This window comes from Hemitrygon akajei, chromosome 20, assembly GCF_048418815.1.
Source record: "Hemitrygon akajei chromosome 20, sHemAka1.3, whole genome shotgun sequence".
NCBI lineage: Eukaryota > Metazoa > Chordata > Chondrichthyes > Myliobatiformes > Dasyatidae > Hemitrygon > Hemitrygon akajei.
The window spans coordinates 23,589,812-23,733,990 of record NC_133143.1 but is presented as its reverse complement, the minus strand read 5'-3'; the positions used below and the strand labels follow the sequence as shown (position 1 = coordinate 23,733,990).

At 41.0% G+C, this 144,179-nt stretch overlaps 1 protein-coding gene and 3 long non-coding RNA genes across 6 annotated transcripts; 2 read left to right on the top strand and 2 right to left on the bottom strand.

Moving 5' to 3' along the window:
• Positions 1-7,784: 7,784 nt before the first annotated feature.
• On the bottom strand, positions 7,785-13,995 carry id4 (inhibitor of DNA binding 4). The gene is made up of 3 exons (XM_073024014.1): positions 13,447-13,995; positions 12,472-12,535; positions 7,785-12,186 (listed from the first exon to the last, which is right to left on the bottom strand). The coding sequence occupies exons 1-2, from the start codon at positions 13,792-13,794 to the stop codon at positions 12,488-12,490; spliced, it is 396 nt and encodes a 131-aa protein (XP_072880115.1). The 5' UTR covers positions 13,795-13,995; the 3' UTR covers positions 7,785-12,186; positions 12,472-12,487.
• A 31,114-nt stretch (positions 13,996-45,109) lies between these two features.
• On the top strand, positions 45,110-109,570 carry LOC140713644 (uncharacterized). 3 transcript variants are annotated; one of them, XR_012095693.1, is made up of 3 exons: positions 45,110-45,322; positions 75,175-75,550; positions 108,441-109,570. It is a non-coding gene; the product is annotated as an uncharacterized lncRNA (long non-coding RNA). The 3 variants fall into 3 exon arrangements; XR_012095692.1 differs by having other exon boundaries at positions 105,297-109,570; XR_012095691.1 differs by lacking the exons at positions 75,175-75,550; positions 108,441-109,570 and adding an exon at positions 61,514-62,782.
• LOC140713646 (uncharacterized) lies at positions 98,131-102,778 on the bottom strand. Its single transcript, XR_012095695.1, has 3 exons — positions 102,621-102,778; positions 100,106-100,645; positions 98,131-98,385 (listed from the first exon to the last, which is right to left on the bottom strand). It is a non-coding gene; the product is annotated as an uncharacterized lncRNA (long non-coding RNA).
• Positions 109,571-131,649: 22,079 nt separating the features above from the next.
• Positions 131,650-141,531, top strand: LOC140713645 (uncharacterized). Its single transcript, XR_012095694.1, has 3 exons — positions 131,650-131,727; positions 135,539-135,641; positions 141,154-141,531. It is a non-coding gene; the product is annotated as an uncharacterized lncRNA (long non-coding RNA).
• Positions 141,532-144,179: the final 2,648 nt, after the last annotated feature.

Genomic DNA, 144,179 nt, shown 5'->3' with positions numbered 1-144,179 from the left:
CAATAAATCTTAGAGTCTGGAAATGTTACTCTTCACACCACCCCCCCATGGAAAAATTGTTAATATTTATCAAAAATGTGTAAAACCAATGCCCGGACTGCCGTGAGCCACAGCAGTAGCTTCAACACTGGTTTTGCAGAGTTTGGCTGGTGATACTGGGGTCCTGAAATAGGAAGTGGTTCCATTCCCAACAGAGAAACAAGTTCCCAAGATGCAGGTTGTTGTGACAATGAAGGTTTGATCGTTGTGGTATTATTGACTGGGAACAACACTCCTGCTATTCATTTCATATCATAGCAACTCCCCACACACCTGTTCAAACAATATCACTGTACACTCCTATTAATGCCAGCTTCACCATTTCTCTTTGTATATCAACATCAGCTGCTGGACTACAGTCCTGTTTTAACATAATGTTTTTCAGAAAACACATTATATGCTGCTTTGTCTTGTTGCTGTCAATAACATATCTGTTGTTTACCAAAGACTGATGCTAAACCGGATAGTTTTGTGCTAGCTATGGGTAGCACAGACTGATTGCTAATCCTTTGACTGTCGCAGGTGTTACTCAGTATTCTATCACACATTTCCACAATAAATGACAAGTGCTGTTTGTTTTGCAACAAAATGTGAACATGCATTGAAAACTCGACCTGTAAACATTGACTCGGCTGCTTATTTTTAAAAGTTTGCATCTGCCGTGTGCGCCGTGCAGGCAGAAAAATCGATCTAAAAAGTAAAATTGTGATTTGCTATTGTACCATAATGACTTCCAGATATCTCTCATTTGCAAGATTTCCAATATGTTGCTAAGATACAGTATGATTTACTTCAAGGTGTTCAAAATGGGGCTAAAGATAGCTTAAATTAAATGCAGAGTTGCAGGGTTTCATAATTGAAAAAAAAAGTGCTTAATTTTCAAATTTGCTTCAATATTTATTCAAAATTTTTTGAGCCAATTTACTATAGACAAAAGGGGGGGAAATTTTTCTTTAATTGCTTCTAAACCTATAACCCACGTACACTTCCTTCATTTTATTTAACTGCTTTCCAGTGTCCATTACTTCTTTTCACCCTGAAACGTGTCAAACTGCAATGATAAAAGAAAGAATACCGCAAAGCACTTCCCATAACCTTAGGTACCTCAAGGTGCTCAGCAGCCAATAAGTTGCTTTAAAAGTGACTATTGCAATGTGGGAAATATGAGAGTGAACATGTTCCACAAGCTTCCACAAACACGAACAGGATTATTTGCTGTGGAGATGCATTTTGAAGAACAAATAAGGGCCAGGAAACTGGAAAGAACTCTCCCATCCTTTGAATTACAGTGTGTTTAATTGCCCTTTCTGAGAAACCCTTAGATAAATGCTTCATTTACATTGGATTCTGAATAGTATAATTTGATCGTCAGTGTGGATATAATGAGCTGAAAGGCTTGTTTCTGTTCTGTGTGACTCTCTCTGTGATTCAGTAATGGCACCTGTGGCAGTGCTGCACTCCCTCACTGCTGCAGCAAATAGTCAAACAAGATTCCAAGTTTGCTTTCCTACCTGTCATTGTTCAAAGCCTTTTGATCTGATTCCAGTTTTACCCAACTCTGCAATTCACTTTTTTTCTCCTTTATCACTTCATTGCCTCTGATTTGACCACTTTTTATTTTCTCCTCTGTCTCTCCACTACCTCGCTACATGGAATCTCCTTATTCAACCCTTGGGATTGAGGATGACAGTGATTCCAAACTGAACATCCAGCTAACAAAGTCAGAACAGGACCTGCAGAAGCTGCCACGTTTGGGGCAGGAGGTGCTTCATAGTAGAGGTGAACAGATGGTTTGAGAGGTGATACCTTGAGAGGAATTGTGTCTTTTTGGATTTACTTTACCCTCATACTTTTTTTCACCTCGGCTAAATCTTCCTTGGTTCATTGCCCCTCATTTTTTTTTACCTCACCTAAATTCTCCTCTTTTTAGTAGCTTATTTAGTCATTCCTCAAGGTTGCAATTTTTCATTCCTGGCAATATTCTTCAAAGTTTCTTCTGCACGCCCTCCAGTGTAAGCATTTCTTTGCTGTACTGTGGTGACCAGAACTGGAAATAGCTGTGGCCTAGTTTTCTATATAGCTATGACATGATTCCCTTTTATATTTATTCTATGCTTCAATCAAAGAAGCAAAGCATCCTGGCAATTAATTGGTTATGATTTACAATAACCCAACAACTTTTCTGATAACAAAATCCTTTTCTAGATTTTCTGAAACTGTAATCAAATCTCCAAACTACCATGATGAGATTTATGCAATGTCTTCTGCTTTATTAGATGAGATACTAAACCATAGCAATACCAGGTTAAGCAGCATGAATCAAAGTATTAAGATTCCATTACATACTTTTTACTTCAGTCTGACTTACCTATGTTAACTCATCCTTTCATATCTAAAAAAAATCTATTAATTCCTACTCAAATTGTAGGGGCCTGGTTAATCTTTCAGAGTAATCTTCAAAATTTATAGACAGGTGCTAAGACACAAATTTGTGGTAGCAGATTTCTATTAGTTTAAAGTGATATCCAAACAATTTATTCTTGTTAATATTTTATTCCCTAAGAATTGAAGACTTCACATCTGGCATCAGGATGATGATAAAGGAAGTTAAAGGAAGTTTTCAGCAATAATCCAGTTAAAGGAAGTTTTCAGCAATAGTCCTTGGGCAGAGTACTAATAGATCTTCTTCACATTTTTCTCTTCAGATGACAAAGTTTGCACAAGTATTAAACCTGAGATCATATCTGCTCTCATGTAGATGCAATAGATCCCAGATCATTGATTTAAGGGCAGGAAGATTTGTACTGTTCTGTCTAGCATTTATAATAACTGATAAAAAGACATGAATGACTTAGTTCGTGGGAATAGAGATGAGAATAGAGACAGGGAAATTGAACAGAATGAAGCATTTATCAATTGCAAGCAAGGAAAAATTGCTGAGATGAAACAGCTCTTCCTGCTCTCCAGTGCCATCCATACAGAATTTCCAGATTCTTCCCATCGTCTTGCAAGTTTTTTTCCTGAATACACTTGTTTCAAAGGCATGCCAGTTGTCAAGTTTAATTGTCCACAGTAGATTGCCCCTAGTGTAAATGGGTGGTGGAATCTGGGGGAGAGGATCGGAATGTTGGTAAAATGAGTTACAAGGAATGTTAATAAGGGTTTGTTCTCTGAGCAGATATGGACCAATGGGCCAAAATGTCATTAGTAAATAGGGAAAATCAGCAAATAGGCATGTGATCTCAGCAATTCTGCTGCATTCTTGAGACTAAATTTTTCCTTTAGAAGATAGTACCATACTCCACAGGAACAGGCCACTCAGCCTACAGAATTAACCTGTGTTAAGTCTATCAACAGATCAGTGAAAATAATCCAGCAACTGCTGTCTTATATAGTTCATCAGTACATCTCAGGGTCCCTTACATTCATACTTTAATTACCCTAAGTAATTTTGATTAGCAGTAATTATTACTCTGCATTTAAGAAGCCTGAATTCAAGTGTTTTGTCGAGCATCAACAGTAAGTAGCTACAGAGAAGCTCTGTCTAATATGCTGGCCCAATCTGTTCCATTCCAAAGTTGTGTTGGGAATTCTGCAAGTGGGGAGGTTGGTGAGTGGTGTGCTCATTTTAAGGAATTATTCATTTTCCAAATAACTAAAATAAAAGAATGAAACTAATTTTTATAGCTCTGATCATGACCTTAGGAGTTTGGCATTTTATATCTGCTGAGGCATAATCACTGTGGTAATACAGAAAGTGCATTGGCAGTTTGGGTAAGCGTGACCCACAAGCAGCAGGGAAGTAGTTATTGAAACTCAGCAGGTCAGGTAGCACCAGTGGAGAAACAGGTTCAATGATTCATTTCAATGACACTTCATCAGAACCTGAAAAATTTCTCTCCACAGATGGTGCTTGATCAACTGAGTAATTCCAGCATTTTCGGTTTTCATTTCAGATTTATATCTGCACTAATTTACTTTCTAATGAACAACTTGCCCAATTTTGCTGTTTGTCAACAAACTAAACTCACCTGCTCACCTTCACAGAAACTTTTTGTTTTGCATAACTGACGATTGGAAGCTGAAGCTCTGTGAGATCCTCATCCAGTGCTGCTTCGGTGCAGGACTTACTCAGGCCTGCAGCAGTCTGAACACTGGCTCCAGCAGGAACCTCAATGCATGGCCTCCTGACTCAGGGTAAAAGCTGCTGCTGACAGATGTGCCATTCCATCTTTGGAATTACTCGTTTTCCATCATGCTGTCGCAACTGCAGAACTCTGCACTAATCAATCGTTCGTGATTTTTAATGAGAGCTATATGAACGTTATAGGCCACTCTCCTGGTCTTCAGTAGGCAGAATTGCTGCCATAATTTCCCATAATTATTGCTTATATTCTAGTATGAATGCTTTCACACATATCGATTTTATAAAATTTCTTTATAAAAGAAGGAAACCAGCTATAGGATCTTTACAAAACAAAAAATTCCATGCAATGCTGTGAGTTTGTTTACTTGGCCTGTCGCTATCTAATTGCTCACAATGGCAAAATAAACCAGCATATTTCACCTTCTATTAACTAACTAACTGACTGACAGCGATCATATTTCTCTTCAGTTTGAGCTTTAGATCATTTTTAAAATTTAAATTATCACAACCTGCCATCAAAGGGACAATGATCTTGGTTTCCTTGAATTAATTCACCTGCACCTTTGATGTTCAGGGAAGATCATGGCCAATCATTAAATCATTCTAGGTTGCCGTTAGCATCAAAATCACAGGGAGCTTTTCAAAGATCTACACCTGAACCTTTTTCATAACAACAATGCTTAAGACGAACAGAAAAATACTCAGAGTTCAACCAAATAAGATGGAAACGTAGTGGTCAGGGTTAACCTCACCTGGTGCAAGACAATCTACAGAATAGTCTGGGACTCCTGTTATACTTCCCACTCAGCATCACCCACCATTATACTCAATGGATGGGTGAGGGTATAAAACCATTGTTAATCCATAGACAAGGCCAATTTTCCATGTAAATAGTGCTGTGTGAAGAATCAGTTGCTGCACTGTTGAAGAACTTTAAACATCTTCTTGCTGCACTATGGAACTGAATTGTTGTGGGATTGTACTGTGATCCATAAGTTTTTAAACTGGTGACTCTGTTTTCTTGGGATTTGTGACACTATCAGATTTCTGAATTTACTAACATGTTAGTGTAAATTAATTTTACTATATTTTCTGTATGTTTTTTTTGGTATGTCTAAGAAAGAAGTTCCCAGACAAGTAACCAAGACAAAAATTTTCTGCAATGCTTCATCTCAGTCTGAAATCACAGGGAAAGCTTTAAACTTTCAGAAACCAAAGTCATGAGTTTAATTGTTTAATCATAAAATTGAACATTTTTATACTGAAGTGTCTTGTGGAATTCCACTGCAGGAGTTAATTAGGAATATGGAAGTTGATTTTATGCAAACAGAAATATAGTTGGCAAAGTTTAAGATTGCAAAGGATGAAAGCTGTGCAGTTAATAGTACTTTAGAATAATTTCTGCATTTATATCAGAATTGGAAACTTTATTACTTAAGCATGCATTTGTTGCAGAGCTCCAAGTTCCTCTAATTCTTGTGCAAATCAGCCTTCATACTTCAGTGCTTTATAATGTGGAGGCAGAAAGGCGGCAGTATTCATCATGTGCCGACTGTGCATCAGTTCCAGAGGCCCCATGTACTGAAGCTATTATGATTTTAGCCATATTGATTTTGTCATATTTCTCCCTGAATATTTGCTCCTTCTTTTTGTTCTTGTTTATCTGCTTGAATATATAATAACTACAGTTCTTTTCAACAGAAAGGACTAAATTGGATGATATTTCAAAAGATAAAGTCTGAGATTGGGAGTGTTAATAAAATATTTAATATAACCATTGGAAGAAGGAAAACTTCCTACTCACAGGTAAGATCAGAAGGAAAGTTCAAATGTAAGGTAATCATAATAAATCCAAAAGAAATTTCGAAGCAATGACATCACCCAAATATTTGTTAGAAAAGTGTAACTTGATTCCAGAAAGGAAGTAGCTCACTAAATTTAAGAGAAGCTAGATCATAACAAGAGGGAGATGGGAATAGGATGAGCAAATAGGATGGGTGGATGAAAAAATGTGAATAGAGGTGCCTGCGGAGCAGAAATATTAGTTTAGACCACTTACGTCAAATACAATAGCCTGAAACTTTTCATCTAATATTTTGAAGAAGCATTGTTTCAGGAGGAGGATTTTTTAACGTGAAGTTTCTACCACTAATCCATGTGTGTACATGTATGGATCAGCAATGTTCTGCAAAGTATTCCTATTTGAAAGTTGTCAGTTTTCAACAATAGGGAGTATGTACAAACTATTTTTATTAAGACATAAATTACTCTTCCATATGTTTTCAGTGTTGCTACCTATGAAATTCTAAACAATGAAGAGAATTCCAAAATAATAAAGACTCATTTGGTGGGTGTTTGGATGTAATGTCACATTCAATGGATCACATTGGTAGGCTTGATGCCTCAGGACAGTGGTAGGGAAATGTTGTAGTTTGTTGATGCCATCTTACAAATTAAACTTTACACAAATGTCTCATTCCAAGAATTCTTGTGACATGCTCGTGAATATTACTTTCACAACCAACCCCTAAACCAAAAAATAGATTAACTGATTATTTTTTCACTTCTTGCATAATTTCCTACATAGTAACATCAAAAAATAATCATTTTTATGATTTGGGTTTGTGATCATTTACAACATATAGGCAAATAATCTTGTTGCTTATTAACATTTTAAGGACCTTGTTAAGCAATACCCTTCATAAGACTTCAATTGTATTTATCATAAGTGTTACTTAAAACTTGCCTGGATTGGCGAGCATGCCTTATGAGAACAGGTTGAGTGAACTTGGTGTTTTCTCCTTGGAGCAGCAGAGGATGAGAGGTGACCTGATAGAGGGGTATAAGATGTTGAGAGGCATTGATCGTGTGGATAGTCAAGAGGTTTTATCCCAGGGCTGAAATGGCTAGAATGAGAGGGCACAGTTTTAAGGTGCTTGGAAGTAGGTACAGAGGAGATGTCAGGGGTAAGTTTTTATGCAAAGAGTGGTGAGCGCGTGGAATGGGCTGCCAGCGACGGTGGTAGAAGCGGATACGATAGGGTCTTTTAAGAGACTCTTGGATAGGTACATGGAGCATAGAAAAATAGAGGGTTATGGGTAACCCTAGATAATTTCTGAAGTAAGTACATGTTTAGCACAGCATTGTGGGCCAAAGGGCCTGTATTGTGCTGTAGGTTTTCTATGTTTCTATGCTTCTAAAACTGATGTATATTTAAAACCCTGGATATTTTCTTGCTTAATCTCTTTCTTGTAACCTTATGCTCCATTTCAATCTATTTTCACAGCTATAACATGAAATTTTGAGGGTTTTAGCAAATAATAAGTAGACAAGTACCTTTGTAGGTTTACTCGGAAATTTTGATTTTGTTTACACATAAAACTCTACATTGGCAATATATGTTATAGTATCAGCTGTGCATCCTGCTTTACGAATACATCTTTCAAAAAGTAGATACTCTGCAGACTACCAATCAATCATATTTGTATGTGGATAAATCACAGCCATGCAAGTCAGCGATTTGACTGGGATAAGCAGGGGCACACAGATCCCAGAAGAGTAAAAGGATACACAGTTGGATGACTTTGAAAGAGCAGTATCATTTTCAATATCAATTTTATTGCAAATTATTATGGAAACAGTATATAGCCCAAAAACATTATTTTTCAAAACAACATAACTTTCCTGGCTTTGCCAAACAATGTTAATAACCTAAAAGGCATCCAAACTGAAGGGAAAACAACTGAATAATTGAAACTTTTGTGAGGACATTTTGTACAACATAGCACAGAACACAAATGGTACAAATGATATTATCTTTTAACATTCTTAAAATATAATGTACTTGCACTGTATACCTGTATATTTTAAAAATCATTTCTTTATGAGCTTCTAAACCTGAAGGTGACTTAAGATGTTTCACACATTATGTGGTAATTAGTTACTGCAGTGACTGTAAAGATACAGAGAAATTGAGCAGTAATTTTTTTCTTCAGCACAGTGTAAGTGAAAGGTGAATTTTAAGTGACATGTACAGCTTTTAGGTATGTTGATTGAAGTATCACTACTAGGGTTTGCAAACTCTCTTACTTTTTTCAAATATAGTAGCAAAGGATGTTTTATAAATCAGCCTGAGAAGTTTAACAGAATCAAAATTTAACAATTGAAACCCAAAGATTGTATATTCCATTTAATTGTATTATGGATCCTTCTGTTATTTTGTCTATTGAGGAAATGACCTATTTGACCAGGAAAAAAATGGGACATTATTAGTAGTGAAAGGAGAATATCCTAAGTGAAATAAATTCTCAGAAATATAAAGTGATCCATAGAATGGTATAAATGTGTAATCATTTACAACATAAAGGCAAATAATTTTATTAAGATTCTCATACATGCTGAAGTTAAAAAAGGATTCAATGTCTTCCCTTAGGTTTCCCTATTTAGAATTTCACCAATACACAAAATTGCTTCTGTAAATCAAACAGCTTGAAAATTTGTCTGCCTAATTGTGTATAAAACATCAAACCTAATGTTGCAACTGCTTTTCAAAATAATTATTTTTTGTTAACACTAACACACTGGAGCAGGGCAACACCCTGTCTGCACCGAGCAAACAGTTTCCTAGCTCCACAGAGATTAACTCTGTACTTTAAATGTATACTGACTTTGAAACAAAAAAAATAATTTTATTAAATAAAAATTGGATCTACTTATAATTTCTAGATTAATTTATCTCAAATGTAACAACAGGAAAACAAATCTAATATGATTTGCACACAAATTATTTTAACAAAAACGCATTTTGGTTATTTATTGTTGATGGATCTGTGTTATCAATCCATTTTGTTTTCAGCCACCAGCAGGAGATGGTGAAATGGTCTTTTAACGGTCATATTTTTTCCTGGACGTCACTTGCCTGTAGGGGGCAAAATTGGACGTAAAATTCTTCACCTGCTCAGTTTAACTTCTGGTGTATTACTATCGCAGCCTTCCGGTAGTGTTGGGTTTGGGATATTACCCATTTGGAGGCTCCCAGTGGTGTATTTAAAATTCATAAATTACCAGCCAATCTATAATTGTTTCTCTGTGGGCGTGTGAAAACATTGACTGTCAAATCCATCCAGATGTCTGTACACAGAAAACAAAGCAGCTTCATACATTAGTCAAAAAGCCAATCTTTCGGAAAAAAAACACGGGAGAAAATGCACATAAGACTGCTTAAAGGTTTAAATTTTATAACAATGCTTTGTTGAAATCTAAATATAATTACTTATTTTGTTGCAGAGCCCTAATTTCAAATGTTCTTATTTTAATTTCTAGTCTTGTTTCCTGAGTTTGTTTGGGTGCATTAAATGTATAAAGGACATAATTGTCCATCAGTTAGACTGGTACCTGTGAACATCTGGATGAAAGCTGGAATGGCATGTGGTTTTGTTACACTGGCATTCATGAACACCGAAATCTATCAGCTATTATAAAACAGTGTTCAATAAATTAATGCAACTAACTGTTCTGTTATTCACAGTCTGCGTGAAAATATCATCAACTACATGATCCAGCCGTAACAAGATACATTAATCATATGCAGAAGTGTGTCAAGATCTGATTTTCTCTTAAATCGTCTCTAAATGATATTCTCACTGATTTTAAGAACCTAATCAAACCATTACATTAAATCTAAATGTTTCTTTGTGCCTAGCTTCACACGCTGAACCCAGACATCAGACCAAGTCAGACTACACACCAGATCAGATCGTTTGGAATTAATGAAAACATCCTGTTTAACTCCCATTTTGCAGCACTTCACAGACACAAGACAGAGATAAAAGCTCCATGGCAGTTACTGATAGGCTGGGTCTGTTCTCCCCTGGTCCGCTATTCAGTGAGACAATGCATGCATCCGAATACTGCAGCATCAAGACATAATCCACAGGACAATATATGTACAGTCTTTCATCCTTTCTTCTCCTGTAACCTCAATGCAATTCGAAGATACTTTCACCCCCACCACTCCAAAATTTACAATACCATCACAGGTAATTAACTCAATGGTACATTTCAATTTGTAAATAATCTTAAACAAATCTGCTGCACATCTTCTGAAACACCATATATAACTTTCCTACTGTCCGTTAATGTTGCCTGAATTCATCTGGTTTATAACATATTAAGCATAATACAATTAATACTGCATTTTCGTTTATTCAAAAGTCCCGGCTTCAAATCCCACCGATCCTTCATTAAGCTAAAAGAAAACCATTCAAAATATATTCCTATTGCCCTGTGAACAAAGCCCTCAACTTCTAATCAGGAGTTAATGATTCTAAATACCGCAACACTTCAGATACAATATTCCTCAGTATCAAAACCATTTATCAGTAACTCTTTACACCATTCTCGATGCTTCCGGATTAAGGGATCACCAGGCCATTAAAAACCCCATATTTTTATAAAATAATGAGAATTTCATTCTTGCTGAGATTCTTAACATGTAACATGCAATTCAGTCTTTTTTTTGTGAGAGATTGAAAGCATGTTAAGTATCGGAATTAACTTGAAGGTGAAATACAGTAACTTGCAGAGACAGACTTATATTATTAACTGAACGCCGCTGAAGCAGCGTTTGAAATGATCTCCGGGTCCAGCCTATCGTATCCATAAATTGAGGATTGCAAATGACAGATCAATTTCAGAGATTGGTCAGCATTATTTAGTTAAGTGATTCTTTTAACTCAAATGGCAACTTATTAGTCCATGAATTAACATGGGCAGTATAACTGAAAAAGTCCAAAATGTCAGTGTTCTGATATTGTTCACAGGCTGTGCGGAGTAATTTTTTGATGGGAAAACAAGGGCGACCGTTTCTGAACACAATCGGCTGCTAATTAATTCTTCAACAGATTTATCCTAGACTAGTTTTATTACGAAATAAAACTATGTAATGGTGCACCTTGTAATACTTTCTGAACTATTCTAAATTATAAATTTGTCTTAGATGAACCGTTTCTGAGGAGGCAATGCAAAAAATAGTAATTATTTTTTTAAATACCCTTATTCAGTCCACCAGACTCAGTAATCTGTAAGTTTGCCTACAAAGTAGGGTTGAAATAAGTAAAACCGTTTTAGTTGTAAGTTAAAAACAGCAATCGCATTTCAACGGTTACCAATCATTATCAGACACCTAATTTTTGCCTACTTCTCCTCGTCTTTTTAAATTTCTGAGTCCTTTTTCAACAAATAACTTGCAGGCTGGCTGTATTCTATTCTGGACAAAATTCTCGTCCGTGCATCAGATGTAATGAAGGAGGCGGGGAAGAGGAACGAAGGAAACTCTGTAAAACTGTACAAAAATTCTTTTTTTAATAAAAAATATTTTATAATTACAGTTATCTATTAAAGGATATACATTTCCACGTACACTGAATAAAGAACATCTTGTCTATGTACAGCAGGTAAGATTTGCCACAACCCCACTTTGTACTTCTATACATAGTTTTTAGGTTTTATTTTAAACAGGGAATCGACACTCCCCCTGGCCCGAGCCAGTCGTCTATTTGAAACAGATGACAGAACATCTGGAAGAGTCTGCCAGAGCGTCGGGAATCAGTTCTTTTTAGTCGGTGAAAATTTCTACTCTCCTAAAGGGATTTCAGGGACCTCTTAATGCTCACGATGAGGCGTCGACCAGCCTGGGAAGTCACTCCGTTTACAGCCCACCCTCAACTTCTCCCCTCCCTCCCGCCCTCCCCACAGGCTTTCAAAGATCATAGTTCTGGGTTTATTTTTTTAAAGTCAGTGGTTAAAACGCTATGAGCAGCATAGAGATGAGACGTGATTTGGCAAAAAAACCCCTTCTCAGAATGAAATCCGTTGGACAGGTTTCTGGCGTTGAACGCTGGGATTAGTTTGTCTTCTTTTCTCCCTCTCTCTCTCTCTCCCTCTCCTCCTCCTCCTCTCCGGTTGTGTATGTATGTGTGTGAGTGATTCGTCGGGCACACCTGTAAAAGAAAATGAATTAGGGGGGATGTGTGAAACACAGCTCAGACTGGCTGGCGCCATCAACGCAACACACGGAATGCATGATCAGTAGCCCAAAACAAGCCAGGGTCAACAGCAGCTCCAACTCCACCAACACTAACTTCAAACACGGGCAGCTGCACACTACTCGCTCAGTTTCTGGTTGAAAAATTACACCGCGGTAAAGTTTACTTTTAACACTGGACATTCACCCCCGCGTTTAAACTAAAAGCGAATGTTAAACGAAGAGCTGCAGAAAAACTCACCTCACACAGCATCCCATCAGCGGCACAAAATACTGTCCTCTTGTCTCCTGACTTTAGACCCACTCTGTAACACACAAAGGGGGGGGGGGGGGAGAAAGGACTTGGGTAAACCTCGCACTAACAAGAAGACGGGGTTTGAACAACACTTCGGTGTTGGTTAAAAGAAAGCTACGTTTACCGTTTTGTTCTCATCAGATGTTATTTTGTGACATTTACACCCACCGTGCACCGTCACCTCGGGATCACTGCCGCTTTATCTGCACGGTGCGGGGGAATGAAACCAGAGGTGGGATTTAAAATCACCCGAAAATAAAAGGTATCACCCCCACGCAAGCGGGATGTTTTCATCCTCCCTCGCCATACTTTTGACAAAGAACAAAACGCATCGGTTGTCGTTCTTACCGCATTGATCGAAATTACATTTAGCACAGGGAGAAAAAGGAAACTGCCTTGTGACATCCCCACAATAAACGGAAATGTGTTCCAATGTACAATGAGCTCAAAGTGTTCACTTCTACAAATGTTCAGAATGAAACTACGCTGTTTAAATCGCGATTTCATATTCTGTAGGGTTCTGTGCGGGAGTGACAATTATATTGAATGTACAGAATTCATCCAACAATCACTGCAATTACCGTTTCACCAGGAATATGCCATCAATATATATGTGTCACATGTTTATAACCCTGCATGAGTTGCCAGTGGTGATGTAGAGAATAGACAATGGGACACGATAAGCGTAAATTCCTCTCCTATACAATGAGGATAAAACAAAATACGGAGGGAAATATTAACACCAACGGTACTTGACATATTAGAAAAAAATCTTATTAATGCACTTAATAAAACTGCTTTAAAACTGTCTAAAAATGCAAGTGTGGTGATGTTGCGAGGTATAGGGGTAGAGGTTTCTTTTGAAGGAATGCAGTGCACGGGCGAAGTTTAGTGACAGCGCCGGCTTCCCTTTCATTTTACCTGCTCGGTGTTGAGGGCTGTCAGAGGAGTCCTGGGCGCCGAGGGGCAGCTCGCCGCCGGCTGCGTTCTCACCAGAGCCGGGTGCGTCTCCAGAGCCAGCTGCAGGTCCAGGATGTAATCGATTACATGCTGCAGGATTTCCACTTTGCTCACCTTCTTGTTTGGAGGGATGGTGGGGACCAACTGCTTGAGCTTGGAGTAGCAATCCTTCATGTCGTACTGCAGGTCCAGGGATTCCTCTTCCATTTTGCAGCGGGCGATACTGAGACTGTGCTCTGACAAGCAATGTAATGCCATCTCACCGCAGCCTGCCTTCTTCAGGGAAGGAACATCACTCACTGCTTTCATTGCACCTCTAAATGATATTCCCTATTTTACTGCAAATAAAAAATGCAGACAATTCTGCAAGTATGTTGCTTATAGCTGCAATAATTAAAATTGATTAATGCCTCGAAGAGTCAGGAATATAAAGCCTTGTGCTCTATTTTTTTTTTGAATATATATCTTCAGGATTCCACCACTTGTCTCTAGAAGTGCAAAATAGCCCGAACTGTGCGGATCGCCACGATTTATAACAGCAAAAGCAGGGGCCCGACCAAAGATGATTGGCAAGATTTTCAGCCAATAAGCGTTCGGCGATGGTAGCCAACCAAGCACAATGAGCCAATGGAAATTCAGTTTCACGAGCCAGCTCCCAATGCCTGCGGTTGGTCCAAGTGGGCGGGGCTGGGAAGTGCAAGTGGCAGGCAGCGAGGATGTGGGAATTGAAGCTGCAGAGGTGGTGCGGGTGCGGGAGAGAGCGCAGGAATTCTTTACAAGGTCTGCTAATTGATCGCATTGCATTTCAGATAACGGCAGTCTTTTGTATAGCGTTCACTGCGCGGTGTCACAAGGACATATTGTACTGAAAGCCAAAGCGATTGTACTTTCTGTACCTGAGGGGCGTTGACTGCTGCACACCTCCATGGGAACACTGCCTCGTGTCCACACTCCACGACCAGTAAATCTAAAACTAAATTAATAAAATTAAATTAATAAAATATTCCACCCAGAAACGAAATTCTATTGTTTGATGCATTTCTCAAAAATATGTGGGTGTAGAATATGCATTTTACGATTAGTCATAAGGATTTCTTTCCATTTATGTTTGATTAATTTCCTCTCATCTAATGCATATTTCCAAGCATCGCCTCGGAAGACGTTCTCAGATCGAAAGTCAAGGGCTTGTATTTTGTATTTGTGCCCCACTATTTCTTCTGTGCAAAACAACAGGTATTCATTTGGAGTTTTAGATTAACTTCATCATTCTTGTATTACTGCAGACACTGTACACATGGATTACACAAAGTTGCTTCACATTTGCCGTGATATTGTGGCTGTAAATATTTTTCTCTCGTGTTCCTTACACCGTACAGACATTTAAACGGGAGGTAGCGATTTTTCCTGCTCACGTGTTAATTAAACTAATTGCATTTAACCTGTGCTCATTATAAATACCTCACAAACCTCTCATTGCAGTGTTACTTAAACATATTTTCAGAGTGAATGCTGTGCTAAGATGTTGAAAACACTAATCTGGAAACGACCAATTTTAATCAAATCTATGCATTATTTATTATAATGATTATGGTGCAGGCTATCCACTTGGAGAACTTCTCTCCTTCACAGGCAATCCCTCAAAATTGAGGATGCCTTCTGACTACTCCAGCTCTGTGAAGCGGAAGATGCATGCACGTAATTTTTTTGTGTGATGTGGGATGGCTATTTCACACCAGTCACCACAAACTGCCGTCTTGGGTTGAAAGGAAAGAAATTCTGAGATGATTGGAGACATAGATCATACAGAAACCTAGAATATATGTCGCTCTCACACAATCCCAAATTCTCTTTCCATATCCTCTTCTTGACACCCCTCCCCTTGCTTTCCTTTTAACCCCCTCCTTCCTTCAGACTCACCTCTCCACTGCCTTCTTCATTTCCTTCACTCCCTCAACACTCTCCCCATCACTCACCCCTCCTTCTCAGCATCTTTCCCTTCAATTACCCACCCTGTGGACTCCATTTACAGCATCCCCATTGTCATTTGAATAACGAACAATTGAACCAGCCCCATTTGAGTAACAAATAATCTGATGGAGGAAGTCAGTGGGTCATGCAACATGCAGCGTTTCAACCTGAAACATCAACATTTCCTTTCCTCCCACATATGCTGCTCAACCTACTGAGTTCCTCTGGCAAATTGTTAATTGCCCTAGATTCCATCATCTATAGCCTCTTGATTTTCCCTTATTTGAATAACAATGACTCTGCCATGCAAATTGGTTGTTTCTGTCATCTGGAGAGTATATTTCAACTCAAATGGGTTAAAACATGGTCTTGCATTTGTCCTGTGAATGAGAATGACTGAGAGTTTATTTCTCCTCAGGCTTGGGTATATATTGACATGTTGCTGCAGTATGTATGTTGGTTTCCATGTGATGGATGTGGAAACCATAGTTAACCATAAACACTGGCACAAAATGGCCATAATCTAGGCAGCAGTGAGACTTTAGAATAATGAACAATACAATCTGATTTCAGTTTTAGGTTAAACAGTAAATCACAGAAACAAAACTGGAGCAGTTGTTTAGATTAATTTAGGCGTGATAGTGCAGTGGTTAGCACAGTGCTTTACGGTACCAGCGACCCAAGTTCTATTCCCGCCGCTGTCTGTAAGGAGTTTGTACGTTCTCTCCGTGACCACGTGAATTTCCTCCGGGTGCTCCGGTTTCCTCCCACAGTCCAAAGCTGTACTGGTTGGTAGGTTAACTGATTATTGTAAAGTGTCCCATGATTAGGCATGGATTAAATTGGGGGATTGTTGGGCAGTAAGGCTCAAAGGGCCAGAAAGGCCTTCTCCGCGCTGTATCTCAATAAAATTAGAAAATGGCGGCGCGACGGCAGCTCCGGGAATGAATATCTGTTATCTGTAAGTAGGGGCCATGCACAATCCTGATTTGATGGGGACGGACGTGAGAAGCACGGAGGAACATCTGGTGAAACTTCTGACATGCCTGTTTCGCTACCGCTGCTACTGTGCGATCGAGAAATCTCCAGAGAGGAAGGCCCCGAATCCTTGGCTTTGCCTGTTGCTTGGCGGCCAGGACCGGGGTCGAAGCGCTCGGCAGAGATGGTGCTCAGTGTCGGAGGGCTGGTCGGAGGCTCGAAGTTTTTTGGATGGACCCAGAGTTGGCTGTGGTCGGATGCTTCCAGAGGCTGCATCAGGAAGCTTTGCGGCGCTGGAGGTTCATGGCAGGAAGAGTTTTTCTTCCTTCTATCGTCTATGTGAGATGATGGGTTATCGAGGACTTTGAGACTTTCTTTTACAGTGTCCGTGGTCTGCCCTTATCAAATTACAGCATTGCTTTGCACTGTTGTAACTATATGTTATAATTATGTGGTTTTTGTAAGTTAGTCTTGGTCTGTCTTGTGTTTCTGTGATGTCATAGTGGAGGAAAATTGTATCATTTCCTAATGCATGCATTACTAAATGACAAACGAGGACTGAGTGTCCTCACAATCTTAAAAAAAAGGAATCACTCAAGATGTCAGCTGGTCAAGACTAAAGACAGAAAAAAGACAAATTGGGGGGGAGAGAGAGAGGGGGAGAGAGGGTGGGAGAGAAGGGGGGGGGGGAGAGAGAGAGAGAAGGGAGAGAGAGGGAGAGAGACTTCCAGTTCAAACAAAATATCATCAAGCTAGAACTTTAATTCTGCTTCTCTCTCCACAACTCTGCATCCCATAACTTTCATCCACAATAAATAAGTAGAAATAGTGAAGGATAGGTAGTCTGAATACTAACAATTATTCTATTTACATTATAAATTCAATTGTAAGTAATTACCTTCATTTTACTGAAATATCCTACAGTCATTATTTCTTAGAATTATTTCATTAGTGGTCTATAAATAACTCCTCTTACCAATTCTGATCTAAATTTAAGAAATTGGCACAATTCTGTCTCTCAGCTACCATGTAATCTTAACAAAGTCCTTGCACCGACCTTAGCCATTAGCTTTATACTGCTACATCATATGCTTAAATGAACAATTCATGTTTTATTAATACCATCAGTGTGGATTCTTTGGGATTAATTGGTCACCTGAATTGGATCCCTTTTCTAACACTTTTTCTTGCTGCAAAAGACAGCTCATTGTGCAGTTCTGTGCTGCCTATTAACTGCATCTTAATGAGAATAGTAAATGAGATGTAGAATGCCCTCAGAGCAAATAACCTACCCTCTGCTACTGTGCTATATCAAAAATAGTGCAGGTTTTCCGCTGTATAATCCTCATTGTTATAACTGGGAATACATCAAGCTCAGCTGTAAACCATTAAACAGAACGTACACATTTTAAGTTGTAAATCTCTACAAAAACAAAATCAGTCAGCAGGAGATTTGCATTAAATAGTTTTTAAAAGAAAAATAAGAGTTATTAAAAATTCTTATAGACTATTTTTCAGCCACCTTTTAATTGTGCCATTGAAATCTGTAACATGAATTATGTAAGCTTTTATTTGGTTATCTGTTTGACTGAAATGATATGGATGTAAAGAAACTAACAAAATACCACTTAGACTGAATCCATTGTCTTTGGTTTCCATCACAAACAGCATTATGTAGCTACTAACTCCATCCACTTTGCTGGCATTTCTCAGAAACTGAACCAATCTATTCATAAATGCACTATGATATTTGACCCCAGGATAGGTTTGACAACACACCCATACTTATTGGTAAGAATGTATTTTCTTACATCTACATAAAATTGCTGATTCTAGTCTTGGCTCAGCTCACTTACAGGTAAAGTACTCAATCATGTTACTCTTACGCCCAGACTTAATGTTTTCATATATATCTACTGGTGCCCCTTGTTCTGTCCTTGAATCTATCTAAATTTTTGCTGTCCATGTCCAAATTCCAGTCAGCCCTTGAAATGAATGTTCTTGCTATCCTACATTGACTCCTGGACAAGCAAAGCTTTGAACTTAATTTGATTCTTGTGATGAATAGACAATAGACAATAGGTGCAGAAGTAGACCATTCAGCCCTTTGAGCCTGCACCGCTATTTTGAGATCATGGCTGATCATCTACTATCAATACCCATTTCCTGCCTTGTCCCCATATCCCTTGATTCCCCTATCCATAAGATACCTATCTAGCTCCTTCTTGAAAGCATCCAGAGAACTGGCCTCCACTGCCTTCCGAGGCAGTGCATTCCAAACCCCCACAACTCTCTGGGAGAGGAAGTTTTTCCTTAACTCTGTCCTAAATGACCTACCCCTTATTCTCAAACCATGCCCTCTGGTACTGGACTCTCCCAGCATCTGGAACATATTTCCTGCCTCTATCTTGTCCAATCCCTTAATAATCTTATATGTTGCAATCAGATCCCCTCTCAATCTCCTTAATTCCAGCGTGTACAAGCCCAGTCTCTCTAACCTCTCTGCGTAAGACAGTCCAGACATCCCAGGAATTAACCTCGTGAATCTACGCTGCACTTCCTCTACAGCCAGGATGTCCTTCCTTAACCCTGGAGACCAAAACTGTACACAATACTCCAGGTGTGGTCTCACCAGGGCCCTGTACAAATGCAAGAGGATTTCCTTGCTCTTGTACTCAATTCCCTTTGTAATAAAGGCCAACATTCCATTAGCCTTCTTTACTGCCTGCTGCACTTGCTCATTCACCTTCAGTGACTGATGAACAAGGACTCCTAGATCTCTTTGTATTTCTCCCTTACCTAACCTAATAGGTCGTCTTAATGAGGAGAGATTGATTAAGATTTGACTGTACACCTTTTTGGGATCTGTGTGTATGCCTCACACCCATATCTTGTAACCTGTTATCCCCACCCAAATCCCAAAGTACATGGTAACATTATTTCAGCCTTAAAGCTATCATTACAAATTAGTTTCAAAACTATTTGGATTTATTTTGATAAAAAGGGACGTGATCTTTTTAAAATGTAAATAATATGAAGCATGAGATCATTCGCTTTGGATGTGCAAAATGAAGATTTAAGTATTTTCTTTTTATTGGAATATTTTCTTTCAGACTGGTGCTGATCAAGTAGCTGGAGTATTCACCAATATCTTTAACCTCTTGTTTCAGTGGTGTGAAGCGGGTACCTGCTTCAAGCAGGCTTCAACTGGTGCCCAAGAAGAATGTGATAATCTGCCTCAATGACTATTGTCCAGTGACACTTACAGTACATCCACTGTGATGAAGTGCTTTGAGAGGCTGGTGATGAAACATATCAACTCCTGCCTGAGAAATGACTTGGACCTGCTCCAATTTCCCTACTGTCACAACAGGTCCACAGCAGATGCCATTTCATTTGCTCTTCACTCAGCCCTGGAATATCCGGACAGCAAAGATCCATACACGAGGATACTCTCCATTGACCACAGCTCGGCATTCAATACTATCATCCCCTCAGAACTAATCAATAAGCCTCAAAACCTCCTTGTGCAATTGGATCCTCGATTTCCTCACTTGCAGATCCCTGTCAGATCAAGGCTGTGTGCTTAGCTCCCCCCTGTACTGGCTTTATATTTATGTCTGTGAGGCTAAGCACAGCTCCAATGCCATATTTAAGTTTTCTGACGACATCACTGCCGTTAGCTGAATCAAAGGTGGTGATGAATCAGCACATAGAAGTGAGACTGAAAATCTAGCTGAGAGGTGCCACAACAACAACCTCTCACTCAATGTCAGCAAGACCAGGGAGCAGAATATTGACTGCAGGAGGGGGAAACCTTAGGTTCATGAGCCAGTCCTCATCTGGGAATCAGAGGTGGAGAGGGTCAGCAAATTTAAATCCTTTGGTGTTATAATTTCAGAGGCGTGTAAGTGCCATTACAGGGCAACCCAGTAGCACAACGCTTCACAATACAGGTTCCCGCTGCTGCCTGTAAGGAGTTTGTATGTTCTCCCTGTGACCATGTAAGTTTCCTCCGGACGCACCAGTTTCCTCCCATAGTCCAAAGCCATACTGGTTGCTAGGTTAATTGATCATTGTAAATTATCCAGTGATTAGGCTCAGATTAAATCGGGGATTGTTGGGTGGTGTGGCTGGAAGGGCCTATTCCGCACTGAATCCCAATAAATACATAAAAATAAGAAGAAAGCGTGACAGCACCTCTACTTTCTTAGAAGTTTACGAATTTGTTGTGGAGAGTATTCTGACTGTTGGCATCACAGCCTGGTATGGAAACATCAATGCCTTGAAGTCTACAAAAAGTAGTGGATACAGCCCAGTACATCATGGGTAAAGCCCTCCCCACCATTGAGAATAACACTGTCATAGGGAAGCAGCATCCATCATCAAAGACCCCAAACATTCAGGCTCTCTTCTCATTGCTGCCATCAGGAAGAAGGTACAGGAGCTTCAGGACTCATGCCAGCATGCTCAAGAGCAGTTATTAAATCCTTCATCCATCAGGTTCTTGAGCCAGCGGAGATAACTTCACGCAACTTCACTCACCCCGTCAACAAACTATTCCCACAACCTATGGACTCACTTTGAAGGACTCTTCATGTTATGTTCTTGATACTTATTGCTTATTTATTTATTATTATTATTTCTTTTTGAGCATATTTGCACAGATTGTTGTCTTTTGCCCATAGGCTGTGTGGCCATCCTGCTCGGCACAGACTTTCATTGATTCTATTGTGTTTCTTGGATTTACTGTGAATACCCACAAGAAAATGAATTTCAGGGTAACATATATATATACTTCAGTAATAAATTTACTTTAAACTTTTAATGATTTTAGGGTAGCAAAGAGATTTATGTATCCAAATGAATGAATGTAATACAAGTTTGTGCAGCTGCACAAGGCAGTCGAACAACTAATGGAATGTTAGCACTTCTCAAGATGATTGAAACTCAGAATTGAAGAAATGATCGTGAAATTGTCAGACCCCCATCTAGAAGCTGGTATGATGCTTATACAGTACACAGATGCCAGAAACGTGTACTGTAAAATCTTAATGTTTGTTAGGTAAGAAGCAAAATTTTGATGCTGGTGATATCTGAATTCTTCTTTTGCCAGTTACGTGGCTGGTGTTTACGGCAGCAATGTAAGTTCTTCATCTCTGGCGGCGTTCACAGTATCCGTCAGCGTATCAGTGGCTTCCTCTGGGTTTACTGTCAGTCATGCAAGCCCCAGATGGAGACTCAAGAATGCCATCGCACGCAGATGTAGAATGATTCTTCATCGCTGTTTCCATAACAGATGACTGAATTAGTTTTCCCTTAAAAGTGTTTGATTTGTAATTCCAGCTTCTGTTCTTCTGATATAATGGATGTCATTTTAACTTGCCCAGGAATGTAGTGTACTGGGAATATCAAATTAACAGCTATTGTACGTCCCATTTGAGTTAAACATTCAGTTGATGTCCATGAAAGGAGAACTTGGACACCCACCAGCCAATCCAATATTGTGGAGTGTTTGTCCACAGAAAAACAATACCCTATATGCTCAGATTGGCCGCTGGCAAGTATTGCTGTCCGATTTTCTTGGTAGCTGATTCATCAGGAGAAAAAGTTAAGAGGAAGTTAGTCAATTTGTTGATTAATCAGTTGTATGGAGATTTTTCAGCATTACACACTACTGTAATTAGCCAGTTTTAGTTCAGCATTCAATTCCTTTAGTTCAGTTTCCATTGCAACCTTTTCAGAAAGAAATTTGGTGATTTGGGGTGTGCATTAATTGAAGGATGAAGAAACCAGTTCGAGATTACAACCTCTTTCTCTTGATGTACACAGGAAGACCAGTGCGCAGGATGTACAGGACACAATGGGTGAGACCGCAATGCAGCTGGTAGGGTTGTTGTTGCCTGCTCTTATAACCTGGGTTCAATCTGGACCTCCAAACTATCTGTGCGGAGCTTGCACGTTCCTCCTCTGACCTTGTGGGTTTCCTTTGGGTGATTCTGTTTTCTTCTAAGTGGTTGGGCAATTGGCCACTGTGCAGAATCTGAAGGGAGTTGATGGAATGTCAGATGATTAAATGGGAATAGTGGCGGATTCATGTTAATGGGTGCCTAGTTGGTGAAGACTGTGTCACAACCACGAACTCTGCTAGAGGACAACGTGTCCCCACAGGCAATTGCGCTCATGAATATGCATGTGTCAGCTAATTACTGTTACGTTATGACGATATTTAGCTCCTTTCTTTTCATTGTAGCGCTTATCAAGACGAGCAAAGCACAGCAATGTTACACTGCCTGCTTGCATTCGACCTTGCTTGAGGAAGTGGACTGTCAAGTCAACTGATGCTGGAGACTAGCGGTATTTGTTTTATATTTAGATATTCCTTTCAGCCAAGGTGTTGGCATCTAGTTTTGAGAGTTTTAATTAATGGCCCTGTTTGGCCTAGCATTTGTTGTTTTCTTTTCCCTTAAAATCTTGTTTGCATTAAAGTCTGTGAAAAATCGAGCCACTGTAGTGTGTCTCGCTCTCCACATTTGGGCCATATCTGAACGGTGAGACAGATTGAATGGACCAGTCAGCCTGTTTCCAATGCTATATGAGTGAGGAAGTACAGGAGCCTGAAGACCTACACTCAATGATTCAGAAACAGCTTCTTCCCCTACCATCAGATTTCTAAACAATGAACCCATGAACACTAAAGATTAACACACATAAAATGCTGGAGGAACTCAGCAGATCAGGCAGCATCTATGGAAAAGAGTAAAGAGTCAACATTTGGGGCTGAGACCCTTCTTCAGGACTGGAAAGGAAGGGGGAAGATGCCTGAATAAAAAGGTCAGGGGAGGGGAAAGAGGCTGGTTGGAAGGTGACAGGTGAAGCCAGGTGGATGGGAAAGGTCAAGGGCTGGAGAAGAAAGAATCTGATAGGAAAGGAGAGTGGACAATAGCAGAAAAGGAAGGAGGTGGGGACCTCGGGAGAAGTTATAGGCAGGGAGAAGAAGTAAAAGGTCAGAATGGGGGAGAGGGAAATTTGTTCTCCAGAAGGAGAAATTGATAATCACATCATCAGATTTGAGGAAACTCAGACAGAATACTCGGAATTGCTCCTCATGAACTCATCTTGGCACAAGAGGAAGCCATAGATCAACACACCAGATTAGCCCTTTTTATTGGTACTGTTCATTTATGAAGTAATTATGCATTTTCACTGTACTGTTCTCACAGAACAACGAATTTCACATCATATAAGACATAATAAACCTGATTATGATTTTGATTATAGGACCTCAAGCAATATTGGTCTGCAAATTGGACAACGCTTGTGTCATGTGTATCTTCTGCCCTGTTTTCCTGGTAAACAGCAACCTTAAGAGGATTGCTCAGAAAACGATCAGCATTTTTGTCCAGTAACTTCATCTTAAGTACTACTTTGGAGCAGCTTGCCCTGTTGCAGAACTGCCTATAAATGGTAGGGCATCATTGACACCCACGTAAGTGAAGCTGAGGTTCAAATTTCAATTGGCCTTCAATGTGCAATTTTTCTGACTGCGTTCCAATTGTATCACCCATTTCCTAGTACAATTCTGCTTGAATTAAATTTTTTTCACTCTGGGTTCCATGTATAGTTACTTGGCTGGCTCATTCATTAATTTAGTGAAGGAAAATAAAGATTGTATCCCCAAAGAAACCTTGCAGATTTTCTGAACTAGAAAATAAATCAAGCAAATTATATTTACAGCTCTGATCAAATAATTTAAATAATATTTTTAAGCATTTTTATGAACTTATTTTCTTCTGCTCGTCTACATTGGGTAATTTGATATGCACAAATATATCCTATTATTATTTTTGAAATTATTCTTTTTACAAACCAGGAACAAAATGGGAGGTGGACATTGGCATCTTATGTGGTCGCTGATGTGCATTCATGTAAGAGACCAGTGATTGATTCAAATGCATGAACATGTTAAGAGTGGTGGAAGAATATATGAACTGCAAGTCCAGCATTTTGAAGTATCACCCATTTCATGTCCTCACTCTCTAATTTTTTTCTTGAAACTGTCTCATTTCTATTACTGACTGGTTTAAGCAGACTTCATATTGGAAGTTTTAGTCATCTTTTTCAATGACAGTGGAAAATTAATGAATCACATTGGTTTTGAAGGGGAATCTGATAATTTTATGGTCAGAATTGTTGATAATAAGATTTTATTTAATTAACCCAATATAAATTTCACAGCTGTAGTTCTGGAATTACAATTCAAATTTTTTGGTTTATGTAACCAGTAAAATAATCAGTGCTTTCATATACCGTGTATTATCAAATTAGAATATTGCCTCAGTGACTTTGGAAAAGTAAGGGTATTAACAGATCTTCAGTGAAGAAGGGACAAGTACTGTATTCAGTTCAAACATTGGAAAAACGTATTTACTTTCTTGCTTTTTTTTAAAGGTGTCTTCTCAACTTCAAAGTGATGGTGATGGCGATGGCATCCTTCTGTCTGGAAGGTCAATGGATAGTGGCACTGGGTGGAAAGTACAGAGATCCTGAGATACTCATTCTCGAGATCCTCCCCCCCAACCACCATCAGCCTCACTGGTGTAGTCCAAAGGAAAGCGAAGCTATATATTTGGCCCCAGCTTGGCTGCAGGAGCTGCCGGAGGGATGTTCAGTGATGTCCAGCAACCTTAGGGGCTCCACTCCAGGTTTTCTGCCTGGGTTTACTCTTGTAGCCTTCGTCTCTCCCAAGGCTGCCCACAAGGCTATTTACCCATAGCTGGGAAATGACAACTAGTATAAGGCTATTTCACAATGGCCTTATACTACTGTAATAATTGTATAAGGCAATTGTGAAATTATTTGTAATTATTTTAGAGGCTTTAATATGGTAAATCTGCGTTTTTCCACTGCTAGAATACTCATTCATGGCTTTGTTTTCAAATTTGGAAAATTTGAAAACAATACTCAAAAATAATCCTTAGCAGTTCCTCTTTTTCTGAGCTCCATGAGCTTGAAATCATCCAAAACTGTCCTGTCCTGACTTCTGACTTGCATCAAATCCTTTTACTCGTCAGCTCCATGTTTAACATGCACACAAATTGCTGGAGACACTCAGCAGGTCAGGCAGCATCTACAGAGAGGACTAAACAGTTGACATTTCAGGCCAAGACTCATCAGGACTCATGATGAAGTGTCTCGGACCAAAATGTTGACTGTTTATTCTTCTTCAATAATGCTGCCTGACCTGCTGAGTTCCAACAGCATTTCGTGTGTGCTACTCTGGATCTCTAGAATCTGCAGGATCTCTTTTGTTTGTGATTTGCTGCTCTGTGTTTGCTGTCATGTATTAATGTCTGGTTGAGCAGTGAGTTAATTGTACATTCTCATTATTATTTTTAAATCCCTTCAGGGATTCACCCTTTCAACCCCTGAAATTTCATCCAACATTATAATCCTCGAGATAACTGTGCCTCTTCAATTCCAAAATTAAACACTCCACCATTGGGTGCTCTTCCTCCAGCTGTCAAGTCCCAAGCACTGGAATTCCCTCCCTTATTTTCATTAAAACCTGTTTCCAAGCTCATCCTTGACACGAAGCTTGTTATCAGACCTAGTTCAAAACCAGTCCTGAGAAGAATTCAGGGGCATTTGTTTGTGTTAAAGGTCACAAATAAGTACAAGTTTCTGTTGTATTTAGTCATCCAGGGGCTTTATATTGAATGCTCTTTCCTCTCCTACCTCTGGAAGAAAATATCCCGAATGTTTTACAGAAAAATTTGCAGACAAAAGGAAATTATTTATTTAGAGATACAGTACAGAATAGGACCTTCTGGCCCTCCGAGCCGTGGTGCCCAGCAACCCCTGTCGACTCTGATTTATCCCTAACCTAATCACAAGACAGTTTACAATGACCAATTAACTAGCCCATTATGTCTTTGGGACCACAGAAGGAAGCCAGAGTACACAGAGATAACCCATGCTTTTACAAGGAGAAACAGAGTCTCCTTACAAAGGATGCTGGGATTGAACTCTGATCTCATGACACCTCGAGCAGTAATAGGGTCACTTAACCGCTATGCTACCATGCTGCCCCTGTCAAACAACATAATATTAGGGCATAAAAGAGAAATACAACAGGCTGTTTTCCTAAGAGGGGTATCAGGGCAGACTTCATCCTGCTCACGTTGATTGGCCTCGTAACCACAACTTCCAGCAGAGGTCACTGCAAAGCCAGAAGCCTTGTCTGCTTCATAACCATGGTACTGAGGCCAAGTGACATTACATGTCTGCATGCAAAGTGAATCGTTGCAGCCTAGCATTAGATAATTCACCACATACTGAGATTATATCCGAGATCTTACAGGGTGTTAGCAGTTGGCTCTGCATTTCACGTAAGTGCCCTGAAAAAATCTCTTTTTATTAAAATCAAATTCTGTCCCTGAGAAGGCTTTAAAATACAGGAGGAGATGATTTGGAAGCTTTACTCAGGTGCTGTGCAAGGCTTTGTTTAACCAACTACACAGTGAACTCCTCACTGTGAGTAATTAACAGACATTAAGTTACATCTGCACACACCTGGTAAAGCACTACACAAACATAGTACCTTTTAACAATTGCGCGACTGATGTTGTGTGTGTACACATAATAATTGGTGGCACCTGCCTGTGACTGCTCCTGTGACATAAACTGGTTAAATGCTTTGACCATGGATTTCCGTTATCTAAGCTTTCTTCTTTCACTTGGCTTCCTTGCCTGTCTGTCATTCAGCGAAGTCAAGGCCCATAATCAAGACCGCTTTTTAACAAACCCCAAGGAGGCTGTTCTATCACTTTGTTCCTTCATTATCTCTCCTGTATCTAAATCATAATTTACCGTGGAGGAGTCAAATTATACTCCTCCATTGATCTGTTTCATTATATTCCACGGTGGTCTAGTGGTTAGGATTTGGCGTTTTCCCTGCTGTCTGCAGGTTCAATTCCCGGTCAAGGGAGTAAATCTGCTTTTATATATATTTAGGGGAATCAGAAGTGGGGTTAGTGCATATCTAACATGTAGGAGATCAACCATAATTTTATAAAACAGAAGATCAAGGCTGAAGAGCTATTTGCCCGACTCCTCCTCCTTTTTATGTGGATCTTTTAACTTTAATACCACAATCCTGCACTAACCACACATCCCTTGATTCCTTAATATCTAAAAATATATCAATCTGTGCCTTGAGTATATTCAGCAATTGAGACTCCACAGCCCACTTTGGCAGGGAATTTCAAAAATTCACTTAAGAATTTTCTCTGCAGCATTATGCAAACATATTAGTCAGCTTTAGTCCACGGGTGTACTTTTCTACATTACCACAGCAATTACTTTTGAAAAGCTCCTCGTCAACTGTAAAGCTTTTAGAGCTATCCTGAGATGGTAAAAGACATTATGTAAAGATAGATGTTCTTTTAAAGGTACTTGACTGCAGTCGATGTGCATCTGATTCGTAAGTCTATGAACAACACATTTTCCCTGAGAAATCAACTAATAAATAATTCAATCCATGTTCACACCTACGATCACAAGTCCGCCAGCCAGTGTCAGCACAGAATGTGTTGGAGCCCCTGCAGGGAAAGGACATAGTGGGTTTTGTGGAATGGTTCTCCAGGAAGACCGTCATTGTTAGAAAGCACGAACAAAGCAGCAAGGACCTCACCTGACAGAGTGGGGGTGGAGGAACTTCCAGTTAGATCTTGCCGGCACAACCAGAATCCCATTTCTGCCTCAAACTGCTCTCCAGATGGTTCTGGTTCGAATGATGCCTCCTGGACGGTACACTTGCTAAAAAAGGTCTAGGATAGGATACAATGGCCCTTGTCACCAGAGCAGCTGAGTAAGAGAACCGTTGTTACCAGGGACACATAACAAGACTAACATTAAATGATGCTGAAAGATAGCTAACTTGGTGTAAAATGCCAACTGGCACATTCCAGAAGTACATTCAGTGGTCACCTTATTATAGAGCGGTCAATGAGTGTATGTTCATGATTCTCTGCTGCTGTAGTCCATCCACTTCAGGTTTCGATGCATTGTGTGTTCTGCACGCTACTGTTAGAACGCATGGTTATTTTAGTTACTGTCACCTTCCCGTCAACTTGAACCGGTCTGGCCATTCTCCTCCGGTCGCACTCACTAACAAGACATTTGCACCCGCAGAACTGCCGCTCACTGGATGTCTTCTTGTTTTTTGCACCATTTTATGTAAACTCTAGAGACTGTTGTGCATGAAAATAGACAATAGACAATAGACAATAGGTGCAGAAGTAGACCATTCGGCCCTTCGAGCCTGCACCGCCATTTTGAGATCATGGCTGATCAATTCCTATCAATACCCGGTTCCTGCCTTATCCCCATATCCCTTGATTCCCCTATCCATAAGATACCTATCTAACTCCTTCTTGAAATCATCCAGAGAATTGGCCTCCACTGCCTTCCGAGGCAGTGCATTCCAGACCCCCACAACTCTCTGGGAGAAGAAGTTTTTCCTTAACTCTGTCCTAAATGACCTACCCCTTATTCTCAAACCATGCCCTCTGGTACTGGACTCTCCCAGCATCTGGAACATATTCCCTGCCTCTATCTTGTCCAATCCCTTAATAATCTTATATGTTGCAATCAGATCCCCTCTCAATCTCCTTAATTCCAGCGTGTACAAGCCCAGTCTCTCTAACCTCTCTGCGTAAGACAGTCCAGACATCCCAGGAATTAACCTCGTGAATCTACGCTGCACTTCCTCTACAGCCAGGATGTCCTTCCTTAACCCTGGAGACCAAAACTGTACACAATACTCCAGGTGTGGTCTCACCAGGGACCTGTACAAATGCAAGAGGATTTCCTTGCTCTTGTACTCAATTCCCTTTGTAATAAAGGCCAACATTCCATTAGCCTTCTTCACTGCCTGCTGCACTTGCTCATTCACCTTCAGTGACTGATGAACAAGGACTCCTAGATCTCTTTGTATTTCTCCCTTACCCAACTCTACACCGTTCAGATAATAATCTACCTTCCTGTTCTTACTCCCAAAGTGGATAACCTCACACTTATTCACATTAAACGCCATCTGCCAAGTATCTGCCCACTCACCCAGCCTATCCAAGTCACCCTGAATTCTCCTAACATCCTCATCACATCACACTGCCACCCAGCTTAGTATCATCAGCAAATTTGCTGATGTTATTTTCTATGCCTTCATCCAAATCGTTAACGTAAATGGTAAACAGCTGTGGTCCCAATACCGAGCCCTGTGGCACCCCACTAGTCACCACCTGCCATTCCGAGAAACACCCATTCACCGCTACCCTTTGCTTTCTATCTGCCAACCAGTTTTCTATCCATGTCAATGCCTTCCCCCCGATGCCCTGAGCTTTGATTTTACCCACCAATCTTCTATGTGGGACCTTATCAAATGCCTTCTGAAAATCGAGGTACACTACATCCACTGGATCTCCCCCGTCTAACTTCCTGGTTACATCCTCGAAAAACTCCAACAGATTAGTCAAGCATGATTTACCCTTGGTAAATCCATGCTGGCTCGGCCCAATCCTATCACTGCTATCTAGATATGCCACTATTTCATCCTTAATAATGGACTCTAGCATTTTTCCCACCACCGATGTCAGGCTGACAGGTCGATAGTTCTCTGTTTTCTCCCTCCCTCCTTTCTTAAAAAGTGGGATAACATTAGCCATTCTCCAATCCTCAGGAACTGATCCTGAATCTAAGGAACATTGGAAAATGATTACCAATGCATCCACAATTTCCAGGGCCACCTCCTTTAGTACCCTAGGGTGCAGACCATCTGGACCTGGGGATTTGTCAGCCTTCAGTCCCATCAGTCTTCTCATCACCGTTTCCTTCCGAATGTCAATCTGTTTCATTTCCTCTGTTACCCTATGTCCTTGGCCCATCCATATATCTGGGAGATTGCTTGTGTCTTCCTTAATGAAAACAGATCTAAAGTACTCATTAAATTCTTCTGCCATTTCTCTGTTTCCCATAACAATTTCACCCAATTCATTCTTCAAGGGCCCAACATTGTTCTTAACTATCTTCTTTCTCTTCACATACCTAAAAAAGCTTTTGCTATCTTCCTTTATATTCCTGGCTAGCTTGCGTTCGTACCTCATTTTTTCTCCCCGTATTGTCTTTTTAGTTAAGTTCTGTTGTTCCTTAAAAACTTCCCAATCATCTGTCCTCCCACTCACCTTAGCTCTGTCATATTTCCTTTTTTTTTAATGCTATGCAATCTCTGACTTCCTTTGTCAACCACTGAGGCCCCTTTCCCCCCTTTGAATCCTTCCTTCTCTGGGGGATGAACTGATCTTGCACCTTGTGCATTATTCCCAAGAATATTATTATTCCCATTGCTGTTCCACTGTCTTTTCTGCTAGGCTATCCGTTCAGTCAACTTTGGCCAGCTCCTCCCTCATGGCTCCATAGTTTCCCCTGTTCATCTGCAACACTGACACCTCCGAGCTGCCCTTATCCTTCTCAAATTGCAGATAAAAGCTTATCATATTGTGATCACTACCTCCTAATGGCTCCTTTACTGTGAGATCGCTTATCAAATCCTGTTCATTACATAATACTAAATCCAGAATAGTCTTGTCCCTGGTCGGCTCTCGTACAAGCTGTTCCAAGAATGCATCCCGTAGGCACTCTACAAACTCCCTATCCTGTGGTCCAGCACCAACCTGATTCTCCCAGTTCACCTGCATGTTGAAATCCCCCATAACTACCTTTGCCACATGCCAATGTTAACTCCCTATTCAACTTGCACCCAATATCCATGCTACTGTTTGGTGGCCTGTAGACAACACCCATTTGGGTTCTTTTGCCCTTACTGTTCCTCAGTTCTATCCACACCGACTCTACTTCTCCTGACCCTATGTGCCCCCTTGCAAAGGACTGAATCTCATTCCTCACCAACAGGGCCACCCCACCCCCTCTGCCCACATTTCTGTCCCTACGATAGCACGTATACCCTTGTACATTCATTTCCCAGGTCTGATCTCCCTGCAGCCATGTCTCCGTTATCCCAACAACATCATAGTTACCCATTCGCACCTGGGCTTCAAGCTCATCCGCCTTATTTCTGACACCGTGCATTCAGATATAGAATTTTTAACCCATTTCTCCTCTCTCTGTTTGAATCGCTGCCTATTGTGCTTAACCCAGCTCCCCGAACTCCCATCGGGCTATACGCCCCTAGAATTTTGTTGTCCTTCCTATATTTACTTATTCTTTCAACACATTTAACTCCATGTTCCGTCAGACCATCCCTCTGTATACGAGTCCTCCTTATCACTTGTTCCGCCCCACCTTCCTCTACTACACACTTAATATTCCGGAATCGTGTAGTCCCCATTTGTCCTTTATTCTTCCTCTCGCTATCCTCTCTCACATTCTGGATCCCTGCCCCCTGCAAATTTAGTTTAAACCCCCCCAAGAAGCTCTAGCAAACTTCCCTGCAAGAATGTTAGTACCACTCCAGTTCAGGTGTAAACCGTCCCTTCGGAACAGATCCCACCTTCCCTGGAACAAGGCCCAATTATCTACAAACCTGAAGCCCTCCCTCCTGCACCATCCTCTCAGCCACGTATTAATCTTTATAATCCTCCTGTTCCTTGCCTCACTCGCACGTGGCACAGGTAGCAATCCTGAGATTGTTACCCTGGAGGCCCTGCTCTTCAGCTTCGCACCTAACTCCCTGAACTCCCTATGCAGGACCCCCTCACTTATCCTACCCACGTCATTGATCCCTACATGGACCACAACATCTGGATTCTTGCCCTCCCTCTTGAGAATAACCTGCACCCAATCTGAGATGTCTCGGACCCTGGCACCAGGGAAGCAACATACCATCCGAGACTCCCGATCTTCCCCACAAAATCTCCTATCCGCCCCCCTGACTATAGAATCCCCTATCAATACCGCTCTCTTCTCTTCCCTCCTCCCCTTCCTAGTCAAGGGTCCAACCTCAGTGCCAGAGACAGGACCACTGCAGCTTGTTCCTGGTAGGTCATCCCCACCAACAGTATCCAAAACGGTATACTTATTTTTGATGGGAACGGCCACAGGGGTGCTCTTCTCTCTCTGTCTGCTCCCCCTGCCTCTCTTGACTGTCACCCATTTGCCTACCTCCTGTCTTTTCGGTGTGACTGCCTCCTGATAACTCTTATCTATTTCTGCCTCTGCCTCCCGAATGATCCGTAGTTCATCCAGCTCCTGCTCCAATTCCCTAACTCGGTCTGATAGGAGCTGCAGCTGGATGCACCTATTGCAGGTGTGGTCATCGGGGACAACTGTGTTGACCCTGACCTCCCACATACTGCATACAGAGCACACCACTGCTCTAACCGTCTCCCCCATTACCTGATCCCAGATTAGTCAGAATAAATGAAAAGCAGGCTTCTTGTTGAAGTCCTCTTGCGCCGAAGCCCGCTGAGCCAAAGCCCAGCACTCTGCTCCTGCGCACTCCGCTGCCCGCTCCTGAAAGTGGGCCGCTTTTTAAAGCCCGCGCTCGCCGCTGACGTCACCCGCACTTGCGCAGCTTTACCTTCCTCCTCAGGTACTCTCCAAGTAGGTCCGAGGGTCTCGGCCTATCTACAACGGCTGATCCTCCAATCTCCAGTCATCTGTCGATCACGAGCACTCCTTACTCCCGCTCCGCTGCCCGCACCGACGCACTGATCTCAGGAGATCAGTAGTTTCTGAGATACTCAAACCGCTCCTTCTTGCACAAACAGTCAAAGTCACTTAGATCACATTTCTTCCCTATTCTCATGTTTGCTCTGAACAACAACTGAACCTCTTGACAATGTTTTTATGCATTGAGCTACTGCTGCATGATGGGCTGGCTGATTGGATATTTGCAATAACGAGCAGGTGTACAGGTGTACCTAATAAAGTGGCCACTGAGTGTACATGCTGATGGTCACTGAAGTCCAGTGCAAGCATTGCAAAGAGCTCTTTGGGTAAGAACCATGGGCCAGGGTTGGTGGACAAAGAGGGCCTGGGACCCACATAACAGCCTCTCAAATGCTTCATGGGTACACCGTTTAAGGAGGAAACCTGAATGGTGTTGACGAATTTTCAGAAAATCTACTGAATTGATGGACAATGAATGTAGAGAAAGAGTATTGTATCAGCTGTATTATGAATGAAGCTCATTTTTGAAAATCCATGTTTAGCTTGAACTATTGGGCTAACCATTCAAGTAGCCTTTTCACCTAAGTATTGGTGCAATAAATCTTTCTGGTTATGGTTACATTATGATATGTTTGGATGGGCAGCTTCTAATATAAATAATAATACACAAGTTTATAACCTTAAAATAAAGAAGACTAATTCTAAGCAAATTATATCTTTAAATTAAAGTGAAACATACAAATAAATGAGAACAGTAACATTTGGGCTGAAGTATGCCTGTGTATTCTCGGCACAAATTCCCCTTCACCTAACATCTTCTAGCTTGTTCTCCTTTCTCTCTCCCCCACCCCCCCCCCACCCCCCCCCCCCACCACTTTCTTATTCTGGCGTCTTCCCTTTTCCTTTCCAGTCCTGATGAAGGATCTCAGCCTGAAACATCGATAGTTTATTTTCCTCCACAGATGCTGCCTGACCTACTAAATTCCTCCAGCATTTTGTGTGTGTTACTCTGGAATTCCAGCATCTACAAAATCTCTTGTTTACTTTTTAACCTCTCTTCAGTACAGTTAGTCTACACTTGCGGCACCATAGATCAATATATACTGCGTGATGACACTTTCATTATAAAGTCTTTTAACTAAATTTGTGATGAAATCTGCCTGAGTAATCTTGGAATGTTATAATAGCTCTGTGTGGCCAGGAGATTAGCCACAGTGCCACCATTGACAGGAGGGTGTAATTGCAGTGTGACAACTTCATATGGAGCTTCTATTGTTTATTGTGGGCAGAGACTTTGAAGTTGAGAATCATTGATTTTACTAAATCTATATCTAAATATACTTGTGTAATTCCTCTATGCTTCAAGTTATGATAAGCTCAGAAATATTCTGCTTTATAAATCTTTACTAATTTATTGCATTGAAATAATTGATTGGAAAACTTCCTGGGAAGGATTGGCAGTAATAAAGCAAAATGCTCACATTTATCCAATGCAAATATCAGGAAGTGTGGAAGAACAGCATGAAAATGGAACACTATAACTTGCTGTCTAAGCTCTGCTAGCTATTTCCCACCTGTGTTCTGATGCTGGACTCCACAGGGCATCCAGGAATAGACTACAAAGTCCCACATTAACAGAATCTACACTAGGTTACACCAGGACTATGGTCTGGCCCAGACTGTAAGTCTATTCACTTCAATAAGGAGGAATATCTTCAAGACAAAAACACAACATAAGATAAGTTATATTATTTCAATTACCTGAATTTGTCTTAATGTTTTTAATTAGTTGAAAGTGTTTTTAAGTGTTCAAGTTCAAGTTTATTGTCATTCAACCATACACGTGAATATTGCCAAATGGGACAATGCTCCTCTGGACCAAGCTGCACAACTACTACTACTATGGTGACTCAGGCCTAGGGGGCCGGCATCAGGCACGATGACGGACTCTCCACTCCTCCCTCTCCCTCATCAGTGTGTTCTGTTCATCTACATTAGCTGCGCCACTATCTTCTAGGAGCGTGTTGACTATAGTCTTGGGAGGGCACCCACGGTTCATCCTCCCATGCTTGGGCTCCCACGTGATGACTAGGCTGGCAGGTAGCTCAGGGTGGTGTAGAGAGTGCCCCACTAGTTGCAGTCTTCTCACCTCGATTTTAGTAGTGAGTGTTGGTAGGTCATCATAGAGCTCGACGTTCGTCATGTGCTGTTGCCAACTCACGTCAAGAGCCATCCGGAGCATTCGTGTATAGCTACCATCTAGTGACTTTCGCATGGTCTTGGTGAGCGTCCACGTCTCGCATCCGTATGTGAGAATGGACTCTATGACTGCAATGAAGATCCTCTTTTTGAGCCTCTGGTCAGGTTCGACCTCCAGATTTCCTTCATGTCGTTCATAGCCCTCCATGCCAGTGCCAGGAAGGTGCTAACGTGGAAGGCTATGAACAAAAGGTGCACAACACAGTACGCATAACTCACACAGATCAAACATAAAGTAATATTATCATGAATAAATTAACAAATAATAAGGTGCATATACGATACGTTAAAAAAGTAAACAGTATAACATTACTGGCACTTCATATGTGATGAGATATGGGTGGTGGCAGGGAGCTCAGTAGTCTTACAAAGATGACAAAGATGTTTCTATCCTAAAAGTTTCTTGTCTTAATGCTATGGTACCTCCCACCTGATGGTAGAGCATCAAAGAGGTTGTTGGACAGATGGGAGGATTCACTGACAATGCTAAGGGATCTGCGTATGCAGTGCTTTGATAAATATCTCTAATGGGCGGAAGAGAGACCCCGATGACCCTCTCAGCAGGCTTCGCAATCTTTTCTAGGGACTTGCGGTCAGATGCATTGTAGTTCCTGCACCAGATGGCAATGCAACTGGTCAGGATACTCTTGATGGTGCTCCTGTAAAAATCGGTTACAATCGGGGAGGCGGGGAGCTTCACTTGCCTCAATCTCCTCAGAAACTGGAGACACTGCTGTGCTTTCTTGACCAAAGAGATCGTCCGTGGTGCTTGGTGCTCCTAACTCTCTCCACAGAGGAACTGTGTATGTGCAGTGAGGAGTGGTCAGCCTGGACCTTCTAAAATCCACAGTCATCTCTTTTCCACATTGAGACTCAAGTTGTTGTGTTCACGCCATTTTACTAACCTCTCCACCCCCTCTCTGTATGCCGTCTTGTCCTTGGTATTGATGAGGCCAACCACTGTAGTGTATCAGCAAAAATGATGATTTGGTTTGAACTGGTTCTAGCAATGCAGCATGAACGGCAGTGGGCTGAGCACTCAACCCTGGGGAGCACCAGTGATGGAACTAGCGATGCTTCCACCAACCCGGACTGACTGTGGCCTGTCTGTCAGGAAGTCCAGGATCCAGTTAGAGAGAGGTGTTCAGACCCAAGAAGGGCTTTTAATTTATATTTTTCAAACACTTCAAAGTGTAACAAATATTTACATAGAGACACAACAAAGACTGCAGATGCTGTTACTATCCGGTGTCAAGTCTCTTCGTCAGGACTAGGAAGATTAGGACTGGAACTCTCCATCTTTCCATTCCTGATGAAGAGTCTCAACACAAACGTCAGATGTCCATTCCCCTCCATGAATGCTGCCTGATCTGCTTAGCTCTTTTGTGTGTTGCTCCTAATAAATACTTCACTGTTTTTAATGACTTTTTACTGTTTCTGTCTTTCAAAAGCATTCAAGGTCATTGAAAGCTTTAATAGTCTTACTCTTCAGCAAAGCTAGGGATGTGAGATCTCCAGGCATTAATGTTTGAGAGGCCTGAGTTAATTTGAAGCAACACACACAAAATGCTGGAGGAACTTAGCAGGTCAGGCAGCATCTATGGAAACAATTTGGAAACCTATGGAAACCGAGTCCTTTCTGTAGGTCTGGAAAGGAAGGGGAGAAGTCAGAGTAAGGTGAAGGGAAAGGAGGAAAAAGTACAAGGTGGCAGGTGATAGGCGAATTGATTTGTTCTAAGCCATGCAACCATTCAGATCCTCTCCAGTTAGCACTGGACCTTACTCTCAAGTCAATATAGAAGGGACTTTGAAATGCATAGCACAGTGGGCCAGCAGTGATACCCAACTAATCATCCAACTCAGTAAGGACTGACAAATATCCCCCCGGAATATAATTTGTAAGTTTTTAAAATGCCCGCCAAAAGAACAATCTTATTTCAATTTCTATGCAATATTTCTAATTCTGCTGAAACATTGGTGTGTGTTTTTATAAATGTAACAATGTTATCCATTGCTAAATAAATGGAGGGTGACTGAAAGAAGAGTGAATTAAGAGACTAGATACTTTTGATATTAGTTTGAATCCTCTTTAGTATTTTGCTGAGGTTTTTTTTCAATGTTTCTGTTTAACAAAGGACACATAAATTGACATTGAAGCCTGTTGAAGAAGTGTGACTAAGAGGAATTTCTTGGTACTGTACACTTTGTATTTTACGATAATGTTGTTGAAAGTCTTTTGTTACATTTCGTATACTAAATAATACCCTACTGTTTCGTAAGTACAGGAACACACCATGGAAGGCTCAATACATTTTTCTGGGGTGCAATGCGTAGGTGGTCTATTAAGTACAAATGTTGATAAATGTAGAACATCACTGGCACAACCTACTTGTTATCAAGGACATTGATATAAAAAGGTGCTAGAAGGAGGCCAGCAATATGAAGGATCCCACCCACCCTGCTCATGGACTGTTTGTCCCACTCCTATCAGGGACGAGGCTATACAGCAACATCACCAAGCCAACTAGACTCAAAACCAGTTACTTCCCCAAAACACGAGGAAATCTGCAGATGCTGGAAATTCAAACAACACACACAAAATGCTGGTGGAACACAGCAGGCCAGGCAGCATTTTGTGTGTGTTGTTTGAACTTCCCCAAAACTATCAGGCTGATCAATGTTTCCCCCCATTAATCCACTCACCATACCTCTATCCCCAGCCACAACTCCTTCGCCATTTCCTGTCAGAGTCACCTTATGTACAATACTCCTTACACAGTACTACTTTATCTACATATATTCAGTCTATGTACATAAGCAAATCTTATGTATTTACTAGGTATATTTATTGTGTTTTTATTGTATTCTTTATGCTGGCTGTGTTTTTTATGCTGTATCAGACCCAGAGTAACAATCATTTTGTTCTCCTTTACACTTGTATACTGAAGAATGACAATAAACAATGTTGAATCTTGAAGTAGATACCTTCTATTTTTTTTTTCAAATTTACCATTTAACTTCAGTATGTTATTAACATGATTCATTGCTTCATATGATACTAAACTCATCAGTGTTCTGGCTTTTAATCTGCCTCTTTTGGAGAAAAAAGGGCAAAATTAGAGGGCGACATTTAAAAAGTGAGCAGAGTCTTGTGGGACTTTTTGGTGGGCTCAAGATACTGTGTTTTATTAGTCACGGCAAGACCCATAGCATTGAGTGAGCTTTAGGTGGAGTGGTCTTTGTTGGAGTGGGCTAGTGCTAGAGTGGATAGTTTGTGGCTTTGTCTCAAGAACCTTCAGCAAGAAGAGGCAGGGGCTAAGGTAAGCTTCTGGTAGGTTTCTTTCTTTGTCTTTTATTGCCTAGCTAGAGTAATAAGAATGGATCCAGAGTCAGTGTTATGTTAATCATGTCAGATGTGGGTGAGCTGGGACACCTTCAATCCTGGGCACCACATCTACATGAAGTGCATCCAGGTGCAGCTCCTCACAAGCCATATTAGGGAACTCGAGCTCCTACAGGACAATGAGGAGGTAATAGATAGGAACTACGGGGAGGTAAGTAGTTACTGAGGGCAGCTGGCTGAATGACTGTCAGGACAGGGAAAGTGCAGAGAAGACCTGGGGCTTTTCCCCTCAATAACAGATATACTGCTTTAGATACTGTTGGGGGGTGGGGGGGGGTGGGATGACCTAAAGGGGATAGCCACAGCGACTAGGTCTCTTGCACTGAGCATGGCTCTGTGGCTCAGAAGGGAAGGGGGAAGAAGAGGAGAGCAATGGTGACAGAGGATTCAATAGTTAGGGGAGCAGACAGGAGATTCTGTGGACATGAACGAGACTCCCGCATGGTGTGTTGCCTCCCAGCTGCCAGGGTTAGGGATTTCTCAGATCAGGTCCACAGCTTTCTAAAAGGTTGAGTGAGCAACCAGAAGCCGTGGTACACTTTGATAACAATGACAAAGGTAGGAGAAAGGATGAGGAACTGAAGAGAGGATATTGGGATCTAGGTAAGAAGCTGAAAAGCAGGACCTCAAAGGTAGTCATCTCTGGATTTCAGCCTGTGTCACACAGCAGTGAGGCTAAGAATAGGATGCTTTAGCAGCTTAATGTGTGGTTGAAGAAATGGTTCAGAGGGCAAGGTTTCAGATCATTGGGATCTCTTCTGGGGAAAGAGGACAAGCTATGGCTGAACTTGAGGGGGACCAATATCCCTGCGGATTGATTTGCTAGAGCTGTTGAGGAGGTTTCAACTGGCTTGGCAGGGGGATGAAGAGGTGGGGGCATAGCACTGCTAATCAGGAATAGTATCGCAGCTTCAGAAAGGGAGGAAATTATGGAAGGGATGTTTTTGAGTCAGTGTGGGTGGAATTCAGAAATAGGAAGGGAGAAATCACTCTATTGAGAGTATTTTTTAGATGCCCCAATAGCAGGTCGGGAGGCAGATTTTGGAAAGATGTAAAAATAACAGTGTTGTTGTCATGGATGATTTCAACTTCTCTGATATTGATTATCCTTAGTGCTCCTTAGTACAAAAAATTGTATTCCTGACACACATGCCAACTTGAGGAGAGGCCATAGTAGATCTGGTAATGGGCAATGAACCAGGTCAGGTGTCAGATCTCTCAGTGGGTTAGCATTTCAGAGAGACTGTCATAACTCTCTGACCTTTATCATAGCCTTGAAAAGAGATGGGAGCAGAGAAAATGGGGAAGTATTTAATTGTAGAAGAGGGAATTTTGATGCTATTAGGCAGAAACTCGAGAGCAAAATCTGGGAATGGATGTATTCAGGGAAATGCACAACAGAAATGTGAAATTTGTTTAGGGAAGACTTGCATGGCGTTCTGTATCAATTTGTTCCATTGAGACAGGGTAAGACTAGTAGGGTGAAGGAACGATGATTGACAAGAGATGTGGAACATCTAGTCAAAAGGAAGGAAGAAGGTTATAAGGTTTAGGAATCAAGGGTCAGATGGGCTTTAGAGGGTTACATGGTAACCAGGGAAGACCTTGGGAGAGCTAGAATGGGGCATGAGAAGGTGTTGGTGAGTAGGATTAAGGAAAACCCCAAGGCACTCTACACATATGTGAAGAGCAGGAGGATGACTGGAGTGAGGATAGGACCAATCTAGAATAGAAGAGAAAGCGTGCCTGGAATTGGAATATGTTGGAGAGGTCCTTAATGAATACTTTGCTTAAGTATTGACCAGCGCGAGGAACCTTGAGAGGGGGTTTTGTGAGGATACATAAAACATGTTGAGTTAACAAGAGGATGTGCTGGAAATTTAGTTTGTAAAACATTAGAATGGATAAGTCCCGGGTGGGGGGGGGGGGGGTGGGCCAGTTGGGATATACCTCAGGTAACTTCAGGAGTGAGGGAAGAGATTGCTCTACTGTTGGCAATGGTCACAGGAGTAGTTTCAGATATTTGGGGACTGGCAAGTGTTGCTTTGTTCAAGGAAGGGATTATGGGTTAGCTGAGGAATCATAGACCAATGAGAATTAGTTCAATGATGGGCAAAATATTGGAGAAGATTCTTAGAGACAGGATGCATGAGCATTTGGAGAAGCGTAGTTTGATTAGGGATAATCAGCCTTGGCTTTGTGAGAGAGAGGTCACGCCTCACAAGCTTGATTCAATTCTTTGAGGGATGTGATAGGGCACATTGAAGAAGGTGGAGCAGTGGGTGTGGAGTATATGGTTTCTAGGTGTCAATTGATTAGATTCAGTTCGAGAGCTGTGAGTAGTTGCAGCTCTACACTTAGTGCCACTTTATTAGCTAACTTCATAGTCTTCTACTGCTGTAGTTTATGGCTTCAAGGTGTTGTGCTTTCAGAGATGCTCTTACTGTTGTAACATGTAGTTATTTGAGTTATTGTCACCTTCCTGTCAGCTGGAACCAATCTGGCCATGTTCCTCTGACCTCTCACATTACCAAGGTGTCTTCACCTACAGAATTTCCACTCACTGGATGTTTTTCCTGTAAACTCTAGAGACTGTTTTGCGTGAAATTCCCAGGAGATCAGCAGTTTCTAAGATATTCAAACCACCCTGTCTGGCAACAACAATCATTCCATGGTCAAAGTCACTTAGATCACATTTCTTCCCCATTCTGATGTTTGGTCTGAACAACAACTGAACCTCTCTTATGCATTGAGTTGCTGCCACATGATATTTGTATTAACGAGCAGCAGTACAGGTGTAGCTAATAAAATGGCCACTGAGTGTATAAAATCCTGGATAGATCACACTTGCTATCTTGTGTTCAGCTCTGGTCATCTCATTATAAGAAGGATGTAGAAGCTTTAGAGAGGATGCAGAGGAGATTTGCCAGGATGCTGCCTGGGCTAGAGAGCATGCCTTATGAGAGTAGGTTGAGCGAGCTGGGGCTTTTACGTTTGAGTGAAGGAGGTTGAGAGGTGCCTTAATAAAGATGTACAAAATGATAAGAGGCATAAATTGAGTGGATAGCCAGAGACTTTTTCCCAGGGCAGAAATGGCTAATATGAAGGGGCATAATTTTAAGGTGTCTGGAAGAAAGAATAGGGGTGAGATCAGAGTTAAGTAATTTACACAGAGAGTGGCGGGTGCATGGGACTGGTGGTAAAGGACTATTAGGGCCATGTAAGAGGGAAGGGTGAGATTAATCTTAGAGTAGATTAAATGTTCAACACAACATTGTGGGCCAAATGGCTTATACTGTAATGTTCTTTGTTCTAATTAAATAAATTAAAATCTATAGCAAGAATTACCTCAGCCACTTTACACGCCACTCTTTGCGGCATCCCTCAGTCACAGAGAGCTTTGAACAGTTTGACGGACACTTTGTGCTTGTTACCGTGCAACCTGGGTGCAGACGATGAAAAAGCACGAAGATTAGGTTCATTTGCCACATGTACGTCAAAGCATACCGTGAAAATGCACCGTTGGCGTCGAATCAAATCAGTGAGGACCGTGCTGGCCAAGTGCGGCTCTGTTTCCGTCGCCAGAAGAGCAAGTCACAACTCACTAACCCTGGCACTTATGTCTTTGGAAAGTGGGAGGAAACCCATTCTCTCACGGGAAGAACGTACAAACACCTTACAGGCAGCAGCAGGAATTGAACCTCGATTGGTGATCGTTCTTGCTGTATTAGTGTTACACTAACCGTTCGCTACCATGGTAATCAGAGTGGCAATCAACAGAGCAGAGCTCCAATCTAAACTTCGTGTTGGTTACGATTTGTAGTGAAAAGTTGAATTATTAAACATACCACAGAATTTTGGACATCAGAAATGAAGTCAGAAAATTATGAGAGTACACAATGAATCAAGAAGCATCTATGAAATGAAGAACAGGTTAACATTCAAGGTTAATGCCCACTCGTGAATAGTTTGTAATAAATAGATTTTAAGTTGCAAAGAAAACAGAGAGAAGGAGAGAACAAACATTGATTATCCTACTGTAAATTGGTTATTTGGGATATGCTAAATATTCATGACCTTTATTTAATATTTACATCTGTCTCGTGTTAAGTAATTTTATCCAAAATGCCTGTAAGATTTAACTTCCATTGCTTTCCACTGGTTAGAATTGAGGAAGTGGTGTAAGATTACCTGTGCTTTATAGCTCGTCACCTTGAAATACAAGGAACTATCCTTGAACCTCACATTTCAAAAACAATGACTTCATCTATTTTATCGTGTTTTTAAGATTTCAGGATGTAAGGCTATGACAACGTGATAGAGGCAAAATATCCTCAACATCAATTCTGGTAATCGAAATCAACAGCAAATGTAAAATTAAAACTGTTGTATTTTACAATCCACACTGGCACAGATTCAGAAATCTATTTATTCTGTTTAGAAAATGCTGCACTTTATTTGATTGACTATTCGTCACCTGACGTCAAGCTGAAATATTTTGTTCATTAATGAAAAATGCAAATATTTTTGACTTACATTACCTATTTAGTTGTGGATCAGTGTGACTATACACTAAATCTTGTACTCTGTGCACATATCCAGAGAGTTACAAATAAAGATTATTACTTAACAATGTGTTGAAATTCCTATATGCTCCTAATATCTCAGATTACGATTTCTACTCTGGTCGTTGTTATACCTACTCCCATTAATGCATGTGAATTCCAGAAGAATTTCAAATCTAGCAATGAAGTATTGAGAAGCAGTAGTTTTAGATAAACTAGATTCTGTAAGATATTATTCCCATACCAGTGTCCTGGCATGGTCACACTTCACCCTATATTAAAATTGGCATCAATATTGCAGTAAGCCAAAGACAATATGCTTGAAATTAACTGCTGAGTTTTACAACATCTGCGAAAAGTAACAGATTGTCACTTTCCTTGGAGGTAATTTTGCCCACATTTCAGCTTTTTTTATTGGTTTCTTTAAATGTGTTCTCACCTCCCTGCTTTTTCCTCCCCAGGACAATATAAATATCTTTAACTCTGTGCGAACATGCAAGATTTTATCTTTATTTTGATGGCAAAAATGAATGGATGAAAACTAAGCATGACAATAAAAGTATATTAAAAGTGACCCCGTGACCAATTCAGGAGCCTGAAGATATACATTCAGCACTTTAGGAACAGCTTCTTCCCCTCCGCCATCAGATTTCTGAACTGTCCATGAACTCTATTTCACTAAGTTGCTTTCTTACAGCAATACCTATTTTTCTATATTTCTTATTGCAACTTATAGTACTTTTTTGTGTTGCTTCTCCAGCAAAACAACAAATCTCAGGACACAAGAGAATCTGCAGATGCTGGAAATCCAGAGCAACACACCCAAAATGCTGGAGGAGCTCAGGTCAGGCAGCTTCTATGGAAATGAGACCCTCCAACACGACTGGAAAAGAAAGGGGAACATTTCAGGACAGTGATAATAAACATGATTCCAATTCTGATTTAGGAGGGATGCACAGGGCTCTACCTTGCATTAAAATGACATGAAATGTAAACGAGGAAAAACACATTCTGTGCAGGTTGTACCTTATGGAATTTCAAGCCTGGCTCAAGATCTAGTTGTACATGAAGAGAACCCTCAGAGCTTTGTTGATTTTATTATAACTACGTATCTTCCTACTTTGCTAGTACAGGTAAAACCCAGTGTGACGTGATACATGATGTGCAGATAGTGTCTAACGGTCTGGGTCTGATTTAGAGCTCAAGCTGATAGAGCCCATCACATTGCAATAAAACACTTAGGTTTGTTGATGCGAAATTGGAATAGCCGGTGGGAGGGGGATGGGAAACTTTCCCCCCACTGACTTGCCCCTGGCTGCCCAGCTGTGTTGTCTTTGCAGCGAGTTTGTGTGTACATTCCTGAGGTCAGCGCTGGTTTGCTCGCTGACAACTGATTCATTGGCAGCAGGATCGCACAGAGCGCGCGACCAGACTGGCCGGCGCCAGCCGCGTGACGTCACCCATTCACACAGCACTCCAGCTGGCGCCGGCCCGGCGGCTGCCATGACAACACGCACGCCAATCACAGCCCGGGCACAATCCAATCCAGCTGCTGAAGCCGGGACCTCTGCGCGCGTTCTGATGAATTGCCGTTTAATTCTGCACCCTAACCTTAAATAGAGAGGGGTGGAGGGGGGAAATGCACACCTGTGCATTTGCATTTTCTCTCATTGCTGCCAACATCATTTTATATATAGGAAACAAAGCTGTTGCAGCTGCACACTGCTTAAGTTTTAGTTAATCGGTTAATACCAGGTAATTACTTAAACACACTGTTTAGTTTAAATAAGTGGCGCAATCTTATTTTATTCCGCTCCATTCCTGTGTTTGAATGATTGACTCTGCGTTTGGCGGTTCTTTTAGCGCGGCTTCATTGCGGGGGAAAAAACTTAATTGGTAGCCTTTGACCTATAGCCGCGTTGTTGCAGCTGAATGCGACTGGCACGCTGAAGTCCGATGAACGGAAGTTAATGCGGTACGTATGTGATTTTCCCGTGGCGTGCATTCTTTAAGAGAGCTGTCGTGTTATGTGTGGTGATAACACGCTGAACTGCACTGTGACACGACTGGGCTGCACCAGTCGCACGGTGAGTGGGAGATGACTGTGCCGACAGCCTGCTGGTGGTCACTCGATCAACCTCGGTCATAAACATCTTCGAGGCCAGGGAGTGCCACGAAACAACTGGGCAAAGCCCCATACCGGTTCCTTGTAACCCCTGTCTGTAAAGTGTAATAAACTGCAGCGCTTCTTTGTTAGCGAACGTGTTTAACTTTACGTTGTAAGTAAGAACCTGTGCATTCAGCACTCTTATTCTGCCACAGAGTGCAGAGTATGGTCCTAAGCACTTTTCCATGATCCATTAATTATTCTGTTTTGGCTTGCGTTTTTTTAAAGTTTGGCAGTAAACCCATTAATTTTGCATGGCTTTTACTTTCCCGATCAATCGCCTTGTGTTTGAAATGCGATCTCCACGTATAGTGATTTTTCTTCGCGTTTTTTATGTAAATCTGCATATAATTCTTGTTTCCCAGTGGTATTGGTCATTTACATAAAAGCATCCGCTTGAGTGTTAGAAAATTGCATTCTCATTTATAACGCGAAAAAAGTACTGTGTGTATATATCACCTCTCTTCCAAAAGAAAAACTGGTTAATTATTATCACATGTACTGGGGTACAGTGAAAATCTTTTTCTACGTTCTGTCCATATAGGTCAGTCAAGAGAAAAGCAATAATAGAATATTTAAAATGTTATACTACTCTTTCCTCACACGTGGTCTAATCTCCCGGGTATCTAAAACGTTTTCTGTATTTTTTATTTTTAGCATATGGAGTTATTTGTTATTTCTCTTAACCTGTTCATTTTTTAAAATCCTTAATCTACATTAACAAACTATGTAGTCAAGAGGCCTGTTAAATGTGCAACTGACACTTCTGCATTTCAAAGGAATTGCATTTATTTTTTAAAATATAGAAGTTGTATTTAAATCAAGTGTGATTTTTCTTTTAGCTGAGTTTTTACTGTAAATCTCTAATTGGCACCTTGCTTTCAAAATTCTGCTTTATTCACACCAGTATTGCACTTTTTTACCTGTAACATATGTCCTTGATGACATTTCGTTCTGCATCACCAAGCCTCACACTCCATTTAAAAAAAATTCTTCCTTCTTTATGTCCTACCATCTCCTGACATTTGTTTATGTTTGGCTCTTAGTTGATTTTTAAATTCCCTGCACCCCCCCCCCCCTCCCACTTCCTGGGAATATGGCAGAAGAGCATGATGATAAAGCTTGAGAACATTAGGGATGTGTCTGGTTTTTTGGAAAGATTTGCTCTGATAATCCCCCAGCATTGTGGAAGCTCTACAAAACAGGCCATTGATTTGATCACAAGTGACACTTTACATCAAGTTGAATGCAGGAAGAAGTCCTTTCGCAGAGAGAAAATTAGCACGAGGTACTGTGTTTTGCATTTGAGATTCCACTCTTAATTGCTGTTTTAAATGCTCATGATGTAAGAGAATTAACCTAAACTGTTCTTTTGACATGCTGTTGAGAGAAGATCAGAAGTGTTTTAAGTTCCACAACATGTGCAACTGATCTAATGCCTCATATTCTGTGTGGGCATTCTACCTGTTCTGCTGTGGAGATGCTATGCTGCATCACGTTGCTTATTGGGAACTGCCCATGTAAGAAAACCTGGATCTGGATGACTCAATGCAAAAGAAAACTTGCCTTCAGTGCACCTTGGGCCAGGTTAATCTGGGAGTTTTATCCAGGTAGGGGTGTTTAGCACATAAATGACAATGCAGACGTCACTCTGGCATAACTGCACCATGTGGTGTACAAAAAAGGCAGTATTCATATCCTATTATGCAGGGCTTCCACCCAAAACATCGGCGATTTCCCTTCTCCCACAGGTGCTGCATGACCCATTAAGTTCATCCAGTGCATTTGTTTGTTGCTGCAGCTATTTCTGAACAGCTTGGGGAAAATATTAAAGATAAACTTTATTGAGGAGAGCATTTTTCAAATAAACATAGGAAATGGAGGTGGGAGACCCCTGTGTGTTTTCTGCCATTTGATACAACATGGCTGCACTTTTACTCATCATTCAGCAAAAAAAAATGAATGCACTTTCATTAATCTAGGTGAATGTGGAAGGAACTTGACTGAATTTATGTCGGAGTATAATTACTGCTATTTTACTTTCAGGGGAGGAGTGCATTTGCTGTGTTGTAAGATGTGAGCCAAGAGGAAATCAGACTTTATTGGCTTGTAGAAGAGCAACAAAGATGTTTCTGTCTAGAAATGTAACGTGACTCTGGAATTGTGTTCCTGGGAGAACATTAGAAAGGTTTTGACAAGAACAGGCCATTTGGCCCAACAGAAGTGGTCAAATTCCTGTTCACGTTGTGTGTTTGAAATATCTGTTGAGTTCAGGTTTGGAAGTCTCTAAGGTACTAGGCTGAACTACACAACTAGGTGTAGAGAGAGGGGTGCACAGTATCCACTTGTGTATGCTACTAATGAGAATGGGGCAGCCATGCCAATTAGGTGATTTACCAAAGAAAGGATTTCCATTTTCTATACTGAATGTATAACCTGATATAGTTCGGATTCTTTATTGCTAGCATTTTATGCAATGAAGAAATATTGATGATTGAAAATTAACTTTCAGTGTTCATGTTTTATGTTCCCTGCAGTATTAAATATTAAAAGAACTAAATTTAAATGACAGCTGAGTTAACTTTCCAAGAGACTTGGAAAAACTGAATAGGGTGTACAGGGTATCTAATTTCAGATCTGATAGTTATGTTTTGATAATGGATAGTGTAACATTCCACTACTTGCCACCACAAGCCACTTCCTAAGTAGATTAATGATGGTTTAACAAATAATGTTTAACAAATTTTTTTAATAACCTAGAGCGAGAGTTATTGTTTTAATAAAGATGTTTAGATTGACATTGAGTTTGAGGTTTGTGAATTTATTCCTTCTAGCCACTACTACTGAGTAAAAGCGTGGTCAGCTGCTTTTTACCAGGGGTTTTCTCCTAAGGGAATGCACTAGAAATTTAAAGGCTTCTTGGTTCTACATTGTGCTTTTGTGTGTGTGTTTTTTTTTGAAGTGTGAATCATAAAGCACATCATCTTGTCCATTGCTCAGTCTTAATTTATTTTCATAGTACAATCCAGCTGTGATTGTGATCTTAGTCTGGGTGTCAGCTCACCATCTTTACTGAGGAACTTTGAGGTGTTCAAGTGTTCTTGCTCAAATTAAGGCGTTTATTTGAGCTTTTTTTTGTTGTTGCCCGGGATTAAATTTGTCTCCTCTAGATATCTTGTAACACTGCTCTGGAGATGTTATGATTGTGTAGTATTTCTCTGGTGTTGGTTTTGCCTGCCTCACTCTTGGGTTTGGATTAGTTTCACTGGTTGTCCTTCCTCAAACTCTTTTTAAATTTGGCAAAAAACGCACATGGGGGGGGGGGGGGGAATGAAGGAAAAGGGTGCATACGTGTCCACAGATTGACAGTGTTATAAAAAAAAAAATTGTAAGAATCTCGCTGGTTGAATTACAGACATGTAACGCAATTACCAGTGATATTTAGGATGTTGTACAGCAGGGAAAAGACAAACCATAGTGTCATTTGTGTAAATCCTACATCAATTCTATTTATTCTCCCTACATTCCCATTAACCCTCTAGAATAGATTCTGGTCAGCAAGACTTTGAGTGTTGGAAATCCTTTCCCAAGATTGAGTTTTGAAGAGGTAACTAAGGATTGTGGACAGGGAAGTGAATGCTGTCTACTGTATTTGGAAAGGCATCTGACAAGGCCTAGATAGCAGTCTGGCCAGCTGGATGACCAGGTGGCAGTGAGCTAGTCAATTGGATGCAAAATTGGTCAAGAGGGTGGTGGTGGAGGGTTTTTCAGATTTGCAGCTTGTTCAATGCACATTTATTATCAAAGTATGAATGTGGTATGCAACCCTGAGATTCGTCTTCCCATGGACAGCCAAGAAATGAAGGAAAAGCTGTGGAATCTGTTAAAAGAAAAACGTCAGACCCCGTCCACGCGCAAGTATAACCAGATAGCGCAATGCCAAAAATACGACCGAAAAGCACAGAATATAAAACGCCAACCCACAAAAGTAATTGGAAAAAGTCTAGGCGTATTCAGTTTCAGCTCAGTTCTAGTTCAATTTAGCACCGTGTCGAGTGCTAGAGTGCTTGTGATTCGTTCTGTCAGCAAGATTGCTGATGGGGCTCCTTTTGTCACATACATTAATGATTTAGTGAATATGGTGGCATGACTGTAACTTGGCAGATGACATACTGGTGGTATGGTGAAGACTATTGCCTTAAGGTTACAAGAGGGTTTCCAACCTGGGGTCCCTGAACCCTTTGCTTAATGGGGTCCATGGTATAATAAAGGTTGGGAACCCCTGATCTAGATCAACAAGGAAGGGAGCCAAAAATGTCAGCCAGGACTTGCATAAGAACACAAGAAATGGGAGCAGGTCATCTGGACCGTTGAGCCTGCGCTGCCATTCAACATGGCCATTGCTGATCTGGCTGTGGACTCATCAACTTGATTTGGGCAAGTGTACTTTGGGAAGTCTTGAGGGGTACGTGCACCTAGATTCCTGAAATTGGTAACGCAAGGTGTATTGTGTGGTTACCACAGGCCGCAGTGTACCAGGGCTAGCATCTCATGCTACAGATACGAAGTTCAACCTCACATGGAGTGTTGTGTGCCGTTCTGGTTGCCTTGCTGTTAGGAAGGATGTGATTATAAGAGGGTGCAGTGAAGATTCTCCCAAGATGTTGCCTGGTTCGGAGGGCTTGTAAAGGAGAGTTGGGTTGGGTCTGTTTTCCCTGGCTAAAGGGATGACTGCAGGTTTTTATAAAATTTGAGAGCAATAGGAGGGGCGGGGGGGAGAGTCTTTCTCCTGTGGTAGGGGAGTCTAAAACTAGAGGATATGAATTTTAAGGTGGGGATTTGGAGGGGATCTGAGCAGCAGGATTTTCCACACAAGGGAAGGGTAGTTTGGAACAACCTAGAGGCAATTCGTGGTAGAGGCAAATAGTATTACAATTTTTTTTTAAGAGACTAATGTGGACAAGAATTATAAACACAAAAGTTCCAGGTTCTGGAAATCCAGAGCAAAACACCCAAAATGCTGGAGGAACTCAGCAGGTTAGGCAGTGTCTCTGGAAATGAATAAACAGTCGACCTTTCAGGCTGAGGCCCTTCTTCAGGACTGAGAAGGAAGGGGGAAGAGGCCAGAATAAAAAATGGGGAGGGGGGGAAGGAAGCTAGTAGACCATAGGAAAAGGGGAAGGAGGAGATGACCCCAGGGGTAATGTTGGGCAGGTGATAAGGTTTCAAAAAAAAGTCAGAATGGGGCATAGAGGGAATTTTTTTAATTGGAAGGAGAAATCAATATTTATGCCATCAGGTTGTCATCTGCCCGGATGGAATATAAGGTGTTGCTCCTCCACCCTGAAGGTGACTTCATCTTGGCACAAGAGGCCGTGGACTGACATATTGGAATGGGAATTGGAATCGAAGTCAAGATGTTTAGCCACTGAGGAGTTCTAATTTTGACAAATGGAGTAGAGGCACTTGAAGAAGCGGTTCCCTAATTTATGAAGGTCTCATCAATGTTGAGGCTGCATTGGAAGTACCAGGCAGATTAATAAGTGAAGTGTTGCCTCACCTGGAAGGACAGTCTGGGACCCTGATTGGAGATGGATGGGCAGGTGTAGCACTTGCACTGCTTGCAGGGTTAAGTGCTGGGATGGAGATTAGTGGGGAGGGACAAATGGACAAGGGGATCAGAGGGAGCAGTTTCTGTGGGGAGGGAGGAGGTAAAAATGTTAATGGAGGGATCCCTTTGGAGATGAAAGTTGCACAGAATGATGTGTTAAATGCAGACGCTGATGGGTGACAGGTAAAGACAAGACAAACCCTATCATTAAGGCAGCAGGAAGATGGGGTGAGTGTGGATGTTCGGGCACTAGAGGAGATGCAGGTGTGGGCAGCATCAATGGTGGAGGAAGGGAAGCACTGCTCTTTGAAGGAGGAGGACACCTTTGATGTCCAGGAATGGAAACAAATGTTTCCGTCCTACAAACGTGTATAGGAGGCAAAGGAACTGAGAAAAGATAACACTTTTACAGGGGATAGGGTGGGAAGAGATATAGTCAAGATCCATGGGAATCGGGTTTATAAAAGTTGGTTGACGGTTTTTCTCCATTTCTGGAGACCGAGAAAGGGGAGGGAAGTGTCAGATGGACCAAGTAAATTTAAGGCAGGGTGGAAGTTAGAGGCAAAGTTGATGGAAATTGATGAGCTCAGCATGGGTGCATGAAGCAGCATCAATGTAGTGGAGGAAGAGTTGGGGAGTATCACTGAGGAAGGCTTGGAACATGGACTGTTCTATGTAGACAATGAGCAGGCAGACATAGTTGGGGCCTATGCAGATGCCCATGGCTATCCGTTGAGTTTGGAGAAAGAGTGGAACTGAAGGAAAAATTGTTGAGGGTGAGGGCCAGTTCCCTCAGACTGAGGAGGGTGGTGGTGGTGGATGGGAATTGGTTGTTTCTTCCTGTCAAGAAAGAAGTGGAGAATTGGGGCTGCCTTGATTTAAGGGGGGTGGGGTTTGAGGAGGGGTTTAGAAGTAAATAGGGACTGGATGTCCATGGTGAAAATGAGACAGTCATGGGGCCAGGGAATTGAAAGTTATTGAGGGCATAGGAAGGGTGGATGTAGGTGGGAAAGGACTGAACCAAAGGAGATAGTATGGAATTAAGAAATGAGTACACAAGTTCTGTGGGACAGGAGCAGGTGGAGACAATAGGCCTACCCAGACAGTCTCGTTTGTGGATCTTGGGTATGAGGTAGCAGTGAGGGGGTAAATAAGCTATGTGTTTGGTGGCGGTGGATGGGATTCCTCCAGAGTTGTAGTTAAGAATTCATGGGCTTAATGCAGGCAAATGGGATTCACTTAGATTGGTACATGTCTGAAGGGACCTGTTTTTTTTTTGTTGTACAACTCTGAATCTATACAAGGGGCAATTTATAGTGGCCAGTTTAACCTACCAAACCACATCTTTGGGTCACCCAGAGAAAATCCAGCCTGTATGATATGTAATACCCTGTTGCATACTGATGATACTACTGGCATACTCTGTTTCTCCAGAGCAGGCCCTGGTGCTTCAGTGCAGTCTTCCACTGACAATATCTGATGGCATAGCTGCCACGTGACTGTCTCAGACAGGAGACTAATGCTATCTTTGGGCCACACTACACATGAAGTGTTAGGCTTGGTGTCAGCAGATGGGAGGGGGGAAATGAATTCTGTCGACGAATGCTTTGTATATTTAAAAAAAAAACCAAGAATATAATTTGCAACTTTGAAGACTTTTGTAAGTGCTCTAAAACAATGGGGTTGAAAGGGAAATAGGTCATCCATGATGGAATAGCGGAGCAGACTCGATTGGGCCAAGAGGCCCAATTCTGCTCTTGTATCTTGTGGTCTTTTCTGTATTGGAATGTTTTAAAATGAAATGCTTGGGCATTTAAATATTGTGGAGATCTTGGGGCTAGGAAATCTACTGGACTGATAAACCTTGGGTGGCTCCTCCCCAGGTTACAAAAAGGTTCGGTTTGTAACTGAACAATTTGCAAACTAGAATTGCAACTGCAAAAGGAGATGTCTTTTTGTCGTTTCTCCCACCTATGGCAGAATATACTTGCAGCTGTGCAACAGCTAGCAAATACACATACATGTTTATATAGACAGGCTGTACATAAATTTGATTCCCACCCGCCCATTTCCTTCTCTCTCCTTTTAGAGGGGTCTCTGCCTGAAATGTTGACTGTTTATTCATTTCCACAGATGTTGTCTGACCTGCGAGTTCTTCCAGCATTTTGTGTGTTGCTTTGGGTTTCCAGCATATGCAGACTTTATTATGTTTAACTTTAAGATTTGATGTTCATGACCTGGGAGGGCCTGAACATTTAAGCTATTTTTTTCTTTCTCAATCACCTGAACAATTTAAAACAGGATGAATCCATTATTATTAAACAACAAAGAATATTTAATTGTTCAGCAGCAGCTCTGAGTTGGGCAGTAGGCAGTTTGCAATGGGTGACATCTGCCTCAATCAGTACTTCGTGGTAATTGCTCCAGAGAAATCTAAAGTTTTGAAATTAATGGGAAGAAAGGATTGTCTGGTGTCCGCTTGGGCCACTCAGACTAATTTGTAAGTAAGCTTTTCAGCAAAACAATCTGAAGTGCTTTCATATGTCTCCTGTCTCAACATGTTATTTAAAGTTTTCTTGACCAATGAAAGTGGATAACCTTGTATGATCTTATGGAAAGATAATGTAACAGCTTAAACTATTCTTGCTTATTGGCCAAAGAGGTATGCAATATGACCTTGCAGCTTGGGACAAGAAATGGGACAAGCTGCAGATGTGTAAATCAGCCAGCAGATTCAGGACAGAAGTATGCTTTTTGATTATATGTGTCCCTTGTCACCAGCCACCCAGTTATTTTTTTTTAAGAATGTCCTTACAGTATATTGCCCATTAAACTCACCAGAAAAAAAAATAGGCAAAAAGTCCTCTTTCTGTTACAGATATTGTTGAAGTGGATTTGGAATTGCAGAGTCATGTTCTTAATCATTTTGTTCGTCATAGAGCAATGCAGCATAGAAACATCAGCCATCTATTCTGTGCTAGTCAGTTATTCTGTCTAGTCCCATCGACCTGCATTTGGACCATAGCCTTTCATACTCCCATTCATGTACTTATCCAATCTTCCTGCATGCACCATTTATGGTGGCAGTTCGTTAGACCTGTTAACTGATGCTTAACTGCAGGTTTCCTGGCTCATGGTTGTTATTCCATCTTTTACTTAAAATATATAACTAGGGGTATGTATTTAGTTGGTCCCTATATAAGCAAAATCTAGATTTTCTGTTCCCCCTCAACACTTTGTACATCCAATAAATTGTTAAGTGCCATTGAATTGTAACCCTGCAACACTTGGATAGCTGCCCTAATGAGTTTTGATCCTCGCAAAGAGGGCTCGCGGTAGATAATGTTGCATTCATAGCTGTCCTTATTGTGTTCATCCATCTGATTGGTGGCTTTTCTCTCTTCCGTTGTCCTTCCACCTTGCCGAGCATAATATCCTTTTCCAGGGAGCTGTTTCTTCACATGATGTGCCCAAAGTACGATAAACTGAGTCTTCTCATTTGAACCTTCAGAGAGGGGGTTGGTTAGATCTTGTTGGGGACAGATTCATTTGTTCTGTAAGAGATGTGATGAGATGTGTAGTACTTTCTCCATTACTGGGCAAAAGAAATGGGAGCCAAAAGGTCCAGCAAGGTTGGGCTCATAATGTATTTATACTTGGAAAGATGAGGCTGCCATTTGGCCTGATGAGTTTTGTCAGCTCAGTTCTATCAATGCTGTTCAATCCGGTCAGACTATAGAAAAGAAAGAAAAATGGCAGGTAAAAATTAGTTCTTGTGTAGACAGCAAAAACACATTGCTGAGACCAAGAAGCTCAATATGCTGGTAACTGCACTCATTAAGCCATTCCAGCTCATCTTATTACAGACATAGAAACAGAAAATGTAGAGGCTCTAATCCCAGCCTGATGCTGGGTCTCAACTCAAAATGTCAACAATTAATTTTCCACCTCACCTCTTCTCTTCCCCCCCCCGGACAGATGCCAGCATTTATCTTCCTATCACTGACATTCTTTGTTCAATATGACCCTCTCCATTTTCTCTCTACTCAACACAAACTTGTATTGCTTTTTCCCAGTTCTAATGAAGGGTTACAGATCTGAAACATTGACAACTTCTCTTTCCGTAGAAGCTGACTAATTGGCTGAGTATTTCTAGCACTTGCTGCTGCTTTGATTTCCAGCATCTTTGGCCATTTCAGTTTTCAATCACTTTGGGACGGTGCCCTTGTGGTATTCAGACTTCAATACCACACCGGCCACTGAATTTATCTATTGAATAATTGAGTGGAAATAAATTGAAGTAGCAATTCGTGGTGATTTTTGATATTCATATTTTCCTCATTTCAAAACCATGAAATGAAAATTTATAATTGGAGCAAGTTGTTGGAACTTGTTTTACAAGATTTACTGACTGTAAATGAGTTTAGTGTGTCATGAATCAGTCGCCACTTTTGTTGTACTTAGTCTCTGGTTTGTTCAGTCTAGTGCAAGTTTATTTAGTGCTGTTGAGGTGTTTGAAAAGTTTGTTGTTTTTATCAAACAAAAGTATATTGTCAAACCCAGCAGCTGTGTCCACTTTGCAAATGTCAATTAAAGCTGTTTATAAAAAAAATCAGTGATGCTTGCATATTGTCAAAAAGTTTGCAAGGAAAGTACACTCACCAATCAAGTGCATTTGTGTCTTGAAGCCATCTTTTTGCAACACAGATTGGGTATCCTGCACAACCTGATTCAGGTGATTGGCTTCTGATGGGTGTGTCTATTTTATTCGACAATAGAGTGGATTTTGAAAACCGATTAGTGGATGCTTCTGATTTGGGGACAAACATCTTGTGAGGTGTGTTGTATGACAATTTTTATAACAAATGATTTAAAATATTGGGGTATTGATTTTTTTCAATACATTCTTAAAAAGAAATTGTCATGTGCTGTTTCACAACTTTTCTGTGTAGTTAGCTATTGATGTATTCTAATATCAAAATAAACTTTGTAATAAAAAAGTTTTCATTTTTACATTTGTAGTCAATGTGTTAAGTACTTGTGTTTTATTGCATTCCTTAAAACCAATAGGACTGTTCCAACATGTGATTTCCCCCCCCCCCCCCCCCAAATCCTGGAGTGGTACAATGGAGGGGACAGATTGAAAGTCCCTTGCTGTCCAGGAGCAGAAGTCGTCTTCCCCCTCTAAGCCTTTGAGGTGGCTACACCAAGCTTCAGTGCATCCCTCAGTATGTACTGCAACCTGGCATGTGCCATTTGGCACTAACACATCATATTGGGTATCTTCAGAAGTGCTCATCATGTTGCTGTCCAGGCCAGTCTTTATGTACCTTCTCTCTTTGCTGTGGAGTGCTGTCTCAAAGGCTGCAGACTCAAGGTTAAAGCTACAGGTTTGTAAAAAGCTTAAAAGACCAAGTGCAGGTTTTATTTCTCTGCTGTCGTGGCTGTTACCTACTGCTGTCCTTCCTCATCGTTTTTTTTATATAAAGGTCCTCTTTACCGATGTTTGCACATTAGGTCTTTAATAATTGGGTATTGAATGAATGATTTCTTTGAAATATTCAGGATTCTGAAGGGATTTGCCAAGATGAGAGCTTAGTTTGCATATCTAGGTCCTGTGACAGTGTAAGAATAATGGGTTATCCATTTCATATTGTGGTGAGGTATTTCTTCTGATTAACAGGCTGTAATTAGCAGGGTATTAAAATGTTCAGTGCTTTTGGCTCCATCTGGTCATGATCTATTTTGACTAGAATACCTAGGGGAACTCCCACGGTCACAGCGGGAACATGCAGAGACCCACACAGACTGCAACTGAAGTCCTGATCAAACCCAAGGAACTGGAGCTATGAGGCAGCAGCTCTATTAGCTGTGTCACTCTGTTGCCCCTTCCATTTTCTGTTCTAAAAGCACTTCATTAAAACGTACCTCCTTCCAGAGTTGTTAAGAATGAGGAAAAATGTTCGTCAATAAAAGTGAATATTTGGTTCAGGTGCAATACTTTTTGCTTAATGGACCAAAAAAAAGGAGCAAGAACTGAAGTCTGGATCATTAGGATTACAGATTTCAGATCAAATTCACTCCTGATTTATTGCCACATATAATCAAAGACAGATAAGTAAAATCAATGTGCAATTGAGGAAAAGCTGCAAATAAAATTACTGAGGAACTGAGCTGTAAAGTGACTGTCATTGAATCAGTTCAGAGTAATGGTGGACGAAGTTATCCACACTGCTTCAGGAGCCTGATGGCTGTGTGGTAATAACTGTTCTTGAACCTGGTGGAGTGGGACCTAAGGTTTCTGTTCCTCCTTCCTGTGGGTAGTAACAAGAGGGCATGGTGGGGTCTGTAATGGTTGATGTGTTTTCTTGGGACAGCATTCCATATGGATGTACTTGGTGAGGGGGCAGGCTTTGCCTATGATGGACTGGGCTGTATTCACCACTTTCTGCAGCCTTTTCTATTCCTGAGCGTTGGTGTTTGCACACCAGTGGGTGATGCAACCAGTTAAAATACTTGCCACTACATCTGTAGAAGCTTCATGCTTTCTTTGTGATGACGCTTATGTGCTGGTCTCAGGACAGATCATCTGATATGTTAATACCAGGGAATTTAAAACTACTGGCCCTCTCCACTTCCATTCCACTAATGAGGACTGGCTTGTGGACCTCCAGCTTCTTCCTCTTGTAGTCAACAGTCAGCTGTTCGGTTTTGATGCTGAGTGAGAGGTTGTTGTTGCACCACTCAACCAGATTTTCAATCTCCCTCCAAATGTTGATTCATCACCAACTTTGATTTGGCAGACATCAGCAAACTTAACTATGACACTGGTGCTGTACTTGGCTACAATCACAAATATAATGTGAGTAGCATAGTGGGCTAAGCACACAGCCCTGTGGCCCACTTGTGCTGATGGTGAGTGCAGTTGAGATGTTGGTATTAACTGGGGTTTATCAGTGAGGAAATCAAGGGGGTTACTGAGCCCCAGGTCCTGAACTTGGTGATGTTTTAGGAGAATGATAGTGTTCAATGCTGAGCTGTTTTGTCAATGAAGAGGGTCCTGATGTACAGTATGAGTTTTCAATGTCCAGGTGTTCCATAGTTGTGTGAAGAACCAAAGCAGTAGCATTTGCTGTTTGCCAGTTGTGATGGTAGATAAATTGGAGCAGATCCAGATCACTCCCTGGGCAGGAATTAATATGCTTACCAACCTTCTAAGTACTTAATCAGTGGATGTAAGTGCAACTGGATGATGGTTGTTGAGGCAAATTACTATATTCTTTGGCACTGGTATGATTTAATGCCTTGTGGTACCTCAGACTGTTGTAGCAAGAGGTTGTGAAGATGTCCGTAAACACTCAGTTGATTAGCACACATCTGGACTGAATGCTTTCAGTGAATTCACTTTTTTGAAGAATGCTGTCATTGGTGTCAAAGACTGAGATCCCAGTTTTCAATGCAAGGTGATGCTTGCATGCTGCATACTCACCAGGGTACAGGTGCCAGTGCTCCCTTTTTAACTTGCCTGGGTAATACTTTGTAACATCCAAAATTTTGGTTTTAAATATGTTTTGGGATATTAATAGAGATAATGTCCAATAATCTTCAAAATCTGCCAGTCCAGTTCTGATTGTGCTGGATTATTGGTCTTTTTGTTTTTTAAATTGTGGTGAGAGGGTGGACACAGGCAGATAAATGGATAATGGATCATTGATCTTTGAAATGACTGTTCCTGTACAGTGGAGAGCTATGGGACTGACAAGGCGAATGAATGTTGAAAAAACATTCGACAAATTTTGTTATGTTGCTACATGGGTCAGGAGCCAGAGTTCAGGCCTTTTGAAAAATGTTTCGTAGATAGAGGATTGGACATATTAAAATGCTACACCAGGTCTCTTATGTTGGAATTGAAAACTACCTTGACTGACTATCCTTGTTTGTTACTGCATTTCCTTAAATCCATTAACATGTATTGAACACTTGAGCAGCCGAATTATTTTCAACTTTATGCCAGTTTCTCAGGGTATGCTCGGAAAACACAATCCATCCTTCAATATTAACAAATAAAGTTAAAACCATCTTTAGGGGTTTTTTGTGCAGTTTAATAACCCTGAATGGTTTAAAGTTTTTTTTTTCAGTTCTGAACTTGGCCATTATACAAGTACAGGGATTCATTTTTGCATGAAATGTTGGCACTTTTCTAAAATATTGCCATTTTGTCCACCAGTTGTTGCCTTTGTGCACATGGAATTGATTACGCAGGAGGTATCTTTGCCTTACTGTACTGTTTGTGAGAAGAAAAAGCCTCTTTCAGAAAGATGTTTTTGGGTTGGTTAAAGAGTTGCAAAAAAAATTGGCTTCCAATGTTCTCCTTTCTATCTTTAATCTTTGCCTGCGACGCAGCAATGGCCAATCTGTAGTTCACTCACATATTTTGAGGCTGAGTCGCTGCTGCTGGATCCACAGCTGTTCTGACTCTGAAGCAGCATTGTTGAAAAAATGATAATAGTACAGCCCCAGATTGCTCACAGATGTCATTCCAATCTGGCATGTTACCACCACATATAGAACTTTACAAAGTGCTTCTTGCCAAATCCATAACCAGGGAAAATGAGACCCACACCTATTTTAAGAAGCAAATATCATCTTTAACTTGTATTCTGAAATGGTTCCTGATTGTTATGTTGCGTCCCTGTTTATCGCTCGTGTGAAAGGACTATGGTCACTTATTCATGAGTCACTGGTACGTGCACACGGGGGAGGGGGGAAAGAAAGTTGCGGTATTATCTTAATACAGTGAAAAATTTGAACTGTAAAATTTAGTACTGACCTTTGGTCAGCATTTTGTGACGTGGATACTGAGTGACTAATCACCACTCCTCTGCAGTCCAACAGAAAATCTAAGTCCAACAACAGCCGAGAACCATGCTGATACTTCAGGGTCCTTCCATCTGTTAAATCAATCATTTCATGTTTGGAGTGAGCTGAAGCTGACAGAACCTTAAGAGAATACCTTTATTAATATTTGGTCCTTTATAACTTTGTGTAAGAAACTTTATGTAATGTGAAGTCAAAGTTCTTTGGCAATAGCTATGTTGCATATAGTAATATTATAACATGATGCATGTCTGCATTGCTTTCGGATTTGGGAAAAGAAACCTACTCTGAGACAGATAAATTGCGAATAAACTATATTAAATAAATTTAGTGCAGAAAGGATTTTTATCACTAGAATACCCGTGTGTTCAGAATGCAAATTAAATACACATGCGGGCTCCATCCCAAAAGGCGCTTGCGCATCAGCCTGAGACCTTGGAGATTTGTTAAAGTAAGTATTCACATGATATGCTGGAATGGTTTAATTTATGTGAGTCTGGCAAATTTAGCTGCCTAGAGTCCAGACTGAGAAATAGCCAGTTAGTAGACATAGCGAGCCAGGGGAAGATCAGATGTCAAACAAAGAAAGGATGCAATTTGAGGTTGTAGAAATCCTGGGCTGAAAGTTCGCCACAGAAAGTAAGAAAAACTAATTTCTTTGTCAATCTATTTAAAGAAGAATACAAATTAAATGTGGTTAGCTCGTTGGCAGAACGTGGACAAGTTATTAGCTAGTGAGATGAAAATTTCTCAATGTACAGTGAAGTAATCAGCTGATGAGATTACTGACCAGGTGACAAATATAACTTTGCCCACCACGTTGCACGTGCTAAATTGGCTTTTCTGTTTCTGATGATCTCACTCAAGTGCTCATTAGTCTATCTTTGGGAAATGTATGTGTGGGATGATATCCTCTTCAGATAATCAGTGCTTTGATTGTCACAATCTGGAGTTTGTGTTCTTTACGACTTGATTTTGGACAGCAAGGGGAAAGCCCTGATGGTATGCAGAGGCATTTTGAGAGGAAGAGATAAATGAGAAATCCAAAAACCTGAAATTCATGTTGCCATTCTTTGGACATTCTTGTCGTCTTGTGATAGCCATGCCCCATTTCAAAGAAGTAATTAATTTGGAGTAATTTCGGAAAGCTTTGAGAGCCAGGCCAGAACATTGTGTCAAATGTCATCTTTTAAATTTTAGAGTTCTATTAAAGGGGTGAAAGTCAGGGGGTGGGGGGGGGGGGGGAGAGAATGCTTTTTGTGCCACTGATATTAAAAACTAATGGAGGAAAAGTTGAATAATTTAAAATCCATCTTAAAATGCTAACTGAAAGTAAAAGTAAATGTGTGTGCAGAAGGTAGTTTCTGTTATATAGCATTGAATATGTGATAACACTGAGGAGGGGCTAGTTTGTAACACATTCAGTACATGTTTATAACATTCTGTGAATATGTCCCACAGATACATTAAAAGAACTAATTGCTCATAATGATCTCACCATCTGTTTGCAGAGGCTCATACCTACAGGATTGTGGCAAGTGGTGGTCCTATTCAGGAGTCGATACGCTGGGCTTGGGAGTACATTTCCCACATTGTTGGCCATCACCTAGAGAGTGCACAGTGAAAGGGGAGGAGTGCTGAAGACTGGCCATCTGCTCCCTGTCTTTCGGAGGGAGCCTCTGATACAATCTTGTACTGCTGTGATCAGACTCCAATCTGTTTGGAATGTACTGATCTGAGATCCTTACTGAGCTGTGAAAGTGAGTCAAAGAGCTCCCTTCACTGTCCACTACCAGTGAAAATAAAATAAACACTTTAAAATTCATAACTCACAAGTGCCTGCCACCCATTCATTTGGGGGGGGGGGGGAATGTGGAGAAATTCCCTCAAAACCTAGAAGGGAGGCATGTGTGCAGAAGAGATGGGACTTAGTGGAGGAAAGAAAAAGTGGTGGTGGGAAATTTTTGGGGCCTAAAATGCAGATATTGAAATTATTGAAAATTGATTAACATCGTAAATTCTTTTTCTGCTTCAGTGAAAGATATAATGTACAGTTTCATGCCAGCTTGCCATTCTCCATCTCACTAAGTTTCACAAACTTCATTCACCCTCCCTTCTTTTATGGACTACAGCTGTGGGAGTCGACCACCTTCTTCTGAGATTTCAATGGGGTACCTGAAGTTATTTTCTTCTAATAACTATTCTTCAAACTTGTATGATCTGAAACAGTTTTGGAGGAGTTGCGTGTTTTTCATTTGTTCAATTGTATTGAGCCCAAGTATAAAATTACTTGTGATTTGGATTTATCACATGTATGGCTAAACATGTAAAATGCATTATTTGTGTTAACAACCAGCACACTTGAGGATGGGATGGTGGCTGCCCATGAGTGTTAAAACACTTTCTGGTGCAAACTTACCATGCCCACATTGTTGCGCACAGCAAAACAAGCTCATTTCCCACCCGGACTGGCCTCCAAGCCTGGGCCAGGCTATCTTGGAGCTCCAGTCCTTGTTCCAGATTCTCAAACGTGCAGACATTGCACCTCCAACTTTAGGCTTTAACTTGGTATGCCAATCATGGATTTGAGTTTCAGGCTTTAACTTCTGGATTTGCACAGACCTCTGTGACTCATTTGGGTCTCCGTGTTTAGTCTTTGATCTTGAGGCTTTTGCCTCCATATTGATAACATCAATGTTGATGACTAGGATACAAAGCACTGGCTTTATGCATTTACTACAATAGTTTCCATAAAAAAGATTAAATGTAACAAAACTTCACTGTGTCCTTTTATCATTTAACAAATGTCTTTGTGGAAATAGTTGTGTGCAAACCAGTCATGCAAAGAAGAAACTAAAAAATAAAATACTGCAGATAGACAAAATCAGAAATAAAGACCAAGCACTAGATCTTTTTTCAAAAATGAAATTGCTAGAAACATTTAAAGTTGGGCATCATCTGGTGAGGAGATTATGACAGTTTTAGACCCAGAGTATTAACTGATCTTGTGCTACATAACCTGCTAATTATTTCTCAGCATTCAATGATGCAGCAAGCAAGTTCTTAAACCAACTGTTTTTGTTAAGTGGCCTTTGAATGGATAGGATAATTGGAGTAGGTCTGACTCGTGTCATTTGGTACCTCATTTAAAGCTTAGTCCCTCTAAAGTCAAATTATTAAATAACTTCAAATTATGACAGTTGGGAAGGAGCAGTTGATGCTTAATTTTACAGACTACTGGAGTATACAATGCAAAATTCAGGTTTTAGCACCACAGATGGCAAGAGAGTGTAAATGCAGTGTGATGTATTTGCATAGGCTGCTCATTATAATTCTTAATTGGTAATTCTTAAAATCGTGACAAGGTGAGCAGATTATAAATGGGAAGCATGTTAAAATTTTTCATTTATTAAACATAAAACTTGGACTTTAGAGAATGATGATGCACTAAATCTGCTTTAACAAAATGCTTAAAATAGCCTCATGCAAGTTTGGATGGGGGAAACCAATAGTTACCCAATAACAAAAAAAACTACATATATTGGAAATCTGAAATATACAAGAATTCCAGGAAAGTGCCAGAGGTCAGGCACCGGGTACGGAAAAAGCAACTGTTAATATTTTGTCTGACCATTCATTGGATCTGGTAGTAAAGAAAGATGGGTGGGACAATGGAATATCTCTGATGGAGGGAGGCCATAATGTGGCAAATAAGACTGGATTAGGCATTTTTGCCCTTTCAAAGCTCAAAGCAAATATGTCACATATAAAAACCTTGAGTCATTTTCTTGCTGCAGTATTCAACAACTCCATAATAGAATCAATGAAAGACTGCACTACATTGGGTGTTCAATCAGTGTGCAGAAGACAACAAACTGTACAAATACAAAAAGAAAGAAATGACTAATAAATGAGCAATAAATATTGTGAACGTGAGAGTGAGTCAATCAGTTGAGGGAATATTTCAATGATGGGGCAAGTGAAGTTACCCCTTTGGTTCATGAGCCTGATCATTGAGGGGTAGTAACTGTACCTGAGCCTAGTGATGTGAGTCCGGAGGCTTCTGGCTGGTGGCAGCAGAGATTGTCCTGGGTGGTGGGGTCCCTGTTGATGGATGCTACTTTCCTGCGACAATGTTTTGTGTAGGTGTGCCAGTGATGGACCAGGCTATATGCACTACTTTTAGTAGGATTTTCCTTTTGTGTTGCAAATTATTATGCTGTGTAACATGTCCAGCAGTCCAGATTATACAAAGTGAAAATATATAAAAGGAAAAGTGATCTCTACAGAAAGAATCGTTTGCAATGTGGGGAAGCAATGGAGTGGACAAAGATGTTGTTAAGCCTAGGTACAAAGTCAGGAATCAGAACGTCAAGCAGGGTGGGACTAACGTTTTGAGCTGTGTGCAGGTGGCAGATGTTTGTGTAGGGGAGCACTTTGCATCTTGTAATTATAATACTATTAGTTTCAAGGTAATTATGGAAAAGGATAGGCCTGTTTGTTGAGTTGAGATTCTAAATTGGAGAAAGGCCAATTTTGATGGTATCAGAAAGGATCTGGCGAGTGTGAATTGGGATAGGCTGTTTCTGGCAAAAGTTTACGTGAGAGGCCTTGAAAAGTGAAACATTGCGAATACAGAGTTTGTGTGTTCCTGTCAGAATAAGAGGCAAGGATAATAGGTTTAGTGAACTTCAGTTTTAGTGAGATATTGAAGTCCTGGTTTTAAAAAAAAAAAGGAAGTACATAGGTATAGGCAGGTAGGAAAAAATGAGGTACTTGATGAATATAAGAAATGCAAGAGGACACCGGAAGGAAATTAGGAGGGCTAAAAGAAGACATGAGGTTGCTCTAGCAGAATGTGAATCCCAAGGGCTTCTACAGATATATTAAGAGCAAAAGGATAACAAGGGACAAAATTGATTCTCTATAAGATCAGAAAGGAAGTCTATGTGTGGAGGTGAAAGAGAAGGGGGAGATCTTAAATGGATCTTTTCTGCATCTTGTATTCACTTGGAAGATGGACACAAAGACAATCAATACAGCAGTGAGATCATGGATGTTGTGCAGGTTACAGAGGAGAAGGTGTTTGCTGTCTTGAGGCATATTAGGGTGGATAAATCCCCAGGCCCTGACGATGTGTTCCTTTGGACACTGTGAGAGGCCAGAGCAGAGATATTTAAAGCATCCTTAGGTTACGTGCCAGAAGATTGGAGGATGGCTAATGTTGTTCCATTATTTAAGAGATGCTGTAAGAATAAGCTGGAAAATTATGGGCCAGTAAGTCTGAAATTGGTAGTGGTAAGATTATTGGAAGATATTTAAAGGGACTGGATATACAAGTATTTGAATAGACAAGGACTGATTAAGGATGGGCAACATGGTTTTGTGTGTGTTAAGTTGTGTCTAACCAGTCTTAGTCTGTGGAGGAAGTTACCAGGAAAGTTGATTAAGGCAAGGCAGTGGGTGTTGTTTACATAAACTGTAGAAAGGCCTTTGAAAGGTCTCACGTGGGAGGTTAGTCAAGAAGGTTCAATCATTTGCCATTCAAGATGAGGCAGTAGACTGAATTAGACATTGGCTTCATGGAAGCCAGAGAGCGGTAGTAGAGGCAGACTATCATCTATATCAATGATAATAGACAATAGGTGCAGGATTAGGCCATTTGGCCCTTCGAGCCAGCACTGCCATTCAATGTGATCATGGCTGATCATCCACAATCAGTACCCCGTTCCTGCCTTCTCCCCATATCCCTTGTCTCCGCTATCTTTAAGAGCTCTATCTAACTCTTTCTTGAAAGCATCCAGAGAATTGTCCTCCACTGCCTTCTGAGGCAGAGCATTCCATAGATCCACAACTCTCTGGGTGAAAAAGATTTTCCTCAACTCTGTTCTAAATGGCCTACCCCTTATTCTTAAACTGTGGCCTCTGGTTCTGGACTCCCCCAACAGTGGGAACATTTTCCTGCCTCTAGCGTGTCCAATCCCTTAATAATATACATTTCAATCAGGTCCCCTCTCATCCTTCTAAATTCCAGTGTATACAAGCCCAGTCGCTCCAATCTTCCAACATATGACAGTCCTGCCATCCTGAGAATTAATCTCTTGTACCTACGCTGCACTCCCTCAATAGCAAGAATGTCCTTCCTCAAATTTGGAGGCCAAAACTGAACACAATACTCCAGGTGTGGTCTCGCCAGGGCCCTGCACAACTGCAGAAGGACCTCTTCACTCCTATACTCCTCCCCTTGTTATGAAGACTAACGTGATCTGGATAATGATATGGTAAACTGGATCAGCAAATCTGTGGATGACCCAAAGATTGATGGTGTAGTGGACAGCAAAGAAGACTACCAAAGCTTGTAGTAATCTGGACCAGCAGGTGAAATGAGCTGAAAAATGGCAGATAGAATTTAATGCAGACTAGTGTGAGGTTTTGCATTTTGGAAGGACCAACCAAGGTATGTATGTCTTGCATGGTGAATGGTAGGGCACCGAGAAGTGAGGCAGAACAGAAGGATCTGGGAATCTAGATCCATAATTCCTTGAAAATGGTGACACAGGTGTTAGGGTCATAAAGAAATCTTTTGATTCATTGGCCTTCATAAATCAATGTATTGAGTACAGGAGTTTGGATGTTATGTTGAATTTTATAAGTTGTTGGTGAGGCTGAATTTGGAGTATTGTGTCCAGTTTTGTCATGAAACTACAAAAAATTTCTAAATGAGATTGAAAGGGAGCAGAGAAAATCTACAGGGCTGTCGTCAGGACTTAAGGACCTAACTTATAGGGAAAGGTTGAATAGGTTAGGACTTTATTCCCTAGAAAGTAGAAGACTGAGGGGAGATTTGATAGCAGTATACAAAATTATGAGTGGCATAGGTGGGGTAAATGGAAGCAGGCTTTTTTCCAATCACAAACAAGAAAACCTCTTTAGATGCTGGAAATCCAAACAACACACATAAAATGCTGGAGGAACTCAAAAGGCTAGCCAGCATCTGTGGAAAAGTGTACAATTGCTGTTTCAGGCTGAGACCCTGCATCAGGACTGGAGAGAAAAAGATGAGTCAGAGTTAGAAGGTGGTGTGGGGTGGGGGGGGGGGGTGGAAGAAGAAACACAAGGTGGTGGGTTAAGCTGGGAGGGGAAGGGGTGAAATAAAGAGCTGGGAAGTTGATTGGTGAAAGATACAGGGCTAGAAAAGGAGGGATCTGACAGGAGAAGAGAGTAGGCAATGGAAGAAGGAAAAGGGGTAAGAGCACCAGAGGGAGAGATGGCAGGTAAGGAGATGAGGTGAGAGTTGAATCAGGAAGGGTGGTGGGGGGGGATTACCGGAAGTTTGAGAAATTGACGTTTATGTCATTGGGTTGAAGGCTACCCAGATGGATTCTGTCATATAAGGTGTTGCTCCTCCAACCTGAGAGTAGCCTCATTGTGACAGTGGAGGAGGCCATGGACTGACATGCTGGAATAGGAATGGGAAGTGGAATTAAAAAGGGTGGCCACTGGGAGATCCTGCTTTTTCTGGTGGACAATATTAAAAACCTAGCCAAAATAATGTTGCTGGACAGAGGTGGCCAATCCTAATACAAAAAGAAATTGAGTAAATTATCTGAAATTTGAGAATTCAACACTGGGGGCTGCTAGCTGCAGTGTGCCCAAAGGAAGATGAAATTACATCGTTTGCTTTGCACCCCATTGTAATGAATATCACAGACAGAGGCCGGAGTGGGGTGAGAAATTAAAGTGGGAGCCAAAACTAAGCTCAAATTCACTCCTGTGGAACGATCATCAACATGCATTTAATATCTCCACATTTTAAACCCTAAATCCTCTAAATCTAGATAGGAAGAAGTACATGTGGTTCATTGCTTTTCCTGGAAAGATTGTTTGGATCCCTGGATGGTGGCACAGTGCCTATCAATTTCTACTCTCCTGACACCTAGGTGTCATAAATTACCTCAATATTCCATGGCTGCAGGTCAAAATAACATTGATAATACAGCAGGCTATTTGTGCACAACAAGATCCCCCAGAGAGCAAAGAAATGAATTATCAATTAATCACTTCTTGTTATGTTATTTGAAAAGTACATATAAATCAGGAATAGAAGTAGCCCGCTCAGCCTTACAAACCTGCTCTGCCAGATCTTGATTGATCTGTCTGTAACCTCAATTTTAGGGTGCCACAGTAGCATGATGCTATGACAGGTCGGGATGTCAGTGTTCAGTTCTGGCGTCCTCTGTAAGAAAGTTTGTATGTTCTTCCTGTGTGTGCATGGGTTTTCTTCCAAAAATGTATGGTTATTAGAAATTGTCCTGTGATTAGGGTGGGGTTAAACAGGTGGGTTGCTGGGCAATGTGCCTTGTTGGCTGGTGGGGCTTGTTCTGCACTGTATCTTTAAATAAAAATAGGTAACAAATTTTGCATTTCTGTCTAACCCTGGTAAACTTTCACTCAGTTGATTCTCAAGAATCTAACTACTCTGTCTTAAAGATGTTAAAATATGTTGCTTCCACTGCTGTTCGAGGAAGAGAATTTCAAACACTCATGATCATCTGAGAGAAAAACCATCTATGTGTCTTAAATGGGTGACCCCTTATTTATAAACAATGACCCTTAGACTTCAACAGATGTTTCTCTGGGGGCTCCATTGGTCAGGGTTGACCATGGATATTGCCCTAGGTGTCTGGAAACACAAGTGAGGGCAATACAATATGGGGAATAAGCTGTTGTCTATGTAGCAAGCTCCTCGTCTCCATGCGTCTGATGAACCCAAATGAATGGCACAAAAAGATACAGCTTGGCACCAGCAGCGTTGCAGGAGTTGCTAGTTAGTGTTGAACTCCACGTAAGACTCCAGCTCCAGATTATTCCCTCGGTTTACTCCTGAAGCCTTCCCCATGAGTGGGTATAATCGTAAGGCAGTGGAGGTTTGAGGTCAGAGTTTTACTTCTCCTAGATGAGCTGCCAACTACGTCTGACAACCCTATCTGCTTGAAGCAGCCCATTTAAAGACAGTAGTAACCCACCTTTGCCCCTTTTCCTGTCAATAGATATGGTTCTGCCGGGCTTAGTAGCTAAACAACATGTGAAGGTCAGGAGCTGGACTTGGTTGTCAGAGTCTATTTGAGGTGCAAACCATTTGGAGCATTTAATAAGTAATGGGAGGTTATCTCCATTAATATCCCTCGGCTATAGCAACCTGAAGGACCCACTACTCCACATACATCATCTGCAAAATTAATCTTTTAAGCTAACGCTTGTTACTCTTGTGAACTTCTCTGATGCAGAGCTGTCCAGCCCTTTCACAGAAGAAAACACATCATTGGATGTATTGGTCCCATAAACCAGCTCTGTATTTCTTCTAGTGCATTAATATCCTTCTCTAAATAAGGAAACTCATGTTGTACACTATACTTAAGGTGTGGTCTGATCGGTGTCCTGTACAACTGACTTATAATGTCCTCATTTTGTATTCAATTCTCCTCCCAATAAACATGGCTTTCCATTCGATTTTCTGATTACTCATACCTACATACTTGCATATAAACCTTTTGTGAATCACGAACAAGGATACAGAGATCCGTCTATATCTCAGATAGCTGCAATCTCTTAAGTATTTAAATTGTGTGCTTTTATATAGGTAGTTTCCTGCCAAAGTGGGAAATTTCATGCTTTTTCACATTATACTCAGTTTGCCAGAACTCTACATTTCCCTGTGGCCTCATTATGTCCTTTCGTTAACTGACTTTCAACCCTTGAAAGCATGACATTGAGTATGCTCAGAGAGATTGCCCTGCTACTGTAGGTGGCATCTTGCTGATGACATGCAAAATCTGCCCTCTCGAGTGGTTATTAAGGGATCCTATGTAACTATTTTAAAGAGAGAGCCAATTCTGACTCAGAAAACAGTTTGCAGTACTTTCAGCATGCAAATTGGCTGCTTTATATTTCAAAGTAATTGATTACAAGTGCTTTGGAATAACACACTATGAAAGGTATAAAAGAACAACAGATGGTGGAGGAACTCAGTGGGTCAGGTAGCATCTATGAAGGGAAATGGACAGTTGACGTTTCTGGCAGAGATGCTCCATCTGGACCGGTCCTGCTGACTACATCCAATATCTCTTTTGTTGCTCAAGATTCCAGCAGTCTCTTATGTCTCAATGACGTAAATGAAAATCTTTCTCTGGCTGCTGGTACAACTGAATAGTTATGCTTGAATACATAGCATCAGAGAATTGCACAATTTTGGAGGTTGTTTTGCTCTTTGTGTCTGTGAAAGGGGTTTGCAATTCTCTTAATCAGACTTACAGCAAATATCTCTTATTCTGATATGTGTCCTATTCCAAGGGTAATGTTTGATCTTCCATCACTTCTAACAGGCAGTTCATTTCATATTATTAAAGCACACATTACACAAGTAATACATAACACACTGCTTTTGCCATTTACCTTGAGTCTGTGTCCACTTAGCTCTGCAAAATGTTGAATGTCTCTTTCCAATCTCCCCTTGGCCTTCTCTGCTTTAGTGAGAAAAATCACACCTCTTTGCTTAACTAAAGTCCCTGATCCTGAGTTTCATTCCAGTAAATTTGCTCTGAATCCTCTCCAAGCCATGGCCATGTTCACATGAATTAGACACCTTCACTATTGGCTTGACTGTTGTAAATTGAGACAGTGTCAGAAAGAAATTTTCTAATAAAATTGTGTTTAAATTTGAATCCAATCATGACTGAATACCTTGCAGTTCATATGACAACAGCCTTGCTGCATCTATTGTCAGTAATGGATGGCTAGAAATTTGAACAGACTTTTTTCTTATTTGTTTTTAGAAACAAAGTAAACAGATTGAGATCAGCCTATTTTCCATCATTCACAGATCCTGGGAAAATCCACCAGGTGTTCAGCTCAGCTGGATGTGAGCCATTTTTTTTGAAAAAAAGTGCTTTCTGTAGAAGAGGACTTACTTTGTGGTTCAAACTTCATGTGCGGCAGAGACTAATGACTCCATTAACATCTCAATTCTGGGAAATGTGAACACCAAACCTGTATTAATCTTCAAAGGAAAACAGCAAAATACTTCAAGTAATGAGGTGCTTTCTCTCCTAATATTCCCTAAGAGTTCAGTACAGTATTCAGAGCACTTGACTGAAAGTCTTGTAGTAGTTTGTGAACAGTGAAATAAATTAATAAAATAACAAACTTCCAAATTATTTTAAACTTAATTGTCCTCGGTTAACATCAGTGCAAAATAGTAACCTTTAACAAATGGAAATTAAATTAAAAAAAACCAAACATGGATATTAGGCTAATTTTAATTAAACTAGGACATGTCAAAAGCAAGATTTTTAATATAATATTCAATCTATTTAATATAATTCATTAACATTCCCTCTTGTAAGTGACTTTTAGATACTCTAACATTTTCCTCTATATTTTTGCCCTTGAGACCTTGTGTATATGTAATGCAGAAACAGACATTGCTGCACTTTTAAAATTTTTTGTTGAAGTGAGCTGATTTCTAACAAAGTTCTAATGACATGGGAATAATCAACTTTGTCGTGACAAGTATTTAACATGCACTAAATCTTTACATTAGATTTCATTCAGTTATGTGACTGGGAAGCAAATTTAGAAGATGGGAAATAAATAATTTAATGCAACTTCAGGACTTCCGTGGACAAAAGGCAGGAAAACTCAATGGGGGAGACGTTCCTGTCCGTGCTCAGTGGACTTTCAATGAACAGTACTTTAATCCTCCAGTGAAAGAGTTTCTTTGTTGTCCTGTATGTTTTGTTTAATTAGCCCAGGTGATTATCATGTTACACTCTACTTAATGTTTCAGTTAAAGTTTTTGCTGTTAAATTAAGCATATCCAAGCTGCTACAGGGTAGCAGGTAAGTGATAAAATAATCTATGGGGCAGGTCCTTTTCTTGATAATGAACTGCTGCAGCAATGCAAAGCATTTAGTATATTCTAAGAAAATAAACATCTGCAATTAATCTTCAAAATCTATTTTAAAATTATTTCATTCAATCAAGAAACAAAAAAAGACTGCATTTATATGGTTCATCTGGATGCAAAAATACTGCTGAACAATTGTCTGAAATTCATGCAAGTGCATCCAGTTATTAGGTTTTATAAATGTACTTGCAACAGACTGAACGACTGCTCTAACTCATTTGTTGCAGAGAATCTCACAGCCTCCACAAAAAGGTAGGGACAGTGGGAGAAGCATTTTCTCATGGTTTTTTTTTAAGAAAAGGCTTCTTTCTTCCTTGGCTAATATTTAGCTCCTTCAAATGCAAATGGAGAAGTTTCTGCAGCAAGGTTAGCATAACAATTACGGGAAAGCTTCAGATGTTAAGTGTTTGCTGGTACAATGAAAGAAGAAGCTTCAAAGCGGGGGTGCTGTGGGGCCTTTGGTAGTTTATTAAGAATTCTGTTAATTTTTCAATAACTAATTCAATATAGAAAAAAACAGATTGATCTCTTCCTGTGTGTTAGGTGCGTCACTCACATTTAAATGCAGTTCTTTGTGCAAACAGCAGGTAGAAAACTAAATAGAAGAAAGCCTGCCTCTATATCCCAAGCATTACTCTCACCCACATTATAATCCAACTTCTAAACCCTGCGCTGTGAATCTGCCAGCCTCTGCTTTTTGCATTCCCCACACCGCCCCCCCCAAACAAACTCTGGCTCCTTTTTGAGAAAGGTAGCCTAAATTTTTAAAAAGTCATACATTAACTTTGCCGGTTCGTGGGCAAGGAGTTTCATCATGTGCAACGTATTTTAAAAGAAAATCTTGCATTTATGAAGTGACAATACGACGGGAGCTGGATATCTAAAATGAAAAACTGAAAATGAGGAAAATGGCCTGCAAGGTCTATGGCGAAGGTAGAAAAGTCAGCTGCTTTATAGTCAACGAATTTTCCAGTAAGATTGAAAACAACATCCAATTTGCATACAGGAACAGGATCCTGCTGAAGGAATTTGGCCCCGAAAAGTTGGCTGTTTACTCTTTTCCATTGATGCTGCCTGGCCTGCTGAGTTCCTCCAGTATTTTATGTGTTGCTCACATTTCCAGCATCTGCAGATTTTCTCCATGTTCGAAATGTAAATATGCCCAGATGATTTGTTTCTTAATGAACAATGACAGCACAATGAACAATTGGTGCTCCTAGTGCAAGGGTTCCTAACCTTATTTGTTCATTTTATTGATGCGCAGAATGGATTTGGCCCTCCTGGCTTGCTCAGCAATCCCCTGATTGAGTCCTAGTCTAATCGTGGTACAGTTTGCAATGACCAATTAACCTACCAGCCAGTACACCTCTGGACTGTGGGAGGAAACTGGAGCACTCGGAGGAAATACACGTGGTCACAAGTAGAACGTACAAACTCCTTACAGTCAGTGACGAGACTTTTTTTTGCCAAGGACTAATACTATTTAGCAAGGGGTCCGTGGACCCCAGGTTGGGAAGCAACCTGTGTGTGGTTGCATCAGGGTATGTGTGGAACCTAAGTATGTGGGCACCAAGTATGGCTATGAGCCAAAGTTCTATCTGCCCTGGTGTTGAAAAGGATCGGTCTGGCCCGTTTGCTGCCTAGTGACCCAGTCATTGCCACACCACCCCTCTTCTGTGGAAAAATTCTCCCCAATGAACAGGCAACGTTAACATTTTTGACCAAAAGTCCATCAGGCAGTGATCTATAGAGAATATCCTATAGGCACTGCAGGTGAAGAACTTGATGGATACTGTGAGGTGGTTACCTGAGCAGATTATCTAGACTAGGGGTTTCTAACCTGGGGTCCACAGACCCCTTGCTTAATGGTGCGGTTCATGTTATTATAAAAGTTTAGGACCTCTGATCTAGACCATCTGACAGAATGCCTCATTGCCGGATCTCACCCCAACACTGAACTGATTCTGCAACCTATGGGCTTACTTTTAAAGACTCTGCAACTTGTGTTCTCATTATTTATTGCTTATTTATTTATTATATTTTTATTGTATTTTGCACATTGTTTGTCTAGCTTTGGGTATGGTGCTTCATTGATTCTGCTGTGCTTCTTCGTATTTACACTAGCCCCTAGAATGCTACAGCACAGTACAGGCCCTTCAGCCCTCGATGTTGTGCCGACCCACGTATTCCTTTAAAAAAGTACTAAACCCACACTACCCCATAACCCTCTATTTTTCTTTCATCCATGTGCCTGTCCAAGAGGCTCTTAAATACCCCTTATGTTTTAGCCTCCACCATCCCTGGCAAGTCATTCCAGGCACCCAAAACCTTCTGTGTAAATAGACTTACCCCTGATGTCTCCCCTAAACTTCCCTCCCTTAACTTTGTACATATGCCCTCTGGTGTTTGCTGTTTGTGCCCTGGGAAACAGGTACTGGCTATCCACCCTATCTATGCCTCTCATAATCTTGTAGACCTCTATCAAGTCCCCTCTCATCCTTCTACGATCCAAAGAGAAGAGTCCTAGCTCTGTTAACTTTGCCTTAGAAGACTTGTTTTCCAATCCAGGCAACATTCTGGTAACTATTGCTTTGAAATTTGAATAGGCACCAAGACCTTTCTTGATTGGCAGTGAGAGGAACCCTCCCAGACAGGTCCATCCTGCCTTCTGGACTTTCACTCCCACTGTGTGCTGACTGGGGGAAGACTGCAGTAGGGAAGGGCTGATTTCTTGCCTCTTTACGGGCTGCGGGTTTGTGAAGAGGGCTGCAAGGGCCTGTGTCACAGTTCATCCTGAGGGGCTGTGTGACAAGGGTCTCTGATCTTTTCTTCCCCATGGTCCACTGTCCTCTCCTATTAGATTCCATCTTCTTCAGGCCTTTGCCTCATCCACCTGTCACCTCCCAGCTTCTCACTTCACCCCCTCCCACTCCCTTGCCCGGTTTCACTTATCACCTGCCAGCTTGTACTTACCCACACCCACACCCGACACACTATTGTCCAGGTTGGCGCGTGGCCAAGTGGTTAAGGCTTTGGGCTGGCGATCTGAAGGTCATTAGTTCGAGCCTCAGCCGAGCCAGCGTGTGTGTCCTTGAGCAAGGCACTTAACGTTTATAGCCCAGTGGCGGCAGTTGGTCCAGTATGGAGAAGTCAAGACAAAGTGAAGGGTCTCAGCTCAAATCACTGACTATTAATTCCTCTCCATAGATGCTCCTTGACCTGAGTTCCTCCAGCATTGCTCAAGAACGTGCTCAAAGCTTCCATGAAGTACAACACCACACCTAACTTCTGGCTGTCCCCAGCTAACATCACTCAAAATCAAGGAGGAGCATTTAGAACCACTTAAACATAGAATCCCTGCATAAGTGGCAGAAGAATTGTGTGACCTCACAAACCCCCCTCAATCGCCTCCTGCCCCACCTGTGGAGTATCGGCGTCACAGGTCAGCAGAACTCTCAAAACCAGAGTGAAGCAAGTTATCCTGATCCAAGGTGCTAAGAAGAAGAGAATCCAGAGAATGTGACATGGGATTCCACCTTGGCAGCATTGAGCATTTTAATATGGTTTATAAGAAAATCTTTGGGTAAGTAAATCAGAATCGGAATCAGTTTTATTATCACCGGCATGTGATGTGAAATTTGTTAACTTAGCAGCAGCAGTTCAATACAATACATAATCTAGCAGAGAGAGAGAAAAAATAAAACATAATAATAAATACACAAGTAAATCGATTATGTATATTGAATAGTTTTAAAAAATGTATATTAAAAAAGTGAGGTTCAATGTCGGTTTTGGAATCGGATGGCAGAGGGGAAGAAGCTGTTCCTGAATCACTGAGTGTGTGCCTTCAGGCTTCTGTACCTCCTGCCTGATGGTAACAGTGAGAAAAGGGCATGCCCTGGGTGCTGGAGGTCCTGAATAATGGATGCTGCCTTTCTGAGACACTGATCCCTGAAGGTGTCCTGGGTACTTTGTAGGCTAGTACCCAAGATTGAGCTGACTAGATTTACAACCCTCTGCAGCTTCTTTCGGTCCTGTGCAGTAACCCCTCCCCCACTCCATACCAGACAGTGATGCAGCCTGTCAGAATGCTCTCCACGATACATCTACAGAAGTTTTTGAGTGTATTTGCTGACATGCCAAATCTCTTCAAACTCCTAATGAAATATAGCTGCTGTCTTGCTTCTTTATGACTACATCATTGTGTTGGGACCAGCATATTGAAAGTGAAAGTAACTTTACAAAATAAGACCATAAAATGAAGGAACTTATCAACAACGTTGTGGTTTTCAGGAATATACATTGCCTATTTTAGCTGTTTATGCTTCAAGCATTATTGTTATCTCAAATTTGCTCTTTGAACTGACTATTGCACTACTCATTTGCATCAAATAGAGTAAGATCTGCCATTGCATTAAGAGGGCAAGAATAGTGTCACGGCTGCAGAAAAGGTGGACGTCATGGAGGGATTGTCTACAGAGTCTCTGTGAGTGGAGGTTAGGAACAGGAAGGGGTCAATAACTTCACTGGGTGTTTTTTATAGGCTGCCCAGTAGTAACAGGGATACCGAGGAGCAGATAGGGGAACAGTTCCTGGAAAGGTCTAATAATAACAGAGTTGTCGTGATGGGAGATTTTAATTTCCCAAATATCGACTGGCATCTCCCTAGAGCAAGGGGTTTAGCTGAGGTGGAGTTTGTTAGGTGTGTTCAGGAAGGTTTCTTGACACAATTTGTAGATAAACCTACAAGAGGAGAGACTGTACTTGATTTGGTGTTGGGAAATGAACCTGGTCAGATGTCAGATCTCTCAGAGGGAGAGCATTTTGGAGATAGTGATCATAATTCTATCTCCTTTACAATAGCATTGGAGAGAGATAGGAACAGATAAGTTAGAAAAGCATTTAATTGGAGTAAGGGGAATTATGAGGCTATCAGGCAGGAACTTGGAAACTTAAATTGGGAACAGATGTTCTCAGGAAGAGGGTACGGAAGAAATGTGGCAATTGTTCAGGGGATATTTGTGTAGAGTTCTGTATATGTACGCTTCAGTGAGACTGGGAAGTTATGGTAGGGTACTGAAACCATGGTGTACAAAGGCTGTAGTAAATCTAGTCAAGAAGAAAAAAGCTTACGAAAGGTTCAGAGAGCTAGATAATGTTAGAGATCTAAAAGATTATAAGGCTAACAAGAAGGAGCTTAAAAAGGAAATTAGGAGAGCCAGAAGGGGCCATGAGAAGGCCTTGGCAGGCAGGATTAAGGAAAACCCCAAGGCATTCTACATGTATGTGAAGAGCACAAGGATAAGACGTGAAAGAATAGGACCTATCCAGTGTGACAGTGGGAAAGTGTGTATGGAACTGGAGGAAATAGCAGAGGTACTTGATGAATACTTTACTTCAGTATTCACTATGGAAAAGGATCTTGGTGAGTGTAGTGATGACTTGCAGCAGACAGAAAAGCTTGAGCATGTCGTTATTAAGAAAGAGGACGTGCTGGGGCTTTTGGAAAGCGGATGAGATGTACCCCAGGCTACTGTGGGAGGTGAGAGAGGAGATTGCTGAGCCTCTGCCGATGATCTTTGTATCATCAATGGGGACGGGAGAGGTTTCAGAGGATTGGAGGGTTGTGGATGTTGTTCCCTTTTTCAAGAAAGGGAGTAGAGGTACCCCAAGAATTTATAGACCAGTGAGTCTTACTTCAGTGGTTGGTAAGTTGATGGAGAAGATCCTGAGAGGCAGGATTTATGAACATTTGGAGAGGTATATTATGATTAGGAATAGTCAGCATTGCTTTGTGAAAGTCAGGTCGTGCCTTACGAGCCTGATTGAATTTTTTGAGGATGTGACTAAACACATTGATGAAGGAAGAGCCGTAGATGTAGTGTATATGGATTTCAGCAAGGCATTTGATATGGTACCCTATGCAAGGCTTATTGAGAAAGTAGGGAGGCATGGGATCCAAGGGGACATTGATTTGTGGATCCAGAACTGGCTTGCCCACAGAAGGCAAAGAGTGGTTGTAGACAGGTCATATTCTGCATGGAGGTCGGTGACCAGTGGTGTGCCTCAGGGATCTGTTCTGGGACCTTTACTCTTTGTGATTTTTATATATGACCTGGATGAGGAAGTGGAGGGATGGGTTAGTAAGTTTTCTGATGACACAAAGGTTGGAGGTGTTGTGGATAGTGTGGAGGGCTGTCAGAGGTTACAGCGGGACATTGATAGGATGCAAAACTGGGCTGAGAAGTGGCAGATGGAGTTCCACACAGATAAGTGTGAAGTGGTTCATTTTAGTAGGTCAAATATGATGGCAGAATATAGTATTAGTGGTAAGACTCTTGGCAGTATGGAGGATCAGAGGGATCTTGGGTCCGAGTCCATAGGACACTCAAATCAGCTGTGCAGGTTGACTGTGTGATTAAGAAGGTGTATTGGCCTTCATCAACTGTGGAACTGGATTTAGGAGCCGAGAGGTAATGTTTTTAGTTCAGGTTAGATTAGATTCAACTTTATTGTCATTGTGCCGAGTACAGATACAAAGCCAACTGAAATGCAGTTAGCATCTAACCAGAAATGCAAAGAATAATGTTATTTACAAAATAACTGAGAATAAAAAGTAAGTGCTACAGCACGCAAATATAAAAGTACTGAGACTGTCCAATATGGGTGCAATACTGCTTAGTGCTGTGATGTGAGGTTCAGCAGGGTCACAGCCTCAGGGAAGAAGCTCTTCTTGAGCCTGCTGGTGCGGGAGCGGAGGCTCCTGTAGCGCCTACCGGATGGGAGGGGAGTAAAAAGTCCATGGTTAGGGTGAGATGCATCCTTGATAATGCTTTTCGCCTGCCCAGGCAACGTTTATGGTAGATGTTCTCAATGGTGGGCAATTGGGTGCCGGTAATCCACTGGGCAGTTTTCACCACCCGCTGGAGTGCTTTGTGGTCCGATATGGGACAATTGCCTTACCACACTGAGATGCAGTTGGTGACTATGCTGTCAATGGTACAGTGGTAAAAGTCCATCAGTATCCTGGGACAGAGGTGAGCTTTCTTGATGCTCCACAGGAAATAAAGGCACTGTTGCACCTTTTTGATTAGGATGGAGGAGTTCAGGAACTAGGTGAGATCCTCGGAGACACAGATGCCAAGGAATTTGAAGCTTGATACACGCTCCACTACAGCTCCATTGATGTAGATAGGGACATGAGTGTGGCTCCTAGAGTGTGTCTGAAGTTCACAATGATCTCCTTGGTCTCCTTGGTTGCAGCTATATAGAACCCTGGTCCGACCCCACTTGGAGCACTGTGCTCAGTTCTGGTTGCCTCACTACAGGAAGGATGTGGAAACCATAGAAAGGGTGCAGAGGAGATTTACAAGGATGTTGCCTGGATTGGGGAGCATGCCTTATGAGAATAGGTTGAGTGAACTCGGTCTTTTCTCCTTGGAGTGAAGGAGGATGAAAGGTGACCTGAGTGCGTTTTTTACAGAGACTGGTGAGTGCATGGAATGGGCTGCCAGCAACAGTGGCGGAGATGGATATTATAGGGTTTCTTAAGAGGCTTTTGGATAGGTACATGCAGCTTAGAAAAGTAGAGGGCTATGGGTAACCTTAGTAATTTCTGAGGTAGGGACATGTTTGGCACAACTTTGTGGGCCGAAGGCCCTGTATTGGGCTGTAGGTTTTCTCTGTTTCTATGTTTCTATGATGTCCACGTGGTATGATGCTACCCCACACCAAAGAACCCTAAACCAGATTGTCCAATCTTCATAATGTTATATATGGGTGCTTTCTGTGTGTAAATAATCTCCTATGTAATTTGTGCAAGTGAACAATGCACTGATGATGTCTCTTTGTACGGTGACAAAACATTAGCAAATGGATTGCCAAGATCGGAAAACAACTCATCCCAACCATCAACCACCCAGGCTGCTCATTTTCTGGGTTATTTTCAAAGCACTTTGTGATGTCCTAAGATTGTGAAGGTTGTGATATAATTGGAGGCAGTTCTATTACTAGACATGCTGCGAAAAGAGTTGAGGGTGTTGCTGCTCCAATAGAAACCCATTTTAAGAACTTGTTCTAAAAGCATTAATATGTTCCTAGGATGCATAGAGAAATGACATGTTTGTGCAGAAGCATAATAAACAGATTTAAGATCCTTTGTACTGAGGCAACAGTGTCCATAGTAATTAAAGTAGGAGCTACTCTCGCTTAAACCTGCTCTGTGAAATTTGTCAGTTCATTACAACCCAGAGCATGATGTTGGATTCAACGCATTACACTTACTTGGCAATTGTAACATTAAAGGCTCAAGATAAATGTTCTGATATTTTTAGCTCAGGCAAGATTTGAATCAATACCAAGTGTGAAAAAAACTATATTTTCAGAAACGATTGGTTTCATCTTTCCAATGTTTCACATTATCACCCCCTGGCTGTCCTGCTGGATTACTCTTTCTCTTTGAAACCAGGTTGGAATATCTTGTTAACCCTTCCTAAACCAGTGGTTCACTCTTTCCCTCCTGATATCACTGCCATGGCTGGTCCATTCTGCACAAACAATCTAAATGCTTCAGGCCATTTGAAGTGACTTTCATTTGAAATCCAAAAAAATACAGGTGAAATGCTTTAGTTGCTGTTGAATTGTTATCTCTTTATTTTCATCATTACACAAGGTAAATATTTGCCCCCAATTCGTGGTACACAGTGCACTCTTCCTGTCATTATACCCAGTATCCTATCCTGAGTGATGAGAGCTATGTTAGTGTCTTGGTTTTCCAATTCTGCACTGGTTAGAGATGCAGAAGCTATGAAATGGATTGTTTGTGTATTGCAGGTTTGCACTGCTGACACTGGGATTGGCAGAGCACAACCCGCTTCAAAGCAGTGAATCTTAAATAAGTTGCAGATGCTGGTAATCTGAAATAAACCAAAATTCTGTAACCACTCAGTAGGTCAGGCTTCATCCATGGAAGGGGTCCCATGGTCCTCTTCTAGCATTCAAATGACCTTCATCTGATTCTTCTTTCCCACCGATACCTTTATCTCACTAAACTGTATCCATTTCTGTTTTAACAAGTCCAATTTTTATTAAATGCCAAGACCTTAAGAAATTGCAGACAATTGTGAATGCAGCCTTCTCTCTATTGATTCTGACTACCACTTCCAGCCACCTCATAAATCAATATAATCAAGGCCCTCTCACACTCTATTCATTCTCTCTTCTTGCCTCTCGCAGAAGATACAAAAGCTTAAGAACTTGTACCACCAGACTCAAAGATGGCTTGTATCCCACTGTCACAAGGCTCTTGAATAGATCTTTTAAACAATAAATATGGACTCTTGATCTCGCTGTCTACTTTGTCATGACCCTTGCATTTTATTTGTCTACCTGCACTGCACTTTCTCCGAAACCATAATGCTCTGCTCTGCGTTTTGCTTTCCCTTTCCACGACCTCAGTGTACTTGTGTATGGAATGATCTGTCTGAATGGCTTGCAGATAAAAACTTTTCATTGCATCCCAATACATGTGACAATAATACACCAGATAACAATTAATTATCTTGAAGCAATATGGTGATTTATGTTGGTTCTAGTTGGAAATGCTGAAGGTTTTTTTATTTTTCAGCTATGGAAGTAAATCCCAAACTTACAGAAGCAAAACCACTGAAGTTCTGGGTCTTGCTGACTGACAGGTTCCTTGTCTCCTTTATTTTGACTTTCATAGGTGCTCTGTGGAAGATCCTGGTCGCACTGGGACTCCCCAGTGTTAGTTTGAGGATCCACTTCTCCAATCTTGCACTATGTCAGGCCAATTGAGAGAATACCAGAGGCAAGTCGACAGTTAATTAATGCTCCACCTCAAATTCAGTCTACTATCTGTTAGGATACTAACTGGGGGTGGCCCCTCTACCTGAACATTAGTTAATAGTGAGGCTTTGCCACCTGACTCCCAACAAGAAAAGGCCTCTGCCAGAGCAGTGAATCCGGGTGGAATCTGGGAATATCTGGGAATATCTGGCCCAGACAATTCTAAGTTTCCAAAAGCCATTGCATAAAAATTTGTTCCCTGATTCTGATCCTGAGTCTTGTTCTTCAGATTTTAATTTTGCAGTAAGTTTACTGTAGATTCCCAGAAACAGGTAATTAAATTGTTAATTTGGCACAGGGGTAAGAAAATTTGCATCCTTGGGTTGTTATACTACTACTAGTGGAATGCCTGTTGGTTGTACTGTAAGGGCCAGTACAGGGACTGAACTATTCACAATCTGTATCGATGAATTGAATGAGGGGACCAAGTGTGACATGTGCAAACTTGTTGATGATACAGAGCTGGTAGCTGTGTGGGTTGGGTGGAGGATGAATAGAGAGTCAGGGGAATGGCTGAAGACATGGTATATGGAATATGAAGTAGAAAAATATGAAGCTACCACAGTACTTGATCCTTGTGGTCTCTCACTAGAAGTAACAATCCAAAGGTACCCATTTTTCTCTCTGCTCTCTTTAATCCACAAAGTAAATGACAATTTTCTGGTGCAGGTAGTAGCAAAAATGGAGGACCAATATTTTTAATATTATTTGAAAGGTATTGTGTTCAACAAGGATTATATATTCAGGTACATACATCACTGAAAGTTAACATGCAAGTTCAGCAAGCAGGCAGGAAGGGAAAACAATATGGTGGCGTCTGTTGGAAAGGAATATGAGTTCAAGATTAATAATGTTTTACCACATCTGGAATAGTGTGAGTAAGTCTGGACTTCCTACTTGAGCAAGGATATATTTGTCCTGGGAGACGATTGCAACATGGCTTCATCAGATTGGTTCCAGGACTGAAGATGAGAAATGGTATTTGGGGTTCTGTCCAATCAGAGGGATTAAGTAGACTAGACCTTCATTCCCTTGAAGCTAGGAAAATGAGAGATGATCTCATTGAACTATGCAATGATTTTGATCTGATCATACATCATCTGTTCTGTACCTGGCTTTGTCAATGTGAAGTCTCTACCTGTCAAACAACGCACACAAAATGCTGGTGGAACACAGCAGGCCAGGCAGCATCTATAAGGAGAAGCACTGTCGACGTTTCGGGCCGAGACTCTTCGTCAGGACCTGAAACATCGTCAGTGCTTCTCCTTATAGATGCTGCCTGGCCTGCTGTGTTCCACCAGCATTTTGTGTTGTTGTTTGAATTTCCAGCATCTGCAGATTTCCTCGTGTTTGCTCTCTACCTAGCACTTGTGATTGCATGGCTTTCATTGTCGGGAAATGTCACTGCTGTGGCCATTTGGAGTGGTTTGGCCTCAGGCAGCAGATGACCAGGCCCAATTCTCAGGTCTTTGGACAGTTTATGCTGTAAAGGCCTTCTCCACTGCTTACAAATATTTCTGACGATCAGAGGCATTTAGAAAGAACTAAAGTACATTAAAGTAATTGAAAATAATCTTTTAAAATCTATGTACCTCAATATCAATTTATGAAAAGGGAGAAAGCTTCCCTTGGGTGGCAGGGTATCACAGCACCAGCAACTCGGTTTCGGTCCCTGCCACCGTCTGTGATGAGTTTGTACGTTCTCTCAGTGAGTGGTGGGTCTGGTTTCCACCCACATTCCAAAGGTCCACGGGTTAGTAGGTCAATTGGTTACATGGGTGTAATTGGGCATCGCAGTCTCATTGGTTGGAAAGTCTTGTTAATATGCCGTATCTATCAATTCACAAAAATTAATAAACTTACCTTTCTAATGAAGATGAACCTATTCAATTGAATGATGAAATAGCACTGTGCTACATGACTATGGCTGGTAAATTGAGCCTCTGGACCAGTATGACTTGGAACTTCCAACTGGACTCCATACTGATCCAAGAATAAAATGAGAGGCTAGATACACCTGTATCTGACTTCCAGCTAATCGAAGTATTGACAAAACAATTGGCAAAAAAAAGTTAAGCAATCCAACCCGATGTCTCTTGAGTTTTGATATCCAATTTGTTTCATAATACTACTAACTACTGAGACACTGAAAGTGCCATATCAAAAGATGTAACTGCTGATGTAACATGGTGTAGAAATATAGCATTTGTTCTATGTATCAGAAGTCGGAGAACGGGATTTAAAAAAATCTGAATATCAGGTTAAACGTTAACCAAAAGAAAATGTTTTCTGTATCCTGGTAGCATTTATATTTTTTAACATCGGAAGGAGAACGGAACAGTGTCTAGAGTGCAACAAAAAGAGAGAAGTTTAAAGAGAAAGAAAAGACAGGCGTAAAGAGTTGGGGGGAGGGACAGTGTAAAATAAATCTAAATTAAAAAGCACCATTTCTTAGCAGTTCACTCACAAACCCTGCTACACAGTAAACACATTTCCCTGGGGAGTAGCAGAGACTGCAAACTACAGAGATGGAGAAATTAGTCCTTCACACCACAGCTTGTCTCCAAAGAAAGAAGGGTCCAGGTTGAAATGCTTCTGGTAAAGATGGGAACTATTTTTGTGGCCCCCCCCCCCCACAGAGATGTTTTGATGCTCATCTCTTATTTAATGTCCTTTGTGCTCTGCTGATTGTAACTTAATATCTTTTGAGTCACAGATGGCCAGTTAGTGAATTGGCAGCTGAGTTCCTATTGGGACAGCAGGTAAATAGACTTAATGCCTTCACTTTATTCCAAAGCAAAGTGATTCTAAAGACACCAGGCACATGTTCCAAGTTTTTGGGTGTTGTGGCTCACTTCCCAAAGGGCCAGGCTCACAATGGAGCTTTGCTAAGCTATGCTGATTTTGAATGACTAAAGGGACTGAAGGTCCTCACAGTGGGCTAAAGCTATTAGGAAATGAAATAAAGTTTCCTCATAGACAGGACTGTTATAATAGTGAGGAACATCATCTACAAGTTCCATTTTTATTTGGGAAACTGAATGAAAGCCCCAACTTCTCTTTCTTTCATGGATCTGTCTGCAAGCTTTTCTCACCAATTTGGATGCAAATGAGAAGTGATTCTTGACTTTGCCACATGAAAGGAAAAGAAGGAACATGCGTTTACTTTCACATCCATTAAGATGTCCCTAAGTGTGCTGCAGCTAATGAAGTACTTATGACAAGCAGTTAGCAATGTACTGTTTGAAATCTACAGTCTGCGTTGGTACAATAGCAGCATTCTGATTTTGACAAAGTAAACCTTTTGCTATTGATTGATTGATTGCTATTATGGATAAAGACCAGATTTCTAAGCTCTTCCATGAAATAGTCCTGGGAGATTTTTTAACATCACCTGAGAGGTGAATAAAACTTCAGATTAGTTTAGCATTAGAAATATGGCACTTCCAGATAGTTCAACACTCCCTCATACTGCTGTGATTTTTAACACTCAGCTCCTGGGTGGGACCTGATCCCACAAGCTCCTGGCTCAGATCACAGTCTGAGTATTTTGAATGAGGGAATGACACACATTATCAATATTACCTACAGAAAGAAAAGGACATCAGCTCAAAGCCAGCTATCATGTTTGTCTGAACACTGGCTTTAAAAAATAGTGCTCAGTTCTTTCACAATTGTATGCAGGCATTTCTGGGTGATGAATCAATTTTGGGCAGTGAATCAGAGGAGTGAACTACTAACAACACCAATCCCCATTTATCACTGGGTTTGCTTAAATCAATAATTCAAGGTATGCTAACAGCTTGTTCAGCAAATTCATAATGCAATCTCCCTACCACGCAACCTGTCCTCATTCCTTTCCAAAGTTTCACTATCAGTCGCAGATTCTTTAGCCACACCCTGCTTGTAGTCAGGAATTCTCATCCTAACACCCTCTACTACTGCAAAGATTTCCATTCTTTTCACTTAATATTTGAACACAGCCTTTATTCAATTTATCAAGTATAGCCTGCTTGGCATATTAGCAAATTTCAGCTATTAAAAGTTACTCATTAGGTTACTCTTAGCATGTGATTGTGACTTGCAGTTCCCTATAGCTTTTTCAGAAAGAACAAATACATGGCCACCTACTTCTCTTAATGAGTTTACAACCTTGGATCACTTCATTTCGCTTGTTCCGTTTTTAATCATTACTGGTAGATTTAGTTCTCTGTGGTATTTCTCATGTGAAATATCTAAAACCCAAAATTATGCTGGTTGCAGTGTCTCAGCCGTCTCCAATGTTTCAGTGGTTTGAATCTTTGCAAGTTACTTTGCTGTTGCCTCTTTTTACCTGTAGACACTCGTTGCAGATTGAAGGAAACCTCTGTCCACTGCATTTCTGTGGGTCCCGAGGAAGCTGATAAGGCAACGGTGGGAGCCATGGACTCTTCCACAGCTGAGCCCCATTCACTGGTGCTTCCCAGGGTAGTTGGGTGCATTCCTTCCACTCCTTGTTCCCGGCCTCCATATATCAAAGGTTCATGTGTTCTTAAAATATACAACTCTGAATTTCTTCTTCTCCAGATAGCCACGCAACCAAGAAAGAAAAGGACGGCAACATGATTATCAACCCCCAAATCCCTCCTCCCCGCACAAAAAGGGAGCAGGCACTTTGACCCCCCTCCCACACACAATAAAACGAGGAAGGTCGGACGAAAAACACAGAATATAAAAAACTACAAGCCTGAAAAAAAAGTCTATAGTCCGAGTCCATATCCAAAATGCAGAAAAGTTGGGTAACGTTCTCCAGGGACAGCAGCAGCCCTTTCCCTCTCCGTAGTAGAGCAATCCCACCAGCGATCAAAAGGCAGTTTCCTCTCCGTAGTAGAGCAATCCCACCAGCGATCAAAAGGCAGTCTCCCCTCTGTAGCAGAGCAGTCCCACCAGCGATCAAAAGGCAGTCTCCCCTCCGTAGTAGAGCAATCCCACCAGCGATCAAAAGGCAGTCTCCCCTCCGTAGCAGAGCAGTCCCACCAGCGATCAAAAGGCAGTCTCCCCTCTGTAGTAGAGCAATCCCACCAGCAATCAAAAGGCAGTCTCCCCTCCGTAGCAGAGCGATCCCACCAGCAATCAAAAGGCAGTCTCCCCTCTGTAGTAGAGCAGTCCCACCAACGATCGAAAGGCAGTCTCCCCTCTGTAGCAGAGCAATCCCACCAGCAATCAAAAGGCAGTCTCCCCTCTGTAGTAGAGCAGTCCCACCAGCGATCAAAAGGCAGTCTCCCCTCTGTAGTAGAGCAGTCCCACCAGCGATCAAAAGGCAGTCTCCCCTCTGTAGCAGAGCGATCCCACCAGCAATCAAAAGGCAGTCTCCCCTCTGTAGTAGAGCAGTCCCACCAACGATCGAAAGGCAGTCTCCCCTCTGTAGCAGAGCGATCCCACCAGCAATCAAAAGGCAGTCTCCCCTCTGTAGCAGAGCAGTCCCACCAGCGATCAAAAGGCAGTCTCCCCTCCGTAGCAGAGCGATCCCACCAGCAATCAAAAGGCAGTCTCCCCTCTGTAGTAGAGCAGTCCCACCAGCGATCAAAAGGCAGTCTCCCCTCTGTAGTAGAGCAGTCCCACCAGCGATCAAAAGGCAGTCTCCCCTCTGTAGCAGAGCGATCCCACCAGCAATCAAAAGGCAGTCTCCCCTCTGTAGCAGAGCAGTCCCACCAGCGATCAAAAGGCAGTCTCCCCTCTGTAGTAGAGCAGTCCCACCAGCGATCAAAAGGCAGTCTCCCCTCTGTAGTAGACAATCCCACCAGCGATCAAAAGGCAGTCTCCCCTCTGTAGTAGAGCAGTCCCACCAGCAATCAAAAGGCAGTCTCCCCTCTGTAGCAGAGCAGTCCCACCAGCGATCAAAAGGCAGTCTCCCCTCTGTAGTAGAGCAGTCCCACCAGCGATCAAAAGGCAGTCTCCCCTCTGTAGTAGACAATCCCACCAGCGATCAAAAGGCAGTCTCCCCTCCGTAGTAGAGCAGTCCCACCAGCGATCAAAAGGCAGTCTGCCCTCTGTAGTAGAGCAATCCCACCAGCGATCAAAAGGCAGTCTCCCCTCTGTAGCAGAGCAGTCCCACCAGCGATCAAAAGGCAGTCTCCCCTCTGTAGCAGAGCAATCCCACCAGCGATCAAAAGGCAGTCTCCCCTCTGTAGTAGAGCAGTCCCACCAGCGATCAAAAGGCAGTCTCCCCTCTGTAGTAGACAATCCCACCAGCGATCAAAAGGCAGTCTCCCCTCTGTAGTAGAGCGATCCCACCAGCGATCAAAAGGCAGTCTCCCCTCTGTAGCAGAGCGATCCCACCAGCGATCAAAAGGCAGTCTCCCCTCCGTAGCAGAGCGATCCCACCAGCGATCAAAAGGCAGTCTCCCTTCTGTAGCAGAGCAGTCCCACCAGCGATCAAAAGGCAGTCTCTCCTCCGTAGCAGAGCAGTCCCACCAGCGATCAAAAGGCAGTCTCCCCTCTGTAGCAGAGCAGTCCCACCAGCGTTCAAAAGGCAGTCTCCCCTCCGTAGTAGAGCAATCCCACCAGCGATCAAAAGGCAGTCTCCCCTCTGTAGCAGAGCAGTCCCACCAGCGATCAAAAGGCAGTCTCCCCTCCGTAGTAGAGCAATCCCACCAGCGATCAAAAGGCAGTCTCCCCTCTGTAGCAGAGCAGTCCCACCAGCGATCAAAAGGCAGTCTCCCCTCCGTAGTAGAGCAATCCCACCAGCGATCAAAAGGCAGTCTCCCCTCTGTAGCAGAGCAATCCCACCAGCGATCAAAAGGCAAGCAGCCAGCGCTCACCTTCTGCATTCACCACGATGTTTCAGTCTTCCTTGTCACTTTAATCGGCAAAATTTAGTCAAACGTTAACCTGTCTGCACTCATCATCTCTGCCTCCCGGAATCTAGTCAGAGACTGCAGATCGCTGGAACATTCAAATGATCCCCAAACTGCAAATCAAGGGCTCCAACAGTTCTAGAGTCATATTCAAGACAAAAAACAAACATAAAAGACATAAACAAAGTGAAATATATGGTTCCCTGATCTAATCAGATGTCCGCTGAAGGAGCATTATATGCAGGCGCTATCTTGACCAAAAGGCCATTTCTCATAGAGATTTAAAAGGCTTGGTGGTTTCATAAGCGTTCTTACCTTTTAAGTGTTACTGGACCAGAGCTTCTCAGAATTGGTGAAGATGTTACATGTTACATTTGTCTTGAAGCACTTTTTACATCGTTCCAAAACTTGTTCTCCGTGATGGAGTGTGGTGGCTTTCCTTGAACACACACTAGTACAGTACAGTGCAGAAGTCTTATCCACACTAGATTTTTTAAATAAGGTTTCAGATGATATGGGCTTTACAGAGCTGATCCATTCTCCTTCTCTGCCCTAATCTCCTGCCTTCTCCCCATATCCCTTTATGCCCTGACCAATCAAGAATTTATCAACCTCTGCCTTAAATATACATACAGACTTGGCCTCCACAGCTGTCTGTGGCAACAAATTCCACAGATTCACCACCCTGACTAAAGAAATTCCTCATCATCTCCAATCTAAAAGGATGCCCCTCTATTCTGAGGTTATGTCTTCTGGTGCTGGACTCACCGACCATAGGAAACATCCTCGCCACATCCAGTCTATCAAGGTCTTTCGCCATTCTATAAGTTTCAATCATGTCACCCCTAATTCTTCTGAATTCCAGTGAATACAGGCCCATAGCCATCAAATGCTCTTCATATGACAAGCCGTCCAAACATGGAATCATTTTCATGAACTTCCTTTGAACTCTCTTCAGTGACAGTGCGTCCTTTCTAAGATAAGAGGCCCAAACCTGCTCTCAATACTCCAAGTGAGGTCTCACCAGTGCTATAAAAAGCCTCAACATTACATCCCTGCTTTTATACTCTAGTCCTCTTGAAATGAATTCTAACATTGTAGCCTTCCTTACTACCAACTCAACTTGCAAATTAACCGTAAAGGAATCCTGCATAAGGACTCACAAATCCCTTTGTACCTCAGAATTTTGTATTTTCTCTCCATTTAGAAAACTGTCAACCGTTTCATTTCTTCTACCGAAGTGCATGACCATACACTTCCGGACACTGTATTCCAATTGCTACTTCTTTGCCCATTCTCCAAATGTCAAAATCCTTCTGTAACCTCACTACTTCCTTAAAGCTATCTGCCCCTCCACCTGTCTTTGTATTGTCTGCAAACTTTACAACAAAGCCATCAATTCCATCATCCAAGTTATTGACATATAACATAAAAAGAAGCAACTCCAACACAGACCCCCGTGGAACACCACTAGTACCAGAAAAGGCTCCCTTTATTCCCACTCTTTGCCTTCTGCCAATCAGCCACTGCTTAATCCATGCTAATATCTTTTCTGTAATACTATTGGCTCTCAGCTGTGGATGGTAGTTTGCCTCCCAAGTCCCACGATCCGAGATGTTTCTGGACACATCCACAGTATCCTGAAAAGGGAGGGTGAGCAGCCAGAAGTCATGGTACATATTGGTACCAACAACATAGGAAGGAAAAGGGAGGAGGTCCTGAAAAAAGAATAATGTATTAAGAATATAAGGGTAGTAATCTCGGGATTGCTGCCTGTGCTATGTGACAGTGAGGGTTGGAATAGAATGAGGTGGCAGATAAATGTTTGGCTGAAGAATTGGAGCAGAGGGAAGGGATTCAGATTTCACCTGAATTGGAACCTCACCTGGGGCAGGTGGGCCCTGTACAAAAGGGACGGATTGCACTTGAATCCGAGCGGGAACAATATTCTTGTGGGCAGATCTACTAGATTTACCGTTGGGAGTGGTTTAAATTAATATGGCAGGGGTATGGGAACCAGGATGATAGAGCTGAGATGATGGGTGTAATGTGAATGTAAGGAAGGACATGCCAGTGATTGGGTACAAATATAGACAGAGCAAAGAGTTAAATTGTACAGAGACAAAATTCAGAAGGGCGAAGAAAACAGGACTGAAAGTGCTGTATTTAAATGCGCGTAGCATTCTGTATAGGGTGGGTGATCTTGTGGCACAATTAGAGAGTGGTCGGTATGACATTGTGGGATACATTGAGTCATGGCTGAAAGATGGCCATAGCTGAACATCAAAGCATATACTTGGTATCAAAAAGACAGGCAGGAAGGCATTGGCAGTGGTGTGGTAAGAGATGGAATTACATCTTTAGAGAGATGTGACATGGGTAAGAAAATGTTGAATCTTTGTGAGTGGAGTTAAGAAATTGCAAGGGTAAATAAAACCATTATGGGAATCATATGCAAGCCTCCAAATAGAGGCCAAGATGTGGGGTTAAGATTACAAAGGGAGCTGGAAAAGGCATGTATTAAGGGTAGTGACAGAATTGTAATGGGGATTGGGGGAAATTAGATTGGTGTCAGATCGCAAGAGAGGAAATTTGTTGAATGCCTATGAGATGGCTTTTTAGAGCAGCTAGTGCTTGAGCTTACTCAGGGAAAGTCTATCTTAGACTGGGTGTTGCGTAATAACCAAGATCTTATTAGGGAGCTTAACATAAAGGAACCCTTAGGAGGCAGTCATCATAATGTGATTGAATTCATACTACAATTTGAGAGAGAGAAGCATAATTCACATGTGTCAGTATCGCAATGAAATAAAAGGAATTACAGAGGCGTGAGAGAGGAGCTTGCCCGGGTGAATTAGAGGAGGATATCAACGGGGATGACAGCAGACCAGAGTTGGCTGAAGTTTCTGGGAATAGTTCACAAGGCACACGAAAGGTATCTTCCACAAAGGATGAAGTTCTCAAATGGCAGGGGTAGGCAACTATGGCTGACAAGGGAAGTTAAGGACTGCACAAAAGCCAAGGAAAGGGCATATAAGAAAACAAAATTGAGTGAGAAACTGGATAATTGGGAAGCTTTTAAAATCCAATGAAAGGAAACTATGAAGGCTATAAGAAGGGAAAAGATGAAATATGAGGGCAGACTAGCCAATAATATAAAGCAGGATATCAAAAGGTTTTTCAGTTATGTAGAGTAAGAGGGAGGTGAGAGTTGATATTGGACCACTGGAAAATTATGCTGGTGAGGTAGTAATGGGGGACAAAGAAATAGCAGATGAATTTAATGGGTATTTTGCATCTGTCTTCACTGAGGAAGACACTAGCAGCGTTCCAGAGGTCCGTAAGTGTCAGGGAGCAGGGGTGAATGCCATTGCTATTACAAAGGAAAGAATGCAGGCAAACTTATAGATCTTAAGGTGGATAAGTCACCTGGGCCAGATGGACTACTTCCCAAAAATCTGGGAGAGGTTGCTGAAAAAATAACGGATGCATCACCTCATAGACCAAGGATCTGTGTTCATTCATGACCATGGGTGCTGCGTGGCGCTTGCATGTTCACCCTGTGACCTCTGGGTGCTTCACTTGCCTCCCGCATCACAGTGCCATGCAGGGTGGTAAGTTAATTGGCACTATAAAATGCCTCTAGTGTGCAGGTAAGTGGTAGAATTTCCGGGGGGGGGGGGGGGGTTGTAATTGATGAGAATATGGAGAGAATAAAAATAGGAGTAACGTTAAATTAGTGTAAAAAGGGCGTTTGATGGTCAGTACAGACTCGTTAGGTTGAATGACCCCATTCCTATAGCATCTCCTGGCCCATCCATGGAAGGATCTGCAATTTGCATTTTGGTCTCACCCGTCATCTTGGAGCCCGCAAAAACAGTTGGGGAAGAAAGTCATCTTCAGTCCCAAGAGGATGACAAAGTAAAAGTAGAAAATAATATCGTGATTAAATAAAAACATTGAGAAGAGAATTGGTGTGCTGATTCAGCAATGTTTGATTTCAAGTTGCACTGGGATTTGGTCTGTGGTGGATTCAATGGTTTATATGATGGCTCAAATAATATTGTAGATCAGGCATGGAATGATATTGAATTTGTGAGGCAGAAAAATCCTTCATGATCCTTCATGGTTTTTGGAACTGAGGTCTTTTGGGTGGGAATCGAGTAAGGTTATTTATAATGGTTTCTTACATTTTCTAGAATTTTTGGAATGATGTACAGTATCTTAAAGATGAAATCCACTTTGCAATTCTAGGTAAAACTCTTCAACCACACAGAGAAGACTTTGGGGTGCATTCTAGTATAGCAGACTGCAAGAAACTACTCTGTAATTATTGCATTTGCAAGGGAACTCAACAATCGGCCTATCTCTATTGAAAATAGTCACACAATTATAGTGATTTTAAGGTCCTCTTTGTACCCTCTTCCTAGATAGGAGGTTCTCCACCATGTTCTGGTGTTTAATTAGGTGTTTCATCTAGATGCAATGTTGTTCTTCTGCTGTTGGATGGTCAATTCATTCTCCCTTCACCACAGAGGCTCAGAGGTTGTAGTAGACAGTGAGCTGTTGGAAGAAATCACAAAGTCTTGTGTCAATGGGTGAGTTTCAGCTGAGAAGACTGAGGTTTTCTTTCCACTGGGTGATAGTCATTTCTCTCCTCTCAAGAAGGGAGAGAGGCAGAAAAAAAAGGAAACTATAGGCCAGTTAGTCTGACCTCAGTGGTGGGAAGATGTTGGAGTTGATTGCTGAGGATGTGGTTTCAGAGAACTTGGAGGCACATGATAAAATAAGCTACAGTCAGCATGGTTTCCTCAAGGGAAAATCTTACCTGCCAAATCTGCTGGAATTCTTTGAAGAAATAACAAGCAGGATAGACAAAGGAGAGTCGGTGGATGTTGTGTACTTGGATTTTCAGAAAGCCTTTCACAAGCTGCCACATGTGAGGCTGCTTAACAAGTTAAGGCCATACGACACAGGAGCAAAATTAAAGCCATACAGCCCATCGAGTCTGCTCAACCATTCCATCATAGCTGATTCCAGATCCCACTCAACTCCATGCAGCTGCCTTCTCGCCATATCCTTTGATCCCTGACTGATCAGGAAATGATTAACCTCAGCCTTAGATATATGCATGAACTTGGCCTCCAGCACAGTCTGTGGCAGAGCATTCCACAGATTTATTACTCTCTGGCTATCAAATTTGTCCTTATTTAAAAGGTTGCCCCTCAATTTTAAGGTTGTGTCCCATAGTTCTGGATACCCTCACCAAAGGAAACATCCTCTCCACATCCACCCTAGCTAGTCCTTTCAACATTCAGTAGGTTTCAATGAGATTCCTCTACATTCTTCTAAATTCCAGTGAGTACAGGCCCAAAGATGGCAAATGATCTCATATGTTAACCCCTTCATTTCTGGAATTATCCTTGTGAACCTCTTCTGGACTCTCTCCAATGACAACACCTCCTTTCTGAGACATGGGGCCCAAAACTGTTGACAATACTCCAAGTGTGGCTTGACTAGTGTATTATAAAGCCTCAGAATTATCTCCTTGCTTTTATATTCTATTCTCCTTGAACTAATTGCCAACATTGCATTTCCTTTCTTTAACACAGATTGAACCTGTAAATTAACCTTCTGAGAGTCTTACACAAGGACACATAGTGCACCTCTCATGTTTGAACCTTCTCCCCATTTAGATAATATCCTAACACTGTATTCCATCCGCCTCATCCCATTTTTCCAATTTGTCTAAGTCCTGCTACAATCGCATTGCTTCCTCAGCACTACCTACCATTCTACCTATCTTCTTATCTGTAAACTTTGCCACAAAACCATCAATTCCATATCTAAATCATTGACAAGCAGTATGAAAAGTAGCGGTCCCAATTCTGACCCCCCGAGAAATACCACTAATAACTGGCAGCCAACCAGAAAAGGTCCATTTGCCACCACCTGCCTGTCCATACCAGTATCTTTCCTGTAATGCCATGGGATTTTATCTTGTTAAGCAGCCTTATGTGTATCAAATGCCTTCTGAAAATCCAAGGAGAGGTAGGCATTCCCTACCTCTCCCTTGTCCATCATGCTTGTTACTTCCTCAAAGAACTCTAACAGATTTGTCAGGCAAGATTTCCCTTTACAGGAACCATACTGACTTTGACTTATTGTATGCAACACACATAAAATGCTGGAGGAACTCAGCAGGCCAGACAGCATCTATGGAAAAAAAGTACAGTTGACGTTTCAGGCTGAAACTTTCTTATTTTATCATTAGTCTCCAAGTACCTCAAAACCTCATCCTTAATAATATACTCCCAACACTTTCCCAACCATTGAGGTTAGACTAACTAGCCTATAATTCTCTTTCTTTTGCCTTTCTCCTTTTTTAAAGAGTGGAGTGACATTTGCAATCTTCTAGTTCTCTGGAACCATGCCAGAATCAAGTGACTTTCTGACTTTTGATGTCAAAGGCATTTTGCAAACAATTAAGTATCTTTTTTTCTTTAAGTATTGTAATACTGGGAAAGTTGCAGCCTATTTATGCATAGTCAGAAATGAAAGTAGTGACCAGATATCTATTTCAGTAATTGTGTCTGAGGAACAAGCAATAACAATGAAATTTTTTCCAACTAGATGAATGAGTGGGTAAGTCAGGACCCAGAGCCACCAGAAGTTCTTCATACAAAAAGCCATTAAACCTGGAATCATTTTTGTGAACCTCGTTTGAGCCCTTTCCAGTTTCAGCACATCTTTTCTAACATCAGGGGCCCAAAACTGTTCACAGTACTCCAAGTGAGGCCTCACCAGTGTTTGATCAGTACTGCCAATTGGACCGTAGCACAGCATAGAGAGAGGGAGGCTTTGAATACTCAGTACGTTGGGTAGCATTTGCCATCAGACCACAGGTCAGAGATCACCTTTGTCCTGAATAAGGTCTTAACATTGCAAGATGAAGAAACATGTTCTCATCACCCAGAGGCTATGCTCTAGGTCATCATTATCTTGATTACTGAGGCATGAAAGAATGCATCGAACACTTAAAATTGAGAAAATGTAGATCATTGGCCAGCCTGTCACGACTCCACAAAACTTATCCTTGACCATAAAGCTTGATAAGAATATCCAGGAAAACATGGATCACTTTTCATACTTCAGGAATATTTGGCCTGTATCCATTCATAATAAAACAAGAACATTAGGAGTGACACTGTGAACCTCAATTCATGTTATGGAACTCAGAAATCCAGCAAAACCATTCTAAGCACTGCACCTGCTTATCCCATCAAACATATTGACCATCCCAGGATCCACTGAGAAGTGGGTGTGAGTTATTGCTGATGCTGTGTGAATGAATGAGAGAGAGCAGAGAGTACATAAAGAGTTCTGGTGATAATGTGCCCTGACAAAGATGGTCAAATTTAACATGGCGCTACGTATCTCATTCTCTGATTTGAATGTCCTTGGACTTTATCCCCCCCATATACGACTTCAACTTTTTTGATTCTGCAGTTTCTGATCCATTGAGATTATGCCGGAATTATATCCAGCTCTAAAAAGATGGGCACACCAAACATTTTCGGTATACTTCTAAATTATTATCTCAAATAATGAGCCTTCTGCTGTGCATCCAAGTTACCCTGCAGAGTTGTGCTCCCATTCTCCGAGACAAAATAATTCTTTAGATTTAAATCCTTGTCATTCCTTCAGCAAGTACAGTAAAATCTCAATAAACACTGTCATTCCATCTATTATTTAAGTGTATTGCAAACTGTATCATCTTTATGCTGATTGTGAAATGTAGCACAATAGTTAAATCACTGGACATTAATCCATGGACAGGAGTTCAACTCTCAAAGGTTAACTGTAAAGTTTAAATTCAGTTAATGAAGTAAATCTGTAATATAGAGATAGCATTGAAAACAGACAAAGTTGCTGGGCAGCTGAAAACTGATTTGATCCACCAATGTCCTTTAGGAAAGGCATTCTGACATTCTTAACCAGTCTGATCTTTATGTTATTCCAAACCCTTAACTGTAAAAAGTAGTTAAATTTTACTGCTTTCTGAAATCGTCACTCAAGCAATTCAATTCAAGAGCAATGTAGGTGCCAGATATTCCTGTGACACCCCCACCGTAGATAACACACACAAAATCTGGAGGAACTCAGCAGGCAAAGCAGCATCTACAGAAAAGAGTAAAGAGTAGACATTTCGCGCCAAGACCCTTCATCAGGACACCATCTTAGATGTCAATTTTAATGCACTCTGAGCTTTTTCCTATATTCACACCTTTTTCATTGTTTAATTCTGGTATAACTATTAACTTTTATCTTTTGGAAACTTTTTCTTCATCTAACCTTTATAATTCAGTGACCACTTTATTAGGTACCTTCTGTGCCTGATAAAATAGCCACTGAGTTTATGTTTGTGGTCTTCTGCTGCTGGGTTTGACATGTTGTGCAGACAGATGCTGTTCTGCACACCGCACGATGATTTGATTTACTGTCGTTTTCCTGTCAGCAGGAACTAGTCTGGCTGTGCTCCACTGACCTCTCTCATTAACAAGGCTTTCTCTCCCTCAGAACCGCTACTCACTGGTTGTTTATTTTGTTTCTCGAACCTTTCTACGTAAACTCTAGACACTTGTGTGAGAAATCCCAGGAGATCAGCAGTTTCTGAGATACTCAAACGACCCCATCTGGCACCAACAACCATTCCACAGTCAAAGTCAATTAGATCACATTTCTTCCCCATTCTGATGTTTGGTCTGAGCAGCAGCAGAACCTCTTGACCATGTCTGCGTGCTTCTATGCATTGACCTACTGCTACGTGATTAGCTGATTAGATATTTAAGTTAATGAGGCAATGTACCTAATAAAGTCACTTCTGAGTATATATTTTTAACCTGTACCTGGTCATCTCAAATTTATATGTCTCCCACTGCTGGTTTTCAATTTAATCTGCAATTTTTGAAACTAACTCTCTGGATTAGATCTCTCTCATCCCTCTGAATAGTGTTATTGTTCACCTTATAACTTTTGTTCTTTTTGTATGTATTTTCAATATGAATATAATTTACTAATGGCTAACTTTTATTTTAATTGTTACTTTTTGTTTCTTACTCGAGGTGCATCATCATTCAAAACAGACTCCACCTTATCCCTCTTTGTTAAAATTCCAATACATTGATTAAAATGGTACTAGGAAATCTGCCCATTTTTGACCATAAGAATTAAGTCTTATGTAAGTCTATTTTAAGATAGTTTCAGTCAAACCCCTTTGTTGCATCTCAATCACTATTACAAAGCTGTCCATTTTGTCTATATCAGCCTCAAATTCTAATTGATGCCCTCTGCAGGGCAGCTGATATTCAGATGCTGTGTAAGGAATAATCAGTGCTGCACTGACATTTATAATCAACAGTATATTTCACTGCAATGTTAAAGACAGCAGCCTTACAGATTCTTTCTCTAATGGTAAATTTGCAAATTATTCACATGGCATCCATACTCCTTAGTGACTAGAAGAGGCATGGACACTTCTTCAACAAGCTTATGTGCACCAACTCAAGGGTCATAGAAGGGTAGACACAGTATACATGAAAGCAAGGGTCATTTGATCACTTTGGACTTACAGTCTCTACAATTTCGCAATGGATGGAAAACTTGCAAGATGTAGTTTTTGAGCAGAATTTCTGAAGGAAGCTCCTTGTTTGAACTGGAAACACATAAAAGCTGTTAGTGGACAAGGCAAACAAGGCTTCCTATCGATATCTTGTCTTCAATTTATCATGACTTTCCTTTATAAAACTGGCCACAGAGCCCTTTATAATGTTCTTGCACTGACAAGAAAATCTCAGCCATGTCACACAATTTTTCTGAAATGCAGTTGATCTGGTTAAAACAGTGACTATCTTATGCAAAACCTATTTACCCGATTAAGATCCCCTAGGTTCCCCTAATTATATCTACCTGCAATTGGGTGTTGAAGAGCATTCTTCTGTGTTGTCTCTTTCCTGTGAACACTAGCTGCTAAATCAAGGGCATGTTCTGTCCAAACTTGTAATTGTTGCTTGCATTGATCACAGAGATATTAAATTTGCAATATAGTTGCTTTTCCTAAAATGCACTCATCGTTTTTCCTTTGATTACTTAAGGTCTGATGATGAAGGTGAATTATTAATGTTCTGAGTTGTTGTTTTTATATTCCAGTTATGATGTGGAGTGGGATTCTGATGAAAGTGGTGATGCAACTACATTGAGGGATTGTGCAGTGCTTGTAGGAAGACCGATGGGGAATAAATTTCCGTTGGTGGTCTGGCCATTAAAATGCCAAAGGAGCAACTTTCACGTAGCTGCTGTGTCTCTTTTACTGATGTTGTGGAGGATAAGCTGAAGGTCCTCTACTAAAATTTAGCAGCGATAATGTACTGTGCGGGATTGGGATCAATTAAGATTGGCCTTGGACAGAGTTGATCAATGTCCATGCAGCTACCTCCGAGCAAATAGTGAATAAGGTGGAAGCTGTGTCCTTGCATACTTCACCAATATAAAAAAGTCCAGCATTTGTTAAGATAGCAAAAAATATTAGAGGAGAGTAGAGCTCATGTGTTAGATTCCCAGGGTCAAAGTTGTAATTTTTTTTTCTATTCGGGAGGACTCGGATGAGAATAAGAGAAGCTACCTTAGTGTGCACATGTGCACAAGTAGAGAGCACCTCCCATATCTCCTTTCTCTACATGTCCCTCCCTCTCTCCATTCCACTCGTGATCTCTTTATCTCAGAGCTACCCCCTTTTCCATGCCCCACCCCTTCTCTCTCTTTCTCCACACCCTTGTCCTTTCTCATCCCTCACATAGCTAAAGTGCACTAAATACTGGTCTTTATTTATTTTGTAATAAATGATTAAAACTGGAACTAACTTGTGATTATTTTTAATTGCATGATTAATTGTGACTGATTTTTTTACATTGCTCCACAGTTCTAATTATAATGTTAAAGATGTTGACAATATAAATGTTACATTATGTTGTAATGTTAATTATGAGCATATTGAATAAAGAAACATTTTCCCTCAGATTTTGTTTAATAAATTGGATAAACCTCTGGATTAAAAAAAAATTATATCATAATTTTTCATTATCATGATATTTCTAAATATACTCTTTAAGCCATAGCTTTATTTCTTAAAGGTAGTAAAACTTTCCTTTAAATATTTGAAAGTGCTTGTGTACATATTAGACTCAAACAGGGTTGGCAGCCATGGAATCCTTAAATCCACCCTTTCTGGCATAGATATGATGATCCTGGCTCATACTAACACTCACTATTCAAAGCACAATGCTCTATTCAATCACAACATCTCTACTTCTAACAGACACAGAAGCTAATAAATGTAGTGTTGCAATGGAAGACCAACTTCTAATGTCAAAACTCACCTTGCAGCTGAGAGAAATGTTTTCCCAAGGCCATTCTATTTCACTCTCCCTTCTCTGCAATGTTATATGTTCCTTTGATACTCCTGATATGGTCTCCTCCAGATTAGGGAGAATGTGTACCTCCCGCTCAATCTGTAGTGACTTTCAGCTTCCAATTGCTTGTCATTGTAATCCTCCACTGCAGTTCTGGCATGACTATTGTGACCTCAGCCTCCCATGATGTTCCAGTGAAGATCAACGTAAGCTCAAGGAATGTCACTTTATCTCCATTCTTGGTATATTACAGCCCTCTGGACTTACCAATGAGTTCAACGTTAGATAATCAGCACTTATTTCTGATGTCCAGCATTAACAATATTTTTTTCAGTAACTTCAGGTAAAAATTCTGCTTCATCCACTTATGGCATCAGACTGATTTTTTGTTCTCATCTGACCCTTTAACAGCCTCTTTTGCCAAGTCTTTAAACCTATTGATCTCCAGCTTTTCTCTGTATCGAGCCATCAATCTGAAATGTTAACTCCAATTCTCTCTCCATCAACCTGAAATGTTGAACAAAAAAATCATTAGCCTGAAATGTTAACTGCAATTCTCTCTCTTCCTAGATGCTGCTTGACCTGCTGAACATATTCAGCATTTTGTTTTTATTTAATTTCTAGCAGGTGTAATATTTTAATTACGTGTCACGAGGAACTCTTCTGTTTTGGGGATTTGCTCATTATTACTAGGAGACCAGCATTTTCCTGCTTGATGCTAGTTGCTAATGCAGGCAGTGACCTGACCTGTTGCAAAGATTCTGGTGTGGGAACTCTGACATTGCTGCTTTGGAGGCAGTTCTGTCATCATGAATTAGTGAGCCGCTGGGAGAAGGAAAACTCATTTTTACGTGAAGATGAGTGTGACTTGAAGTCCACCTTTTCTGCATTAAACTGTGCAAGTGACAGCTGTCCCTGCCTTCAGTGTTTTCAGGTTGAGGGTTGTCTTTGCTGCCATCCCATTGTGTAAAGGAACTCCTCCTGAGGAACTTTTGTTTGTAGGACTGCAGTGGCCTAATCTCTGTAAATATTGGAATGTCTTCCAATGGATAATGGGTACAGGATGTCAAAAGTGAAAGGTGAGATTTCTATCTGATACAGACAGTCATATCCAGCAACTTAACTCTTAGAAGTATATGGTGCCAAGGTCTTGATGCTTTCAAGATGAGCCTTCTATTTTGCTTGATATCTGGATAAAAGAATGGGGCTCTTAAGCACAATACAGGGAAAGAAGATCCATTGGGTCAGACCAAATGATTTTTCCTCATGAGGTATTACTGTGAAGGATGCAGAAGACACTCATAAGATCCTCTGTAGAAATTACTACTGGTTAGCCCATGTGTGATCTAGATTGTAGGATTATACCTCAATAGCCCTCTCATTGAAGTTCCCAGTGATTATCATTGCAATCTCAAGCCCAATGAGGTCTACACCAGAAATGTGATAAGAACGGGAAGACATTGCCTCACCCACAGACTACGAACACATAAGGCAAGATAGTTGAGAGACAGTTGGCCTCGTGGACTGTTTGGTTTAGACCATCGCTGTAAATGATTATGTGATCCCCATACTTTATAGATCCACATCCATATCTGATGCCAGCCCATCCCTCTTCCAAAGGAAAAAAATTCCCCTTCCTTGGGTAGAATGCATCTGTCCGAATAGCACTCTGTGAACTGTGGAATGTATCATTCATTAACACCTGGAACAATCTCAAAATTGACATTCATACCTATAATGGAAGACCTGGTGCATGGATTGAGTTCTGTCTCCTCTGATGTTGGAATATTTTGCCACTATTCAAGTTACTGCCATAATATTTGGCCACACTTTCAGAGTATTGTGTTCACTTCGTGTTTCCCTATAAGGATGTTGCCAGGACTTGAGGAACTTAGTTATAGGGAGAGGTTGGACAAGCTAGGACTTTATTCCTTGGAAGGTAGAAGACTGAGAAGTGATCTAAGAGAGGTGTATAAAATCATGAGGGGCATAGATGGGAGAATGCACGAAGTCTTCTTCATGGTTGGAGATTCAGTAACTAGAGGGCATAGGTTTAAGGTGAGAAGGGAAAGAGTTTATAGAAACTTGAAGTTTTTTTTACACAAAGTATGGCATCTAAGTGAAATGAGCTGTCAGGGGAAGTGGTTATGGCAGGTTCAATGTCAACTTTTAAAAGACAGTTGGACAGGTACATGGGTTGGAAAGGTTTAGAAGGTTATGGGAGAAATGCTAGAAAATAATAGCTTGATCGGGGCCTGTTTCCTTGCTCTATAACTCTATTGGCTCCCAGAAAAAAAAATCTGGTGGGTTAGACCCCGCTGGCCAAAGAAGTTCTGCCTTCCACTTTTGGCCTGCTCTAGTAAATTGGCCTTGTCTCAGGCCTCTGCTTTTATGCTTCTGACTGTGTTGGAGGCTCACCAGGATCCTGGCCAATAATTCCATCTGTGCAGAAAAAGCAGGCAGCCTAGAGCTCGGTACCTACCCAAAATCACTCCAGTGTTTCCAACTGTATTCTTCAGCTCGATGATCAGAATTCTCTTCCTCTGAAAGACTACCCAGGAAACCAAAGCAGCACAGATCTAGAACCTACATGCCATTGTTGCTCCAACTTGACTTCCAGTGTATGGCCATCCTGCCTGCAATTCCATAATCTGTAATCCAATGCTACCAGCTGTGTGCCAAATGGACATTGGACATGAATTAACATCTCCCATGAACCATCTTCGTGAAAAACACATGCTGTGTGTATGTAATCATGCAATTCTAAGTTAACTTATGTGCTATAAATTTAATGATTGATTTTTTGCCTCCATTCAATCCCAAAGCACATGCTGTATGATTGAAATTTTAGTGTCTCAAATTGGTGATATCCCTTTTCTAAGTCTGAAATGTGCTTACATTTTATTATGGCAAATTTTAGAAGTAAAATTAAATTAGCAGTTGCTGGCCTTGACAAACAAATCAGCAGTAACTATGGGGACTATCTCCCACGCCCTGAAGTTGATACATCACGGCTGTGCAGTTATGAAGTGCATCGCTACAGTTCCCAGAAGTGTGCTATAAAATCTAATTCCATGCATGCTTTCCCACTGAAGCGTGCTCATACTGTGCAGTGAGTTGCGATGAGAAAAGCATGAGAGGGTGAAGGGGAGAGTTACTGGCTGAGCTTCAGAACATTGGGGCTGTAGCGACAAGATAGAAAATCTGGGTGGTATCATTAAAAGAAATGTCAGTGGAATTTTTTTTTAATGACAGGCAGTATTAAAGTGTACGTTGGCTTTGAACTGTATGATAACTTTAGGGGTAATTGCAGAAATGAAGGGTGGCGAGGAAATGCTTTTTGAAGAGATTCTTTTTGGTCACTACACAGAACTAACATCATTATTAGAAGACAGATCAATTTTAAAAATATGTGACTGAAAAGAGAGGAAATAAATATTGCTATTCAGGTAAACTGCAAGAAGGGTGCAAGAACAAAATAAAAGCAAAAGGGGTATCTAATTGAGGCATTTAATCACCTTTGAGGCATTTAAGGTGATTAAAAGACTTGCTACAGTTGATAGAGAGAAACCATTGCCTCTCGAGGGTGTATTTAAAATAGAGGGTATAATCTTGAAATTAGGGCTCAGCTGTTCAGTGGTAAAGCCCTGAAGTACTTTTTTTTGCAGAAAGTAGTGTAAAATTTGGAACTCACTCACTCAAAAATCTATTGATAGTGTCCTAATTGAAAATTTCAAAGCTGAATTTGCTGGGTAGGTTCTTTAGGATGTAGGAAACAGGAGACACAAGAGTCTGCAGATGCTGGAATATGTAATCAAAGCCAACATCTGGAGGATGAATTGCTTTGATGGATACTCAGTGGATTGAGCAGTAATTATAGATTGATATGATCTGATCTGGTTTGAAGGGCTGAAGGTATTGGCATTGGTTTATTATTGTCACATGTACCAAAATACAGAGAAATGCTTTTGTTTTGCATGCTGTCCAGACAGATCATACCATACATAATAATAAGGAGAAACAGAATGAAAAATAATGTTCTAGAGAAAATGCAGCACAGGTAGACAAGGATCTTGAATAAGAGTGGATAACTACACTCAACTTCACTTGCCCAACATTGAAATGTTCTCGCAACCAAAGACCTCGCTTTCAAAGACTCTTTATTCCTTATCTCATGTTCTTGTAATTTATTGCTATTTATTTATGTTTGCACAGTTTGTTGTCTTCTGCACTCTGCTTGGTCTTTCACTGATCCTGTTATAGTTACTACTCTATAGATTTGCTGAGTATGCCCGCAAGAAGATGAATCTCAGGGTTGTATATGGTGACATGTTTTTTCTTTGATAATTACATTTACTTTGAACTTCAGTGGGAAATCAAGAGTTTATCTTTTAGTGTATGATATGTCCATTCAAAAGTCTGAAAACAGCAAATAGAAGAGTTATTCAGTGTGGTGGTACATGGTCTTAAGCATTCAAATCTTCTGCCTAACAGGAGAGAGAGAAGGAAGAATATCTGGGATAGAAGGGGTCCTTGGCTGTGTTAGCTGCTTTCCTGTGTGTAGAAGGAGTCAAAGGAATGAAGACTAGTTTCTTTGATGGACTGAGCTGCATTCAGTCCTCTGATTGCTATGTTCAAATCAGGAATAAAGTGAAATAGAGAGAAGAACAGATGGAATTTAAGCAACAGTTTATGGTAGTGTCCAGCAAAATCAGCATGAAAATAAAATTATATGTAGATAGTAGATGAACCAGCATAAAACTGTGAATAATTTCAGTGTGGTTTATAATTCAGAAGGTACATTTATGTACTCTGATAGCAAATTGGTATTCATAACTCAAGAATGTTCTTATGCAATGAATGCTCAAGTACATTCCTTAAGGGTAAACAATAGAATATAGTGTCAGTGTGAGGAAAACGGGAACTTCAACATTAAGAAATCAGCTGCACTTACTTTTCATACATTTCTAGACGTTACAAAAGTTGTTGGAAGGTAAAATAATAATGAAAATTTAATGTGTTAATGCATTAAAATTTTAATTGGTAAAACAATTAAAGAAAGAAGAGAGACAGTGCTGTCTTAAAGCACTTTATGGCCAATGAAATACTTGTGAAGTGCAATTACTGATGGCATCTTGTTTTTTCTCCAATTTCTTAGGCTGTCCTTTGGGATCAAGGATGATTCATTTCCATTCTGGTTCTTTGATTTCTGAGGTAACTGATCGGGCCAGTGGGGTGTAATGTAGGAAACAGCACATCCAGCTTGTGCTAACTTGCTTGGACAACAAAGTGATAATTAACAGTTAACGTGTTTTAGTAAAATTTCTTGAAGGTTGAATATTGGCCAAGATTCTGAAGGAGCTACTCTATTCTTCTTCATAATCGTACAGTGGAATACTGGACCTCCACTTGAGAGGACAGATGAGGATTTGGCTTACAGACTCATTTATTAAGGAGCATCAGAATGGAACTGTGCTCCCTCTATGGACTCTAGAGGGATTTGAATCCATGTCAGTGTGTAAGGTTGAAGAAAGGTTCTTGTCCCACATTAAAGCTCTACTGCACCACCATTGCGATTCAGTAATCACACCCAGAATGGAACAGGGTGACTACACACATAAAGGCGGTTTCCATCTAAAGATGGAGAGATGCAATATTAGTTTCATCTTGTATGTTATTGACTACTATAGCGTGTGATACAATGTGTGGTGTTCATTATGTGTGGCACGGATCTCTAATGGATTATAGTGTCAGGATCTCAGTGGCACTCCTGTTTTGTACATTGAAGGCAGCACAGGCAAAGTAAAGTACAGCCTCCTTCGAAAACTTTGGATGTCATTGTTTTAGCTTTCAGCATGCTTTATAATTTCTCTCCGAAAGGAGCTCTCAATATGTTTCTCAGTAATAAAGATGACAAAACCAATGCAGAATAAAAACATGCGGAGTGCCAGCAAGGACTCAGCAGCACTACCAGAGAAGGAGGAAAGAATAATTTCACAGCAGGCTCCAAGACACCTTGCCTAATATTTTCATACGGAAGTTCCTAAAGAAGAGTTGATGCTACCATGCAGAGCTTCTGGCATATTCCAGCAAATCACAAATAAAATTGCATATTTCCATATGTAGTGTATGAATGTTGGCAGTCCATGTTGGCACAATGTTTGCTTTTTATTTTAGTTCTTTGACATTTGATTTTCCCTCATTTTCTAAATGGTCCTCTTGGGGGTTTAATGTTTCACACTTTGAATAATAGCCTGCTGGTATCCTGATGGTTCTTAAGTTTACCAGAAACAAGAACCCTGCAGAAATTTGTGGTTGCTTACTTTACCATCACCCAGTTCATGCCTTGTTCTCATTGTTACCATCAGGAAGGAGGTACAGAAATCCAAAGGCACACACTCAATAATTCAGGAACAGCTTCTTCCCCTCTGCTGTCTGATTTCTGAATTGACATTGAATCCATGAACACTACCTCACTACTTTTTAAAATTTCTACTTTTGCACTACTTATTTAATTTAACTATTTGATTATTCTTATATATCCTTACTGTAATTTGCAGTTTTTCTCGATTATTATGTATGGCATTGTACTGCTGTCACAAAGACAACAAATTTCATGACATCTGCCAGCGATATTAAACCTGATGCTGATCCTGATTTAATATATGTTCTCCAACACTTTTTCCCCATTCCCACCCCACCACCAAGTCCTTTAAAAAAAACTTGCATATTTCTGATGCATGAAACTGACCTTATTCATCTTAGAATGGTCATTTCTCTTCACCCTTGTGAAATAAACATCCAGTCATAATTCCACATTGTTAATCAAAGTGCTTAATTGCATAATAATTATAATTCACCTGGATCTAATAATGTCACAGTGCTCCCTTGTTATTTTCCACTGTACAGCATAAAGCTACCAACTGATGACAGCAATCAGTGTAATCCTCATGCAATTAAATTTTCTCAGCAATTTCACAAGAGCATATTCCTGGTTTAAATGACTTAATACAAAGTTCATAATTCACAATAATGTTTAAAATATAGCTTAAGCAATTTATACATGAGGTAACAATCTGACCAAAATAATTTTTCGATAGCAACTAGTATTATCTTTCCTTACATTGGAAAACTATCTATAGTTTTGGTCGAGACCTCTAGTGGAACGGAGATCATATCCTCCAGCACTATGATTTTAATGGCTCCTTCAGAAGGTTACAAAACCACTGAGATTTGAAAGCTAAAAAGGAAATCAAATCCAGATTATTATTTTCCTTATTCATTATCTTCAACTTCTCTACTGTTCTCTTTTGCTGGATTTCAGTTGCGAGTGATATATCTTCTGCCGAGGTCTCATTCAAATTGTCATTATCCATGTGCAAGTCTTGATAGGTCAGCTGATAGTGTGGGGGAGTGCAGCTGAGCTGCTCTTTGTCAGTGACTATACAGGTGCAACTCCAACTGGATGGCAGTTGAAAGTAGAAAATTTTGTTTCTCTCCTTTGGCCCGGGACATGCTTACCAATATCCGTTCCCTCCCCTGTATTCTAATAAAGACAATCAACCTCTTTCTGGTCTCCACAGTACAACTCCTCACACTGAAGCTTTATCCAAGTTGAGTTGCGTTTATTGTCACATGCACAAGTATGGGGAGGTACAGGTACAATGAAAAACTTGCAGCTATATCACAGGCACATAAACTCAAAACTGATCTTCAACAATGCAGTTTCACTTGCTCCAACTCCATTCTCCAAAAAGACCACAATACACCAAATATGGTTTATAGTGGTATGTGGTGTTGTGCAATATTATATTTCAGGTGAAAAAGAGAAGGTGCTCTATTACCAATCTATAGGCAATATAGGGCCATGGCAATTAGTTGAGCTCATACCTTGTTCATTTCTTTGGATTTTGGCAGATCTGTACCTCAAATCCATCTTTCTTCTATAATTTAATTTGTCATTAACAGACTTATCTAATAAGTATCCCTGTTCTGGAGAGATAAATGGTTTTTTATCTATCTTCTCCACACCACAGTTGGATCATAACTATATATCAGAATGAGACGTCAGATGCATCACAAAAGGAATCTATTTGGCTGATACTCGCCTCCCTTGAACAGGCAAAATTTTACTTATTATCCAAATGTTTATAATCACATTTTGTTTGGAGTTTGCTCATGAGGATAAGTGCCTGGAAACACATGCTGTTTGGATGTGTAGAGCCTGTTGTTGCGACCATGTAGAATACTTGGCGCTTACAAATTGAGATGAATTTCATGCCACGCATGTTCCCATTTTTAGGTGCCTTTCAGAAAGCAACATACCAAGAGGTGGGCTTTGATAAAAAGAATGGTTTAAAAACCTTAAACCATGTAAGTACAATGTAGCCCTAGTCATGAAACAAGTAGAAAATAACAGGTCCATCAAAGTTTATTCCATCCATTTCCTAGTTCCTAGTAGTGTTAACTTGGAAGTGACAAAAATGTGTAAAAATGACCATATTGAAAATAATTTTTTTACTCATTAAAGATGCTTGTCTTATATTGAATGCTAGTACTTTCAACCTTTGATATAACCATTCATTTATCTTACAAGCAAATAAAATCCATTTATTTATCTTCCAAAGAGATAAAGTCTAACTTTGCTATCACGAGGCTGATTTTCTGATGGCATATTCCTGTAGTTGTCCTTTAGAAAGTTGTCAGCACACTCACTGCGATAACTTGGGTGGGCTATGTAATAGGGGCTTGCACTAAATAAAAGACCTTTGCACATTTACAATGGGATTCTGTTTTCCCGAGAACATCCTTAGGAAGCAGTCACATGCTTCTGCTTATTAGTAGTATCTAGTGAAATTACTAGAATTTAAATAAGTAATTGTAAGAATAATATTTGCACATTGAGTAGCTGTGAATGAAACACGTTTTCTAAATGTATTATTTATTAGCATTCTCATTTAGCAGTTTTGAAGTCAACTCTTCAGAGTTTTTTCACATTGGTTTAACAGTTTAATAACACATTGGAGGAACTAATTGGTATTTATGTCTTATATGGCTATGTTTTGTGAATTTCTTCTATTCACACTATTAGTGCCGATGTTTGCTTACAATCTCTGACTGTTTGTCCAATTTCCCTTATTTACTTCAAGCTAAAATAATCTTCGGATGATGCCAGATAAACCAGATGAAGCTGGCACCAGTGAAGCATCAACACAAAGGTGGAAAAATAATGATGTTTTTAGAAGAGTAGCAGAGAGGTTATGCTAACTTGCAAAAACACTTTTGTTAAACAGCACTTGGAGGAATGTGCACATTTCTGGCCTTCATGTCATGTAAATAGTGTTGAGGTAGTTAATTGTGTTATTCCTGTGCCACTCAGTTAGCCACTCCTGCATGGGAGGAGTTCATATAATGTACAAACTAAGTTATCAATAAAGTTCAGTTGAATATCCTGCATGTGGCATCTTGTTGTGTGCTCTGCACTCTCCCTCAATACTGAACACAGCAAATAGAGGCACTGAAAAGGTACAAAAACAAATTGTTGCAAGTATGTCACCAGAAATGTTTGGGAATATTAAGAAAGCTCCAAAGGACCCTGATGAAGTACAGTAACTTAATAGTGATATTTAAAAATATGATGAGCTTTGAAAGGATGGTAATAGAGAATGGGCACCCACATTTAGGGAATCCATACTAGTGGGAGCCATAGTTATTGGATAGTGACTAATAGATCTATTAAGAAATTTAGGAAAATATCTTTACTTAGACAGAAGTTAAAATTATCTTGTTGCCACAAGAATGAGTTGCAGGAGACTAGAGAAATGGCTTTAAGAGAATGCTAGCATAATAAATGGTGAGAAAAGGAAACAAAACATATGTTGAAATGGTGACATAAGTCCAAGTTGGAGAACGATGGTAGATCTTTTATATGAGGGCATAAACCAAATCTCTCAGGCAGAAGTTCTCATGGGAATAATTGAAGAAGTGTAGAGGCATTCTCTTGGTGACCTGGCAATATTTCAAGTCAAGTCAAGTTACTTTTTATTGTCATTTCGACCGTAACTTCTGGTACAGTACACAGTAAAAACGAGACAAGATTTTTCAGGACCATGGTGCTACATGAAACAATACAAAAACTACACTGAACTACGTAAAAACAACACAGAAAGAAACTACACTAGACTACAGACATACTCAGGACTGCATAAAGTGCACAAAACAGTGCAGGCATTACAATAAATATTAAACAAGACAATAGGCACAGTAGAGGGTAGTAAGTTGGTGTCAGTCTAGGCTCTGGGTATTGTGGAATCTGATGGCTTGGGGGAAGAAACTGTTACATAGTCTGGTCGTGAGAGCCCAAATGCTTTGGTGCCTTTTCCCAGACGGCAGGAGGGAGAAGAGTTTGTATGAGGGGTGTGTGGGGTCCTTCATAATGCTGTTTGCTTTGCAGATGCAGTGTGTAGTGTAAATGTCTGTAATGGCGGGAAGAGAGACCCTGATGATCTTCTCAGCTGACCTCACTGTCCACTGCAGGGTCTTGCGATCCAAGATGGTGCAATTTCTGAACTAGGCAGTGTTGCAGCTGCTCAGGATGCTCTCAATACAACCCCTGTAGAATGTGATGAGGATGGGGGGTGGGAAATGGACTTCCCTCAGCCTTCGCAGAAAGTAGAGATGCTGCTGGGCTTTCTTTGCTATGGAGCTGGTGTTGAGGGACCAGGTGAGATTCTCCACCAGGTGAATGATTAATGATCTCTACCGAGGAGCCGTCGATGTTCAGCGGAGAGTGGTGGCTCCGTGCCCTCCTGAAGTCAACAACCATCTCTTTTGTTTTGTTAACATTCAGAGACAGATTGCTGGCTCTGCACCAGTCCGTTTGCCATTGCACCTCATCTCTGTAAGCTGACTTATCGCCCTTGCTGATGAGACCCACCACAGTTGGGTCCAGTGAGTGGGGCAGCAGGGTCTTAATGTGCCTCATGATGAGCCTCTCGAAACACTTCACGGTGATGGATGTGAGTGCAATGGGACAGTAGTCATTGAGGCAGGACACTGAAGACTTCTTCGGCACGGGGACAGGGACGTTGGAACGTGCTTCAAGATGTCAGTGAGAACATTTAATGTATGCCTCAAAAATTATCAATGTAGCTGTTCTTGTTGCCTCCCTGTATGTGTGAATTGTCTGCTATATCTTTCTACTTCGAAACAACCAATAAACTTCAGAAAGGAATTCATTTGTCGCAAATGTTTTGTGAAATTCAGAGTCCTGAGAAGTAATGCATAAGTACCAAGCTTTACTCTAGCATTACATTTCTTAAATACTTTTTACATCATCTGCAATAATTGATATACTGTATTTAATATTGGCTCATGGAAACATAATTAGACAACATAGCTAGAAGAAGAATAAGGCATTAGGATTGGAAGCAACATATTGAGCAAAATAGGAGAAAGAGAGATGGACAAGTAGGGAGGTGATTGGAATCTGAATCAGGTTTATTAACACTGACATACGTTGTGACATTTATTTTTTGTGGTAGCAGTAGAGTACAAGACATAAGTTACAAAATAAATAAATAGATGAATAATAAATTTATGGGCTCATGGATTGTTCAGACATATGATAGCTGAGAGGTAGAAGCTGTTCTTAAAATGTTGAGGCTCCCATACTTCCATTCTGGTGGCAGTAATGTGAAGAAGCTGTGTCTCAGTTGGTGAGGCCCTTTAATGATGGATGCTACCCTTTTTGAGACACTGCATCCTTGAGATGTGCCTGTGATGATTGTTAATGTTCCCCAAAGCTGAGGTCTACCGATAAGGACATAGAGGATCCAGTCACAGAGAAAAACACAGAGGCTCAAGGTTTTGAAGCTTGTAGATTAATAACAAGGGGTGATGGTGTTGAACACCAAGCAGTAATTAATAAACAGCAGCCTGATCTTTGTTTGCTGTTATCTAGGTGCTGCTGCAAAGCTGAGTGGAGAGACAGTGTCTGCCGTGGACATGCTGTGGCAGTAAGCAAATTGCAACAGGTCCAGGTCCTTGCTCAGCCAGGCGTTAATTCTAACCAGAGCCATTCTCTCAAAGCTCTTCATCAGAGTAGATGTGATGGAAAGGTTTAAGAAGGGAATTCTAGATATCAGGGGCTAATTGGTTGAAAACACAGGAGCCAGAAATGAGATGAAGTATAGAAGGACTAAAGGGAAGGTGCAAAATTGAAGAATTATATAAATTTAATTTAAAAAGGTAGAATTAAAGGAAGATAGAACTCCAAGAGGGCTTTAGAGATGCAGGAATTGGAGAAGTAGCTGATGCAGGCTGAAGAAGCCTGTGGGGATAGAGCCGTGGAGACATTTGAACACAAAATTAAAACTTTTAACTTCAATAACACTCTAGGGGCTTGTGCTGGTGAGTGAGGAAGAGTGGTGAATGAAAAGGATTTACTTCTCCTCAGTGTGCAGCAGCCAAACATTAGATGAGGTCAATTAAGTGAACCTTTCAGAGGCTTTCATATGTTTTTAAAGGTCAGGTTTATAAATCAATCCTCCTGCCATATCAGCTCAGCTGCTTCTGCAGCATTTCTGGAACTTGAGTGAGGCTCAATACAGTTTTGCATTGCTCAGCCAGCCTCAGTCATACTTTCTGTGTGTACTCCTGTATACGCCCAGCGTCGCTGAACTTAGCTGGTGCCATTGAAGCCATACTAGACACCTCATTAATTACACTCACTGCAGGAAGTCATTACACCTCCTTAGAAAGCCTGATGCAAGAATTGGTCTGAAGTGGACTGAGTGTAGTGTTGTATAATGTTGTATTTCAGGTAAAAGAGGGGAAATCCCCATTATTAATGTGCAGGAGATGGAGGCAGCTGCTATCTTGATTTCAGACTCTTGTGTCCAGAAATTAGACCTATTTGCATAAAAAGTCCTTTTGTTCCTGTTAGACTGCATCAGCAATCATTTCCAGTAATTGCTGACCATTGGAAAATTGTCCTGGATCAGATTCCTGCTACCATTCCCGTTAGTACAGCTAACATAGTACAGCCCCAGTCTCATAAGAATATATGAAACAGGAGCTGGGACTCTTTGGCCCTGAAGAAGGGTCTTGGCCCAAAATGTCCAATGTTCACTCATTTCCATAAATGTCACCAGGCCTGCTGAGTTCCTTCAGCATTTTGTGTCTGTTGCTTTGGATTTCCAGCATTTGCAGATTTTTTTTTGTGTTTGTGAGGGCAACCTTTGCTTTTCATTATGATCTCATTTAATGAAGGAGAGCACATTGTGCAGAGTTCAGGAAAAAGACAGCCAATAAAAGATCTGCACAAACACTTCCTGTGTATGGCATCTCCTGGACTCACTTTTCATCAGCCTAAATTGTGTTTGATAATTCCCTGCAGCTCCCTTCAGCCATTGTAGTCTTAAACAATTGCCACTGAACTGTAATTAAGGGGAGTTGCCGTATCAACGAAGATCAGATCACAACAGCGAGAGGGTAATATGGCACAAAGCAATCTCTTATTAAACAAGCCTCCATAAATTGGAATTAGAAATTGGGATTTCAGATTATTTTTGAAAGCATATTTGAGATAAACAGAAGATGCCAAAGCCTGCAGTGTCAATATTAAGCTCTGATGAGGTGTCATTTTCTGCAGCTTGTGTGCTTTCATTACAGTTTGAAACTCTTGGAAAAGGGAGATAAACTTGTGATTATGAACTTTTTTTTAGATATTTCAAATTCTGTTGCGAGTGACTGTGCTTTTAAAGGGGAAACGCTATGTAGCTGATTATTTGCTTTTTGTCACACTGTTAATGTTGCCCCTCAGAAGGAAAGGGCATTTTGGTTATTGGCTGTTTTGCTCAGGAGTGACATTAGCTTTATGGGCAGACTTTCTCCATGAGAACTTGGAGCTTTTGTGGAATTCTCTAAACCACATGGAACAAGAAAACCCCTGGATACTGGTGACAGTCCATTCTGCCTCCTTTGTAATGATCTTTGTTACTTCCTCCTCTACAGCTCAGAGGAGGATGAAGATGCTCCCCCTTTCTTCCACCCATTCTTTCTTCTTGCTGAATGGTGCATCTTGTTAGTTTCTGTGCGAGGGAAGGGGTTTGGGGGTTGATGATTGTGTTGTCACTTTTCCCGTGTGGAGGGTGTGTTTGATTTTTTTTTCTCTGAACACTTTCTATGGTTTTCTTTGTTTTGTGACAGATTGGAGAAGGCAAGTCTCAGAGATGCATACTTTGATGATAAGTGAACCTTTGAGCCTTTGACATGCAATTCAGCTTTAAGCTTTCAAGGTTTCTGGTGAGATCTGCTCACTTCCTGATAGCTTACCAGGCAAGATTGATTTGATGGTCTTTCCTGCATCCTGAACTGATGGTGCATGATCCACCTCAAACAGCCTTTGTAATTATAGTGTCATCTTTCAAGCACAAATCCCACAAACCATCCAGTTATTGTGCATCTGTCTTCATCCTAATGTTTAGAGTTGCTCTCAGTCCCCCCCTAAAACTCACATGGGATTCACAAAGATCAGCCCTTTCAGTATTTTCCTGTAGATCTGCCAAGGCTTCCAGGCACATTCTCTGGTGGCTTTTTGGGCAGGAGCCATAGCTTCTTTGACTCCTGAATGCTGCCAGTTGGTGAGTAGAGACTAAACAGGCTTGTTTTCTCTTCCCCATGATCGGAAACAGCAGACGCTCAGATGTGACAAACCAGGCAAGCTGTTTTCTTTTTAGTTATTCCAAACACCTTTTTAGCTGTTGACAGTTCTCTACTCTTAAGATCTTCCCATATGGTGCTGCAATTTACCAGAGGAAGGTGACTGATTCCAGAGTCCTGTTCAAATGTTCATAAGGATTTCGCAAGTGTTTCCTAACTCTTCATTTTGATTCAGTAGCGAGGCCTGTACTCTAGCTGAATATGCTGGTGTGAATCAAGCTACATCCTGCTCAATGCCTCGACTCAGCATCCCCTTCTGCCCTTCCTGCACTCACCTCCAACTCCAGGTATGGAGGGCCACTCCTGAGTGGTATCCCACTGGAGGAATGGGGCCCAGGCAGTAATGAAGCCTCAGGCATCGTTTCCTGTTGCCATTTTTCTGGAACACTGTGAGAGTCATTGCAAGTTTGCCGCTGCTAAAGGTTTTGGAACATGTTTATGCGCTGTTTTAGAACCATTTAAAAATATCCCAAAAAGTTTGAATAATTTAAGTTCGTGAAAAAAATAAAGAAAAAGTACATTATATCCTGAATAATTACTACCAAATAATTAAAACATTAAAATTAAGTAAATGGCCTAACCACCTTTTTGCACAGGGGTGTGACACCCATTTGAATAAATTGCTATGTGTAAGACAGAGGGGTCAAAGGAGAAGTGTATTCTGCCTCCACTCTTCACCTCTCCTGCTGTACCAGGAACTGCACTCAATTTGTTTGTGTACCAGTCACTCAGTAAGAGGAAAAAACAATCCATATCATTAGCCAGCCAGCAGTGAGCAGTCAATGTTTGTACTGATGTCCCAGGTTAAGTTTAGACTGATGTGGGTATCCTAGGTAAGGGTTGTTCCAAGTAATTCTGTTGTGGCTGCTACCAGCATAGATGCTGCTGGAAATTCCAGATCACAGGAGACTCAAAGCACAGGGGCATGTTAAACTTGATGCTGTTGAGAGTACTGCACCCATGTTGTCAGAGGACACGTCTGCAGTACTTTTTAATTTTATTGATTGAGATTGGGTCAGAAGGGCCTATTTCATGCTCTTTGCCGCCTAGTAATCTCCCAATTTAATCTTCGCCTAATCACGGGACAGTTTACAATGACCAATTCCGGTACGTCTTTGGACTGAGGGAGGTAACCGGAGCACCTGGAGGAAACCTATACGGACACAGGGAGAATGTACAAACTCCTTACAGGCAGCGGCTTTGTCTGTAATGCCGTAGACCATATGACACAGCAGAAGAATTCTGCCATTCGGCCTATCGAGTCTGCTCCACCATTCCGTCATGGGTGACTTTTTATCCCTCTCAACCCCATTCTCCTGTCTCCTCCCTGGAATCTTTGACACCCTTCCTAATCAAGAACCTATGAATCTCTGCTTTAAATATACCCAATGACTTGGCCTTCACAGCTGTCTGTGGCAATGTATTCCACAAATTCACCACACCCTGGCTAAAGAAATTCCTCTTCTGTTCTAAAGGGCTGTCTTTCTATTCTGAAGCTGTACCATCTGGTCCTAGACCCCTTCACCATAAGAGAGATCCCCTCCTCTATCCTTTCAGTGCTTGCTAGGTTTCAATAAGATCCCACCCTCATTCCTCTAAGCTTCAGTGAGTACAGGTCCAGAGCCATCAAATGCCCCCCATATATTAACACTTTCATTCTGGGCATCTTTCTCGTGAATGTCTTCTGGACCCCCTCCAATGCCAGAACATCCTTTCTTAGTCAACTCTGGGTTTCCAATCTTCAAAATAAAACATATTTGTTATTTCTAAAATATGTTTTTGATTATTTTCTTTAGCTGGCAGTAAAAGTCATTGTCTGGAAAATTGGAAACTGATCCATGGATAAATTGATTCATATTTATAGATTTCTTGCCCATTTTCAGCTTGTACTGTAACTCTTTCATTTACAGCTTCCGATGGAGATATAAATCACAACTCGATCCCTTAATAGCAAGTCCACTTCCAAGTATTCTTGGTTTATCAGGGTATGTCCATAAAAGGCTGCCTTCATTCTGAGGTACTGTTGAATAATTGGACTTTTCTTCACTGGAGACAAGCAACGATCAAACTTATTCTTTCAGTCTCTCTGCTCTGAAATCTGAACTCCCACCATATTCTGGCTTCAGCCCCTTTCCTTTCCAGTACTGAAGAAATGTCTCAGCACAAATCATCTCTCTATAGCATTCCAACAAGAAGGTGAAGATCAGGATAAGTACCCGACATTTCAAGCTTATTTAGAGTCAATGAGAATGTGTCTGTAACAAGGAGATGGAGCTGGAAGCAGGGTTTGAAGGAAATAAAGGAGCCCTATCTCTGAATCATGATTCATTCTAATGTGGCCTGGAAATGGCATCCGATCACTTACAGACTATTTTACATAGTAAATTGTCAATGATTTGTGCTGAAACATTTCTTCACACTGGAAAGGAAAGGGGCAGAAGCTAGAATATGGTGGGGGTGGGGAAGGCGTACAAGCTGGCAGGTGACAGGTGAAACCAGGTGTGGGGAAAGGAAGGTGGGTGGGAAGGTAGGGTGAAGTTAGAAGTTTGGAGTTGATAGATGGAAGAGATAAAGAGCTGAACGAGAAGGAGTCTGATAGAAGATGAGTGGACCATGGAAGAAAGGAAAGGCATAGAGACACTAGAGGGAGGGTAAGGGCAACTGAGGAGCAGAGAAGGGGTAAGAGGGAAGCCAGAATGAGGAATAGAAAAAGAGAGAAGGGGGAGGGGAGAAATTACCAGAAGTTAGAGGAATCAATAGTCATGCCATCAGGTTGGAGGCTACCCTGAAGGAATATGAGGTGTTGCTCCTTCAACACCAATGAGGTGGCCTCATTGCGGCAGTAGAGGAGACTATAAACATATCAGAATGGGAATTCAAATGGGTGGCCACAGAGAGATCTTGCCTTTTGCAGCAGATGGAGTGAAGGTGCTCGACAAAAAGGTCCCCTTATCTACATTGGGTTTCACCAGTGCAGAGGAAGCTACAGCGAATACAGCAGGTGACCCTGACAGACTCATGGTTGAAGTGCTACCTCACCTGGAAGGACTGTCTGGGGCCCTGAATGTTGATGAGGGAGGGGTAGAGTCAGTACCTGAATGAAGGAGACATGGGTGAGTATCATTTGTATTTGATTTGTATTATTTATTTTAACTAATATTATTTGCTTAGATAATTTGCACCATGTCTCAAAGAAACGTACTAGTTTTAAAGAATATTTAAGGCCTTTAAAGTTCTAAATAGATAGATAGATAGATAGATAGATAGATAGATACTTTATTCATCCCCATGGGGAAATTCAACATTTTTTCCAATGTCCCATACACTTGTTGTAGCAAAAACTCATTACATACAATACTTAACTCAGTAATAATATGATATGCATCTAAATCACTAACTCAAAAAGCATTAATAATAGCTTTAAAAAAAAGTTCTTAAGTCCTGGCAGTTGAATTGTAAAGCCTAATGGCATTGGGGAGTATTGACCTCTTCATCCTGTCTGAGGAGCATTGCATCGACAGTAACCTGTCGCTGAAACTGCTTCTCTGTCTCTGGATGGTGCTATGTAGAGGATGTTCAGGGTTTTCCATAATTGACCGTAGCCTACTCAGCGCCCTTCGCTCAGCTACCGATGTTAAACTCTCCAGTACTTTGCCTCTGTTTATCAGCCATTGCAAAGGGCTGCTAGAGCAATTTTTGGGTTTAGCATATTTACATTTAGCAAATAGCTTTGGCTACCAGTCTTCACATCTGAATATATATTGTAGATTTAATTTGGAGTGCAGGTCTGAACAATGGGTTCTTAAAAGCTGTGAATCTCAGACCAGACAATGCTGATTAAAATTAACTTAGTTGCCTGTAGTGTGGGTTTGAATTGGGAGATGTGAAGTTTGTGTGTAGTTTCAAAGAAAGCATTGACCATACATAGTAAATATGGAATTGTCCTTTGATGTTTAGTACATAAAATATTGAGCCCCATGTTGGGCCAGCAAATCTTTTGACTAAAAGTGTCTCCATATGTTGACTGCTATACCTTGTGCAGTCGAATAACAAAGCTGCTTTGTATCTAACAGTACTTTTCTCTGGAGATTTCATTCATGCAACAACAAGGCCTTTGAGATCACAAGCTGTCAACAGACCATCAGCACAGCCTACAATAGGGGCTTCAGGATCCTCCCTCCAAGGCCAAGCTGCTGCTCATGGGCCATCCCCATGTTGCTGGATGATCTGTTCAGTGAGGCCATAAGAGTTGCTGGGATAAAAGCAGCTGTGGAAAAATTGCGGCAGCTTATACCTGCAACATAGGCTGTATGAAACCTGACCCAGCTCAACTCGTTTACAAATTCTGTCACTGGAACTTTGTGTACATTCATGGGGCAGAGAAAATATATGCAAAAGTTTTGCATTAGCAAGATTGTGACAGATTTGACATCTGACCAGAAAGTAACTATGAAGAGAGCAAAAATAACTACAAGAGAGAAATAAACAATTTCCCCATTTAGTTCTTGTTAGTAATGTGAGGGAGAATCCATCTATTTTTTGGCAGAGTGTGATGTAATTTCTTAAATCCACATGAGATTGTTGAAGGGCCTTCAGCCTAACATCTCACTTGAATTCATATTATATGTCTAAGGATCAAAGAAAGTGAGGTGGGGGACCTTTTCCAGAGCTTGGAAAGCATATTTCAAACTGAATCCCACTTAGAATGTATCTGCAGTAGATATAAAGATAGAGGTAACTGTAGGAACCAGATGAATATAGAGAACCTAGGCTTTGTGAATGAATTTAGGTTGTCACATATACAGGTGAGACCATCTCAGGAAGCAAACAAATGGCAGTTCAATTCCATCACTTCCATATCTGTTGGATGGTCTCAGAGAAAAGCCAACTCTTTGTGTTTCATGGTGCAAAACAGGCTTAACAAGTAATACCACTTATTAAGATACTAGACCTGCATGAAATAATTGGTCATGTGAGGTAGAGATAGTACTTCACAAAGACCCTTGTAAAAAGTCAAAAAATAATATTTCTAACCTGCACATAGATTCTTTGCAGGACAACCAATCAATTTACAACTGGTATAAATATGCCAAGCATCCTGCAGATTATTCTGTTGGTATGACATTAATTCTGTATGACTCAGATGGTAATAGGACATTAGTACTGTAAATAGCCTTCTACCTTATAAACTGATAGGAAATAGATGGCCATGTATTAAGGTCATCAATCATCTTCTTGAACAAGAGGGAGGAAGCTATTTTAATTTACTCCTCATCTTTTTTTCTTCGGTCTTGCTGAAGCGTCTTGGCCCGAAACGTCGACTGTACTCTTTTCAATTGATGCTGCCTGGCCTGCTGAGTTCCTCCAGCACTTTGTGTGGGTTGCAATCACTTTCTTGAACTTGCTTTTATAAAAACCCCACCCTAAAATTCAGAGAGTATTAATTCAATGAAGCATTTACTTCTTCACATGAATTGATGGCACTAGGTGGGAAAATACGCATCGTATCACCTTTGCATATCACCCTTCTACTGCTCACAGGGTTCATTTCATGAAGAGCTCCTCTGGTGATCCGTGTGTGTTCTTGCAAGTCAAAACACTAATGTTGAACTGAAGCTGCTCATTCCTGACCTCCTCAATTATGTACGTAGCTTCGATTCTGTGAGCTCGCAGGCTGAACTGAAGTTACATCCAAAATCTGATGTAATGACTGGGTGATGGAAAAACAGTAATTTAAGTTGGTTGAGATCTGGACAATCAATGTTTCACATGACTAACAGAGCACTGATATTTCTATTTATGGACTTATATAAGATGACACCAGAGCACTTATATCAGAGCTGAGAGAGAGCTAGTAAAATGTGCAATTAAAAATATGTGCCTGTATATTACTGCCTTTATTATCTGTCCATGCATGGAGACTTTGTTCTGTTCACTGCACTGCAGTATTAACTGAACACTAATTAATGAGTCCAAAGCTATTCACTGGAACAGTTAATGTGGAAAAGTTCTCTATATTACAGGAGGAAAATATAATAGGCCAAGCAGAATTCAGGCAAGTTTCACTTCATGATGAACAAATGCAAGTTTTTTTAAAACAACCTCCATACTAGGTAAAGGCAGCAGCGTACAATTCTGTTAGCACAACACCTGTGCCAAATAATAAAAACCTCAGGCAGCCAAGGATGGTCATTAATGTTTTCGACATTGCAGTAATGTCAGCAAAACATAAACACCTTCTTACTGTGTCATCCCTCTACATTTGCCCTGTGGAGAGACAAATTGGATAGGATGAACCTATACCCATCTCACAATTTGCACTCAAGATTTGTGTTTTGTGATTTTTGTCTCCAGCTAGTGATCGCCAATTCCATGAGTGGTTAATTTTAGTAAAAGTTGGTTAATTCAATGTCATGATCTTCTAAATGGAAGGTTTTCAGTTCTGGCACTGGATGCCTTGTCTGGTGAGTGCCGAGGTAAGAGAGGGCTTTCCACTTGCTGAGGTCCATTGTGAGGTGCCTGTGGGAGGAGGTACAAAATAGAGGATTCTCTGTTCTGTGGGTTGTTCCCAGGGGTGCATATTGAGACAAATATCATTGGTTGCTAGATGATCACCAACTCGGTAAAAATGCACTTTGGTCTGTCCAAAACCTGTGTATCATCCAATGTTCAAGATCTTTATAAGTGGATGCTACTGACTGGAATGTTCCAGGCTACAGTAGTACCTGATGAGAAATGCATCGAAGTCTGGTGCAGCCAACACAAAAATCTTTCTGTAGAAGGATTACAAACTAAGGTCCTGACACCGGTGGACACCAAGGGGATGAGTTCTGTGCAACAGCATGTCAAATGCATAGAGTATGTTGTCAAAGAGGGCACGTGAGTGGTATTGGTACTGTATACATAGACTGTGTTAACTTGACACCACAAATGTATAGACTTGACAACGCTATATACTGTATTTTCAAATTGAACAACACTATAGTTGTGCATTTAATATATTAGTAATATTTGAGTAATAGTGTCAATATATTGTTTGATTAAGGGTTCTTTGTTTAAATTATTCATTTTGGTTATATGCATGAAGTACGTGAACAGCATACGTCATCATGCCACTGTGTGATACTTATGTGTCTTGCTTAAAGTAAAAACACAATTAACAGACACGATTTTTCTGGCTCCCTTGTTTTAATTTTAATTAGTTTTATGCTTTGTAGTTACAAAACATGACAGTGGCGATGAGGACATTTTAATTGAAGCTGAGCTGAATACCTATCTGTTGAAGCACAGCAAGACGTTTGAGTTTTAAAAAAAAGCACAGGGAGAAATGGTGAGTGAAAACAAAATGCAGCACTTTTTCTTTCTTTGGAGCAGTCTGTCTTCTTTACAAAAGGAAAGATAATCGAGTTTTTAAAAAAAGGCAGAAAACAGAAGAATTCACAGGTTCGTAAACAGTGAATACCAAGTGATAATAATTATTCTGAAAAAAAAAGCAGAAATGGCTGGCTACCATGGAAAGATTGATACATTTGATTATACAACGGATAAAAGGATATTGTATACAGAACAGATTGAGTAGTATTTTAAAGCAAATGGAATAGCCAATGAGCAACAAGTACCAATTTTGCTGAGAGCATTGGATTTAAAGACTTACGGTTTGCTTATATGTTTGACTGCTCCAACCATACCAGCCGAAACAAAATTTGCCGATGTTGTGAAAGTAAAGCAGGAACATTTGGAACCAAAACCACTGCTAAATGCAGAATGTTTTAGTTTTCTAAGTAGAATCAAAAAGAAGGGGATTCCGTTTCAGCGTACGTGACTGAATTGAAGAAGTTGCCTGAGCATTGTCAGTTTGGTAATGTGCTCAAAGATGCACTGAGCGATTGCTTAGTTTGTGGAATCTTGCAAGAAAGCATTCCAAAATGACTCCTAACTGAAGCACAACATTCAGAAGAGCAGTTGAAATAGCACTATCAATGGAAACAGCAGGCAGAGACGCAACTGAGTTGCAGTCAGGAACGAATGTGATCATGAACAAAATTGCAACGCCTAAACAGCCTGGCCAAACAAAATGTGTTACTGTTGTTGCAGGGGCTCACATGCGCCAGATCAATGGAGATTTATAGGCAAAACTTGCAGAAAATGCAACGAAGTAGAACACATACAAAGGACATGTTGGGCAGACAAAAATAAATGGAATGCGCGGGAAAGAGAAAAAGATAAGAAGTCAAGCAGCAGTTTCAAATGGTGCATTAATCTGCATGCTGTTGTTAAAAAGTCTGATAATGATGCAAGTGACACAGGACTGAGTAGCTTTGAGATTTACAATGTAAAAACTAACAATAGATAAGCAATATGGCTTACACCAGAAGTGAACAGCAATTTGATTAAAATGGAATTGGACACTGGCTCAGCTGTTTGAGTCATTCCAGAAAATGAGCTTGAACAGCATTTTAAAGGTACTAATCTGAAGCTTGTAGATATCCATTGGAAGAAAAGATAACTCCTGTGGGAATGACATTTGTAACAGTGATATACAATAACATGCAAGCCGCATTGGGCTTGAATATGGTAAAAACAGGAGGGCTAGCACTGTGGAGCCACGACTGGCTGAAGACAACTAAAACTTGATTGGAGATCCATCCACCATTTGCATGCCATATCCCCTGCAATGGAGTCAACCAAAAGTGAATTGCGAAAGGCACTGGATGATGTCACAGTAGTGTTCAAGGATGGAAGACTCAAACGTATCAAGGTTAAAAAAGTGTTATATGAAAATGCCACAATGGAGATATGAGAACATAAGGTTCACTAGATGATGTTGTGGATGAGGAAACCAAGGGGAGAGATCAGATCGTAAAGGATCTGATAAATTTGAGAGATTTGATCTGATAAAATAGAAGGATTAATAAGAGAATACTTCAGTGAACTAAATGCACCTTCCCAAGATCCTAGAAGATGCAGCACTCTTCCAAGATTCCATGCACATCCTAGAAAGAAGAAAAAGGAAATGAAAGAGGAGGATGACAGAAATGCTATGGAAATGGAAGAAGATAAACAAGACCTAATACCTTGAGAAATTCGCAAATTCAGAAATAATCACAGTAAGCTAGAAGAGAAAAAAGAGTTGTGAAAGAGAGAAGGAACGTGAGAAAGAAAAAGAGCAGGAATGAGAGCTTGAGTGAAATGGGATCATGATAGAGATTGTGAGAGAACTGATGATAGGGAAAGGGAGTGTGACAGAGAAAAAGAAGAAAGGTGGTCAGAGCAGTCCGAGTCACTTCACGCAGTCCCAGAGTCAACTCCTATCATCACCAAAGAGGAGGCCTCAGAGTCTCAGATATTTTTCACAGCCGCAAGTTTTGAAGCAAAGTGACCCCCCACCCTTGTCAGGAATGAGTTTATCCAACAACAGTAAGAAATCCTCTCGAGCAATTAAATCTTTAGGTTTGAATGGGACAATTTAAAATTTACTCTGCTATGGATATATATATATTAGTCATATTATATAATATACTATGTGTGTGTGTGTGTGTGTGTGTGTGTACATATATATCTATCTATATATATATATATATATATATATATATAGAGAGAGAGAGAGAGAGAGAGATCAATACGATACATGTGAATTGAGTTGCATTCTATATTGAGCTGGAATTTCTAGCTAAGCAGGGAGGAGTGTTGTATACTTATTATAGCAATATTTGAATAATATTGTAAATATATTACAAACAAGAGGAAATCCAAGCAACACTCACAAAATCTGGGAGGAACTCAGTAGGCCAGGCAGCATCTATGGAAAAGAGTAAACAATAGACATTTCCTTTCCTCTCCCCTCTTTCTTACTCTGACTCCTCATCTTTATTTCCAGTCCTAATGAAGGGTCTTGGCCCGAAACATTGATTATTTACTCTTTTACATAGATGCACCTTGCATTAAAAAAGAAGCTAATGTACATGCAATTCCAGCGCCCTTGTTTTCTTTTTAATTAGTTTCATGTTTTGGATTTACAAAACATAACACCTACGAATGTGAAAAAGTCATACATTTTTGGTAATTCTTGTGTAGATTTGCTATGAACAAAACTTATTTTTGAAATAAAGATCAAGTCAATGCCGGAAAGAAAGCTCCAGAGATGTGGGTGGATAGAGCAATGCACGGTTGAATACTCAATAGTAGAAAACAATAAAATCCAAACTGATATATCTCAGTACATATCCAACAGCAATCTCTATGTATCAGGATTCTTTAAAGTTAATGTGACCCATTACTTCCACTCCAAGCTTCACACTTACATCTCGCATGGTTCACACATTCAAAGAGTGAAGTTTGACACCATCCAGGGCAAAGCACTCTATTTATCCCAGTAAATATTCATTGGCTTCACCACCAGTGCACTGCCACGGTGGTCAACGTATCAGACGTCCCAGCGAAAGATCGAGGATCTTAGATTCATGATGCATATGAAGAATCCAAATGCAGAGACCAGAGGATTCCTCAAGATTATCCATCCACTAGGAATTACTTCTTCTTACATTCCCCCTATGAACTTCAAGTGTGAGAAGTTCCTAAATCTAATCTAAGCTTTGTTTTTCCTGGGATGAAGCTAAACACCCATCAACCTTTTAACAATTAACTTAGTACTGTGACGTCAGAGACTACCATGTGGAGTCTGTTTAAAGTCTCTCCCTCCAACTTTTTTGAATAACAATGCTAGATGCATTAGTGGTATAACGTATACAGGCCCTTATTGCATTTGTAATTGTGCTATTGAATTGCTGAAGAATCACCTCTTTGTGCCCTTCAGTGAGTCAAATGACCATGTCATGTTCGTGCTGATGATATTGTGGCAATGCCTCATACTCCTCAGTCAATATCTGTTCAAATTGGCCCTGAGCACTGGGTCATTCATAATGAGTTTATAAGATATACAGTAAACAATGTGGACAGCAGTGAGTAAGTATACAATTCTTTCTCAGTGGGAGTGCAGGTGGGGGTGAATTGATGATATTCGTCAGCCACCCAGGCTCTGTTCTTGTGGTTTATGAAGTCATCTGAAGGTCTGGACTAATTTACAGATTCATCACTCACTCTGTACTCCCCATATTTCTCAGTTTTATGTGTATATTTTAACTAAATAAAACATTAAATCACAAATTTAAAATTTGCTAGGCCAAATGTACCTGGTGATGAGATCTGTATTGATTCCTGGACTCCTGATAAACTCAAGTTAAAGAATTATTTGGCCAGAATGGAAGTTGTTTAGCATGAAGAAAAGTGGTCACTGACACTTGCGATCTCTAGATAAAGCATGTGACTCCAAAGGACAACTTGTGAGCAGTTTGTAGGTGTATGAGAAAGGAAAAGATCTACATTTATACAATATCTCAGTATATGCACGCTGCAAAATAATTGCTTTTGTATTGTAGCATTGTGCCAGTTAATTTTCTCATTGGAGTCAACGTTCCCAGTGGATATCCAGCAGGGAGTTAATGGGGAAATGTATGGCCAGATGGAGGAATGTAAGAAACGTGGACACAGCCCAGTACATCCCTCTCCGCCATTGAAAATATGTACATGAGACACTGCCTGAAGAAGACAATGCCCATCATCAAAGATCCTCACCAGCTGGGCCATGTCACCTTCTCACAGCTACCATTGCACAGGAGGTTAAGAAGCCTGAATTCCCACATCACCAGGTTCTAGGACACTTATTCCCTTCAGCCACTTGGTTCTTGTAATAATTGGCAAAACACTGAGCCTCCTCGGTCTATTAACATGATAACCATATTGACCACTTCTCAGCAACACACACAAAATGCTGGAGGAACTCAGCAGGCCAGGCAGCATCTATGGAAAAGAGTACAGTCAACGTTTTGGGCTGAAGCCCTTCTTCAGGACTGGAAAAAAGATGAGGAATCGGAGTAAGGAAGTGGACACTTTTTTATCTTTTTTCCTCCGGTCCTGATGAAGGGTCTTGGCCCAAAACAACAACTATACCCCTTTCCGTAGCTGCTGCCTGACCTGCTGAGTGGCTCCAGCATTTTGTGTGTGTTACTTTAAAAGTAATTGCTTGTTTAGTGTGATTCTCTTAAATAAAAACAAAGAAAGTTATGCATTTACCTCAAGTCATTTTACGATCAGTTAAACCTGCCAAAGCACAGTTGCAATGTAGGAGACCCAGTAGCTGGTTTCCACAATGGGAAAACCTATAATAATCAGATAACCCGGCTAGCTTTCAACTAGGGCTATAGGGAGAACTCCCCTGTTCTTCAAATAGTACCATGAAATCTTTTACTTTTAGGATAGACAATGTTTAATGCCTCATCCAACAGAGAGCTCAGTGCTTCTTTAATAAATTCTTTCAAGGTTGCACTGAGCTGTGATCTCTGTTGAGGGTGCAGCTCAGACAGGTATTTTTAAAGCTTTTTTTTAGCTTCATAGGGATGGTTTTGGAGAGAGAGTGGAGTTAGGGGTCAGGTTAGCATTTAGGAGCATAGCTGTGGAGGAATTAGAGGACAGGCGAGAGTCTGAGCCTTCTCTCCACATTTGAAGGCCAGCGATGAGTACATAGCTGGGTTGATAGGCCAGAGGCCCAACAAGAACTCACTGGTGAGACCAGAGTTCAAGACCTGTTATTTAGGGTCTCATCATCGTCAGGTCCAGCATTCAAGGCCTGAAAACTGGGCACTCATTCACTCATTCATCTTCATCTGCGGGTTCTAGGTCAATAATGAAGATCGAAGCTTGAACGTTGATCAGAGGTTGAAATTGAAGCCCAAAAGTGAATCAGAAGTTCAAATCAAAGTGTGAAGGTCTATTAGAGGTCTGGATCAAAGCCCAGAGTTCAATTGGAAGTCCAGATCAAACCCTGAAGTTTGATCAAAAGTCCAGAAGTTGACCCCAATGGCCAGAGCCCTGGGTCTACGAATCTCTGTGAGTCAGCTAAGGAAGTTGAGGCCCAGGGTCTGTGAATCCACAAGTTAGCTGGAGGTTGGAGGCCAAGGATGGTCTATCCTGGAGTTAGAGGAATGTGTATGGGTATGGATGGATGGGTGGGTGTGCACATGGAGAAACGGAGCATGTTCCGCTGTTATTGCTTTGTTGCTTGGTATGTTCTGTTCTATGTTGTTCTGCTGAGAATTGTGGGAAAGCTATCTTGGCACCTGAATGTGTGACGGCACTTGTGGGCTGCCCCCAGCGCATTCTTGGGTGTATTGGTTGTTAAAGCAAATGGCACATTTCTCTGTTTGCTTTGAGATACATGCAATAAATAAATTTTCATCTTAATAATGTCTGGATTTCATGCTCAAACATTTGGATGAATTTACCATCTTCAAGTCCAAGTTGCAACTTTTGAAAGGGGATGTGATATAGTATCTTGTGAGGTAATGATCACATTTGGTTAAAACACACAGATGCTCTTGGTATTTGTTTTATCTCCTTATGTATAAAAAACTAAATATTTCAGTGTAAAATTTTGACTGCAGTCAGGCCTGCAGTCTAATATGGTGGGTGAATGCCACGCACAACACTGTAATCAGAACAGTGAGGAAGAAAATTATCTCATGGTCACCACAAAATCATTTTATTTTATCCAGTTAATGCAAGATGGTTTGCATAATCTATTTTGCAGAAAGAAACTTCAGCCAAAGCATCACATTTGTGGCAGAGGTCCAACAACAGCAGGAACCAGAACTGGATTATTTCAAGATGATGATAGAGACATACAGAATTTTGGGGTTCTGATTTCAGAGTGTTTAGTTCAACTAGAGGCCTCCAGTACTAAACTCTTCCATAGTTTGGTTTGCTCTTCCATAGACTTACATAATGTCACAGATTACCTGCCTGTGTAGCAAGTATTTCTCAAAAACACTCAAAAACTTCTATAGTTGTACTGTGGAGAGCAATGTGACAGGCTCATCAGTGGAATGGAGGGGCTACTGCACAGGACCGAAAGAAGCTGCAGAAGGTTGTAAATTTAGTCAGTTCCATCTTGGGCACTAGCCTACAAATTACCCAGGACATCTTTAGGAAGCGGAGTCACAGAAAGGCAGAGTCCATTATTGAGGACTTCCAGCACCCAGGGCATCCCCTTTTCTCACTGTTACCATCAGGTAGGAGGTACAGAAGCCTGAAGGCACACACTCAGCGATTCAGGAACAGCTTCTTCCCCTCTGCCATCCGATTCCTAAATGGACTTTGAAGCTTTTATTATTATTATTTTTTTCTCTCTCTGCTAGATTATGTATTGTATTGAACTGCTGCTGCTAAGTTAACAAATTTCACGTCACATGCCGGTAATAATAAACCTGATTCTGATTCTGATAGTACCCATTTACCAATGAGAGGGATTGTGGTCCAAGACCAACACTTTCTCTCATACCCTTCTTGGCTCCCTGCTTATTTCCCCCTTTTTCTGCCCTCGTTGATGAGTTGAGCGTGTTTTTGGAGCACTGCAATTTGCCTATCACCACAATGTATCTGCAGTGGATGTGATTTCATTGGATCTTTACACGGACTGGGATCACCTGGACAATACTAATACTTACGTCAGGCTGATGTTCATTGATTATAGCTGAACGTTTAACACAATCATTCCTACAGTTCTGATCAAAAAGCTCCAAAACCTGGGACTCTGTACCTCCCTCTGCAACTGGATCCTTGACTTCCCTTGCTCACTGGAGCACAACAGACTGTGCAGATCAGAAATAACATCTCTACCTTGAGGAAGTGTGCGTAGCCCACTGCTCTACTCTTCCTACATCCGTGACAACGTCACTAAGCGCAGCTCAAATGCCATCTATAAATTTGCTGGTGATACAACTATTGTTGGCAGAATTCCAGATGGTGATGAGAGGGTGTACAGGAGCTGGGTGATGTTGTAGCAACAACCTTCCACTCAATGACCAAAGAAATGACTGTGCAGTTTGGAAAGGGTAAGATAAAGGAACACACACCAGTCCTCCTAGAGGGATCTGTAGAGGAAAGGGTGAGCAATTTCAAATTCCTGGGTGTCAACATCTCTGAGGATCTATCCTGGGCCCAGTACATTGATTGAGTTACAAAGAAGGCACGACAGTGGCTATATTTGGTATGTCACCAAAGACACTTGCAAATTTCTACGGATGCACTGTGGAGAGCATTCTAACTGGCTGCATCAACCTCGAGTATGAGGAGGGGTGAGGAAGCAATGCACAGACTTAAAATAACCTGCAGAGAGTTATGAAGGGATTGGACAGGCTAGATGCAGGAAGATTGTTCCCGATGTTGGGGAAGTCCAGAACGAGGGGTCACAGTTTAAGGATAATGGGGAAGCCTTTTAGGACCGAGATGAGGAAAATCTTCTTCACACAGAGAGTGGTGAATCTGTGGAATTCTCTGCCACAGGAAACAGTTGAGGCCAGTTCATTGGCTATATTGAAGAGGGAGTTAGATATGGCCCTTGTGGCTAAAGGGACCAGGGGGTATGGAGAGAAAGCAGGTACAGGGTTCTGAGTTGGATGATCAGCCATGATCATACTGAATGGCGGTGCAGGCTCAAAGGGCCGAATGGCCTACTCCTGCACCTATTTTCTATGTTTCTATGAACTCAGTCACCTCCACTGGGCACTAGCCTCCCCAGCATCCAGGACATCTTTAAGGAGCATCCATCATTAAGGGCCCCATCACCCAGGACATGCCCTCTTCTCAATGCTATCATCTGGGAGGAAGTACAGGAGCCTGAAGGCACACACTCAACAATTCAGGAATAGCTTCTTCCCCTCTGCCATCAGGTTTCTGAATGGACGTTGAACCCATGTACACTATCTCACTACTTTTTTTCTCTTTTGGCACTATTTATTTAACTTTTCAAATAGATATATGTATATACTTACTGCATTTATAGTTTGCATTATTATGTACTGCATTGTACTGCTGCCGCATAACAACAAAGTTCATGACATATGCTGGTGATATTAAACCTGATTGATTCTGATTCTGGTGGCCCATTGATTGAATCCATTTTCCAAGCTATAGGTCAATGCGCTCACCTCATTCAGTATTTTCATCTCTAGAGTATAGGAAACTCTCCTCTGAAAATATTTGCCTTGAAAGGCAGAACTTCCAAAGTTTGTATAGCAAGTCAGCCCCTCCCAGAAACACTGGAGGTTCAGCATAAACTGATATCAACTATGGAAAGCCTGAGAAACCCCTAAAGGATTTCTATCTCGATGGCTGTAAAATTCCACAGAAATTTAGGGGAAATTTCAGCTGCGTTGAACTGAAGTCCACAAACATACATGGGACAATATTCAAACTGAACATGGGTGCAAGAAATGGATCAATTTTCTCAGAAAAGTTTTGAATGATGTGCCTACTTTGAAGGTTCATCAGGGCACACATTGGAAACTTCTGAATATTAGGAAGATCTGACAATCCACATGCTTCTGTCATTTCTGTAGGTGCTATGGTCAACCAGCCTACAATGGTGAACTTGTGTGATCAGGGGATGAAGAGTATACCAATTAGCTGAATGTCCAGGCATGCAAACTCTGGACTCTGGGCAACATGGTGAGACAGTGCCAACTTTCTTGTTGGTAGCTCTCCAGTCTGCAATCTTCTGCCTCAAGTGTGTTAAGTGCCTGATGGTACTCTTTGCAATTGTCTTGATTTCTCTTGTTTTCCTGACAGGAATGTGTAGATATCTGAAATGAAAACAGGGCTGGTTGTTGAAGTAGACTTTGCTCATTTATCACAATGTAATTTTTTTTCCCGAGGTTGGACACTGCACAGCTGGAGTCTCAGGTTGCTTGACATTTTTAACCACTCAATTGATTTGGTAGGAACCCAAGGTTCATTAAACATCTTTATAACAGGTGTGTTAATTTGGCTGCTTTTTACATGTTCTTGCTTCCAAACCCCCATGACAGCGCTCTGCAGCTGTACTTTTCAATACCTTGTCTGTCCTTTGTTTTAATTAGTTACAGCAAAAAACACATTTCTGCCATTTGTTTTCCACTCAAATTGTAAATGTAACTTTTTGAAAATGTAATATTCCTGGTAAATTTCTTTAAGCATCCTCTAAGCTTCTGTACAATGCCCATTGAGAAGAGAAGTCTTGAGTTGCGTAAAATGGATGGAAAACACCACACAAGATCTGTGAGAAAATTAAAATGATTTGCAATGCAAAGAGGCCACAGATTTGCTATCATTCAGCTTTATGCTGTCAGTGTTAATAAGGTGTGCTCTCAAGATGTATCAGTGTGTTTGCTCGAGTTGGCTTCAATAGCCATAACTCTGGCAATAGTTTCTGTATTAGATATTCTTTGGAAGCTGTAGGTAGTGGGTTCAAATCTACTTTATCATGTAACTTTAGGGTGGTACTTCAGTACTGACGAAGTGCTGCACGCTTAGAGGATGAAGTTTTAAATGGAGACATTGGACAATTAATTAGCCAACTCTGTCAGATTGCCTTGAAAAGTTTCATGCTACTGTTTTAAAGTTCTCTGGTTGCCATGGAAATTTTAAACCCCTTATCCATTGTCCACACATAATTAATTCAATTTAGGTTTCTGGACATACTCAGCAGGTCAAGCAGCCTCTGTGGGGAAATGAGCAGAATAGATTTTTTCTGTTGACCTGTTGAATACTTCCAGCTTTTTCTGTTTCATTTCTAGCTATGTTTTTCTTTTAGAATACCTATAACCAATAAACTAATCACTGCCATCTATGTTTCTAGAAACCAGTAATGCATAAATTTACATCAACAATTTAGATGAAGGCATTGAGAACAACATCAGCAAGTTTGCTGATGACACTAAGCTGGGTGGCAGTGTGACATGTGATGAGGATGTTAGGAGAATTCAGGGTGACTTGGACAGGCTGAGTGAGTGGGCAGATACTTGGCAGATGACGTTTAATGTGAATAAGTGAAAGGTTATCCACTTTGGGAGTAAGAACAGGAAGGCAGATTATTATCTGAACGGTGTAGAGTTAGGTAAGGGAGAAATACAAAGAGATCTAGGAGTCCTTGTTCATCAGTCACTGAAGGTGAATGAGCAAGTGCAGCAGGCAGTGAAGAAGGCTAATGGAATGTTGGCCTTTATTACAAAGGGAATTGAGTACAAGAGCAAGGAAATCCTTTTGCATTTGTACAGGGCCCTGGTGAGACCACACCTGGAGTATTGTGTACAGTTTTGGTCTCCAGGGTTAAGGAAGGACATCCTGGCTGTAGAGGAAGTGCAGCGTGGATTCACAAGGTTAATTCCTGGGATGTCCGAACTGTCTTACGCAGAGAGATTAGAGAGACTGGGCTTGTACACACTGGAATTAAGGAGATTGAGAGGGGATCTGATTGCAACATATAAGATTATTAAGGGATTGGACAAGATAGAGGCAGGAAATATGTTCCAGATGCTGGGAGAGTCCAGTACCAGAGGACATGGTTTGAGAATAAGGGGTAGGTCATTTAGGACAGAGTTAAGGAAAAACTTCTTCTCCTCTGCATAGCACCATCCAGAGACAGAGAAGCAGTTTCAGCGACAGGTTACTATCGATGCAATGCTCCTCAGACAGGATGAAGAGGTCAATACTCCCCAATGCCATTAGGCTTTACAATTCTACCGCCAGGACTTAAGAACTTTTTAAAAGCTATTATTAATGCTTTTTGAGATAGTGATTTAGATGCATATCATATTTTTTTACTGAGTTAAGTATTGTATGTAATTAGTTTTGCTACAACAAGTGTATGGGACATTGGAAAAAAGTTGAATTTCCCCATGGGGATGAATAAAGTATCTATCTATCTATCTATCTATCTATCAGAGAGTTGTGGGGGTCTGGAATGCACTGCCTCGGAAGGTAGTGGAGGCCAATTCTCTGGATGCTTTCAAGAAGGAGCTAGATAGGTATCTTATGGATAGGAGAATCAAGGGATATGGGGACAAGGCAGGAACCAGGTATTGATGGTAGTTGATCAGCCATGATCTCAGAATGGCGGTGCAGGCTCGAAGGGCTGAATGGTCTACTTCTGCGCCTATTGTCTATTGTCTATTGTCTATAAATGGTTTCCACATTTTTCTATCACAATATTGACTACATTAGAAGTATTTTCTCTCTCTCTGTTTCTTTAACTATATCTTCTATTGTGTCTTTCTATATACTCATCTCTGTTTTTCTCTCTCACTGTCTCTTTTGGTCTCTTTCTCTCTTTCTCTCACTCTCTCTTGCTGTCTCCTTTTGCCTCTCTCTCTGGTTTTCCCTCTGCATTTCATTCTGTGCCTATCTCCCTGATTAACTGTCTCTTTTACAGTCTCTGTTTGCTCACTCTCTGCCTCACTCATTCTTAGTCTCTCTCATTCTCTGAAATGTTGACAGTGTGAGTAACAATAGCAGGATAGGATGGGTCTATTTTCTGCTGCAAAGGAGCATGAGAAGTGAGATGGAGGTAGGTAGTCAGTGTCTATCCTGGTGGGACTGTCCAATGCTATGGGGCATTGGTTTGTGAAAGGAAGGTGGCTTAAAGGGGATCTGATGGGTAAATTTTTCACACAGAGTTGTGTTTAAGAGACACGTGCACAGGGACTTAAATGAGAAAGGCATAGAGGCATTGATAAACATAAGAGATTCTGCAGAAGTTAGAAATCTAGAGCAGCATACACAAGATGCTGGAGGAACTCAGCAGGTCAGGCAGCATCTATGGAGGGGAGTAAACAGTCGATGTTTTGGTCTGAGACCCTTCATCAGGACTGGGAAGGAATCTAGAAGAAACATTGATGTGTAATTAATGCAAGTAAGTGGGAGTAGTTATAGTTAGCATAGAAACGATGGGCCAAAGGACCCATCATCACCAGTGCATTGACTGGCTGCATCACTGACTCCTGGAAACACTGATGCCTTTTGAGTGGAAAATCCTACAGAAAGTAGTGGATTTAGCCCAGTACACCTCAGGTGAAGCCCTCCCAACCATTGAGCACATCTACATGAAACCCTGTCGAAGGAAAGCAGTATCCATTCTCAGAGATCCCCACCACCCAGGCCATGCTCTCTTCTCACTGCTGCCGTCAGGTAGAAGATACAAGGGCCTCAGGACTTGCACCCTTGCACCTCCAAGTTCAAGACAGATACTATCCCTCAACTTTTCAACTCTTGAATAAAAGAGGATAACTGCACTCACTTGTCCCATCCATGAGATGTTCCCACAACCAGTGGTCTCACTTTAAGGACTCTCTATCTCATTATCTCATGTTCTCGTTATTTCTTGCTATTTATTCATATTTGCATTTGTACAGTTTGTTGCCTTCTGCACTCCGGATGAACTTTCATTGATCCTATTTTAGTTACTATTTTATAGATTTGCTGACTATGCCCACGGTAGAACTGACCTCATGGTTGTACTTGGTGACATATATGTACTTTGATAATAACATTTACTTTGAACTTTAATTTTGAACCAAGAACATGAAATGAAGAACAGTGCAAGACTTGGCCCTGTGACCTAACTTGTCTGTACTGACCATTTAAACTGTACACACAGTATGCCTGCCTGCCTGCTGTTAATATCCCTGAATTCTCTGCCCATTTAATACCTATTAAGACCTGTTTCTATGCAGTTTAACTCTATGATTCAGTTCTGGATCCAGCTTCTATTTATATGTAATATATATGTACTTTGCATATGGCTTTCAGGACTTTCCAATGCTGAATGAACTATACAGAGAATTATATTGTTGAAAACAAAATCACTGTTATAATGGAAGTGACATGGCAAGTTGTGAACAGTAAACAGCAGGTAATCTGTTTCTTTTGGGCTATTCTTTTGAACCTTTTGTGTTTCACAGTAATTGTGGTTCTTCAGTGAATGAATACTTTGGTGTTGGTTGAGAAGTACACATTTACCCGAGGTAACACAAAAACAAAATACCACAGGGGTTGGAAATAAGAACTAAATGCAGCAAGTACTGAAAGTATTTAGCAGACTCAGGCAGCATCTGCGGAGAGAGAAATGCCATTAACATTTCAGGTTGATGACTTTTCCAGCATTTTGTGCTTTATATTAAAGCTAATTCCTTTATCCTTCATAAAAGTGCCTTGGAAATCCTTTATGCCCACCTGAAATGGGAGTCAGCAACTGGTTTTCAGAAAGTCCTCTGTTAGGACAATTTAAACCAAGATATTTGACGTATCCCTGGAGTGGGGTTCAAACCCAAAACCTTCCGTCTCAAAGGCACTATTGCTGAACACTGAGCCATTCTTGAGGTTATAAAGATGAAACTAGATGGATGCTTAGCGATTAGATTTTAGATAAAATTAATTTGCACAGTACATGAAAGCAATTGCACAAAGTGAGAGAATTTCTAGCCCCTTTTATTTTCAAGTCTATTGTCCATTTCAATACCTCCACTCTTGAGGTTCCATTTGATCTTTCACATTGATGAAAGAAGCCCATAAAAACCCACATCAAAGGGGCAAGCTAAATTTCAATTGTACACTGAATATTGTCGTTTCGCTGGGAACTGGACGACAAATATTCCCAGTAATTGCCAACAGTGATTATTCAAAATCTTTCTAAAAGAATTCTTTAGATTCTAAAGGGTTGATCTTGGGTAAAAAGCACATGTAATTCTGTGCTTAAGCACTTCAGCTAAGGATTAATAACCAAGGATCTGAAATGTACATGTCAGGACATGTTAGGGCATGAAGCACAAGCAGTGAATAAATCTAATCCATAAGTACACTATTTATCAGTATTATAGACCTGTAAAGGATTGTTTATAATGGCTTTGATCTGCCTTCCTAAAAACGTTGCACTACTTTGCTTTTAATTGCCTAGATTTTCTGATTGGCATTATGTTTACAAAGTCGCTCATTTATTTTAAAAGGGATAGGCCTGCCTTAATCTCTTGAGAATTGAGCTCTTAATCTGTAGTCTGGTACATGGTTTGCACCCTTATTGTACCCAATCTTTCTCTGTCAATTTGAAGACTGGTTCTGGATAAAGTAGCGCATTATATTAAAGTACATGGGAATTATAGGTTCAACATTTACGCCAGTCCTGAGGCTAAAACCCTTCAGAACAATACATTGCGCTGTCAAAGGTATTGTCTTATGGCTGAGACATTAAACTCAGGTGGTTCTAAATGCTCCATCTCACAGATACTCAGCTTCCTTCTACTAATTCCTTTCTATCAATCCTCATGACCATAAATCAGAGTGATCCAGTAGAACCATGCTTCATTCTGTCTTGGTCTGCTGGAATGCACTTCCTCCTGTTCCGAGGGATTATCTTCCCTTGGCCACCTGCAATACCATCCTACAGTGGCCTCAACCAGTTCATGTTCATCACTGACCTCAGTTGTTTCTCTCTCCACAAATGCAGTCTAACTGCTGAGTATTTCCAGCATTTAATCTAATTCTCTTTCCTGGCCAACATGTATCACTAGGCCAATGTTCAGTGAAACAGGCTCATCCAGAGATATACCCCTTCCCTCCCCTACTCTGATTGTCCTAAAAGGTATGACAGTGCATGGAACTGTCATACAGAACTGGTTCCATTGAAGTGAATGGGATGAATTCTGAAGGCAGTGTAGAATGCTCTGATCTGATTTTATAGTGTGTTTTATACTTCTGACTGTGGATGAATTTCTATTGTTTGATTATCTGTGGAATTTGTTGCCATGAGCAGCTATGGCGTGTCATTGGGTGTATTTAAGGCAGAGATGGGTAGGTTGTTGATTAGCCAGGGCATCAAAAGGTATGGGGAGAAGGCAGGGGAGTGGGGATGACTGGAAGAATTGGATCAGCCCATGATTGAATGGCAAAGCAGACTCGATGGGCCAAATGGCCTACTTCTGCTCTTATATCTTATGGTCTTACAGTATGTAATTCAGCTCTCATGTTCCCTAGATTCATCCAATGACTGTACTTCAAAATTACTTAATTGGCTGTAAAGTACGTAAGCCATGCTACAGTTATGAATGGCAACTTATAAGTAGAAACGTTTCTTTCAATTTCATTGGAGGTGTGTAAAGTTTTGAGAGCAGGTGGAACAGTATTGAATTCAGCTCTGACTGGAATCCCTCATTTTGCTACACTCAGGAAAAATGCTCCATCCTTAAGCCAGAGCCTTCAGCAACTAGAAGGACAAGTATAGGAGCACCAGCACCTGGAAGCTGCCATCCAAACCAGACCCCATCCTGGCTTGTAACTATACTCCCATTCCATACAACCATATAACAATCACAGCACGGAAACAGGCCATCTCGGCCCTCCTAGTCCGTGCCGAACTCTTAATCTCACCTAGTCCCACCTACCCGCACTCAGCCCATAACCCTCCACTTCTTTCCTGTCCATATACCTATCCAATTTTACCTTAAATGACACAACTGAACTGGCCTCTACTACTTCTACAGGAAGCTCATTCCACACAGCTATCACTCTCTGAGTAAAGAAATACCCCCTCGTGTTTCCCTTAAACTTAAGTGCTGAAACCCAGGTAACATCCTAGTAAATCGTCTCTGCACTCTCTCTAATTTATTGATATCTTTCCTATAATTCGGTGACCAGAACTGTACACAATATTCCAAATTTGGCCTTACCAATGCCTTGTACAATTCCTTCACTATCAAGTCCTCAAGCTTCCTCCCCAACGGCATTATGAGTGCAGCCACACTTCGAGAACCATAGTGGTTCAAGAAGGCAGCTGACCATCACCTTCTCATGGGCAGTTCAGGATGGGCAATTAAATGCTGGGTCAGCCTGTGAAGCCCACTTCTCTTAAATGAATAAATGAAGTTGACACAGAAGTCTGCTGTTTGTAAATGCTGATGAGTGTTAGCAGGAGCATTAAGGATAGATCCGTACTTTAGGAGACAATATGCATAGAATGGATAACAGTGATTCATCTGGTCATTTCCCATCTGTATTTCCACTGATTTCAAAGTGCTGAATCGAATCACTACAGAAAGTGATAACAAGAATATGATGTCAGCACAGCAAGTAGAGGCTTTCACTTTGTTTGCTTTGAATTAGACCTATGTACAAGCTACGAATGCGCACAGGTCTGTGGAAATCAATGCAGAAAACTATTAGGTGATTTCTCTGACAGTACACATTTCATACAATTATCAAAGCCAATATTATCCTCAAGATGCTAGGATCAAATCCCAAAAGGTCACATCCTGAAACTGCGCTCTTTCTTTAGCCAATCACTGAGCTATTGCCAACAGCTTGCTAGGAATTGCCAGCAATGTGAAACCAAACTGTTGGCATTTTTTATAAGCGAGTCACTGGAGAGTGAATTTGGGATCTCAGTTCAATATCAGAAACTTTTCAAAGTCTGACCTTTCTCACAAAAGGGCTGAGGTGTCAGATCAGACAGATTATATGCCCACACCCTTAAGCTTCTAATGCAGCGTTCAACCATTGATCCAATACTGGGTCTTAAATATCAAACAAGCCACATCATCTTTTTGAACAATTCATGTAGGGTTTTTTTTGGGCCCATGAAAGCTTTCCTTCAACAGGACCCTAGTACTCAAGTAGTTCTGAAAGATCTTACCCAGCTCCTTTTCCTATTTCTTGAAATCATCCCAATACATATGACATATTAGATTGCAATCACTCTCGGATAAAATAATATCACATTACTGTATATCAGTGAAAACTTTTCCTGTTCTCTGTCAAAGCACTTCAAAATGTCAATTGCCTTGCTCACATCTCCCTTGACTTCCATTGTTCTGTAGAGAGTGGCTCCACCTTCTCTGGTCTCTTCACATAACTGATTCCCCTCATCACTGGTATAATTCCGATGAACCATCCCAAATCTTATCAAATAAATTCACATCCTTTCTTGAGTACGGTGACTAGAAATGAGCACAATGCAGAGGTCCATGCTCCTGTGTAATTTTTACACTATTGACCTTGTAAAAATTATTTATCTCTCTTAGAAGTCATCACTGAAAATTAAACACCAGAAAATATCTTCCTATATTATCCCAAATATTGCCCCTGTCCTCCTCAATCCTCACTTTTCCATGACTTCTATTATCACTGTAATGTATGGATCTATTTCTTTTAGAGCAATGACCCCCCCCTTCCTTTAGCACTACATATTGATCTGTTGTCTGAGCATGCACATTGTTCTCTCTTTCTCTATCCGATTACATTAATGAATGCTAGGAGTCGTATATGGAGAGGGTTGAATTGTAACGCAAACAATGTGAAGGAGCAAAAGAAAGCCCCTGCACTTCTTAGCTTAATGGGCCCAAGAACTTAGAGTCTCTTATACAACTTAGTAACCCCTGAAAACCATCAAGCAAAATGTTTGGTGAGATTATTAAAGAGTCCCTTGAGCCCTAAACCATTGGCAATAGCTGAGAGACTTAGATTTTACAAAAGGAACCAGTCAAAAATGAAAGAATTTCTGAATACTTTGCAGAACTGTGCACAAAAGTGTTAGAAAATCTTCATGAAGGGCATCTGGGTCCAGTCTTAATGAAGAATCTTGCCTGGAGCTATGTGTGGTACTGGGAATAGATAGACAGATTGAAGACTGGGTTAAAGCTGCTCAGGATGTCAAAAAATTCAAAATGTACCCCTAAAAGCACCATTACACCAATGGGAGTGGCCATCTTCACCATGGCAAAGCATATATATTAACTTTTCTGGCCCATTCATGTTTCTGATTGCTGTGGATGCTCATTCGAAGAGGCCAGAGGTTATACCAATGAAGTCAGCCACTTTGGCAAAGACAGTCTCCACTCTGAGGACTACCTGTGCCAGAAATGGCTTATCAGTACAAATTTTGAGTGATAACAGACCACTATACACCTCAGAAGGATTCCGACAGGTTATGAAGAAATATGGCATCAGACATTTCAAGTAAGCTCCTTGTTGAGGGTCAGAGGGGCAGATGTGAGGGCCCACCCTTACCACCTGCTGGCGATCTTAGAGGAAGTCTGGAATCCAGCTACACAAGGCAGGGCGAAGGCCGAGGTCTCTGAGCTTCTCTTCGAGCCTGGAGGGAATTATGGTGTTGAAAGCTGAACTGAAGTCCAAGAACAGCATTCTCACATAAGAATCCCTCTTCTCCAGATGTGTAAGGACAGTGTGTAGATCTGTGTCTATTGCATCATCTGTCAATCAGTTGTGTCGGTAGGTGAATTGTAGGGGTCCAGTGTGGGTGGTAGCATGCTGCAGATGTAGTCCTTGACCAGCCTTTTCAAAGCTTTTGCTTATTATGGAGGTGAGTGCGACAGGATGCCAGTTGTTCAGACATGTTAACTTGGTCTTTTTATGTACAGGAACAATGGTGGATGTCCATCGATAAAGATCCCCATAATCCGAGCCATGATTTATTCTTAAAACTACCATCAGGCAGGAGTCACAGATGCCTGAAGTCTCACTCTACCAACTTCAAGAACTTCCCTTCAATAATTCACTTCTTGAACCAACTGCACAATCCTAATCACTTTCTCTGTATAGTCACATTATGATTACATTGATCATAAGAATTTTATGTTTTGTAACTCTAAAACATAAAACTAATTGAAAGAAAAATACAGATCCGGAAGATGCTTTGTTTCGCTTTTACTTCTAGCAAGCTGCGCACATATGATGTGGTGGCTTAAAGACGTATTCCATTCATGTATTTTACATATAACCTGCGATAAATTACTTAAATAAAGAATGCTTAATTAAGCAATATATTTACAATATTACTCAAAAATTACTGAAATATTAAATACATAACACTTGATGCAGCTTAGCTATAAATTCCAACACATTATAGAATATAGGTATGGACAAGGGAAGCACAGGAGCACCTACAAGACTGCTTTGAATCGGTGGACTGGACTGTATTCAGGGATTCATCTTTGAACCTGGATGAGTATGCTGTAATTGTTACCGACTTCATTAAAACCTGTGTGGATGATTGTGTGTCCACAAAGGCTTACTGTTCATTCCCAAACCAAAATCCGTGGATGAACCAGGTGTGCGTCGGCTGCTGAAGGCTAGATCTGTGGCATTCAAGTCTGGCGACCCAGGTGTACACCAGAAAACCAGATTTGCGGAGGGCTATTTCAAGGGTGAAGAGACAATTTCGAATGAGGTTGGAGGTGACATTGGATGTACGACAACTCTGGCAGAGTTTGCAAGACATTACTTCCTACAAAGCGAAATCTAATAGCATGAAAGGCAACGATGCTTCACTACCAGATGAACTCAATGCCTTCTATGTCCGCTTTGAAAGGGAGAATATAACTACGGCTGTGAAGATCCCTGCTGCACCTGATGACCTTGTGATCTCTGTCTCAGAGGCCGCTGTTAGGCTGTCTTTAAAGAGAGTGAACCCTCGCAGGGCAGAAGGTCCCAATGGAGTACATGGTAAGGCTCCGATAACTTGTGCCAACCAACTGGCGAGAGTACTCAAGGACATTTTCGACCTCTCACTGCAATGGGTGAAAGTTTCCATTTGCTTCAAAAGGTGACAATAATACCAGTGCCTATGAAGAATAACGTGGGTTGCCTTAATGACTATCACCTAGTAGCGCTCACATCTACCGTGATGAAATGCTTTGAGAGGTTGGTCATGACTAGACTGAACTCCTGCCTCAGCAAGGACCTGGACCCATTGCAATTTGCCTATCGCCACAATAGGTCAATGGCAGATACAATCTCAATGGCTCTTCACACGGCTTTAGACCACCTGGGTAACACAAACACCTATGTCAAGATGCTGTTCATCGACTATAGCTCAGAATTTAATACCATCATTCCCACAATCCTGATTGAAAAGTTGCAAAACCTGGGCCTCTGTACCTCCCTCTGCAATTGGATCCTCGACTTCCTATCCGGAAGACCACAATCTGTGCGGATTTGTGATAACATCTCCTCACTGACGATCAACACTGGTGCACATCAGGGGTGTGTGCTTAGCCCACTGCTCTACTGTCTCTGTACCTATGACTGTGTGGCTATGCATAACTCAAATACAATCTATAAATTTGCTGATGATACAACCATTGTTGGTAGAATCTCAGATGGAGGCGAGAGGGCGTACAGGAGTGAGATATGCCAACTAGTGGAGTGGTGTCACAACAACAACCTGGCAATCAATGTCAGTAAGACGAAAGAGCTGATTGTGGACTTCAGCAAGGGTAAGACAAAGGAACACATACCAATCCTCATAGAGGGATCAGAAGTGGAGAGAGTGAGCAGCTTCAAGCTCCTGGGTGTCAAGATCTCTAAGGATCTAATCTGGTCCCAACATATTGATGCAGTTATAAAGAAGGCAAGACAGTGACAATATTTCATCATGAGTTTGAAGAGATTTGGCATGTCAACATATACACTCAGAAACTTCTATAGGTGTACCATGGAGAGCATTCTGACAGGCTGCATCACTGTTTGGTATGAGGGAGCTACTGCACAGGACCGAAAGAAGCTGCAGTTGTGGTCCCTTTTAAGAATTGTCAATTACTGTAACAGCTCCTGCCAATTCTGACTACTGTGCTCCACCCCTTAAGCACATTACTTCAGATCAGGAAGAAATGACAATGGACAAAGCAGCGTGAGGTGGCTTTGCAAAAGGCAAAGGAAATGGCGATTTCAGACACTGTATTCACACAGGATGATCCACATCATCCAGTGAAGCTTACTTTGATATCTTGCCTTATGTTATAGGTGGTAATCATGTCACATGTTCGGAGTGGCAGAAGTAGATGCCCCATAGATTTGCATCAGTTTCCCATACTGGTCCAGAGAAAAGTTATCCACAGATAAACGGAAAGCCTTTTGAGTCTGGTTTGGGGTGTAAAACATTTCAATAGTATTTGTATGAGAGAGAGTTTACCCTCATTACTGATCATGAACCATTAGTGTCCATTTTCAATCCACAGAAGGGTGTTTCATTAACAGCAGCAGCATGAATGTAGAGATGGGCTCTGTTTCTTGGAGGACACAAATTCAAGAGGGCAATTAATCATGGAAATGCTAATGGATTGTCCTGTTTACCCTTGAAAAAGGAAATGTCTGAAAAATTTACAAAAGAGGGTTTTCCTCTTGATGTATTCTTCCTAATGCAAATTGAAAGTCTCCCTGTTATGGCAGAGATGGTCCAAACAGAAACCGGAAAAGACCCCACTCTGTCTCTGGTCTACATGGCCACCCAAAATAGTTGGGATGTGCAGCAGATCCTCCTGTTCCCCCATTTTCACCAGCGCTGAAATGAACTTGCCCTTGACAGGTGTTGCCTTATGTGGGGACTGAGAGTTATTGTATCATCTAAGCTGAGAGCTAAACTGTTGGAGGAGCCACTGGAGGAGTC

Excerpts from the sequence above, each read along its gene's own strand:
- id4 (XM_073024014.1), bottom strand. The coding sequence starts at position 13,794 with ATGAAAGCAGTGAGTGATGTTCCTTCCCTGAAGAAGGCAGGCTGCGGT. Across the intron at positions 12,536-13,446 it reads CAGCCCTCAACACCGAGCAG|AGTGGGTCTAAAGTCAGGAG; the intron begins GTAAAATGAAAG and ends TGTGTGTTACAG.